Raw genomic sequence first — 116,875 nt, forward strand, 5'->3', positions numbered from 1 at the left:
AAAATTATCTTAAGAATGGATTTTTTTTATTAATTTTCGCACAGAGCCCTTGAAATTTTAAACACGACCCTGTTGATCGATGTGTACATCATTGTTTAACTGAAGTCATTTAAACAATTGAAATTTGTAAAAATCCTCTTTCCAACCAATTTTTTCAAAAATCATAAAATAGAAGTAAACACAGGCAGAAGCCAAAAGAAAATTCTTGAACTAAGCTTAATTTGCCTGTGAAAATTATCTTTCATGCTAAAAGCATAAAAATTATTTTCTACCTTGTTTCATAAGGTCGATTTCAGGCTAGATATTTCTTTTTCAATTTTTCTGATGAAACACGGGGTCCCAAAAGTCCCCACAAGAATTAGATATTTCTACACTTATATAATTTAATCCCAACGACCCTGATCGTGCACACCGCCGCCTTCTTTTTTATTCGTACATTTCACCAGCTAAAAGTTGCTTAAAATAGCTGCAACTGTTTTCAGACCTGTCAAACCGGCCTACCCTATGCCGTCCATTGATCAGGATCCGACTTCTTTGTCCTATCAATTTCCATACTCTTCACCTTTCTATTTTATGCGGTCATGATTAAGTCATATTAATATTTTATATTGATTTTTTTTATAAAGATAATAAAAAAAAAGTAATAGTGATATAAAATGACGTGTTTTAACCGTGACCGCACAAATATGAGGGAATGTGAGCGTATGAGAATTGGGAGGGCAGAGAAGCCAGGTCCCATTGATCATTTCTCATGCATTTACATGTGACTCGAAGGAAAGTTAAGCATGTCGATCGCACGCCATCATATATGTACCGACCGAAAAGGGATCCTCTTCGGATCATTTTCACCAAATCCATCTAATCTCCAAATTTGAACCCATGAAATTTGATATAACGGCTAAAATTATTATAACTTATAAAAGAGTCCCTATTTGTAGCCGTTAAATCAAATTTCAAGAATCCAAATTGATGAATTTGATAGAAAAGATCCGAAACGAATCCCTTTCCTGTTCGACCGATGTCTTTCTGTAGCATATGCCGACCCTCATGCAAACCTTAAGTATTGTGCCTGTAATATATAGCTAGCTACCTTCCCATAAATTTTAAAATTGGGGACCGACACTTTTAGTGAGAAGTGACCAACTATTTCTAGCCTACGTAAATTTGCGTACAACTTTCTGAGGTCCACGTACATTAAATAATAAATCGATCGATGCCCAACCCACCCCAGCTGCGTGCTGTTCACTTAAAATTGTCAAGGTACGAGTTCCGCATGCAGCTCACCAGGCTAAAAAATAAAGCAATCATTTTTCCAAAATTATATAGAGGTTGACTTCTTATTACAAATTTAGAAATTTACACCACAGTGCTCCCGTCGACAGCCAAATTAATATTTGGTTGGTTTGTCTCAAATAACTCAATTACTTCACTTTCGCTCTTTAGAACAAATCATACACGCAATATCATTATATATCGTAAAAAAGGAATAGAAGAAAAGTCTCTCAGCACAAATGATTGAATGAGACTTGGTTGTAAAGGTCTGGTTTAGTATGATATTAGCACAGCTTAATTTTGTTTAAGCTTTCTCCACAAAAATAAAGTATGTAGGCTAGCTAGGTTTTAATTTGAATTTTTTTTACTAGAAAGGTATAGTACGAAGATATTGAGGTTTCTTTATGAAACTAATTGGTAATATAGGAACATCTTATAAGTCCTTGCAAAGTTTCTCCTTTCATCAATGTGAAACTCTTTTACCGTTATATTCTCACACGCCGCCTCACGTGTGGCAAATTTTCAAATCAAACATGTGGACAACATAAATTCGGTGACATAGAGCGCGTGTGACTGTTGGACTTCACACGTTGATCAATTTGCTCTGATACTATGAAGAAATTGAGATTCCTCCATAAAACCAATTAGTAATATTGGGAATAGCTCAATCTCTTATAAGTTCTTACAAGGTTTCTCATTTCACTAATATGAAACTCTTTTACCATCACATCTCACGTTCTCACATGGTATTCATTAAAATTGAAAGAATACTTATAGAAGAGAATAGAGTGCAATAAAATGAGTCTCAAATAAATTTTAATGAGAATTCAAATATGGTCGAAAGGAAAAAGAATGTCTACGCCAAGCAAATCACTTAGACTGTCCTGAAATAATATATCAACAATCAAATCAGGAGATACTTCGCACCAAATCAATTGCTTTTCACAAATAGGCTGAAAGCGTGCAAGCCTGTATGCGACTCCTTGATCTTCAGTTTCACATGTTGGGGTTTTCATTTGAATTTAAGAGTTTATCACGTTAAGTATTCTTCTTAATTTGGATGTATAAACGCAGTGGACATTATCTAGCTACTTGATATTCTTGCACTTAATTAATTTCGTCCATTGGTTTACTTTCATGAATAATGTACGGCTATCTCTATCGCTTTAATTCAACCCTATTCGAAAGAGTTTGATGACATATTTACGTCCGATTATATTTGTACCTTGACTTTAACTAATGAAAACAACTAATTAATGTGTAGCTTGACTAATGAAAAAAAAAGGGAAATTGGCAAGCTTGTCACCATGTTCTTAAGCAAAGATCCAAATTATAGATAGTAGTCTCTGTGTCGGCTCCATGATTGTCACCGAAATAATGTACACATACAATACAATTAATTAGAATAATATTTAAACATGAATCGTGTCATATTCAATAATTTAATACAAGCGATATCGGTCCAATATAGGAAGCAAAATTCCAAAAGCATACAGTTGGTTCTCGTGTTCTCTCTTTTTCTAAGGTTACCCAAATGTCACACCCACCATTTACAGATAGTTTGGAATTGCTGTATTTTTTTTTTTTAACTGATTATACTATACTGTGAAAATAAAAAAAGAAAGTTGGTAACTGTTTGATAAATTCTAATGTGAAAAGTTCTTTTAGCAAAAAAATAAAAAGATGGGTAGTATTGTCAATATGAAAGTTTTATTAAAAGTTATTGCTTACCGGCCACTTATGAAAAAAAATGTTTTTTGAGAAGCATGGTTAGAGTTGTTTTTGTTTTCTGCTGTTTTAGACTTATGATTTCAGAAAAACAAGTTCTTTTTTTTTTTTTTTTTTTTTTTTATATCAAACACAATTTTAATTCCAACTTTTTTTAAAAAACCGTTTTTTTAAAAAAAAATTGAGTAACCCCAAACCAGCTTTCTTAGTTGACAGTTTGAGTACAGTAATATCAAATTGTGGGATCGATGGATATGTGATTAATGTTTATATTGTTGCATGCAGTTGTACAAATTCATCTTGCGTAATTAAAAATCATTGCTTAAAGTTTGATTATTATTAACTTAGAGGCGCCAGAGTCAAGGTTCAAGCCCACGGGGTTTTGAATTCGAGCAATCAAGGTCAGACAAGTATGAAAGTTGTTTTCAATTATTGTATAGATTAGTATTGCTATTGATCGTAGAGAAAGAGTTAAGGATCCATTGGTAGTGGTTTGATTCTTTTCTGTTTTGGCTTTTGTTTTCCTTTTCTTTAAATTGTGTTCTAATTAAACATAGAAGGGCAAGGGGACAGAAGAGATAAGAGAGACAGAGGGAATCAATGGATTAGAGAGAATTTTTTATGACACTCGAAACACAAGTTATGTAGTGTATCATTTTACGCATTTACGCATATATAGTAAGTTTTGAGATTTTTGAAGCTTTAGACGACATTAAAAAAATGCCCTACTATAACTTCACTTCTGAAATTTGTTTATAATTTTGCGTATAGATGATGTGTTTTTATTCTCCAATTGAGTTTTTAAGTATTTTTGTATTAAACTTATAGTTATAGGGTGTTTTTTATAATTTACTAACTTTATTGGCAATATCAGGCCTCTTAGAACAATATTTAGTTTTTTTGTTATATTTAAACAATGCATGAATACCAAATTACAATTATACTTACAAGAATGAAATAATGTGTACAAAAACACAATCACCAAAGCCAACACGGTACTCAAGTTTTATAGCAGTTACGAGTCTAGCTACAATGATATGTACTACTCGTCAAACGAGTTTATGCAAGATTCAACAGTTACAAAAAATAATTAAATTCTTATATACAAGATTTAACAATTAATTATTTGGACCATTTCAGTGGTATGTAGTATGTACTATGAAAAAAGTTTAGTCATTTTCTTATAAAATAAATAATAAAAAAGAAGTTTTTTTTTTTTTTTTTTTTTTTTTTTTTTTTGAAGAAGAAGAAGAAGAACTAATAAAAAAAGAAGTTTACACGGTCAGTCTTTGTTTGGATCTTTGATGTCGAGTTGTATGTGTTAATTAGAACTTAGAAGGCAGATATATATTCCCTTTATATATATCTTTGTCAAACTATGAAAGGATCCCAAAGATAAACTACTCGGATACGAATTGATACATATATATATATATATATATTTTTTTTCTTCCTTGAAGAAAATACGATAATTTATTGAATTTAATATGAGAAGCCATCGTCATTCAGTATTATGGTCTGATGATATTCCTCTTCGCTTAGAAGTGAGAGGTCCTAAGTTTAAATCTCGTGAATGTCGAATTCGATACCAAATTAGGCTGCCCATTGTGTGGCTTAGCCGAACTTCCCCTCTCCTAATGTAAAAATATCGATGTACTAAAAAAATATATGAGAAGCAATCCAAATCTTGGAGGAGGACATTGTGAGGAATTTTCAACGACCTATCAACCAATTCGAGTGTTTTACCAACGTCATGAATTCAAGACAATGCTTTTTCAAATACGAACTTGGAATTCATTTTTAACCATTGAGCCACCCATAATGGTCCCGTTATTCACCAGTTGGATCAATGCCATTGTCGTTGATGTCATTGTCGACATTGAAATTTAATTAGACAGTGAAGTTCTAACGACATTTGTGGGACGACTGCTCGCGTCACTGCGCACGCTCGTCGTAGATGAAACTTATTCTTCCCACAGCTGGCAAATCTCAGGCATCTGTATAAAATACAAGCCACATTCAACTAAGCAAAAAAAATATTCGAAATCTACTATCTTCCATGAGGTTTCTTTATGTTAAGGACATCCTTAAATACAAATATGTTTAGATCTACGTCATAATTTATGCTTTAATCCCTCATGACTTAAGGGCTACTTATGCACTAAATAAAAAAAAATATTCGAAATCTGCTATCTTTCATAAGGTTTCTTTATTTTAAGGATATATATATATTTTTTTTTTTCTGAAAACTTCGACGGTATGAGGGAATTTTATTGATATCGAAAAAATGATACACCTAATCAGGAGGGACATAACCTAATCCTTAAATACATATGTTTAGAAGTTAGAACTGTGTATTATAATTTATGTTTTAATCCGTCATGACATAAGGGCTATCTATGCTAAAAATAATCCAAATCGATAACGTGAAGAAAAAAAAATGAAAAAAAAAGTTCATTAGTTAAAACTAAAACGAAAGTGATGTGTGCCCAGGCTAATGATCAAAGGCAAGAGTGGCGATAAACTCACCCCACTGTCTTATTTCCCCACCCACCTTTAAATAAAAAAAATTTAATACCCAATTTACTCTCTTGCAAAATGACATCTAAGACCAAAGAAAAGAAAAACCCCTGCTTTCAAAAAATCAAGTCCCAGTACCTTTGGCCATTTTAATTTGATCTGTTTTTTTTTTTTTTTGTTGTCAGTACCAGCAAACAACCTTGAAAACTAGGATAAAGGCTTGTCTGTCCATAATCCACAATCCACAATCCATATACTGATTGTTGTGAGAGGTGCATACGAAGTGAAACACAATGTTCTTGGGACGGGTGGTGTGCTGGAGGATGGAGAAGACGCCGGGAATTGTGTAAAATGTATTGTATAGATGCGATCCTCGTTGTGCATCTTGATTAATTGAATCGTGTCTTTGTTGCCACATTCCGGCCCGGGCCCCCACCACATCCCAGGCTCGACTCCACCATAGCACGATATTGTCCGCTTTGGGCCCCTACCACACCCTCATGGTTTTGTTTCTAGGAACTCACACGAGAACTTCCTAGTGGGTTACCCATCATGGGAGTGCTCTCGCGTGCTAGTCGCTTAACTTCGGAGTTCCTATGAAACCCGAAGCCAGTGAGCTCCCAAAAGGCCTCGTGATAGGTAGGGATGAGAATATGCATATAAGGATCACTCCCCTGGGCGATGTGGGATGTTACAATCCAACCCCCTTAGGGGCTCGACATCATCGTCGACACACCATGGCTAGGATTAGGCTCTAATACCAAATTGTCACATCCTAGCTCGGGATGTGCCCGATTCTGCCGTAGCATGATATTGTTCGCTTTGAGCCCCGACCACGCCCTCACGGTTTTGTTTCTGGGAACTCAAACGAGAACTTCCCAGTGGGTCATTCATCATGAGGTTGCTCTAGCGCGCTACTCGCTTAACTTCGGAGTTCCCATGAAACCCGAAGCCAGTGAGCTCCCAAAAGGCCTCGTGCTAGGTAGGGATGGGAATATACATATAAGGATCACTGCTCTGGGCGATATGGGATGTTACATTTGTAGATTTTTTTTTTTTTTTTACTCAATAAAAATAAAAAGAATTTTAATATTAAGGTTATTTTGGGAATAATAGTTGGTTGGAAGATAACATTTCAAGTTTTTAACTTTTTGTGGTGGGTAGGATTATAATGTGGGTGGGGAAATAAGACACAGGGGTGGATCTAGTAGAACTCAAAGGCAATTACTGCCTTAATAAACAGTAATTGCCTAAGTGCACCTCCACTCCTAAAATAAATTGCCCGGGCAATTGACATTAAAAAATTAATAAAAATATAAATTTATGTTTAATTTCGAATAAGATTTTTAATTGATCTCGTCGCATGTCATGATTATGTAATTCCTTTTTATTTTTATTTTTAAAATTTTTAATGTTTATTTCTTACCTAATTAATATGAATTGTTGGATTACATTTTTTTTTGTAATCCAACCCATATTGTACTACTTGGGCCACAATCGAATAGCTACGGTGTGAGTGCACTGCAGGGTTGGTCCAGCCACTCGCGCACCTGGCACAAAAAATAATAATGTGGGTGATAACACCCTGACGTCATGCTCCCTCATGTGCTGGATTGGTTGATTTTGGCTCCAGTGAGAAGTCGGGCCTTCTTCTTTTTATTGTAGTCCAACTTGTCATATTTGGGAATTACAACATTTGTTAAGATAAATAAGTCAATAAATAATATTTTTTAAATTCTTATCTTTCGAAAAAAAAAAATATATATATATATATATATATATATATATATATTTAACTACACTTTTATTACTATAACCTTCTTAAAGTTATAAAATTTGTTTTATCACAATTCTATAACTTTAGAGAAGTAGTTCTTGCTTTTCTTAAATGAGGATATCCTTAATAGATTTTTGTTGACAACATCCTTAATGAATAAAGCTTCATTGTTTTGTATATCGATTATAAAACTTCGACACTTATAGAGTACATCGATGTTTGATATACATTACTTAATTTAACAGCTCGATTGCATCAAAGAATCTCAATCATTTAGAAACAATGAATACCATATACATTGACTTATTAGTAGAAATACTCCTAAAAAATTTACTAATATTTTATTCTCTGACATTGTACCAAGCCATCCTTAATATAAACTGTAACATCCCACATCGTCCAGGGGAGTGGATCCTCTATGCCTTATATGTATATTCTCATCTCTACCTAGCACGAGGCCTTTTAAGAGCTCACTGGCTTCGGCTTCCATCGGAACTTCTAAGTTAAGCGAGTTCACGCGAAAGCAATCCCATGATAGGTGACCCACTGGGAAGTTCTCGTGTGAGTTCCTAGAAAGAAAACTGTGAGGGTGTGGTCGGGGCCCAAAGCGGACAATATCGTGCTACGGTGGAGTCAAGCCTGGGATGTGGTGGGGGCCCAGGGCGGGATGTGACAATTTTGTATCAGAGCCAATCCCTGGCCGGAAGTGTGCCGACAAGAACATCGGGCCCCTAATGGGGTGGATTGTAACATCCCACATCGCCCAGGGGAGTGGATCATGTAAGCCTTATATGTATATTCCCATATCTACCTAGCACGAGACCTTTTAGGAGCTCACTAGCTTCGGGTTCCATCGGAACTTCGAAGTTAAGCGAGTAGCGCGCAAGAGCAATTCCACGATGGGTGACCCATTGGGAAGTTCTCGTGTGAATTCTTAGAAACAAAACCGTGAGGGCGTGGTCGGGGCCCAAAACGAACAATATCGTACTACAGTGGAGTCGAGCCCAGGATGTGGTGGGGGCCCGGGACAGAATGTGACATAAACTATGATTAGTACAATTGTGAGTTGTTCTCAAATTTAAAATCACTAATAATAGTGCTTTACATGAGATTAACAATAATTAGCACAGTTGTACTCAAATTTAAAAACACTAATAAAATTTTTTAAATTCATATCTTTCGGAAAGAAAAAAAAAATTTAACTACACTTTTATTACTATAACCTTCCTAAAGTTATAAAATTTGTTTGATCACAATTCTATAACTTTAGAGAAGTAGTTCTTGCTTTTCTTAAATAAGGATATCCTTAATAGATTTTTGTTGACAAGATCCTTAATGAATAAAGCTTCATTATTTTGTATATCGATTATAAAACTTCGACACTTATAGAGTACATCGATATTTGATATACATTATTTAATTTAAAAGCTTGATTGCACCAAAGAATCTCAATCATTTAGAAACAATGAATACCATATACATTGACTTATTAGTAGAAATACTCCTAAAAAATTTACTAATATTTTTTTTCTCTGACATTGTACCAAGCCATACCTGAGATAAACTATGATTAGTACAATTGTGAGTTGTTCTCAAATTTAAAATCACTAATAATAGTGCTTTACATGAGATTAACAATAATTAGCACAGTTGTATTCAATTTTAAAAACACTAATAATATTTTTTAAATTCATATCTTTCGGAAAGAAAAAAAAAAAGAAAAATTAACTACACTTTTATTACTATAACCTTCCTAAAGTTATAAAATTTGTTTGATCACAATTCTATAACTTCAGACAAGTAGTTCTTGCTTTTCTTAAATAAGGATATCCTTAATAGATTTTTGTTGACAACATCCTTAATGAATAAAGCTTCATTGTTTTGTATATTGATTATAAAACTTCGACACTTATAGAGTACATCGATATTTGATATACATTATTTAATTTAACAGCTCGATTGCACTAAAGAATCTCAATCATTTAGAAACAATGAATACCATATACATTGACTTATTAGTAGAAATACTCCTAAAAAAATTTACTAATATTTTTTTCTCTGACATTGTACCAAGCAATCCCTGAGATAAACTATGATTAGTACAATTGTGAGTTGTTCTCAAATTTAAAATCACTAATAATAGTGCTTTACATGAGATTAACAATAATTAGCACAGTTGTACTCAAAACACTAATAATATTGCTTTATGACGACATGGAGCCATTGTAGATGGCACACAAGACAAAGGATGGTTCATGGTAAGAGACACATAAACAATGGTTCTGAATTAAAGAACGTGGGCTGTGTGAAATGATATTGGTTGGAAACTTGCAAGTTGCAATAAACAAAAAAACCTCTGAATCAAATCCTAGATCTAATCATGTTCTTTAAGAGCAAATCCACGCATTTGGAAAGGGAAGAACAAAGCAGTTGAATTATCTTTATTATTTATTCTGAAGAGTAATTATTTTTGTGCAACACTATTCATTGGACAAAGAACAATGATGATTACTACTCACAATTATAAATTTTTTATTTTTATGCTCTATTGGCCTTATCATTCACGTGTCATTATCGTCTTAGGTTTTCGATGAGATTTTCATTCACTCTCGTTGCACCACGTGTTATTATCTATAAATAATACGCGATTAGAATTTTTGTAAGATTCACACCATTTGTTATTTGTAAGTGTGTTGAACTTTGTAAGTTTGTTTAAGTATGTTTAAATGTGAACTTAGTAAAGTGGAAAACAATTCGCCTTATCATTCTTTTTTTTTTTTTGTAACAAACGAATTTGGAAAGTGGAAAACAAATATAGGATATTGCAATAAAAGTAAATGTTGATTTGTAGTGTGGGGAATGACGAAATGGTTGGTATTTGTAGGAATAAAAAAATTCTTTTTTTCTTTCTATTTTTTGAAAATTTTATCGTCATATTAATCTACGTTGTTGATTTCTTCCTCTTTAAAAATAAAACCCTCCATGTTATGTCAAGTGGCACAATGATCAACTTTTCAATTTTTTTTTGATTGAAAATCCAACTATCCAACCCCTCCCCTTCCCCCAAAAAAAAGACTTTTCTCACGTACATCATGATGACGTCGCTTATGCCAGTAGGCACAAGTGCACGGGCTTGATGGAGCCGCCAGCCTCCATTTTTGGGCCACTAAAAAGTCTTTAGTGGGTTTTGGGCAATTGACTTGTCCTTGCTCTGGCTCTTGCCTTTCAGGTGGAGTTGCTTGCTCTAAGAGTACAAGCGCAGCAAAGTAATTGGGCTTTATTAAAGTGGCTCTGGAAGTAGCCTGGAAGCAAAGTAATTGAAAACGTGGACCCCTTTGAAAATACTACGAGTCCAAAGTCCACTGATTTTTGTTGCTTATGCCGCCAAAGCGGCCAGGCGATGTTTCCTAGCTCTAACTTGGAAGCCACTGTGAAGGGCCTCACACTTTCCCCCTTTGAACACAATCTTCCCAATCTTCCCAATCTTCCCTTCCCCCCTTATATATATTCATTCAAATCTACACACTCCTCCATCCCACTCTCAACACTTCTACTCTGCACTTCTTTTGGTGTTTTCGAAGTTTTTAAGAGCTCGTTTGAAACTGCTTCTGTTTCGAGTTTCTAAAATGGCATCAGAAGCTTCAGCTCTGGAGCTGATTAGGCAACACCTTCTGAATGAATTTACCACAATGGATAGCTTCATCGCTAGTCTCGACCTTTGCACCTCTGTCCCCCAACAAGATGAAATTGCCCAATCACCCTTTAACATAACTTCCTCCTCCTCGTCCACCACCACCAACGGTGGTAGTGAGTCTACTGACCAATATTTCAAAATCTCTGATTACTTAGTCCCAGAAATTGATCAAGACACCCAATTCGAAACCAAACCCCAAATCTCCCACCTAAAACCACCAAAACACTCGACTCTCAGCCACAGCAAGCCCCCCATAAACGTGACAATTCCATCCCCACCACCTCTGTCTTCTTCTTCTGCTGATGAAGATCAAAACACATCGAACACTTCCACTATGGTTGAAGCTGCTGCAAGGCACTACAGGGGTGTGAGGAGAAGGCCGTGGGGAAAGTACGCGGCGGAGATTCGTGACCCAAACAGAAGGGGTTCCCGGGTTTGGCTCGGAACCTTCGACACCGCCGTTGCAGCGGCCAAAGCTTACGACGTTGCTGCTTTCAATCTGCGTGGAAGCAAAGCAATTCTCAACTTTCCACTTGAAGCTGGAAGATCAGCAGAACTCCCAGCCGATCATCCTCTGCTGGCCAGCAGGAAAAGGAGGAGAGAACATAGCACTGAAATTCATGAGAATTCTGGTGAGATGATCAGAAACAAAGAGATAAAGAAAGAGGAGGATGTTCAGGAGATGAAAAGCTCCGCTCAAGAGAGAGTTTCGACTGCCGTTTGCCCATTAACACCGTCAAGTTGGGCGGCGGTTTGGGATATGAGCAAAGAAACCGAACAGGGGATTTTCAGTGTGCCTCCTCTGTCTCCGTTATCTCCTCACCCCAATTTCTTGGGATATCCTCCGCTCATGGTTATTTGAATTTTTAATTTCTTGGGTATCATTCTTTGATTGCCAGAGTTTAAATTTGTATCGTCCATCTGCAAAAAAGCAGCAAAAACGGGTTAATGTAAATAGTTCAGACCAGCATGTATTGAAGAACTCATATATATATTTTTTAATTTGATTTGTTTATTTATTCCTTTAATCTTTATATAATGAAATGCAATTTTGTATGAATTCTCTATTAATTTCATTAATGATTCTCTCGTATCTTATTTTTTTTTAATTTAAATAATTACAATTAAATTACGTTAATATTATATATTAAATTTTTTTTTATAAAAATGATAAGATAAAAAACAAAATTAAAATAGAAAAGGAAATCGGATAGGAATAAAGGAAGAGAATCTTGCGTGCGCGCAACCTGTAACTGTGCAAGTATAATATATTCATATTTTAGGGTTTTAAAGTCATTGGAGACTGTTCATTACACTGACATTTGACCTCAGTATTATTACTCTATTTGAAATTAGATAATGCTAGACAAATTAAATTTCTAAATCAAATAACGTATCATCAATAAGAAATTAGCATATTAATTGATAATTAATAATTTAATCATTTACAATTACGTCATTTTGATTTTTAAATTTTCTATTCTTAGCATTACCCTTTGAATTTTGACTTCATGAACTATTTTTTTGTAAATTAATTTAAAATAAGCCAATTAACTCCTCACATATTCGATAAAATTTCATTTACTTTGTCATGAGATACTAGCATGACTTTACTCTCAAGAGTAATCAAGTGCTAATCACGTGTCAGTATTTGCCGACAATGTCAATAAAATTTCATCCAATATGTCGATGAGAAGTTAATTGGTTAATTTCAAATAGTTCAGAAAATTAATTTACCAAAAACAATCAATCAAGAGGTAAATTTAATTGGGGTAATAGTTTTGAGAGTGGCAGCGTACTCCACTAATGTTCTTAAGTTCATAATATTATCTTGTTAAGGATAATGATATTTTCCGTAGGCGAGGCTCCACATCTGATGGCTTGTTGATCTCCAATTGGTTTTATGTGTTGTTTAAGGAATAATTAACTTGTTAATAATGTTCTTAAGTTCACAATATTATCTTGTTAAGGATAATGATATTTTCCGTAGGCGAGGCTCCACATCTGATGGCTTGTTGATCTCCAATTGGTTTTATGTGTTGTTTAAGGAATAATTAACTTGTTAATTATAAACTGATATGAATATGCATGACAGCTATAGATTAATCACAAAACATGATTTATAAAGGTGTTTAGACAATCGAAAACGTGTTACCGACATTGATTATTATATAAATTTTTTTTGAATAAACGATATTATCTACACTAAAAGAAATAGAAAGTGAGTTTAACCTCACAATGAACTTAGCGATTATTATATAAACTTAGATGTCCAAGTTAACTTTGTTCAAGACTCATTGATTCCAATTGCTAACCTACTGTGTATGTCCAAGCCATTTTTGTCTTTATTTGGGGCAACGTGACAAATACTTTCACATAAGTCGGTTATGTACTCATTACTGTGAGAATGCGACGGAGTTGTGCGTTTAGAGAGAAAGAGTATATACTCGGTGACATGCAGATTCTTTTTCGTATGGTTTAGTCGACTTAAGTGAAATATATATTTAATTGAATTGACAAAGTTTAATAAGTGTAGAAAGAGATGGCAAGCTTGATGTACAAATGGAGACGTCATATACATCGAACGGCATACGGTTAAGCTTTGGTGTTTACTTTTCTCTACGGTTCATATACAAGTGAAATGTGTAGTATGTTGAATCACATAAGGGTTCATATCTTAGTTCAAACTTTTGACCCAAAACAAAATATCTAGTTCAAACGATTAGTGTAATTAATCCTAAATACAAATGGATGCAACATGTCATTAATGTTATACAATAGAGGCTGACATTTAACAATATTTTTAGCATTATAACCAAAATGGTCTCTGAGATTGGTATAACTCCTCACTTTGGTTTCTGAGATTTGAAATCAATAGAAGTAGTCCCTGAGTTTTGTCTACCGCCAATCATTTTGGTCATCATGTGAAAGATATCTGTTAAATAATGACCAAAATGACAAAAATACCTTCAATTTAATAAACAATAGGCCAAAATGATTTGACAAAAATTAAGGGTATTTTTGTCATTATCTTTCTTATTTAACAAAAATTTTCCGCGAAATGACAAAAATGATTGATAGTGGACAAACTCAGGAACCAAAGTGAGAAGTTATGTCAATTTCAAAAACCATTTTGACTAGAAAGCCAATATTTTTGTTATTCGTTGCAAGTAATAGCGGGAAAAGGAAAATTCGAACAAAAACCTCAAATGCAGTACTGGATGTTTTCAACCACTTAAAAGGACAAAGCTCTCTAGTGAAAGAAAAAAATACAGTAAAGTTCTATAATCCTTCAATTTGTCAAGATCAAAACCAGCTCATGCGAGCACTGAAATATCTTATAAGGTAGGTCATCTCTTCTTTGTCTTTCAATTTGGTAGAGGAGACTTAGAGGGCTCTGCTCGCAAGTTGCTGAGATGCCTACTGTGGTGGAAGCGACAGTGAAATATCGACATCATGCGTTAGTTGCATGGGAGGGACCCCTGCAGTTATCACTAGTTGCAAAACTTGTTCATGTCTTTGCTGGCTGCTGACGAGCCCTAATACAACAACTGCTTCATGCCTAGTTGCAATCAAGTAGCAAGTTGGATAACACGCAGCTGGAAGTTAACAAAACTGTGGGCTGCTCTAAAAAATTTAATTTATTTTTTACCATGCCATGTTCCCCCTCCTCCAACTCTAACAAAGCGAGGAGCATTATTGACTTGATGTCACTTTTATATTTTAAAGAAGTAGATTGGAACTCTAGTGCAATGTAGCTAGCAGTGCAGTATTATGGTTTGCATTTTGCAAACAATGATGTCTTAAACTATTGCAACTTATCGGAAGTTATATTCAAACTAGAGTGCAAAAGGATAATTTCCTACTGTCACGTTTTATTTATCTAATATTTTAAACTACTCTAACACTTACAAAAAGGGAATTCAAACTGAAGTATAAGGACGAGCACGCTACTTTAGCTAACTTGCCATATTTGATTGTAACTAAAAATAGAATGCGTTTTTCGTTACCATAATCATTGGTTATTGAGAAGAAAGGATAAGACCATTGGATTTAATAGGGGTGCCCCTATTACGTTGAAAGGTGGATGGTGATTCCTAAGAAACAAAAACACAAGTGATATTTCCTATATAAATTTCCGCACTTTCTCAACCCAAAAATCATCAAATATTATTTCTAAAATTAGAAAAATATCATCCATATCCTTTCCATGCATGGCAATTAGCTTCCCCTTCTGCTCTCACTTCAACATGCCAGCACATGAAGAACAAGATGATTCAACGCTTGAGCTCATCCGCCAATACCTCTTAGGAGACTTCACCTTCACAGATTCCTTCATTTCTCATCTCAATTTCCAATTCCAACCAGTCAAGCCAGAGTACTCGTCCCTCTCTGAATCAGGGCCCAGCTCCCCCATTTCAAACCCTAATCACCACAGCCCTCAATTCTCAACTTCCGAAACGAAACCTGAAATCGTTAACTTACCATCCATGGAAGCAGAGCCCCTGAATTTGAGCTCACCAAAGAGAAAAAATAGTGCTTCTCAAAATCCCGGTCCAAAAGATGAATTACAACAAGTTTCAGGCCCTGGTGATGCGTTAAGGCATTACAGGGGAGTCCGGCGGAGGCCGTGGGGAAAATTCGCGGCGGAGATACGTGATCCGGCTCGGAAAGGTACTCGGGTTTGGCTAGGGACATTTGACACTGATGTTGATGCTGCCAAGGCCTATGATTGTGCAGCATTTAAGCTGAGGGGTAGGAAAGCAATACTGAATTTTCCGTTAGAGGCCGGAGTGTCGGAACCGCCGGTGAACACGGCGCGGAAGAGGAGGAGATCGGTGAAGCAGGAGGAGGTAGCAGAGACTGAAGAATTGGAGCTTCAAAGTTGGGTGCTTTGGGAAGGAGAAGGTGCTTGAAGGAGCTGTGTTAATCTCAGGATCCTCCTGTGCCGATGTGTTAGAATATGATTGGAGGACGGATTTACTGATTTACTATATGCATGGTCTGTAATATTCTACCGTATGAAATACTGGAAGGATAAAATGTATGTACAAATTTATTAATAATAATAATAATAATAATAGGTTGTTTGTAAGATGGAAAATGAGAGTGAAAACAGAGAATAATTAGAATTAATGCAATGTGTACTTACTATACGGAAAATGATTCGGTCTGGATCTCTCCCATCAAAGGCTTATGATCAAGTGATTCGGACAGTTGAAATTTAATCCAACAACTACAATTATTATAACTATTAGAATGACCTTTTGTTTGCAGTCGTTTGATCAAATTTCAACGGCCTGGACTTGATCCTAGGCCTTTATAGGAGAGATCCGGACCGGATCCTCTTCCTTATTATACAATCTTTAGTTGTTACATTTGTAGTCTACCTTTTCGAGAAACGGGAAAATTCATAGACGCATTTCAACCTTTTTCTTACCATCATTGTGCCACTTTCGTGTGTTTCACCAACGTCAGGTTTTATCTTTCTTGATTAATAGTCAACTTATCACTTCGTCCAACAAAAATGAAGACTGAATATCATTAAACCAAATAATCGTGTGCAATTCATATACAATCCTAAGTTGTGTTTGATATCAAAATTGTTTTAAATGGCAAGGCATGAGGTCATTAGTAGAAACCCTGAGTTTCCTAAATGCCGGTGTCATGATGTTGATCTAGCTTCTGGAACTACGACATCCGTATAGCTCCCAACACGGGGCACTGAACCGTTCACTCGATGTCTACATATATTTGACCTGATTTAAAAAAGTTAAAATCTTGTAACTTAGTTGATTAAGAGCCTACTCAAGGACCCGAAGTCCTTTGATTGACTCCCTCCAGAATATCGCTTTGACATTTCTTTTGGGATTATTGACTTTTCTTAACTTATTTCTATGGACAACATGAATGATGCAAGACACAACGGAGTTCGAGTCCAGAGTTTGGCTGCACAGACACGTGATCCGACTACTTCGACCTTGGAATTGTCTCCATGTTCCGTACAAGATTCCTAATTTGCCCTGGTACACAACTCAGAAATAAACGACAACCAATTTATGCAACTTGGATGGAACTTAAAGTTTAATTTGGGGTCCATGATGGAACTTCGCAAGTTGAAACTTTAAGATAAGCAGGACACGAGATATTATTTGTCGACTGTGTTGTCGTTGTTGCCGTCACCTTATCCCGAAGGTTTGAAACGGATCAGTGTCCAAAAATGATGCTAAACAATAACCCTACACCACAAAAAGAAAGATATTATAATCTAATCTAAAATACATGGAGAAAGATTTGAGCTCGGGAACTTGGATGAGGATGGACAGCCCTAGCCAACTTAGATACGCCCGGACCTACAAAAGGAAAGAAACGTTCTTAGAATAACCCGAAAGGAGGCTAAGTTCCTTTGTTCTGAGCATTTTTACTACTTCGAGTTAAGGGAAGTAGAACAAATTTACAGCAAAAGCCTCTCTTCCAGAGACCAGAGAAAAATTTAGTATGGTTGTTGTCTACTCTAAAAATCCCTGCTACAACACTTCTAGGTGCCATTATTCTATATTGTGTTCTCGCACAAAGCCAAAAAACTTAGCAAGTTTCATGCTGCAAGGAAATTTGGGCAGTGAAAATATCACGAATTGTCTGAATAACGTACCTGTTGGCATAATTCCAATGTTGCGTTGTGCTGTCCACTTGAACGAAATGAGAGCCCCACTAAATAAATTTATGAAGAAGTAGCTATCATTTTGTTCTTTATCAAATCAACATCCTCCTCATCAACTTTGTCTTGCACCTCACCGTCATCCAAGAAACTAGGCTGGTTCGTCGATGCAAGAAGTCTAGCCCACATCCGATCTGTCAAGATTACTGTGTTTTGCTTCTCTGTCGCACGCTGCAATACCACATATTCCGTTCATAACTATACACTTCCCATCTTTTAGTGAATCATAACCATACACCACCAACTTTATCAACATATTCGACCCACAACAATACACTAGCTTCCTGATTAATAACTATTAGCCTCGGATTCATATTGTTGTTTCAACAGACCTTAAATTCAATCTTTTATAGTTACTTTCATGCATGCTACTGCAAATTCAGGCTTGCATCTAGTTGTCAAAAGCTTCTACCGGTCCTAAAATGTTAACTCAGAAATCAAATGAAGAAAAGAAATGCAGTTAAAAAAACAACTTGAGCCAAAACTACCCAATTGGAACAAATGGAGCAGGGGAAGTACTCACAGCAATTGGAATATAAGCATGTTTACTGCTTACAGGCGTGACTCTGAAACCGCTGAATCCTGCCATGGCCCCATGAACAGCACTATGAGCAAGAAGAGTGCAGTAAATATTGTCCGATGCATTACTTGGGATAGCTCGAATCATATATGTGGGATCTGTAGAGAAGAAGATAATCATATATGTGCTCAGAAACTTTCTAGTTTCTACAATAGCTCAAAATTGTACCTATATATTTCATATTTATCGCCATCTTCAGAATTTTGGTAAAATGATCCTGTGACATGTAATATATAAACAGTAACTGAATTGCAACTATTTGATGACAACAAGAAGAAACTATAGCAGAAAAAACTGCTTAAAATGTACATCAAGGAAAAAGAAGTGTCTAAAAACTACTCAAAATATTATTGACAGTTTGTATTACACCTTAATCTTTTGGGTTAGCCACAGACCAACATCCAGGAGTAGCTTATTTCCTGATGCATCTTTCCCATCTACCACATTTATCTCCCGTGCAACATACTCCTGTCCTGCTCCTGCTAACACAATAACCACATGTCCATTTTTTTTAAGCTGCTCTTCAACAAATTCAAAAAGCGCACCGTGGCCTTCCAAATAGAAAGGAGATTCTGGAATCAAGCAGCAATCCTGTTATATCCAAAAGCCTATTGAGAGTTCTTAGAGAAGTTAAGTTACTACTTGCTTTATACTTCTTTCGAGCAATAACAATTAAACTATGAGCGTGTTCTTAACAGTCAAAGCATATTTCATTTTACAGAGAACAGATGTTAAATACCATTGAAGATGGTGCTAGTCCAAATTAAAATCAATTCATTTCCAAATATGACTGTATAATCTCTAGGACAATGTGCAAACCCTCATCTGCCATATAGAACACGGGCTAACTGAACACTCCCTCAGATTCAATATTTTGAATTACTGAATTACCACATCCCGACTTGCCAAAAGTTGCATATAAAGAAATTAAACCTACAGAAGAGAAGTTTATTAAGTACAGGCAAAAAGTTGTGAAACCAAATACTAGAGACGTATAAATAAATCCATGCACACCGTTCTTCATCTGACATAAGATGATAAAGAAAGGTGAAAAATGAAAGTATGTCTTTCGTTATACCATTAAAAGACACATGCCACTCTGTTTGCCCATGAGTTTGAGAATTCCAACTCCATTTTCCACACTTTCAACCTCAACATGTGCAGCATTAATCGCTCTCAGTATTTCTTCAACAGCAGCATTGAAACCAAATGATTTGTCTATCACCTAAAGCCAAATTTTAAAAAAAATAAAAAAATCATACAGGTAGATTAATGACCCACTTGACCAAAAATATGTTGCTCATGAGGATTTAGAGTACTCATATTGTGTTTGTGACCTTTCCAAATTCAAAAGTGGCATCAAAATTTTATTGCAGCTTGCAGAAGTTAACAGGATAATGATACTACGAAATGCAAATCATTGTGAACGATAGAACTTACAGCGATATCTTTATCAACTGTCTCAGGGATCCCAGCCACTGCGACTTGAAGACCACATTTCTCAACTTCCTTGACAAAACATGCTAATGTCAGAACATGCTGCGACAAGGAAATGGATTCATCTTATATAGACTATGTTCACCTTGTATATCATATCAGCTCCTTTTTGGGTGCCATCAGCTCCGATTATGTATACCAAGAAGTCATATTAACAACTTCCTCTCATCAACTTCAATTCTTTTATTGGGTTTATCGCAACCCAACACAAATATGCAGGAAATGAAAGCATATATAATATATCAACCTGATTTATTCCTTGGTCTTGTATGTTATCAACCATCTTGTTCGTATCATGACCTCCTCGTGAAGTTTGAAGTAAGGTTCCGCCACGCTTATGAATATTGTTGACAATTTTTGGTGTCAACCGCTATGTATTTTTAGAATAAAATCCCCTATATCCTCCCTGAAAGTTTTCATCATCAGCAAGTTTACAATTCTTGAATTGGTAATATTCTTAAAAGTTTCAAAATCATTAACAGAACTAGTGTTTCAGAGTTAGCGACGTTGTGAACTGAACTAATCTCAATTCCAAGTATATCTTCGACACCATACATGTAATTCAAGCCGCATACGATTTCCCGAATCACAGTATTGATTCCTGGGCATAAACCCCTACATGTCACTATGCAAGCACGAACTTCATCCGACTTGGAAAAAAAACCTAATATTCAGCCTCGTGTTACATTTTCCGATGGAAACCAAAATCATGTTAGTTCCATTTTCCCTAAGCGAACGGTTATGAAGATGAAAAAAATGCACCTTTTCCCGGGGTCCTGCACATCAAAAATGCACCCCCTCTAGGACCCTCCTTTTGAACAACAACAACCTAGAGCCATTGCATAATGCAGTTATTCAAAAGCAACGAAACAAAAAAAGGAGACGACAACAACAACAATCAAGCCTTATCCTACTAAGTGGGGTCGGCTGTATGAATCTTAGAAACACCGGAAAAAAAGAGACAAACATCAAAATTGAAAATTTGGCAGTTGGATTTTGCAAAAACCACTCACTTTCTGCGTAACCACATCGTCAGGGCTCGCAAAAGTTTGCCTACCAACATAAAACAGATTATCTGTATAATTATAGTCACTGAAAAATCTAATTTTCAAGGGAAAAATACCATGAAATTGATAGAATTTTGAATATTGACGCAAACAAAACTTACTTGACAACTGCATAAGCTTGGCTTTGTTTCAATGGATTTGGATATGACTGCAAAAACAGGAAAACAATTATTTAAAAAAAAAAAAAAAATTAACACAATTTGCATAGATTTTTTTTAAGTGGTAATTACTAATTAGTAAGGATTACCGGTAAATTAGGGAGAAAATTAGTCAAGTGGGGAACGTCTTAGAGGACGAAGCCGTCGTTAGCCGGCTGATGATTCGAACTCTGAGATCGGATAGGCTGGTTTTGGCGCGAACGGAAGGGAAATCCGAGGAAGCTTCTGGATTTGAAGCTCGGATATCGGAGGGTTTGAAGCGACGGAAGCAACGGAAGCGAAGGAAAAGATTGGGATTTGGAGCCAAGCGAATGGGAAGCCGAATATAACAGAGGTGAGGACTTGGTGGAGGAGATAGGAGAGGAAATGGTGGATTCCATTGGAGTTTTCTCAGCGTCCGATTTCGAAGATTTTGAAGATGTGCGGAGAGAGAGAGAGGGCGGCGATGGCGGATATTTGGGAGGAGCTGCGTTCTGGTCAGCCGCGTTTGAATTCCTTTGCGGTGAAGGCTATCCGAAACGAAGATTGTCGTTAATGGTGTTTGACTACGAAACGACACCTGTTAGGTCAAAGTAAAGGGGGACTCATGTTGGACTCATTCCCAATTACGATGAAGCCCCTGACGTTCTCATTATTCACAAAATTCACCACTATATTGGGCATCAATTGAAAAAAATTTAGGTGCAGTTTGACATTCACATCGTATATTTAAAAATATTTGTATGTCATTACCAACACGCGAAAAATTTCTCTTATTATTAATTAATAGATAGTCATGTTATATTATTAGTAGACTGAAGATACTACGTGAAAGTGTAAAGGTCACAAGATGTATATGTGAATTAAGGAAGTGTTATTAGCATTTTAAAAATCTCATTTTACACTTCTTATAAGTGTATTTTTTTTTCAAATATAGAAAGTTTGAAGTGTAAAATGAGATTTTTGAAGTGTAGAATGAGATTTTTGAAGTGCCAATAACAATTTTCATAAATTAACATTGTGATTCAAGAAAGCTTCTTCAAAATTGCATGAGGCTCGTAGAAATTTCTTAACATTTATCTCTCCATCCAAAATCCTGTAAAAATTTACCCCTCCAACCGTTGGTTACAAGAGATTTTTCAGTACACCATACAATTGGTTGGAAACTTTTTTTTTTCTTCAAATTTCCAACCAATTGTGTTATTACAATTTGTATACCAAATCATATTCTCGACACGCTGAAAATGAATTGTACTATTTATAATTCTGTTATAGATAACTCTTTGCAGATACAATTCCATGCAACCAGAGTTTGCATTGTCTTTCTATAAACGGAAGGAAGTGCAAAAAGTAAGAGGAGATAGTAGCAATAAGAAATGGAAATTTTGCATTTTATAATAAAGGTCTTGGTTCATATACATATACATCGCATATCACAACGAATATACGAAATTTCTATCTCGTAGCTTGCTTGAATTGAACACATTTGGTGCACAGCTTTTCGGTCTAGTAACCGAATGCCTTCGGCCGCAAGCTGCAATGCACCAATAAAATACAGATACATTCTTCTTTCGGCCAGTTATTGAGACACCATTCAACGGTGCAGATATCACGGATTTCTCTGCACTCAGCGTAGCGTTACTGAAAGAACTAAAGAACCACACAGTAGGCCCACATCGCAATGTCAATTCTTCTAGCAGTCATTAGGTTTTACTTAAGGAAATGATCCATTATATGGCGTATGACATCTTCACCTTCTATATGTACGCTTTGATCTTTGACCTGTAAAATGTTCAGAGTGCATATTTGTTTCTTTAGCGTAAGGTGTGAGCATGCGGGTGTGTGCGTGTGTGGGAGAGGGAGGGAGAGAGAGAAACCTGAATGACACTATGAGCAGCAAATCTCCGTCTGCTGCTGTGGAAACTAACATCTACTTTTTCCCAAGACACGCGAGATAGGCCTTTCAATAGTTCCTCTGCACCAAACAAAGGTGTTAAGAAATAAATTATTTAGGGACGACCAATAATAAGCAAGCAACACGCAGACGCAGACAGATTCAAGAGAAATGAAATGTAATAATAAAATGTAAGCAAATTAGTGAAGTAACACAAGCAGAACAGCAACAAGCATAGACAACAACTTCTGTTTACACAGAATGCAACAATTAAGATACTATTGAAAGTTGGTAACAAAAGAGAAATGAGTTGTTAACCTTCAATCTCGCCAGAGCCACCATCTTCTGCTGAAGCAAGCTCACACTGCTCAGCATCATAGGCCTTGCAGTGTTCTTCATAAACAATATGCGGATATTTTTCGTCAACAGTATTTTCCCACTGATAAGCAAAAAAAATAAAAAACTTTAAATGAAAATCAGAAAACCTGACCTTAAGATTACAATTATAAAACCATGCAGATGGCAATACCTTTGGAAGTTCGCTATTACGCCTAATACATGATGTTTTCCAGCCAACAATATCTTTATAGCATTAATTATCGAAAACAAATTGTGAATAAGACATAAAAAATTGGAAGGGGTATAAATATGATCATAGAAAATAGGATACGGTCATAGCCCACGTTTGAATACACCACCCTACGCTTAAAACTACGCAATGCAGACCTGTAAAACAAAAAACAAATGTCATTCTATAATTTATATGTATGAAATCTCAAGAAACTTTGAATCTCATATTTACGTTTGGAATATGGATGCAAGTAACATACATGAAATAACAACCATCACAATCTTCTATCATTCGTTTAAGCAGTGGAGGCTTCCCATCATCGTCATCATTAAGAAAAAGATGCCGACCTGTTCTCCTAAATATCAAATGAATAACCGCACTAGCAAGTCTTTCAAAGGCAGGTACACCAAAAAGAAATGGCACCTACAGAAGGTGGATTAATTCATAAGTAAAAAGTGGCAAGTGCATATACCAACTGAGTACCACCTAAGGACATAACATAAGATCACCCTAGCATCTTTCACTCCTGCTTAATTAAGCTTTTCGGTATATAAATCCACAGAATTTGACAAACCAATACAAGCCAAGAACTTACTCAAACTTGAGACATTACAAAACTCTAGGAATTCAATTATATTCTGAACGAGCAAGTGTTAAAAGGAAATTGTGCTACCTGCTTGTTACCCCTTGATCCAAGATGAGGTGTGGCAACAGTTATAAAGTTCAAAGGCTCCAAGCCAGCTAATGTACTCCTTGCATCCTCTTCACATCCATTAGGAGATGAATGTTCCGTATTCTCACTTTTAGAGGGACCGGGTCTATATAGCCTCCCAATTGCATATCTTGCGACTAATCCTCCAACAGAATGTCCAATAAATGAGATCTTTCGTAGGTTAGGTTTTTTTCGAGTCAGTTCGATGACCTAAAATTGATAAACTTGGTTAGAAACAGTACACAACAGGAAGGGGATACATTTTTTGGGAATGAAAATAGATCCAATATATAAAAAAACACCAGGCGAAAAAAACCTCCTCTGCCAATCGCTCCCCCATTACATCCACACCATCTAGAGTCAGCCTAGAGCCATTCCGTTCACTACCTGCAGCCAAATTTCAACCAAAATTAAGTAGATTGGACAATCATTATATTTTTTTACAAAAAAATACCGACTGCAATAGATCACTTAGAACATTGCACAAATTTCACTCGTAAAAAACTTGACTTACAAGTTAAAAGAACCAAAAATATAAGAAACAAGCGAGGGGATCAGAATCCAAAAAGCTCCAGCTTTGGACATATAAAAACAAATTGGATACACAACACAAAAGAACGTTCCTTACAATGAACAATAACTTTGTCCGGAAGTGTTTTAACAAATTGCTCCGCCCCAAACTTCCAATCCGCGGCACTGCACGAGCAAATGCAAAAACAACATTGTACAAGCATGAGAAATTACCGTACAAGAAACGGACCGATTCAAATACTCAAAAATACAAATTGAAGGAGGTCATGCTCAAAATCTACTTTAACGTACACACAACCAAAGGAGATACTTTCTGATTTCGCCAAATCAAACAACAAACTGCAGTCTTTGCCCAATCAGAAAGCATACATTTGTTACTTAAATACAAACATCATAACTACAAACCAAAAACAAAGTCTTGGTACAACTAATACAGATTTAGAACTACCAATTTAACTAAAGAAATCAAATTTATCATACAAACAATATAACTTGTCAATAAAATCGCTAAAAAAATCAAAATTCTCTATCACAGTAAGCATAATCACCAAAACACCATCTCAATCTCTCGATAAATCAAGAAAATTTCAATGTACAGCTAATCAAATCGTGATTATATGATTTTCACCCCCAAAAAATTGATTAAAATATGAAATTGAAAAGTCGTACGTTCCCATGATTCCATGGACCATGACAACGAGATGATCAGCGGAAGAATATTCGGACTCCTTGGAGCTCCAAACGTAGCGACTCCCAGTAGGCGACTCCGACGAGCAGACACCGTTCTCTACGACGCCGTTTTCCATGGCTGCAGATGACCGCCGTTCGGCTACGGGCATTGACTGAGAAGACTGGTGACGGGACAGAGAGAATCGGAAGCGATCGGGGAAGTTGGATAGAGGCCGATGAAAAAGAAAGGAGGAGAGTTTTTATGTTGAGGGACGTCGGCTGGTGGTTGCGACAGTGAGAAATGATACGGAAAATTGTAAGAAATCTGAGACTGAAGAAAACTGATTTTTCACTCAATATTTTAAAATTTTGAACCAGAAAATAATAATAATAAAAGTCTAAACTACGCACTAACAAAATTTTCTTCTCCATTACCAAAAAAAACTTTAATGGAAAATTTTTAGTACGGTTCACTTTAACGAAAAATTATATTTTTATATTAAAAAATTAATCCTTATACTATTTATTTTACACTTTATTTTATTTTTATCGTTAAAATTTAAAATTTTCAAGCATTATTTATTTATTTATTTTTTAAAAAATTATAAAAAACCAATTTGATCTTTTATTATAAAATAAAATTATAGTAATGTAACATCGTACAAGCTAAATTATAATTTTTTTTTCTTTCCCTCGATTACCACAGCAACTGTCTTCGTAGCCTATCTCTAATTTTAAAAAATAAAAATATAAACTTCTCTCTACTCCACTTTCTCTCTTTCTACCTCCCTCTCTTTTCACTGTTTTACAACTCTCTAACTTCTCTCTCCCATATATTTTCAAAAATAAACAAAAACGTAAAAATTGCTACACAGAGTTTGTGATCTTAGGCTAATAATACTAATAAAAAAAAATACTGAAATTCTCTGATGCGTACAGGTTGTGTGTGCATGGGTTGCACATCACTCGAATCAATTTAGTGACTTCGTAACAATGCTTTAATTTGATACCGTAACAATAATAATATGAAGTCGTAATGATACTGTAATAACAATAAAATCAGATTATACACAAAGCTTCGGCAGTATCATACAGCATTGTTGAATTATTTGTAGTATTGTTATTGTACCGTTGTAATATGTAGATTGTTGTTGTTAAAGTGTGGTTACGACATTATTAAATCGAGTTAGGTGAGCAAGAGAGGCAAGAAGAGCGGGTTGCAGATGCAGCGTCAAATTCGGGGTTCAAATTTTCATTGCATTAATTTTGAGGGGATAAGCAAATTCATAACGCCAGTCTAAAATGAATATTTTTATCATACAATAATAGCAGACGGTATCATTAAGATTCGGGAACGCGTTGTTGCGGGAGAATTAAAGGTCGGCTGGCACGCGGGCGAGGCAAGATTTGGCGCTTTGGAAGTTGGGGGCTGTGGATAGTGTAATGTGTCGGTTGTAATTTGCTGACAATAATGTACGACCATGGATTTGCTTGTTCTTTGTAAATTATTTTACAAGGCCGACATTCGAATATGGCCATGACTGGTGGTAAGTGGATAATGAGAACTATTACATGATGTTTCAGTGGTTAGGAACAAATTTCATATCTGTATTACACATAATATGTTTTTTGTTGAAGTTCTGGTGTTGATGTATAAGCTAGGGTGAGACTGAAATGCTTTTACGAGTCTTCCCGATTTGCGAAGATGAGGATTATTGTGATGAAGCCATCGTCTGATCATTTTATTTTATATATAAAAAAAGATAATATCTTATACATACATATACATGCCCTTTATGCAAATAGATCCTTTTTTTTTTTTTTTTTTTTCCAAAAATGGGACTAGGTGTGAAGCCTACTCCACATTGAACTTCAACGATCCGAACCGTATAATTTGTAAGTCTCGATTCATAGATCATCCTTGCAAAACTTCAATTCAATCCAAAATCATTTGTCTATTTAATTATCAAGATAAAATTTCATTGTTTCTTATATAATAAAGTATTCGTTAATTTTTTTGAACTCAATTAGATGTTTTAAATATTTCCAATTTGACTAATATTTTGCAAGGATGATCTATGAAGTGCAACTTGAAAAAATAAACGGTTCAGATCGTTAAAATTCAATGTCGTGTGGGCCCCACAACTAATCCTCATTTTTATGAAAAAAATGGTGATCCCTTCCTTTAAAGACTTCCCATACATATATATACATATATATATATGTATATTTATTAAATGTAACTGTTATAATGTTACAATTGATAATATATTAATTTTATTTATACAGCCTGGTGTTACATGATGGATATCGTATATTGATCCCCCATGTTAAATGATAAGCTAAAATAGAGTCGTGACCCCAAAAAATGCGTAGTTAAAGGTCGAACTCATATTGGGAGTTTCAAATCTTTGCTAGCTTTCCACTTTTATAATAAAAAAAAATATATTAAGAATTATTGCTATTGTTAAAGTAAGTAATCTTCATATATCCACGATTTTATTTAAGAAAAACTAATGAAAAAAATTTGAAAACTTTGAGTTTTAATCAAAATAACAAAAATGTGTTGTAACTAAATGGTACCATGAGTGATTTGACAAAAAACAAAATAGTACCAGAAGTAACTTTTTAGAAGAAAAATATCATTTTCGTTAAAAGTGAACAATACTGTAAGTGTTTCGTTAAAACTTCTTTTTATTTACTTTCTAGACAATTAAATAAAGTAAAACATAAAAGTAAATAACATGTACATAAGTCATTTTCTTTGTTGAATCTCAATTTTCTACAAGTTGAAGTTGACTCTCCCTTCCCCCACTCCTAGCATGTGCAAATCAGAAACAAGCATGACTCAACATTTTTTGCTTTGTGGATGGTAGAGAAATATCGGTACGACTTTTTGTTTATGATAGCTCTTATACTATACATGTTATGAGCAGAATTGATGTCGGTGGAATTAGAACATCAAAAATTATATACTTACATAAATATGTTTTACGAATAACATAGTCCGACATTCTTAATGTGTTTTTTTTTTGGATAAACAAAAACAGGGAAGGGAGCTAGGTTAGCTAGGCTGACATGGCAATAGTTTTGACCTTGCTTGAAAGTTGAAACTACAATTTGGTCCACTAGCATTGGATTTTCAGATCCCAAATTTTTGTGTAAAACTTGGTATTTCAAAGTTCTGCACTTATCCTCCTCCTCCTCCAACTAACCAGGAAAATGACATGCAACATCAGTTGTTCACCATTAGAATTATTGGAGTAAATTGCGATTTGACTTTCTGAATTATTATATTAGTTGAAGTTGTCCTGTTGAATTATTTTTGTAGTAAATTAATTTGATGAACTATTTTAAATTACCCAATTAACTCTTTATCGTCGGATTCAGCGAAATTTCCTTCTTTGCAGTCAAATACTGCCAAGTGATTAGCACGTGATTCTCACTTGATGGTAAAGTGGATGAAGCTCATCGAATTCGGCAGTGAAGGGTTAATTAACTGATTCAAATAGTTTAAGGGGTTGTTTACAAAAAAGAAGAGGAGAGAAATGCTAACGATACTCTTAAATTTGGACTTTTAATTCCCGTGCCAACATTATAAAACGTTGCGCTAAAAACATGAGTTGGCTCCTGTATAGTAAGGAGAATTCAGGTTGTGTGGCTTTCTCTTATATGGGTATATTTTTTCTGACTTGACTTAGCTTGACCTACTTAACTTAGTAGTTAGAGTATCTCTTTCATATGATGAGAGTATTGGTTTAAAACAAATAGTAGTTCATAAAGACTTAGAGAGAGAGTTATACTTTTGAGAAAATTTCCTTAATATTTCTCAAAATATAGTTCAGAGGTAAATCTGAATGAAAAAATAGTTGATAAAGTCAAACGGTAAACGATAGTTTACTCAATCAATCATTAATCAATGATCATCCAAATGCCTTGGCACCACGTGTATGGACTTATCTTATATATGATGCGATCCGTTGTAGCATGCCCTACCACCCAAGACGATTGCATTCATGTCAAGCCAACATAATTTTCAATACTGTCCATTTTCATAATGACGGGTAAATGTTATTATTAGCTAGGCAAAAATAAATTCCTCACCTAAAAAAAAAAAAAAAAAGAAAAGAAGAAGATAAATTTAACCATAATCAAAACGTTATTGTCGTAATATTCTAAACTAATTGATCGTTGTCATGTGTAAAAAGTTGAAACACGTAGCAATATTGTAGTAATTTGGGTTGGGCTACGAACAATGCCACTGTGACAGACTGACAGTACGTAAACTCTACAAAAGTCATATTTTAAGATTCGTCATATGGGTTTAGCAAGTCAAAGTCAAGTCAATTTCATATGCGCACTAACGATAATTAGGATGCACTTGTGTTAGTATCCCAAACCTATTGAGCATCGTTAAATGAAAAGGTTAAAATACAAGACAACGTTTGATTGATTTAGCACACTGTCATTGTGACGTCCAATGGGTACTAGTACTAATCCTCTGAAAGGAAAAACAAATACGAGGGAAGGGGCACCAATTTAATCATACTGTTGGATGTTCCAACTGGAACAAATGGAACATCCCAATGCTACATTAACACAGTACACGGGGAGCAAGGTAAACTGCTTAATTGTACATTCTACAAATTTTTACAACAAACTCTGGCAAATTGCTAACTGCCTCAATCATCCGAGCTATATTCACTCGATTCAGGAAGAACGGCAACAGCAGCGCAGCAAAACAACTCTTTATCCTTCAGGAGAAGACAGCTTCCATCTGAATTCCATTTTAGATCAACTATGCTAAACTGTGGTTGCGGCGGGATGCTCACACAGTAGGCACCACCAGGAGTCCACATGTACAGATGAGAACTTCCCGTGCAAACAACAAGACGAGTGCACGTAGGATCCCAAACTGCTGCACGAATAGGATCCTTCTGCACCAAGATAGCAGCGAGTTCAAGATGGCGTATGTCCCATATCCAGAGAATGCTTGGCATGCTATCATTGCGGGTACAGATATATTGGCTCTTGTTGCTCCATGACATTAGACCTGCAGCAAAACCTCATAGCTTTAGCCATATGTCATACAATGAAATCCGGAACAATTTTGAGGCACCACCTAAGGATACTACGACCATTAGTCAAACAAAATCCCTCACCAATACGTGGAAAGTGAATTATACAGTGTACCAAACCCCGTTCATCAATGGAAGAAATTTGCTACCTATAAGGCTGATAGTACCCCCCACATCAAGATCATCTATCCTCCAACCGGTTAAAATAATTCAATGGATAAAAATATCGTTACGCAAAGTCAATGAATAAAGGCAGCTGACACCGCTGCCAAGGGATTCTGCCACATCTGATGGCCTCGGTTGAGGACATTTAACGTTATCTGATGGCTAGGTCGTCTAAGTGCATCTTCTCTTATCTAATGTCAAGTGGCTAGAACATAAACCAGTTTGATTGTCTTCATATTTGACTGTTTACAAACTTTGTATTCATTTGCATCAGACAGTACAAGAGGGAGCAAGGGCTTACCAATTCCCTGTTTGGGGTTAGGCTTGTCTACAGGAGGCTTCTGAAAAGGCAAATTGATGGGCATTTCTGTAACTTCGTATCTGACTCTGATGTGTCCTTCATCTACTTGAAATGAAACAAAAATCACGGAGGGAAAAGAAAAGGGGATCAAATCAAATAAGTCTTGCATATTAACAGAAGGATCCGTGATTCCCTGGGTAATTTATCTATCATGAAAAAGACAGGCCACTGTGCTACACTCAAGAAGAATGTAGAAGGCTAGTGCACGCAGACAAATAGTACAGCACATTATTTGCGTACTCTGATCACCTTTTATAAGTTAAAAAGAACCGTACCAACATGGCAACATCATGCTTACCATTATTGCCTTCTGCAAAATCATCACTTATACTTAGCTCAGACATATCAAGTAGCAGTGGCTCATCTACTTCCTGGCATTTAGACATTAAGGGGGTGAGAAATCTTCCAATAAACTAAAAGAACATGATATCTGCCTATCTCAAATATTAACAAGCAATAACCTTAAACACGGCAGCACAGCAGGGAGCACGGACAGTAGATAGATGCATAAATTCAGCAAAAGTCTTCCAAGTCAAGTGATTCAAAACCCGCAACATCTGGTCATAACTACCCACTGCTAGAAATTGGCCACATGGAGACCATGAAACACTTTTTACGCCCAATGCACTTTCGTATGCTTGATACTTATATAGGCACCTCCCATCTGGCGAGTATATTAGAACCTGTATCAAACCACACCATGAGCTTTTACAAACTAAACCATGATATAACTACTGCAAATCTTTGTGCCTTAACAAAGACAAAAGAAATGAAGTTCTAACCTTATATTCTAGAGGCGAATCCCATATCACGATTGCACTGTCATCTGGTGACCATTCAATATCGGCCAAGTCCAATGTGTCCACAGCAAATACACCCATTATTTCCCATGTATGACAGGATAGAAGATTAATATAGTCCTTGCAATCACGCCTTGTGCAAATTGCAGCAAATTGCCCATCTTTGGTAAAAGAAACTCCCTTGGAAGGATGCTTTGGCCATTGCACATGTACACATGCTGTGTTTAACAGCGACCAAACTGTTAACCGCAGTTGGAAGTCTGATGTGGTAAGTATGTGACGGCTATCTGGGCTCCACCTAGCATATGCAATACCGGCATGACCTTCATCTATCTTGCATGTCCATTCCGGTTGGGCCAGTGACCATGCTTGTATCATTGGTCTTTTATATAGACCACAAAGAATGTATTCAGAATCAAGCGCCCATTCGATATAGCTTATCTTATCCAAACATGAAAACAACTGCACAACCTGCATTAGAAATGACATATAATTATATATCAGACAACTTACTTTCTAGATAAACGAAATGGAGTTCAGCAATTCAAATTTGAAGTCAGATATAAATTGTTGCAAAACATCACTGGATGTGAAGAGTGCAGAAACCTGTTTCAACCATTTTTTGCTACTGCTTGTGTTCAAACCCTTGAAGGTAAAACTTTGCCTCCACAAAGTCCAAAACCTTATAACTGCTTATGAACCCTACCGTACAATTTTTCCCACGGTAAAAGAGTAAACAGATCAGAATGGAGCATTACTCTATGGATTAGTTTACCTCAAATTACGGTTGAAATCTTCGGTCTATATAAACTCTCTATGTGTAAGAAACATGGAGATCAATATCCTCAGATTTTCAAATATTTACTTGTAGAGAGCCTGAAGGAAAACATGCCTCATGAACTCATTCAAGTTTCAAGTTTTTCTCTGACAAAACAATATTTCATGATTTCCACTATCGCTGTTGCACAAGCTCCTAAACACTACTTTAAGATCATTCAAATTTCATGAATACAATGCGGTCCAACATTTGCTTTGAATCGCATGGCGAAAAACACATACTGAGACTGTTGTGATCCCTGATCAGATCATCGGCATTGAATTAAGTTCTGCTATAAATGAAGAACAAAATCTAACTTCTATTCAAATTTCTCGGCAATCAAACAGATTACATCATACTGAAGCTACAACACTACATCTTGTTAGTCAACAGCTAAATGCAACGGCTGAGATCTACAGAAATTTAACTATGTAAATGTCAAACCCAATCGGGCCAGCTCAATTGCGCACCATATGGTTGATTTTGTAAATGCAGAGAGATAAAAAATGAACAAATTAGGACATATGGAACTTCATTTTCCTGGCATTTTCTTGGCAACCAAACAGAGCAGGAAATAAATTTACTAAATTCAAAAAGCAAAATGATAATAGAAAACCTTAAAGGAAAGAGTGTCACGAATGACAAGGCGGTAGTCGACGGCGACGGCAATGTAGCGAGCATTAGGCGAGAAGCAACAAGGACCGGTCTGTTTATAAGCCTCTGTAAACTCCATTCACATTCAGATCAAAATTTCCGGAGCACAGCACTCCCTGCTACCTTATATCTCAATTGTAGGCTTTCATACAAGCTACGAAATGAAGTACTGCGGTGGTCACTTGGCGGCGGCGGCGGTGGCGGTGGTTGCTGTTGCTGGAGGATTTTTGGTGGAGTGGGTTGAGATCTGCGAATGTTGGGGGATTTTGGTTTGAATTTCGAACGAACGATGAGAGATGGGCCGAGACTAAAATCAGTCGGCCCAAAGTGGTACTTTAATTTTTTTACGGGCTTTGGCGCTTGGCCAGCCCTTTGTTTTGGGCATGTCAAGGGTAAATCAGACCAGCAAGCGATCGGTTCGGCTCGACACCTATTTTCAGTAATAAATCGATTAGCCGATTTAGTACAAATTAGGTGTCGAGCTAATACGAACATTCGTCCGGAGTGATTTGATTTACCATTGACACCTAATTCGAACTAAACTTGCTAATCAATTTTATTATTAAAAATAGAAAATAGAAGTTTCATAAATGCTTAGGTGACAAATTGAAATTAGAAGCACACAATTTTTCAGTATGCTGAAAAATTATTCGAGAAGTGCATCAGACCGCGTTTCAAGCACACTGAAAAATTTCTTCATGGCCGGAGATGCGAGGATGGGGCGGCAATCCAATGCCACGTCAGAGGGAGGGGAAGTCCGGCGGTTTTTCTTAAAGGGGCAGAATGGGAAGCTCAACGTTAATTGGGTAGGAAGAGCATAAATAGCGGGTGCAAATATAAACACCGTTTTCTCAGTTCCTGCAAGTGAACGCATTAACCGCCACCATCACTCGCAAACTTTAAAAAGAACAAAAACCCTAAACCCTCCAGAGGCGCCTCTGAGAGTCAGTCACCGTCCCCAAACCAAAACCCTAAAACCTCTGGAGCCGTACGAATATTCCATACAGAACTCCATTGACTAAGTATTCATCAGCTTCTAGAGAGAGAGAGAGAGAGAGAGAGAGAGAGAGAGAGAGAGAGAGAGAGAGATGGCGACCTCGATTGCTGCTCAGCTAGAAGCCATAAAATCCGTGATACAAGCCGACACGGAGCCGTCGGGGTCCAGCAAGAAGCCGTTCACCCGCCCTTCCATTCTCTTCGACGCCAAAGAGGCCGCCGATATCGATGTCCACACCATTTTCTCCATAGCACTCCAAGGTCACTCTTCTTTTCTTTTTTGCTGTTTGTTTCTCGAGAAAATATAAGAGGGAAAATCGCTGATGCTCGCTATTGAAGTGAGCTAGTAATGTCTATAAATTGGCCTGTTAGTGTGCGTTTTGGATTCAATTTTTGTAGGAGTCAAGGCAAGCAACTTAATTTAGAGTTCAGTTTCTATTTTTTCCGCTAAATTAGTTCTTGAAATTGAATTATGTCTCTATTTTCAGGTCTGGAGGTCCTTGTAAGCGTCGACGAGCGATTTAGAATCTATAAGAATGACTTGTTCAGCCAAAAAAGCAAAGATTTGGATAGAGAGTTGATGGGCATTGAGGACAATAATCGGATTAATGCTTCGATTAGTTCATACTTACGGTTACTCTCAGGACACTTTGAGCTGTCATCATCAATCAAGACACTTGAGTACTTGATACGCAGATACAAGTAGGTGTTCATGTCAATTGTCTTTATTTCCTTTTTCAAATAATTTATGGGAAATTATCATCTCATGTTGTATCTGGGAATTTCAGGATTCATGTCTACAACTTTGAGGAATTAATTTTGTGTGGTTTGCCATACCATGACACCCACATTTTTGTTCGAATAGTTCAGTTGATTAACTTGAGGTTTGTAAGTTATAATTCTTCTACATTGTTCGTCATTTGCTGAAGTTAACAGAATTGACTTGATATTTCATTGTGATTCAGAAATAGTAAATGGAAATTTCTGGACGGCGTAAAAGCTTCTGGTGCACCACCACCTAGAAACGTTATAGTCCAGCAATGTATCCGTGATAAGGGGGTTTTGGAGATTTTATGCAACTATGTGAGTGTTTGCAACTCTAATTGGTTGTTTGATTACTTTATTGTCATGATTCTTTTTTATAAAAAAAGGAGCTTTTTTAATGACTGTTATCCTACAGGCATCCCCATCAAAGAAGTATCGCCCTTCAAGGACCGTGATAAAATTTTGCATGGCAGTTGTTATCGAGGTTTTGGGTTCTGCTACATCTGTTGACAGTGATGTTGTGAAGAGAATCCTACCGCTCGTTGCTTCTGGACTTGAGTCAGGCACAAAAGGACATCCAGAAAATAAGGTGAGGCTCTGCAAATTTTCATTTTGGAGATTTTAGCAGCTCCTGAAACCATTGTGCATTTGTTAAAACTGTACCAAAAATAGAAGAAGATTATAGTATGCTTTCTAGACACATACAAGGAATAGGAAAGCACAAAATATTGAAGGATGGGCTGAACTTGGATTACTTTGCCACATTAACATGCTCCGTTCGTCTTGCTCTGGGCTGCCTCTGTGATTTTTGTTTTCTTTTTCAGCTATGAAGTTTAAATTATAAATTCATTTTGTAGGCCGGAGCCCTGATGATTGTTGGTTTGCTAGCAAGTAAAGTTACATTATCTCCCAAGCTTGTGAAGAGTTTGATCAGGTCAATTGCTGAAATTGCTCGAGAGGAGGCAAAAGAGTCGGCTGATCTTCAATTGTTTCGCTTATCACTTATGACTTTGATCAACCTTGTTCAGGTACTGCTTTGTTCTGATATGCAGTAGATTGTAGCATTATTCCTGAATTTTACTGTGTCATTTCTCCTTGAATACTGGCTGACGTCTTTATAATAGATCATCTTTTTAGTTGGGTTGTGGTCATTGTCCCTTAATCCAGTGATCTTCCTATAACCCTCTTTCTTAATTGTTTTAAAGAAAAATGAAAATCCTTCAGTTAAGAGTCGTTTTATAAGAGTTACTGAATTTCCCGATTAGTAATATGGTTTTCTGCTTGTATGTATATATTTTCTTAAATTTCTTGTACTTATATGTTTCCATGAATTTTTTCAGTTGCAAGCTGTGGATATGTTCCCAATCAAGACTTTGGAGATTTTTATGGACATTAGGTAGTTCTTGGTTCCAATAAACTTCCATAAAGTTTAATACGTTCTGCAATTAGTTTCGTGTTCTCTAAGGTTATTTTCTACTTTAATTTTGAAGGGATATCGCTGGAATACTTTTGGGACTGTTTAACGAGTTCAATATTGATAGATTCATTTTGGTGCTTTTGGATTCTCTGGTTGATTACAGGTTAGAATCCAGTTTTAATTTTCACTTATTCTTGTAGACATTTCAATTCTCCTTCCTGTTTCATTCAACTTTGATCATTTGTTTGCAGTTCGTCTAATGAATCATGTCAGCTTGCTTTGATCTCGGTATTAGAGACAATTCCTTCCAAGAGTTTTGTTCAACATGTAGTTACTAAGGTCTTATCATCCTGCTTGCAAAATTCACAGAAAATAACAAATTCAACATCATCAATATCAGGTATTTTTGTTTTAAGTTTTTTATTTTTATTTTTAAAATTTTTATTCATGTTATATCTTTACAGGCATTCTTGTTCTGCTCTCTTTTTGAAAGTTATTGTTTAATGTGCCCATTCTTATGACTGCACTTGCTTTTCTTGTCATATGATTATGGAGCTGTTGTGTAAACATTCTTCTGCGCAAACTATTTCTAACTGTTTCCTATGCATTTCTCATCATAATTTTTGGTTGCCTTCTAGGAAGCTGGGTGAAGAAAATCTTAATTGTTCTTAGCAAGAAATATCCATCTGAACTACGGGGAGCGGTTCAGAAATTTCTTGATGTATGTTTCCGACCTTCGCTCTCTCGATACCCATGCATGCTTTCTTTGTTCTTGTTCAGGGTATTCTGACTTGACTTCTTGGACAGGAAAAGAATGTGCAAACTAAGAAAGGGGGCTCAGTATATGAAACTTTGGGTAAAATGTTGGATGGTGACTTGGACACGTCACTGGCTTTTTCGGAATCAAAAATTTGGTTTGGTTTGCATCATCCAAAGGTATTCTTGGTATCATCACATTTCTATTTCTATGTATGAATGTGTATGCTGTCAAGAAGTTGTGGAAGCAATATCCTGATGTAAGCTTGTGCTATTGTGTATTTTTGTAATGTGGCCTAGGCTGATGTTCGTCGCCGTGTACTGTCTGCATTGGGCACATCAGTTGTGCTGGAAGCCAAGGCTACTAATCCACAGGTAGCTTTGTGGTTGCAAAATCTGAAGAAGATATTGTTCAATTTTACTAATGCTGCATCAACCAAGTTGCAAATGTATCCAAATTTAATGTTTTGTTAGTTTTTCTTGATGGAGATGCTATTTGCAATTTCCCAATGCTTGTGATTTCTGGGTTATTGTTTTCACATAACTAAGGTCTTTTGGTAGTTTTGAAGTAGTTTTTATTACGTAATTAAATTTATTTAATTTTGTCGTTTTGTTTAGTATTTTTTTGGTATAATATAAATCTGGTTGGATTTGCTTTCTAATTAATGGGCACGTTTTCCTTTTCTCTTTTCGTGGTTGATATAATTAAAGTGTTCAACACTTAAAACTGGAAGTGTTTGTGTGCAAGAAGAAAGGGGGAGGTGCTGGGGGAGCGGGGGTGTTTGATATTCATGCATATGCATAAGCATTCTGTTACTTTCAGTGTCAAATCGTCCTGGCTTAGTTCATGATTTTATTTTTCTGTGTGCCAGAGTTTTGTAACCATCCAAGATGCCATATTGCGACAGCTTCATGATGATGATCTTACTGTTGTGCGGGCGGCTCTGTCTGTAGAGAAATTGTCCACTATAATAAATTCTTCCAATCTTGTTGAAGCACTGGATAATGTTCTTAAAAGATGTTTTAGTATTCTGATATCAAGTGAGTAACTATTAATTGAATGCTTTCCCTCCATATTTTATTCTCTCATGTTGAGTTTCCCTTACGCTGGCATGCACATGTCTAATTTTCAATCTTTTTTTCTTGCAGGTTCGTTGGAGAACACCAGTCTAGCATGTGATGTTGCTGTTTTGTGCCTGAATAACGCTAGCTCTGATATCCATGATAATGTTGACCGTTGCGATATACTTGCTGCCATGATATTTCCTCTACTCCTTGTTCTGCCTAAGGTTGTTTCCTTTTTGTCTAAGACATCAAATTTAATCTACCATTCTCCATTTCTCCAGTTCTTGCACCGACAAGTTGAAATTTTATTAAAAGATTCATGTTTCACCGCGTACAGACACAAAGGTTAAATTTGAAGGCTTTGGAATTAGCTAAGGAGGTAAAATGGCCACTTTTTGAGAATCTTGCTGGCGCAGCTTCCAGTACAGCAATTGTAAGTCATCTCGTTGTTAGCTCCACCATGCTTGCTCTCTTCAATTCTTTTCTTCAATTTACCATGAGTTGGGTAAAATGTTAAATAAGCTTTTAGAAAGCTGTGTGCTTTTGTATGGAGTGTAGTCTCTATTTCTATTTTGATTACTTTGTTTTTATTTTTGAGTTATGCATGGTTATCTGGTAGTGGTAAGTGTAATTCATGTGAAATGAGTAACTCTGAAGTTGTAAACCTGAATATAGGCATCACAACCAGGAAGGCTGTCCTCAATTAACATGGACACCATTACTGGTCTGGCCAGCAAGTTCTTGTTGCACCCTGAAGAATTTATGCCGTGGCTTATTAATAGTGCTAATGCCTTCGAGCCGTCAAGGACACTTTTTTTCTTGGTGATGATGCAGACACTTGTTATTCAGAAGAACGGTAAGTTCTCTTTTTCCATTCTATATCAGGAATCAATCAATCAATTGCTCTCTTGTGGTGGACTTTTGAACCCTTTTTCTGTGTTTTCACTTGTAAATATATGTATTGCCTATTGAATTCTGAAATGACTTCTCCCTACTTTTTGTACTTCTATTCTTTTAGCATAATTGCTGGTTTGTGTATCTTCTATGTCAATGTCTGTCCCTGTTGTTCTTGTCTTCCTCTCTCCTTTCTGTTTTGGCACTTAAAGAAATTGATTCTAGTTTTGTTCTTTATGTGTCAGAATCTGCTGAAACTTTGGCCCTTTTCGAAATTGGGTTTCCTGCACTAAAGACCGAATGGGAAGCATTTGAGTCTGTATGTGATAGCTCTATAGAGGAGGTATGAGAAAAACTCTCTAGAGCTAGCCTGAAATTTCAACTTCCAAATCTTACATTGATGCTGATGAGCTTTGTTGTTCCATATTTTTGTAGTTCGATACAGAGTTGCTAAATTGGGATTGCAGAACATTCCTTGATAAGCTTGATTCCAATTTGAAATCATTAAATACAAATATTCTCCTATGCCTAGTTTGGAAGTTAATGAAGGCATTTTTGTCCGTGATGCCTGCAAATGTCTCCGTGGTAAGTGATTCCTTATGTGTCTGCTTCTTGAGACTAGTACGTTAAGTGGTCATGGATACCTCTTGTAAAACAATGGACATGGGGATCACATCTGTATCTATTCGTGTTGTTATCTCTACTAAATGTGATATATGTTTTTTTAATTATTGCAGGATGATGATAAGAAGTGGGTTAGCTGGCTCAGGGACTTGTTTGTCTTTTTTTCAGTTTCTAAATTTAAGAAAGTTTTCAAAGAACACCGCCATTACCTTGTCACAAAGTGCAAGGTCTCTGCTGTTTGCTTCTTGCCCAAGTTTTTCACAGAAGAAGGTGAATTGCTCCCTTTCGATATATCTTCTGTGACTTTCTTTGGCTTTCCTTCTTTTGGAGCTTTTGATTCTTTGGCATTATTGTTACTCTGTATTTCTTTGCTCAAGGATCATCTTGAATTGACATATTGTGTGATTCACTTTACAGATGTTCCAGTTGCGGTCCAAGTTGAGAGTCTTAATTGTTTTACATATCTCTGTCGTCAACCAGAAGTTAGATTGCCAATCCAACTTCTTGCGGAATTTCCATCTGTTCTTGTTCCATTGGATAGTTATGATCAGGTACCTCGGCGGTCTTTTCTCTTTTCTTATTGTATTTTCCCTTGGCTGACTAGATGAAACTATGTGGAGTAAAACGGTTAATTGGTTAGCTGTTTACTTCCCTGTCAAGTGTTTTTATTATTTTCTGCGTTTCATTATGCTATAAGCACAGGCAGTTAACTTCGTTTGCTGGGATTTATTCTCGGTTTGTGCCCTTCTTCCAGGATATAAGAAATGCTGCCATGAGCTGTATTGAGGGGTTACTCACACTTTGGGCTCATGTTGACTCTTCGAGCAAGAAAAATGGTATTACTTGGAATAAATACTTTTTACCCTTTCCCATTTTGTTTTTATAAGTGCCTAACTGAGCTTGTAAAATGCCAGGAAACCATGCAACTTGGATACATTTTCTTGGTAAGCTTTTGGACTTGGTGGTTCAGCAAAAAAGACTCATCTTATCAGACAAAAACTTTCTTCCTTCCCTTTTGGCCTCTTCGCTCAGCCCATCCTACGAGAGCTTCATGTCACCAAAGAATATTGAGCTAAGGTGATATAGTGTTTTTATTTTTGCCTTTGTTTAACCACCACACTCAGCATCACTATTTCATCTTACACATTCATCTAGGATGAGCCTTGGTTTGTTGCTTCTAACTTGGCTGTTGAAGAAATTTGTCTTCAATTAATTTCTTCCACGGTTGCATTTCTTATGAAAATGTTCGCTTTGTTATGTTGGTGATGCGGTTAATATGGTCTAAAGTTCATTGTCGAGCATGATAATAATACATTTTATTGTTAACTTTAACACGGAATTTTTTGTAGGGTTGATCAATCTACAAGAGAGAAGATTCTTGCTTTCATTTTAAATTCCGCCCTGAAACTGCCTGATTATGCAAAGGTTGTTTTTGATCTGCTGTTACCTTCCAAATCCTGCTCTTCTTCTAAATGCTTTTTGTTATAATTACTATTGTTTTTGAAAATTACCATCAGCTACATAGGAATTAACGGAGTTGATTGTTTCTGTCAGCTTTCAATTTTATCTTTGCTTAAAGGAATGGGCAATGCCATTTTACATGATAGAGAGATGAAGTCATTTTTATCACTGCTTTTGAAGAGACACAGTCAAGATTGTGTCTCCAGCCGTAGTTTGTCAAAAACTGAAGTTCAGATACTATGCCATCTACTGGAGGTAAGTCAACGATGTTCTCAAAGTTTTGTTTGACTTTATGCACACATACTTCATCTTACTTTTACTCTGTAATGAGAAACTTGGCTTCTTCCTATTCTAGAGTTGTGCTATGCCTTCTTCATCAGATAAGCATGTTTCAGAGGATCATTTGTTGGAGGCTTTGAAGGTGAGAAACTATCAACTAGATTGTTGTGCATCCTGGTCATCAATGTTAAATCCTTTAACCTTACATGTGTTGACATTACTTTTTGCTATTCTAGTTGGATGGTTTGGCTCCAGAAGACCCTGCTGTTATGCAGCCTTGTCTAACTGTTCTGCACAAGCTTAATGGTCAAATATACAGTGGGCTAGAGACAGAAATACAGGTTAACTTTTCTGTTTTTTAAGAATTATGCATGTATGATGTATGTTGCTTGGGCAACATCAATGAGCTCTTTTGATAATTTGTTAATGTGTTTATTTATATTCAAAAGTATGAATTTGAAGTAAAGATTCGTCCGTAGGTCACTAACAAGGGTAAATTACAAACATGTGACACCTATGTTAGTTCTCATCGTTTTTCCCTGAATTCCCTTATCTCCAGACGTAGCCACTGAACATTGACATCCTGTGAATTGTTAAACTGTTCTTATTTGTCACTTCACTGAAGCGTAGAGATTTGTCCATAAATTGGAGATAGCAAATCCAGATAGGCTAAATTTGTCATCATTTTTTTGTATTGTGCAGGACCTTCTGTTTCGAAGACTTCTTTCTTTATTTCGGAATGCTAATGGTGATATTCAAAACGAAACTAGAGCGGCGCTGCTGCGGTTAAATGTTTGTTCTTCCTTCTCTGCCTCTATCTCCTTTTTTCTTTTTCTTTTTTGGGTTAATTTTGTGCTATTTGGTTTTGCTTTGCTTCATATGTTGTCAGACTAGCTAGTTTTGCCTGAAAAATGTGATGCTAGAGATTACTAATATATTTTTTGAACATTCAGCAAGTCTGTGATTGAGATTGGGTACTTTTTCTTGGAGTTGGTTTATGTTTAGTTCATTGAACCATTGTGCATAGCATACAACTCATTTGCATACGTTTGGATGTATCAGATTACCTGCTCTACTATCATTCGGACACTTGATTACATGGTTAAAGACAGAACTGGTTCAGTGCATGGAAAGAAGAAAATGAAATTAGTAGGTCATCCGAAGTCCAGCCAGTCCCATGATTTGTCATGTAATGGAGAAAATGCGCTCTCTCTCCTTGGATCCCTCCTTGAAGTTTTGCTATTTAAGAAAGACATAGAGAACAGGTTGGTACTTTCTTATGCTACCACTGTTTTTAACAAACTAGAAAGTGAGGTTTTGATACCTTTTTAGACTAATTGCTTTCTATTTGTTTGTTGTAGGGATTCTCTTTTGGGGTCACTATTTAAACTTCTTTCCAAAACATTTTCCGATGAGTGGGTACACGGTGTTCTTGACCAGGATGAAAAGTGTATTCAAGTCCCTTCTAACAATTCTGACTCTTTGTCAAGCACAATAAGTTCCATACAACAGACATTGCTGATAATCCTAGAAGATATTTGTTCTTCTCTAACACATTCAGTTTCATTGGGGGTATGCTACGATATTTGGAATTTGAATTTGTGTTTTAGAGATGCTGACCGTACCATATTTTTATAGAGTTTAGTAGCCTGCATTTCTTTAATTTTGTATCCTTTAATTTTGTGGCAGGATGACATATTACATGAGATTGATGTCAAAATGTTGGTTGAGTGCGCCCATTCTGCAAAAGATGGAGTTACTCGCAACCATGTATTTTCACTGATTTCCTCTATCACAAAGATTATTCCGGAAAAAGTTTTGGAGCATATACTGGATATTTTTACTGTTATAGGTGAAGCAGCAGTCACACAGGTTTGTTGATATACTTTACTGTTTTTAACTAGCTAATGTTGTGCCTTGCACTGTCAACTTCTGGCCTGAGTTCTACTCTCTCACTGTGTAGAATAGTCATGGTTTATATTTTATTGTGTAGATCGACAGCCATTCACAGCGTGTGTTTGAGGATCTTATATCTACAGTTGTACCATGCTGGTTATCTGGGTCAGGCAACAATGACAAATTGCTCCAGGTAATTTTTTACTGTTTTCAATGGTGAAGCTAGCAACTTGGACTGGGGGTTGATGTTTGTAACCATATTGTGATTTCATTGGCTCTTCAGATTTTTATCAATGTATTGCCTGAAGTTGCGGAGCATAGAAGGCTATCAATCATTGTATACCTACTGAGGTACTGTTGGTTTAAACATTTTTGAAATTCATCTTATTTTCCCTTTTTTAGGTTCCGCTTATGTTGTATGTTCATATGCAGGACCTTGGGAGAGGCAAATAGTTTGGCTTCATTACTTGTCCTTCTCTTCCGTTCATTGGTTACACGAAAAGGATTATTTTGCTTTGAAAGCATGCATACTTCAGATAGCTCCACAGCTTCATTACAGAGAGAGTGGGAATATTCTCTGGGTCTTCAAATATGTGAGCAATATTCATGCATGATATGGCTTCCCCCTTTGGTTTTGATGCTTAAACAAATAGGAGCTGGTATTCAGTCTCAAGAACTGTTTATCGAATTGTTAATTGCTATGCGATTCACCTTAAACAAATTGCAAGATCCAGAATTTGCCTTCAAGCTTGCATCGAGGGAAGATGCAGAAAAAATTCAGGTACTGATTTTTCACAAATAAGAGTTCAATATAAGAAGAATGTTAATTTACATAGGCTAATTAATAATGATGAGATCTGTTAAATTGATCAACGAATATCTTCCTTATTGTTATGAATATTTTTTTCCTTAGAAATTAGTTGATATCTATGTTTTGGTATGTCCTTCGTTAAGGTTGAGCGACTATTTTCTGCTAAAATATGCAGGCTACGCTGGAAGAGCTCATGGAGCAGGTTGTCTCTATCCAGCAACTTGTCGATGCAACAAGGAAGAAAAGGAGTATCCATGTTTCTGTTAGGAAAGAGTTGAAGGAGTGCATGCATGCTGTATTAAGGACTATTACAGTGGTCATGATGCCCCAGACACACTTCAGTGGTATCACTAAGTTGCTTGGCCATACAGATAGAAATGTGGCAAAGAAGGTACTTATTGTATTCTACTTCTAGGACTTATAAATGTCTATATGCATGCATACGTATTTATGTGTATCTGTATATGTATTTGAAAACCTGAGTAGGATTTGGAGGCTGCTAAGTATCAATTACTGTAATATGTCATAGTTCAATTTAACTGAAGTGTGAGATATCATTGACAACTGAGTTAAACACCGATTTGTGTGATTGGATATTTTAGCACTTCTTGTTTCTGCTTTATGTTAGGTTGACAAAATTGGAAATTTGTAAAAAATGATTTGGCCTGAAAGTGTAAAAAGTAAAAGACTAAATCATAGTGCAAGAACTGGATACTTGATAATGATTTTCGTAGCAAGAAAACCTTGAAACAACTGGCTGAAAAGCAGATAGTAATGACCCTGTTCTGCGCCCAATGTGTAATCATGTCATGATATAGTTAGCAGTCGAATAGTGGTTCCTTGGTCTATTAATATTGTCTTTGCTTACAAGTGCCTTGTAATATCAATTATTCAATTTGCATTATGATAGGGAGTATTTTTTTCACATTAAGTTCAATTTTTGGGCAGGCACTTGGACTCTTGTGTGAAACAGTTAGGGAGCATGACATGGTCCGACCAAAGCAAAAACATAAATCCATTTCCAGTGATCGGTGGCAGCATCTGGACGAGAATTCTCTTGAATCGTTTCACAGTATGTGTTTGAAAATTGTTCAGTTAGTTGATGATTCATCAGATGATGTGGAAGTCTCCTTGAAGGTGGCAGCGGCTTTGGCTCTAGAAGTTCTGGCCCATAGGTTTTCTTCTAATCATTCCATCTTCATTGAGTGTCTACCATATGTAACAAAAAATATCAGTATGCACGACTTGGCAGTGTCCTCTAGCTGCCTTCAAGCAACTGGTGCTTTGATTAATGTGCTCGGGCACAGGGCACTATCTAAGCTTCCTCACATAATGGAAAACTTGGTTAGGATTTCTCGCAAAATATTTGTATCTTCAGATATGAAAACCATATCTGGTGTGGGTGGCATGGATATTGTGTTACAAATACCAAAGGAATCTCTTATTTTATCTATTCTAGTCACTTTGGAAGCTGTTGTAGTTAAGCTAGGAGGTTTCTTGAACCCCTATCTTGAAGAAATTACAAGAATTATGGTGCTTGATCTTGATTATGCGTCAGGGTCTGATCCAAAACTGAAAATGAAAGCTGACTCAGTTCGAAGGCTCATCACTGAGAATATCCCTGTAAGCATCTGAACAATGTTTTTATTGTATTATTGCTTATAGTAAAATGGGTTTTCCCCTTATTATGTCATCTCACGTAATATCAATTCCGGTTATGTTATCCAGGTTCGACTTGCCCTACCGCCCTTGCTGAAAATATACTCTAGTACGGTTGAGTCTGGTGATTTGAGCTTAGCAGTTTATTTTGGAATGCTGGAAAACATGATTGGTAGAATGGATAGATCATCTGTTAGTGGTTACCATGCTAAGATTTTTGACCTCTGCTTGCTTGCTCTTGATCTACGTCGCCAACATCCTGCATCTGTTCAGAAAATTGATGATGTAGAGAAGATTGTGTTCAATGCAATGATTGCTCTCACTATGAAACTCACTGAGAGCCTGTTCAAGCCTCTTTTCATTAGGAGTATTGATTGGGCAGAGTCAGATGTGGAAGATATTGCAAGTATGGGAAATATACCGAGGGCTATATCTTTCTATGGTCTGGTAAATAAACTTGCTGAGAACCATCGGTGAGTCAGTTCTTCCTGTTTGTGCTTACAGTTACCAGAAGTTACTTGTAGTGATTTGATTGCCCTTCTGTGTTTTGTGTGGGTGTGTGTGTGTGTCTGTGGTGCCAGTCTGTGAATTTGGTTTACGATTGGGGCCCTTGATTTCAGAGATTGGGTTGAATATGTGATGCATGACTGCGACAAATAATAGTTATTTCTTCACATTAAATTTTGTGCGTTCTTGTGGGTAAAAAATGGTATTAAATGGATTCAGCTGGTGTCTGATGATCTAACTTGCTGCATCTTAGGATTGATCATTGCATCACCTTTTTTTAAGTCTTATTTTGTTTGATTTCCTTATTCAGGGACTGATAATTCAAGTGAATTCATAATTTATTTTATGCTAATTTCATTATTTTAAACTGCAGATCTCTTTTTGTTCCTTACTTCAAATACTTGGTGGAGGGTTGTGTGCGTTACCTTACTGTTGCTGGAGATGTGAATACTTCTGGTTCAACACGAAAAAAGAAGGCTAAAATTCAGGAAGGGAAGGACAACAGTATATTGCTTGGCAACTGGCATCTCAGGGCTTTGGTGTTATCGTCTTTACACAAGTGTTTTCTCTATGATACTGGAAGCCTGAAGTTTTTGGACTCTTCAAATTTTCAGGTCAGTCCATCTTTTATTTTCAAATATTGTATCCAGGGATAAGTAATGTGTATAATTTCTTAGTTTATATTGGATGCCATTGAGCCCTTCAAGTCAGGAGAGACAAGAGGGGAAAAAGGGAGATTTTAATGGAGGGAACCTGTAATTAAAGATATTTTTTTTCGAAATTATTTCTCAAAATTAAAGATATTCAGTTGGTCACGACGTGAAGAATTTTAAAGGGATGGAGGGAACCTTTTTATGTTTCTTCAGCGATGATGTTGTCTATATAAACTTTGTATGTGTTCTTGGTCTTCTACCTTGTGAAAAAATTTCATCTGAGTTGTTGGAACCAACCTTCTATATTTTCTTTAGCCTCTTCTCGACCTTGGAATGAAAGATAGGTTCTTGAAGACACATTGCCTTTTAGAATTTGGAAGATTCATTATGTTATGCCATTATTTCTGTTATTTATTAAAGCTGCTTGAATTTGCAGGTTCTACTGAAACCCATTGTTTCACAGCTCGTCGCTGAACCACCATCGTCTCTAGAAGAGCATCCAGACATACCATCCGTGGAGGAAGTTGATAATTTATTGGTGGTTTGTATTGGTCAAATGGCTGTGACTGCAGGAAGTGACCTTTTATGGAAGCCCTTGAATTATGAGGTGATTTTCTTTTTCATGATATTTTACGCTTATGTACACAAATCTCTACTTTGTTCTTGTCTTTGTCACAGTCCAGATTCATATGAAGAAGTTCGACTTTACATAGGTTTCTTAAAATAGCCGAACACGTGGTTTTTCCAGCCTTTTCTTCGATTTTCTCTCTTTTAGTTCAAAGATTAAGCTTCTCTTCCTGCATGTTTGTCTTTGTGTTCTTACACTTTTACATTGTGAATCCAGGTGCTGATGCAGACACGCAGTGACAAGGTACGGACCCGAATTTTGGGCCTGAGAATTGTTAAGTATCTATTGGAGCATCTGAGGGAAGAATATCTGGTATTCCTGCCCGAGACCATTCCGATCTTGGGAGAACTGCTCGAGGATGTGGAGCTCCCTGTTAAGTCTCTTGCGCAGTCGATTCTCAAGGATATGGAGACCATGAGTGGTGAAAGCCTCAGAGAGTACCTGTGAATGCAATTCATACGCTGACGTTGGCCGAGCTTTTCTGTATCCCAGTGGTCGTTTTGCTCTGTTTATGACGGCAACGCAGGCTCCCTCGTCTTAGGGATTGGTTTATGTGTGGTCCTAGTGGAACTGCAAAAATTTTGATCGTTTTGGTTTATGGAATGGTTCGGACAGCGCCCGAAATTTTTACCTTCGTTTCATAGAGGGTGGTGTTGTATACACAGGCGCAGCCCCTAAGTTGGGCGTTTAAATTTTGTAGTTTTATTTGCATATAGTTTTCAAAGTTCGTATTTGCTCCTTTGCAATTCTCTTCGCAACCACAACAACGAAGCTATATCCACTAAGTGGAATTCTGAACTTGGTTTTGCACCAACTCTTTCATTAGCTTCAAGTACCACGTCTTTCTTGAAGTCTTTTTCCAAGTTTTTGTAGGTCTTTCTCCTCATTTTTGTAGTCCGCATCTGGTCATTTACGAGTAAGAAAAACAAGATAATACATGGCTTTGACAGAACATGTGGTATTAAAGCCCAGAACGGTAATTGAAATTCATAACAGTCCATAGTTTATAAAAATAGAGTTTTAACGAAAAACCTATGATACTGTTTATTGTAATGAAAAATCATATTTTTACATTAAAATGTTAATCCTGGTGCTATTCATTTTACTCTATTTTGTCCTTATTGTTAAAACTTAAAGTTTTCAAACCTTTAGTTTTTCTTTATAAAAATGACCATATAAATGTTCTTTTTACAACTCTCGCTTAATATTACGGTTTATATTTCTCTATTTATAAGTGAGATGACTCGTGTGGATGACGATACAAAATTATTATGACATATTCATTGTGTGCTGTACTGCCTTAGTCCAATTCCCCCACTGCTCGAAACTTTGTAGGGTTCTGTCAGGTAGGGGGTGTTAAATTATTGAATTTAACGTGTTAGTAAACTCATAAGTTAGTGTATAGAGACGTCGTGGATGTACTATCGGAGTGTGGAAATGTAGAGACCATGTTCGGCCCATTGGGCTTATTCGATGGAATCCGATACAGGCCTTCAACAACATAAGCCCTTTCTAATTGGTTGAGGAAAAAAAGGGCAAGAGAACATGGGGTTTGCCGGACTTCCACGCCTACGCAGTCGCTCCCGTTAGTTTTTTTTACTACGCGCGCTCCTCCTTCCCGGTCCGTTTCTCATTCGCGCACTCCTCTGTAGGGTTTTGGAATCACAAAACTCTCAAGCATTTCCATCAACTGCAACTCAAAACCTTTGGAATTTCAATCTAAGGTACCTGCACATTTCCTTGTCAACTTCAATACTGATTTGTGTTTGTTTTCTGTTTGGTTGCCGAGAAAATAAATGAAAGCGGGAAAATATTGATCCTGGATTTCAGGTTGTTTAGGTCGATTAATGTGTTTAAGATGAATATCTGTACGGTGTTGTTGTGCCCTGTACTTTTTTGAAGAAATGTCTCTGTGAATGCTTTGAATAGGGAGCTCGAGATGCTGCCGAGATGGAGCAGAGCTGTTGCTCAGCTCTCGACGCTGGGTACGCAGCAGAACCTGAATCTCAGAAACGAATTCTATGTCGTTTCGCGCCAAACCTATGCCAGGGCTGCTGCAGTTGCTCCCGATACGGCTTTTACTGTGGAAAAACCTCTACCTGCCGAGCCAGTGGTACGATTTGAAGCTACCCTTTTGGTTTTAGTAATCAAGCTTTCTGATTTAAGTAATTATTGGTTGTAATTTGAATCGGGTTTGCTGGTTTTCTTGTTAATGGGCATAGAGTATCCTGAAATTAAATCATTAAATGGCGTACCTGTTTTCTTGTGACCGTGTTTCTGTGGTTATGTGTGCATATATTTATTGTTTTGTTCATTGTTGAGACTTTGCGTAACAACGTTGGACAGGTAAATTTGGACAAATTGTTTTGGTCTAAGCCCTCCTCATTGGCTTTGGCCCCGGACTCCCCATTGAGAATTGATGAGCCACAATATGGGAGCTTTAAGCGTGCGATTCTTAGGATGTTGCTGTTTTATAGCAAACAAAGCAAGTCTATTCGAGGGGCTAATGTCGTGTATAAGCGAATTGTTTCACAAGTTGATAAGCCGGGCATCTATGAAGGTCATTTTTTCATCTCAATTTATTTTCTCCCAGTCGTTTATGATTACATGGGGTGGGGGAATTTTCACATGAGCATAAGGTTGAGGGGGGAATGGGCTGTCTTTTGTGGAAACATTTCTATGTAGCCAAAAAAGGATGTATTGGGTTTTCTGCGTTTGTGCAGTAACACCTCCACATCATTTAATGTAAAAGAATCAACCATTTTATCTTAATACATTTCTAAATTATTCTCACCTTCTGTAGGAGATGATAATTTTTCTATTTTTTTGGCCCAGGAAACTGTCTATATGTGTTAAGAAATTTTACTTGAAATAACATCAGTTACATAGCTTTGTGTAGGAACTAAACTTTTCCCCTAAATATGCAGTATTCAATTTGGAGAAAACCTTTAAGACAACGTTCTCTCTACTTGTACTTCATATGTGGCTTTGCTTACGCCGGTTGAAAGAAGAGGGAAAGGATGGTGTTGAATTCGGGCAACACATATATGAGATTTACAATCATGATGTGGAACTTAGGGTGTCTAAGGCTGGGGTATGTTCCCTTATGTTAAACTTAAATATTCTGCTTTGAACTTAATACGACACTTTAGTTGGCTTTTATGAGGTTATTTCTAGATACCCTCAAATGTAGTCCATCTGCCTTTGAAAAGAACTCAATAAATTGTTGATAATAACCTTTCTTTATGTATTATGGCTCAATGACCATAGGTTTGAATTATTGTGCTTTTGGCATAAGAAGTTATGAGAACATGCTTGCTATACCATATGTGTTTATCATTTTTAGGGTGTCCTACCATTAAGCCTGAGGTTGCTTACACTTTCTATGACTTGAAGAACTTCTTCTCAGTTATGAAATTGGTCTGTCGACACTTGAGGTGCAGATAATGTTATTTGTTTATTTATCTCTTAGAATCTGCAGGTTCTTTTTCAAGCACATGAATACCAAAAATAGATGCTCTGTTTGGCCTGCTCAATTCTCAAATACATACATGTATAAATAGCTATATCTAAGACTGTTTAACATCTTTGACGTTACACACTTGTGCTTCTATGCACATTTTCCAAATACTTGGCTCAGTCAACATACTAGGAGGCTAATAATATTTGAGACTTCAGCATTAGGTTCATTGGTGCAGTATATTAGAGCATAGGATTTACCGTTAAGCATGCTGTTTGATTAATTTACCCTTGAAATCTTAGGTCAACTTACTACTGACTAGATGGATGAAGGATTTGGAGAAGATATTCTATGGAAATATTGTTGCTTATGATGCTGCCGTGCTTCCGGAGGTTAAACTTGATGATCTGCAAAATGTGATATGGAGGTAAATCTTTACCAAGCTCGGTCCATTGTTCACCCACCTTTAATAATATATACATCATCAGCCCTCCCTAGCCCCAACATAAAAATTGTCATACATTTAATCATGGGATACGTATTAAACTTCTGCACCGATGTTGCAGGAATGTCTTTTCTGACGATGGTTCATCACAACCAACTGGAGATGCATCACGGGCAGTCCAGGCATGTTCTCTTCCTTGACTGGCAAACTTTCAACGGCTTTTAGCATTAACTAATAACTCTCTTATATGATGCATAGAGTTACAATGAAAGTTTGTGTACATGCAGGCTATGGCAAGATATATTCGCCGGGAACTTTCTTGCCTGTCCTTAACAGGTATCCCTTGTTTGTTCTTTGTGTTTCCTGTTCTGCATTCGGTTCTGTTGAGATTGCACAAGAACTCTCCATCTCTTCGCGAGATATAACGTTGTAATTTGGATGTGCAGACAAGGAAGCTATGTTTTCTGGTAATTTCATGTTTACTCCGCTGAAGGGCGAGAAACCGAAATCGGAGGCAGCCAAGTGAGAATCCATCTACTCACTTTCAAGTTCCCGTCGTTTGGAAGAAAACTTCACTCGAATCATAGACTTGTAAAAGACGATCAAAATAAAATATTTGTGCAATTATCAAAATTAACTTTAATTTTGTTTTTATTGTTATTTTTATATTTTTTATTCTTGAAACCGTGATTCAATAAGATGGAGATTATAAGTTCGTTTGTAAGTGCTTTTAAAATGATTGAAACAATTTGGTGAAAATATTTTTGAAACCAATTCTTAGTAAAAATGTAAGTGAATCTTGAAAACCCCACTTCAAGTGCTTTTGAAATTCAAAAACATTCTCTAAATGCGCTTTCAATCATTTTAAAAGCATTTGCAAGTGAGTTTTACAAAGGGAGAGGCTATGACGTTTTTGCTCTAGTTTGTCAAACACATGAGAAAACCAATTTTTCTGCTTTTCCAATTAAGATTACGTAGTGTTACCACACAATAGCGGTAATCTAGGTACACCAAAAAATTTCTTGTGATAAACAGCACAATTAAGCTACGAAATGTCAAGAAACACCTTTTGCATTTTATGTAATTAGTAGGGCAAAAGCGACATCACCTTTTAGCCTTATTAAAACATTGACCCGAAGGTCTGTTTTTGGGTTTGGGCTTTTCCTTCATATATCACACAGACTTCGGAGCCTGATTATTAATGGGCTTAGAGGCCTTATTATTAATGGGCTTGGGGCCTGATTATTAATGGGCTTACTCTTATATTACATGTCAAAATTTGCCCCCTGCTACTCGTTGGCTGGGTCCCACATTTCCCAGAATATGTGAGCATCTTTCTTCCCTTCATATATTCTATACGCTTACGTGCTACGTCTCAGGGCTCTTCCGTCAACCTCTGTAAAAACCCCAACTTTCAAATCTTCTTGTTTCAGTTCCTCTCTCTCTCTCCTCTTTCTCTCTCTATATTGACTTCACTCGCACGCCACACCCTCCAAGTCGTCCTCTTTAAACCTAAACCTCAGAGGTTACTGTTCCATTAGGGGTTTCTCCTTCGCGCACCAAAGAAACACGTTTTCCTTTTCTTTCAGATTTCATTTTCCTTTTCTTTCAGATTTCGCTTTCCCCACATTCCCTCTACCGATTTTCAGATATACCCACAAAATCTTCTTCAATCTTCTCCAATACCCAGAATTTGATTTCTTCAAATTCACCCAAATTCGCAGTCTTTCTCCTCCGACCACCATGAAGTGTTTGAAAATTTTCCTTCTTTTTTCCCTGCTTTCCGTCGCGTTTTCTCACGATACCTTCGACTCCCACCTCCTGCCACGGCCGTTGATCCTTGAATACCAAGAAAACACCGAGACCCAGTCCAAGGAATTGGAGGATGAGATCAGATTACACTGCGCCAGCTGGAGATTTTCTGTGGAAGCAAACAATGTCAATCCCTGGAAAACAATCCCGGAGGAGTGTGCGGAGTATGTCAAGGATTACTTGAAGGGTCGGGCTTATGGGTTCGATCTCGAAAGGGTGTCTAAGGAGGCGGCGGTTTACGCCAAGAGTGTTGAGTTGAATGGTGATGGAAAGGATGTGTGGATTTTCGACATTGATGACACGCTGCTCTCTAATCTTCCCTATTATGCTGACCATGGTTACGGGTATGATTCTTCAACTTCCCTTGAGAAATTTAAATTTTGTTTGGATTATTGGATTGTGTAGCAAATTATTGAATTTTGATTGCTTGGAACTTAATAATAGTAGAATTTCAATGAAACGGACCCTTCTAGTTATCTAAGTGAATTAGTTGAATGAGAATTTTTGTCATGAAAATTTGTATCAAGAGTTGCAGACGGCGGTTTTATAGCCAAGTATTCGGAAGAAAATTGGAATGTAGGAACTTGTAACGCAGATAATATCTAGAAATCTATCAACTGGAAATGTTTATGTTGTTTGAAAAGTATAACCAGAATCCTGTTTTCTAAATTTCATTGAATTTTATCATCATTTGTTGGTTTGAGTTCTTTCGTTTTTTTATGACAATATATTTATGTGTTGATGTGGATATTGTGTGTAATTTTGTAGCTTGGAGGTTTTTGATAATGTGGAGTTTGATAAGTGGGTTGAGAAGGCCATGGCGCCTGCCATAAAGTCCAGCTTGAAACTCTATGAAGAGGTCTTGAGTTTGGGTTTTAAGGTCTTCTTGCTCACGGGGCGCACTGAAGGGAAAAGGAAGGTTACCGTTGAGAATCTGAACAATGCAGGGTTTCGAGATTGGCATAAGCTTATTTTGAGGTGAGTACGAATGTCTTTTATGAATTGATATGGAACTGAATTGTTTTACTGCATTGCCTGACTAGTATAAGTGTCCATATATCTATTGCATTTGACTGTCTTAGCATAAGTAATCGTTGTAAATTCGAAGAAAAGTTAGATTACCTGTCTAGTTGCTGTAACTTTCCTGCATAATTACTTGCTTAGAATTAGAAATAATTGAAATGGAAGAATGTTGTTTCAATCAGATGAAAATATGATTTGGTTTTTCGTTATGTCCTGCGCATATGCATATACATTAGTCACACATCGATATTAAGGACACACCTCCCCTACAGGCCTAATGTATTACCTAGATGAAACAATGGCTTTAATTATTTTGATTTTTGTTTGATAATTAGACCCAGTGGCTTTGTTAGGGGTGGTTGGTGCACTGTTTTGATGATTTCATCCTGCTTTCCGGTTAAATGTTTGGTTCCCTTTTCCTAAATCTGTAAAATATCATGGCATCATGTGCTTTTCATCTCAGTGTTATTTGATGATCATGTCTGAATAAAATAAGGATGGAAGTAAAAATGTAAAGCTTTCAGTCGGGTATACAAGCTCATCATCCGCCAATTTTTTTTATGATCACCGTTATTCTCTCCTCTCTTCCCTTTGTTCTCGAAATCATTTGAACATAGAGCGTAAACTCGAGGCTTTCATTTTAAGACAATGCTCGTTATATATGCTACCATAAAGCTTTTGACTTTAGGTGATTGTACTTTAGGTCCTTGTACCAGCTTAGTAATGATCATCTGAAATTCTGAATCCTATGGTTTTCATACTGTGCAGATCCGCTGATGACCTCGAGAAACTGGCGACGATTTACAAGTCCGAGAAGAGGAGTGAGATGGAAAAGGAGGGATATAGAATACTTGGGAATTCCGGGGACCAGTGGAGTGATTTACTGGGTACCTCAGTCTCCCTCCGCTCGTTCAAGCTTCCGAATCCTATGTATTATATTCCATGATAGGGCAGGCATCATTCGTTTCAAAACTATCGAACCGATTTATGCAAATGAAGCTGTCGTATAATTGTTGTGCAGCTTGTACCGATTTAATTCATGATGCCACACACACACATAATACAGTGAGTTGTTCATATCAAACTGCATCATATATATTGGAATCCCATTTCAGAGAGAAAACTGTAATGGAGCTCTTTGGCTGCTTGGAATTGTAATGGACCACTTGTGTGAGTACTTTGTCGTATTATTAATTTATATGTTTGGGAGATAATTGGAGCAATGGTACCTGAATTTTAGTCCGATTGGAGCTTCGTTCCTGAACTTGTTAAAATGTGGAGCAATGATCATTTTTGGCTAACTCCGTTAGAACTACTATCTATTTTTTGTCCCTTCAAAACCCTTTAATTTGGGTGGGTCTTGTGGAGTTAGTCAAAATGATCATTACTCCATAGCATAATAAGTTTAGGAACCAATAGTCAAGAATTTTCAGTTCAAGGACCGAAGCTTCAATTTGGCCAAATTAAAGGATGATTACTCCAATTTTCTCGTATATTTTGGTGCCCCAAACCTTAACTTTTTGTGTGAGGGGAAAAATGCTGTGACCAATTGCTGTCCATTGAGTCAGTCATTGTCTGAGCATTGAAGGCCTTACTGGCTGAGGGTTAGGGTCATATTTAGTGCAGTCTAAAATTGACTTTCAATCAGATTAATTAGGTTGAGAATAATATTTTTCTCTTATACGTTGGACCTAAGTTTTTGGGACCATCTTTGGGTGTATTATTAATAGGGAACTGTTATTAGCACTTCAAAAATCTCATTTTACACTCCTCACAAGTGTATTTGTCTTTCTAATTATAGGAAGTTTAGAGTACAAATGTAAGTTTTGGAATGATAATAACAATTCCCTATTAATATAGGGTAAGTTGATGCTGTGTTGGCAAAACAAATACTCATCTTGTCCCAACAAATTGGGGTGAGCTCGGAAAACCGAAAAAAAAGGTGATAGAAAACTGAACCACAACCCAAAAAAAAAAAAAAAAAAAAAAAAAAAACCGATTGAAAAGCAAATCGAATCAACTGAGATATAAATTAATTTTTTTTATGTATTTATGTTCAATATTCATTTTTCAAGCTTAATTTCAAGTTAACCATTAGTCTAATTTTAATCCAAAGTCAGCTAAACTCAACGTTAGGCTCAAATATATTAAAGTCCTATCTCTAGATTTTTTTTTTTTCCCTTCATTTTCTCTTCAATTTAAAGGTTAAAAGGAAAAATAATTTGAAAAAAAAAACATACCGAACCAAAAGAAAATAAAAATTACAAAAACTAAACTGAACAGAATAATAATTTTAGTTTGATTTTCAATTTTGGCAAAAAAATTAAATTGAATAAAACCGAACTCACTCCTGAGAGAATTTAAGCACATTATTAAATTAATTAAGATCCAGTAAATGGAGCACACGTGTCTGTAGTGACTACACTTCGTTTGACATGGCCCCAAAGCATCATGCCTCACGCGGTGGGGAGATCCGGTCCTACGCGTTTGATTTTGATAAAGAGAAGGTGGGCCCAAAAACACCACATTGATGAGGGCCACCAAACAACTCATCAATCCCCGCCGTAAATTAACAAATTGCCTCCAACCGCCACTTATTAATTTGCAACTGTGTCCTCCAACCGCCACTTAACCTTCATAATTACAAATTAATTATGAAGAAACCCTAATTTGTATTTAGTAATTGCAACTAGAAATTTAAAATTTTGTCAACAAGACAATTTTCCAATGATTGAGGATAAAATTCAAGCCTGTATTCCACACGACACGTCTTGAGTTTGATTTCTGTCATTGGTGAATCACACGATGATGATCAACAAGAGGGTGAAATACCTTTATAAGTCTTCCGCATCCTCAAAATAATGAACTGCCTTCCAAAGCCACCAACCGATCTCGATTTTAAAATAAGAAAATTGGGGACATTTTTTCTTGTTGAATAATAATTCTGCCCATAATAAATGTTTAGCCACACACGTAAAGCAACTCACATAGAACATATTGTAGTTACTGTAGCATCATAGTCCAATATTTAAAATAGATTGACCTTGTGGTACCAAAAATCATAGAATTTCCTTCCTAAAGGACAACCTAAGCAAACAAAGCTTTCTCTTTGCAAGAGTTGAAGGAGAGGGAAAATATCTATCGCTCTTACTTTGCAACGAAACTGTTTTTACGACTCAAACTTGTAATGATTACAAAAGAGCAATTTTTCTGTTGTTATTTTATTGTTTTGTTGTAAACGCAAAATAAATTCAAAAGCAAACTTTTGCTCAAACGAGCAAACAAAGTACATCTAATCTAGGTCATGCGTCAACATTGTTTTTCTTTTTTAACATATTAATTCATAATAATTGAACAAATTTGGATCTGAAAATGGTCTCCAATTTCTTACTCTGCCAATAATTTGATAAACGACAATAGCCTTGTAACTTATTTATTAAATATGAACAAAATGTAAAAAAAATTGCTTCCAAAGTAAGGGAAATTAAGATACGCGTATTTTGTAACGACTTTGCAGCTACAAATTTCTGAAAGTCGTACACGTGTCCTTCGATTTTATAATAAAATGACAGAAACTCCATAGCATCGTTGATGTGACATCGCTACTTCCCTGACCCCCTTCACTTCTTTAATGATCAAATCCAATTTTACAACGTGTCATGTAATAAAATCGAACACAAAGGTTCAGATGCAGATATGGTTATTTTTCACCTTCTTTTAAGTATAAGTTGTTTGCGGATTAGTTTGGGGTTATTGTGTTTTTTTCTTTTTAAACTATATCTGCGGTATTGTGGAAATAAATCGTTGTGAAAGAAAAATTTAAGGGTTTGGTAAACTATATTGCTTAAAGTGCGTTTAACAAAAAAAGAAGCATTGAGGGTAGGATTGTTAGTATGAAAATTTCATTAATTGGTATTGTTCACCTGTTTCCAATGAAAGAAAAACACGTTCTGTTAAAACATGGCTTGAGCTGCTTCTCCCTTCTACTGTTTTAGATCCATAATTTAAAAAAAAAAAGTTTTATTTATCAAATACAATTAAGACCCCAACTTTTTAAAATAATTTAAGAGATACCAAACTAATTCTGCTTCAGAACACATGATTTTAAATGTACACAGATATAACGCTTTTAAACACTTTAAGTGCGCGTCATTTGCTTTAAGAAAAGAAAGAAAAAATACCACTTTCTACGAAGGTAATCACTTTTTGTCTCCAACTTCCAAATCTCACTATTCCTTCCTTCCATTGGCATATCAATCAGAAAAAAGAGATAAGGTCCATGCACAAATGACATGAGGAATATTGGTTTGGTGGCCAAAGTGATCTTTCACACACTCAAAGCACAAATACAACACTCAAAACAGATGCAACATCACATGCCTTAGATCCGTCTTCCAAGTTTTCTGCCATACAGCTCATCTTCTCATCTCTCCCCTTCTCCAACACCATCACCTCTCTCTCTCTCTCTCTCTCTCTCTCTCTATCTAAATTCTCTAAATTCTGTTTTCCCAGTAAATAAAAAGATTATTTCCCCCCTCATAATTCCCGAAAGTCTTGGATTCCACACACTCTCAACTAAAAAGGCAATCCCATCTCAACTTCCTTGTCTTCTACTCCTACTTGCATTCAAGTCTTTCTCCATGAAAACTATCCACACCTGCAATATGTTCATGACTTTCTCAACTCACCACATCAAAGCCAGATCTCTCAGTTGGGGTTTCCTCCAATATTTCACATGAAGAAATTGCATTTTTTGACACAATGAACAGAACCCAGATACTAACTTTGATTGTTGCACTGACTTCATCGACAACTTTGGTGTTTTTCCTGCTTTTCATCTACTTTTACTGCAAGAAAACTGGAAAAGGTGAGCAAAAAGACGTGGAAAAAACAGAGCAGAAGCAAGAGGAAGTTGTGGACGCAGAGGAGGAGCTGGTGACTTTTCAGGATGGGGAGGACCTCACAGTCTGTGACATTCTCGATGCTCCGGGGGAAGTGATCGGAAAATCGAACTATGGCACGCTGTATAAGGCTTTGTTGCAGAGCAGCAACTCAGTAAAGTTGCTGAGGTTTATGAGGCCTGTTTGCACTGCAAAAGTTGAAGATTTTGGTGAAGTTGTTCGGCATTTGGGGTGCGTAAGGCATCATAATTTGGTGCCTCTTTTGGGATTTTATGCAGGGCCAAGAGGTGAGAAGCTTCTGATTCATCCGTTTTATTGGCGCGGCAATCTGGCTCAATTTGTGAGAGGTGATGATTCTAATTTCTCTTGCCTTGTTTGGTCTGTTTTTGCTTTTGTTCTGTTTGGTTGCCCAGAAAATGCCAAGAATGTGATGGGAAAGAAACTTGAATCCCTTTTTTTGTTTGGTTTTATTAGGAAACTAGAGTTTTTACTCAATTGGGTCTTTGTCATTGTATTTCAAAAAAATCAAATCAAAAAGTTTAGGCTTGAAAAATCTGTTCTGCACATTGATTTCCATGTTCTTCTTTTAACTATTCTGTTTTTGTCTGCATAAATCTGATCTCCTTTGTGCGTGTTCTACAACCATATTTGGATTCTTTCCTTCATAATTCATATATATTGCCTGTCGGAAAGAAACTTCCCTACGTCGGGATGTCATTGTAGCGGGATCCCAAGCTGTAAATCGTTTAAACTTTCCCCATCTGACATTGCGTGATTTAGTTGGGATACCACTGCAGTGACATCTCCATATGTTCTTATCATTGCCAAATTTTGGACATTTCCTCTTAGAAGTTGTCTTTGCCTGTATATTTTTAGTTCCCATTTAACTATAAACTGATAGACAAACCTTTGTTTTCAATGGCAGAAAGCAACCCTGACTCTCACAGATGGCCCATAATCTATAGGATCTCAATTGGTATAGCCAAAGGCTTGGATCACCTTCACACTGGCTTCGAAAAGCCAATAATTCACGGCAATCTCAAGTCGAAAAACATACTCTTGGACCGCCATTATCGCCCTTTCATCTCGGATTTCAGCCTGCATCTTCTGTTGAATCCAACTGCTGGCCAGGAAATGCTTGAAGTCTCAGCATCCGAAGGCTACAAAGCACCTGAGCTGATAAAAATGCGGGATGCGAATGAAGAGACTGATATATACAGTCTTGGGGTTGTACTGCTTGAATTGCTCACAGGGAAGGAACCAATTAATCAAAATCCAACTACACCCGACGAGGATTTTAGTTTGCCAAATTTCATGAGAAATGCAGTGCTTGGACATAAAATCCATGACTTGTTCCATCCAGATTTGCTTCTCAATAGCGGCGTCGGCGACGGTGAAATCCCGGTCACTAGAGAACAGATTCTCAAGTTCTTTCAGCTTGCTATGGCATGTTGTGCTCCTTCTCCAACGCTTAGACCAAACACCAAGAAAGTTCTGTGGAAGCTTGAAGATATCGGAAGAAACTGAACACTATGAGCATTGTTTGGGTAGGATAAGTAGCAACTACACCTAGGATGGCACTATTACATTATTTCGAGCCAATAACGCACTATCGTGTAAAACAGTTGAACTCATGGAAGTGCTTGGTTGACGTTGACTTGAGTTATCGTCACATTAACATTTCGGGTGTAATTAAGTTTCCCTTGATTTCAAGATATCTGTATTTTGTAAAATTTGTGTGATTGATGGCCATGCCAACAACAATGACCATATTGACAGACATGTATAGTAAAAATATAGATGTGCTATAAACGCCAAAACATTTAATTTTCTTTATCTTTCTTTCGTCGGAACTGATCCATATCTTGTCCTACCTCAAAAAGTTGGAAACTTCAGTTTACGGAGAAATCACATTTCAGCCATCAGACAAATTAAGGATGATAAGTTGGTGATTTAGTTGGTCAGATTGCATACTTCTTTATTGCTAAGCATGAGCAGCTTGAGACAAAGGATTCCATATGGTCCACCTAGCCTTCATATTGTCGAGCACAAATTATAAAAGAAGGAACCTTTAATCAAAGGTGAGCAGTGAAAATTTGCTCATTTCTAAATCCAAATTTGTCGGCAACAGAAAGATTGCTTTTTTTGATCTAAAGGTTCATGGGTTTGAATCATAGAAATAGTTTTTTTGGAAAACAAGAGTAAAACTGCATACGATAAATGTTCCTTCTCCCGACCCCGTAAAATAGAAAGCCTTATTAGCTTAAGATTGCCCCTTTTATGACCTAACAATTTATGCTTCGTAGCTCGGCTATGTAACATACGTCTTTTTTTTTTTCATTGAAAATGGATATTTTATATGTCAATCTCTTCAGTAATGCGTCAATAACATTGTAGCTACAAAAATGTGACATGTTCTTTATATAACATCAGCAATGTCGATTATGCATTCGTACGTTAACAGGCCTACCTGAAAATTGGAAACTTCTTTCGTTTCATCACATCAAATTAAATGCAATTGGATTGTCACTTTCTCTTCCCCACGTTCGCTTCTTGTTCATTCCTTAATTATCAGCAGGTTCGGATCCTTCTGTGAGGATTTTAAAGATTTGTAAATCGTGTTCGTTCATCATAAATCGTGCTGTCAGTTTTTATTAGGTACTATTTATACTTAATTTTAAATAAAAATATTCAAAATAATTTTTGACTGCATGATGTACGATAAACGAATATGATTGATAGACCTCTGAAATCTTCACAAAGAGGATCCGAATTTAATTATATGATCTCTAGCTGCCATAAGAGTACATGGGTGGGTGGCGGGTGGTGGGTGGGTATAAGTTGCTCTGGGTCCGACTGTGAGAGATATTATTACGACCATCCAAAATAATAATAATAATTACAGGTAGGGATATGTTGTTATCGTGATATTTTAGTGGATAGGATTTTGGGTTTTTACCTATGCGTTCCAGGTTCGAAACTTTTCATCTCCTGAATTGCTGTAATAGTTTTGAACTCTCTCCTTAATAATAGTAAAATTTTAAAAAATAATACAAAAGCTTCTTTTCACTTAACATTGTATCATTGGCACAATATGTTATTGTGATAATATTTATGAGAATGTGGGTTACTTTTCAAGACAAAGCAAAATTTTGATAATATAACAGTCACGATATTACATAATATTATTAATCAATTTACGTGTTAACATGTTATAGTATAAATGAATGATTTACTTGTTTTTCATATACCCCATATGATCACTATTTCACTACTTCAATGAAATTGTCACTTTGTGCTCAAGATCTTGTGCTTTATAAACCCTTTGCCAATTTAGACCATAGTACCAAACCAAACAAAAAATAATAATTTGGTCACGTACATGGAATGACACGTGGCATATTGGTATGACAGAGAACCACGTCCTCTGGTCCCAACACTTTTTGCCGCAATTTTGAAGAAAGACCTACAACCACACACCATCGTGTTTTGATTTTCTCATATGACGTTGCATGATTAGCACGTCAATCTTGACAATTTGTTTCTTTGTATTGCCAATAAAATACTTTCTAGCCTTCGGTTCTTGAATCTTAATATTTATTTTTTTATTGGATAAAACAGAAACTCCATTGAAATTTGAAACCATGGACGAATTCAACTACTTACAAAATATTTAACGCTGAACGCTACCTAATGCCAGCCTCGCAATAAACTACCCATCAGTGTTACCCTCAAAAATAACAATAAACAAAGGAACATGCTATTGTTTTCTGGTCTTCCACTCCATAATTGCAGAAAGAAGAGTATAGTTTAGTATAACATTCTTGTTTGGCAATGGCAAATTTGTCATCGGCGAGTTATCGTTCTCTTCGAGCCATTTCTCGATCGCTTTGCGGTCATAAGTGTAACCATCTGCGGCCACACAAGGCTCATCCATCACATCCTGTAACAAAAGAACATGGCATACAGATTACTTGGTGGAATAAGTCATAAAAAACAATGTATTCTGTCACACGTCGATACTCGCTAATGTGGTGTTTAACAGTAAGAATTTGACACTGAACTGCCAACGATTATGCGTACCTTAAGAATTGGACAGATGAAGTGGTTAGGAGGTAGGCATTGAACCACAGAAGCTGAATTTTTCGCTGTCTCAGCAACCTCTTTCAATCTCTCAAGTAGAGGAACTACTTGTTCTTTCAAGTCAGGTCTGTCTCTGCGTCGAAGCTCTGCGCAGCTCAATCCCAATTCAGCCAACTGCCTTGTCTCTTCCATTGGCCAATGACCTGCTTTAGGGTCCAAAACATCCGTCAAATTTTTATCCTTAACAGCTGTTTCTACCAGATGTGTTATAGCTCTTGCTGGTTTTGCAGTAAGCAACTGCAAGATCACCATTCCGAAAGCATAAACATCCGATTGTGGAGAGATTATTCCTGTCCTTTGATACTCGGGGTCTATGTAAGAGAGAGTGCCAACAGGCCCTGTGTCGTTGTATATACTGGACATAGAAGGATCTGAATTAAGCATTGTGGCAAGGCCAACGTCGCCAATCTTGCTCACAAGGTTATGATCAAGCAAGATATTTGCTGGTTTCAGATCACGATGGATGATTGGTTTTGGCTTTGTGCTGTGAAGAAAGACGAGAGTTGAGGCGACCTCCCAAGCAATTCGGAACCTCTCAAACCAAGGAATAGGTGGTGTACCGTTTTTCTGCAGCAACCTGTCCTCCAAGCTACCATTTTCCATGTACTCGTAGACTAGACAACTGTGATCAGGACATGCACCGAGAAGGAGAAGCAAATGGGGATGGCGGATTTTGCTCAAGATCTCAAGCTGCAAGCCAAAATGAAAGGTAAGATAGTGTTCAGTACATGCAGGAAGGATAATTAGTTTACTGCGTTATGTCATGATTGTCACTTACCTCCTGCTGGAATTGCTTAGTTTGGCGATTCTCTATAGAGTGAAGGACTTTCACTGCTGCAGTTGTATGATGAAAGCTGCCCTTATAAACAGTTCCGTACGCTCCCATTCCAATCTTGAGATCCTCAGAGAAAGATGAGGTGGATGTAACAATCTCATCCCATGAAAACTTCTGGTATTGTTGCACAGGACCTACAAGTGCTTGTTCAAGTTTTTCTTTCTCCTTGGCATCATGCATGGCTTTCATCTCTGCTTCTCTCCTTTGTGCAACTTCTCTTTCGACACATTCTCTCATGTAATCAGCTTCCCTCTTAGCAGATTCGTACTTCTCCTTTTCTTGTGTTGCAGATACTATCGCTTTCTCCTCCATAGAATTTATCTCCTTGAGCCTTACTGCTTCCTCCAACCAGCGTTTATTTAAATTGTTTATCTGAATATCAAAAAGGAAAATTTCTTACTATCCAAATTAAAGATATTAAGAACCATGAAGTTTTTGCTGTCAACGAGGATAAGAATGCCTACCTTCCTAGAAGCATCCATAGTCTCACTTTGAGCCATTGCATACATTCCTTTGACATGTCTGAGTTCAATTCTTAGCTTTTCTAACTCCAGGTTGATAGTCGCCTGCGATGTGTGGAAATTGATCAATTCAATCACCACTGAAAAACATACAACTCTCATACTGTTGAAATCAAAAAGTACTACCCACAATGTAATTCGTAAACCACATCTCATATATGAACTTCCAACAATGTCTTTTTCTGCATAATTCATTGAGAAGCACCATCTAACCAAGTCAAAAGAAGTCAGGAAGTGCTACCTGGCTCTCCGGTGAATAGTTTGTAACCGCGTCTGAGGTGGACGCTTGATCTGAAGTCCATGACTGGCAATCTGTAACAAAGCTTCCAAGATCCTGAGAATGGCATCTAGAATGGATGGTGTCATTTGAATTGCTCTTTGTACTAAGAAGGGTCTGGTTGATATTTGTAAGAGCTTGAAACCGCTGTATTGGCAAAGAAGGAGAACGGAAATGAAAGTTTGAACTAACTGAGCCGCGATCTGTGCCTGGAAAACAGAAGACTGGATTTAAATAATCATCTACTTGCATAGGTAGCACCATTAGCACACTACATATGAAGATGACATTCAACCTTAGTCATGTGCCTTACCCATCTGTGAACTAGATGTGTAACTCGAAGAACTGCAAACAGAACACGTGTCACTGTTGTCATCTTTGACGCTTTCAACTGACTCAGCATCAGATGCGCGTACTGATGACAACTTTCCTTTTGAAACAGCATACACGGTGCAAAATCTTGGAGTGCAGGCTGAGATTTTTGAGGAGAGTCCGTTTTGTTTCCTAAGAGCATTAATTGTTAACATAATCACTCACAAAGCAATTCTGACACAATTGCTCACAAAATACAAAGAAGATACATGGATGGTTCTCTGTATTCCTCATTAGTATTATTAGTTTGCTTTTGAGAGTGTGTGTGTGTGTAGGTGGACGTGTGCCTCATGGATCTTTTCTTCACCAGACGTTCAATGCGAACCCATCCAGAACCAAATTTATCGGATAACTAGCACAAATTCTTTATCCAAATTTGTATCCTCTCTCTATTAGCTTTGAAGTTCGCAAAGGGTGAACATACTAAGGCTGTCCATGAGAAATTTCATCCCCTTTAACGTGCACAAACCTCAGTTAACGAAGTAACTCAACCTTATAAGTTCTACAGACTCCAACTTAAGGCACACAGACCACCCGACATGTGATTTATAACGACAACCTGAAAGTTTTATAACCAAATCATATATGCTCGGGGACCAAAGAAACAAGAAGAAAATCTGAATAACTAACAAATGATTAGAAAGGTCCAACATGTGTTCATCTATCTGACTGCATTTAAACAAAATACCTTTTAAAAATGCCACGAGATGGGGCACCTAAGACGAGATTGCATATAGCAGACTTAGCAACCTCTTCTGCTATTGCATTTGCAACGTCATCCGATTCAACTAGTACAACATCTACTTGCACCTGCATTCAAAATATAGCGGATTACGATTTTGTCACCTCCGATTTTCTTACCATCAAACTTCAAAGACCAAGAAAGTTTTACCTTCCTAGAAGCACACATTTTCTTGTATGGAGCAAGCTTTTCGCTTGCCTGCCACTCCATTTCCTTTCTATAAGCAGCTACTACGTCCTCTCGCACTTGCGAAATAGGAATCCGACTTCCCACTACAATCACAACAAGAACAAGAATTTCTAAACAACATAGACAAAGAAAATTGTTCAAGACATAAGATTCACTTGTTTCGCGACACACAAACCCGAAGAAGCAAAGCTTACTTGGTGTTGGAACTCCGGTGATCCTTGGCCGGACATGAATCAACTTGAAGGAAACATTTCCCTCCGGAACAAACTTATCCAGAGCCCACCTAACTATGTATTTGCTATTTTTGTCCCCACTGATAGCAATGCCAACAACTGATGGAGGAGGTGAGAAATTTACACCTTCTCCAGTAATTTCACTCCCATCCATTGCTCTACCACTCCTCTGTGACACTGGAAATCCTCTGTAGCAAGTAGAAGCATAAGTAAATAACTTAGCATTTCTAATACAACAATTAGTATAAAAAAAAAATTAAGTAAATAAGAGCAAATTGGAGAGAGAAGTTGAATTGCAGACCCAAAAGTGAATTTTCGAAAAACAATCCTCAAACTACGAAAAAGAAAAAAAATTTCGAAAGAAAAATGATTTTCGCACGTTTTTTTCTTCTTCTTCAAGGCACACATGTTCTTGCTATATTCAATTCAATATCTAAAAATAACAAAAGGTGAGCAAAAAAAAACAAAAAAATAGAGCATAAAAACTTAAGATAAAAAAAAAGTATGCGAAAATCATTTCCCAACAAATATTCAATTAGCTGCCACTCAAAAGTTCAAAGAACGACACAAATTCGAAAACCCAGAAAAACAAAGCACAGAAAACAAAAGAAGAACAGCATACCAGGTGGTCGAGCTTCAAGACTCAAACTTTTAAGCACTTTCCGAACCCCTCTGAACTCCTATTGAGAAAAGAGCCCCATTTATGTTTCTCTCTGCAAAAACATGTTAACATTCAACCACAAGTTGCAGAATTGGAATTTTTGCTGGTCAGAAGCAGATGACCTCACAAATGCAACCAAAACTTAAATTTGTCTCGCCTCTAAAAATTTCAGAGCCTAACTTTGGCATGACTCGTGAAGCATTTTTTATACGGTATTTCTGAAAGCTACAAAAAAGAAAAATAATTATCTATTGGATTTTTTTAATCAAATAAATAAAAAAGGACCAACTTGAGGAACCTTGTTTCTGGTACGACTTTTCAGTCCATATTTGTTTTCAAGGCAATGTAAACTTGATTTTGTATCTATCAATTGTGGAAAATCAGACCTAATAATTAATTTAAAGAAACACCTAAAATATTAGTAACTCCTTATCCAACGGTCAAGATCAGGCTGTTAAAAATCCAACTGCACTCATGCACCACGTCATCGAGCCGGTGGACTCTTCTGTTGGAGCTATTGCAACGGAACTCACCGTTGCAAACTTCATCGGCAAACGTCAACCTTGCCTGATGACGCAAGACAAGATTTAAATTGCACGGGCATTTGAGCGAGCATGGCTGGGCCACCACTTGCTCTCCTAATTCTAGCCCCATTGAAGGTGTTCTGGACAATTACTCTTGCCGAAAACAAACGGGTGGAAATGCTCTTAAGAGGTACAATTGAAGAAGGTTGCTTTGTTTTCCACATGGATTTTTGGACATTTTTTTTTTCACTCGTTTCTAACTCTGTATTAATTTCAGCTCGACAAGAAATAAAGTTATGATCTTGGACTGCTTCAGGGAAGAGTTTGAAAATCCACCACGTTTGGACTCTTCCCAAAAAGCTTAGGATAAGAGCAAATTCGATGCTTCGTAAACCACCATGGGATTTCATTTTCTCCTATTTATTTGCTAATTAGAAATTAGTTATTAGGGGACCTACTTTGGTTGTTGGCCTGTGATTCTGTGACTATCAGACATCACGAGGAGATAGAGACATAAGCATGTTAAAGTCCTTTTATATTATATATAGTTGATTGATTTATTAGCAGCTGGTGCATAGAACTTGACTGGTTATTTCCTGGAAGCTGGACGAGATTTCATAAGATACTTTGCATGTGTATGTATAATGTCTCTGAATGCATGCTCTTAATTAGAATTTTGAACATCCAATCAAGCCCAAAGTGAGTGGTTTACATTCATTTTTCTGAAGTGATGCTTTGGTGACATGTTTACTCCAATATAAGTATTAAAATTCAGAGTTATTTTCATTTAGTGTTTAAATTTTCTTTGATATGGTCAATATTTTTGTGGAAGTATCAGAAAAATCAGAGAAAAATTTGAAAGTGGAGGTGAAGTCTAAATTATGAGTATTTAGCCCAAAGTGAGTGGTTTGTATTCGTTTTTCTTAATTGATTTTTGGTGGCATGCATGTTTACTCCATGAGTTTCTAGAAAATGAGTATTAAAATTTAAAAGCCAAGATGAAGTCTAAATTATGAGTATTAAGCTCAAAGTGAGTGGTTTGTATTCGTTTTTCTCAAGTGATTTTTGGTGGCATGTATGCTTACTCCATGAGTTTCTAGAATATGAGTATTAAAATTTAAAATTACTTTCCAGCTAAGAGAAAATTTGTTGATTTTACATCCAAATTTGGACTCCAATATTTTGGGGATTATACAAATTAATTAATAATGATCATTTCTTTCCATTAAAATGATAGATTAAGAAGAGAATCCGAAGTAAAATAAGAGTGACCACAATTGAAAGTAAGATGAGAAAAAATTAATTAAGATGATTTGGACACGTGAATTGAAGACCTACAAAATTTTCAACTAGAAGATGCGGACTATAAGACGGAAATAGATAAAGACTTAAAAAAAACTTTAAAATAGACTTTAAAAAAAAAATTAGAGTATTTGAAACAAATGAAAAACTTGGTAAAACCGAACTCAATTCTCCCAAAAATAAATAAATAAATAAATAAATAAAATAAAACAAGGCTATTTGTTAGATTTTAAAAATTCAACCATATACAGCATGAAAACGTGCCATTTTTGGCTTTTAAGTCAAAGATCGTTTCTTTTCACTCGGGACAAATCGCCTCCTGTGCATGGGCTCCATTGTCTTTGTCTAATTCTCCTATAAGTAGTTGAGCTGTAGGATTATTAGAAGAAAAAAAACAGTAAAACCTTCACACAAGTTGGAGCAGAATTATATATGTACAAATTATAATTAAAAATTAAAACCTAGAAAAATTGATCGCGAAGACCAACACCTACCATGGTTGACATACACAGTGAGTTCAAAGAGAACAAAATTAAGCTGGTCTGAAGCTTTTGATCTGGCAGTTCCTTTCCCATGCATGTAGTGCTGAAGCCAGAAATTAGCAGGAAAAGGGGTAAATTTGAAAGAGTACAAAGTTCAAAAAAAAAGAAAACAACCAAATCTGTTTATATAGTAATATCGTCCATAATTTATCAATACAAACAAGTTACATTAAAAACCCTTTTCAGTGAAGACATCATTGCCATCATCTCCCATTTTCATTTGAAAATATAGTAATAACGGCAAAATGAAGCATCTCTTGCTATATTTTACTCCAACCACTCATAAGTATCAAATCGATTATGTTGGCTTTTCACTTGGAATGGAATGGAAAGCAGCTGTAAGGCTGCTGTTGGTTGATTGAATGCTGCAAACTGCAGCCAATCTGGGCACACAGAAGGCAAAGAATTAGAAAGTAGGATTGTAAAACAAGATTCTAAAATATGTTAGCGCTAATCGAGTGGCAGGTTAGGATATTGTGAGTAGGCAGAATCTAGGCAGATTAGACGGATTTAAGTAAATTTATAATATATTATATAAATTAATTAAATTTAAACACTTTTTTGACAAAATTATATTTAAACATCAACTAAAACGTTATTTTTTTTAAAAGGTGAGAGTTGTAGGTACAAAATATATGGTGTGATCTTAAAAGAAATAAAAAGTGATATTGGGTTAAAGAGAGGGGAAAAATGATATTTAGGTTAAGAAAGAGAAAAATAAAGGGATATAAAAAGTAATAAATAGAAGATGGGGGACTATTTAAAAGAAATGTGCAGCAATTAAGAAGATGGTGGGACCTTAATAAACCATGGAATTAAATTGGTTGTTGAGACTTCATCGTCTTCCTCGGGCGGGACTGACTGTGCAAAAGAACTTTCAGCTTCTGGCTTCTTCGTATATGCCCACTTAACCCCACCCAGCCCCGCCCAGACTTAAATAGCTTTGCTTAATCCCTCCCTTCTAGTCTTGCCTAATGTGCTTTCCGATTAGGAAGGGGCTTCACGAATCACGACTTGTAGGTTTTCCGACGGGAGTAGAGGGGTAGATCGTGACTCCTGGGCTTCACTTCCGACGAGGGGAGGGGCGGCCGCCCCTCCTTGTCCCTCTGTAGCTTCGCCAGTGTGTAGAATAGTCATGTGTTCTTCACACCAACTTTTTTTTTTTTTTTTTGGAAAACTGGACATCATATTCTAGGGCACAAGGCCAAACAAACATACAAAGAGGTCCACAAACTACTTAAGTACAAAACCAAACAGTGGACCTGAACAGTACACACAAAAGAGCCCCCCGGACACACACATAAAAAGCCACAGAACTTCCTAGAACCTTGCAGTCTCTTCCGATGTTGGCAATGTTGAAAGTCACCAATGTAAGCCGTCCAGCACGCCAACCAACCAAAACCCCAGGTGTGAAGAAAACCAGTGCTCCAACACCATAGAGCATCCACGCCAGCACAAACCAACGCCTCAAACCAGCAGCAAATAGCCAAATTCCTTTAACCTGCAACAACCTACATGCTGATTGCAACTAGTCAAAGAAAGAAGCCAGTGGAAAATCCACCGACAACAGTGCCAATAAAGGCAAGCAAACGGAAGGTGGTGATGTGTACACCCGAGTAAAAACTCTACACACCTTCCAAAGAAAACACAACTGAGTGCTGTGAAGAGAAGATGTTGCAGATCGGGAAAGAGGAAGCAACAAGGAAGGAAGAATCCAACCCGAAGTGAGACTAAAAGGAATTGGGAAAACAGAGGAAGAGGGAGAGATGAGAGACATGGAAGTGGAAGGAAATCTGAGGGGAGGGAAGAAAGAAGCAAAATAAGGGAGGAAGAAGGAAGAAGAACAAAGAATGAAGCACATGACTGCCACCAACCCTTGCCAAACCTTGGGCCGGTGGCAAGGGAGAAACACCGACGATGAAAAACTCACATAGAGAGGTGAGAAATACTCTCGAAAGAGAGAAAGACTCTCAGAAAGAGAGAACACTTCCACACCAACTTTGATATAACCTATTTTCTATTGCTTTTTGTTGGCAGGTGATCACTAGGTTTTTTTGTTTTCTTTTTATATTTATATATCTTAAATTTCAGATAGACGGGCCATGGGCCCACTCCAACAATACCGATACTATCCTCACTTGGCCACCTGCTTAATCCGTCAGGTGTGGGGTTTTAATATGAAAAGTCTCGGTGATAGTTAGAGTGGGGTAATTCTATTTAAAGGGCTTGTTCTCAAGCCTTATGGCCGATGTGGGATAGAGGAATTCTAACACTCCTCCGAACGTGAGACCCCATTTTATGGGTCACACGTGAAGTTCCACACATTGACAACCACGTGGAGCCAAGCCAGGGCTCACCCGTTCGCGTGGGGCCAATGGGGACCCACCCATTCACGTGGCATCTCTTGGCCTACGTGGAGCCAAGTTGGGGCTCACCCGTTTTCGCGGGGTCAAAGGGGACCCATCCGTTCACGTGGATATACATGTCTATCCCCTGGCTCTCATACCAGTTTAAATTTTAGGTAGACGGGCCATGGGCCCATTCCAACAACACCGGTATTGTCCCCACTTGGCCACCTGCTCAATCCTTCAGGTGTAGGGTTTTAATAAAAAGGTCTCGGTGATAGTTAAAGTGGGGTAATTCTATTTAAAGGGCTTGTTCTCAAGCCTTCTGGCCGATGTGGGATAGAGGAATTCTAACAATATATATAGGTAGTCATGTTTTCTTTGATTGATATTTGGATTTCTCTATTCAAAAGTAGGTTAGGATCTTGTATGTTGAAAAGTTAGGGTGTAAGATTTATAATGTTTCTATAAGACACAACCAGTTAAAATAAATTAAAAAAATGGGTTTTTAAAACAAAACGTGCTCGCAAGGCAGGGTTGAGAGAGACGTAAAGCTCAGCTTGTCGCTAATGGATTCACTCAAACGAAGAAAGTAGATTAGTTGAAACTTTCTTTTTAGTATTTGCAAAGGATTATAAAGGCATTGACAACTCATTTTAATATTGAATTACATCAAATGGATGTAAAAACTGACTTTCTAAATGGAAGCTTGGATGAGCAAGTGGTTATTTACTACAGTGGTAGAAAGGTGTTGAACCCTTGCATGACGGCGTGGGTTTGAACCATGTCGATGACTAATCTAACGTTTAATCTAATAAAATCTATCATTTGACAAAAAGAAAAAAAGAAAAAAAACAATGGAAGCTTGGATGAGGGCTCGTTTGAAAATGCTCTTAAATGAATGAAGTGAAAACGCTTTTAGAGAAATGCTTTTAGGTCTCAAAAGCAGTTGAAGTGCTTCTTACAATTATGTGCTTCTTGCAGGAAGCACTTTGAGTATTTTTTTTCAAAATTAACTTTCATTTTTACTTATGATTTATTTCAAAAATATTTTTTTTTCTAAAAACATTTTCAGTTATTTAAAAACGCTTCCCTAACGAGCCTATATGATTTAACCCCTAGATTTGTTGATAAGGGGAAGGACAATTTGGTATGCAAAATAAATAAATGAACTTATGGTTTGAAACAGATATCAAGGCAGTGGAAATCAAAAGTTTGATGAGGTGGTAACTTCATTTGGTTGTTGTCAACAAAATCGATAACTCAATTTACACAGGGCAGATGCTTACTCAGAAAGCACGAAAAGTACTTTTAAAATTCTTGTCAAATGTGTTGTAAACAGGTTTTCATTATTTGAAAGCGTTTTTGGTCACCGCCAAGTTGACGCGGTCCTTGGTTGAGTAATTTCAATGAAGAAATATAGGCAATAATATTCTCAACCACTGTAAAATTATGACAATTTGCTACATTTCTACTTGTCCATAAGAAATCTGCACCATTGTCTGCCAAATGGAATGCTCTAGCATACCCACTGCTGTATCTCAACCACAAACCTCTTGTAGTAACGGTATCTCATGACTGATCATAGCGAACTAGCTACTTAAGGATCGTTGAGGCGCCGGCCTGTCCCACGGAAAGCAACTCCATCAGCCTGCTGTGTGGTGGTGGTAGTCCCGCTGCTTGTTTGTGGCTGCACTGGGCTGCTTGTTCTAGTACTCCCGTTGAGTCGAAAGCTTCTTCCTCGGAATGCAACTCCGGCTTGTGGATTGCGCTCCACTGGGGAATTGACTTGGATTCCCTGACCCCAGAAGGCTACTAATTTGTGTCTGGTAATCCATGATTAAGGTCTAAACATATGTACAGAAAAAATGGTGCTAGAAGAAAAAAAACAACAAAGCTTTATTCCACTAAGTGCGATTGATTGTATGAATCATAGAACGTCAAAATCGATCTCAATAGTATTTTAGGATTCATATAGCGGACCTCATTTAATGAGATAAAGCTTTGTTGTTGTTGTTGTTAATAAATCTCAAGACTAATGAAATGCAATATGTGTATGTGCACGGCAAAGGATACACCCAGAGAGGAGTCTTGAGAGTGAATTTTCCACCAGAAAGAGGATGAAGCACAGTTAAAAAGTAATAGAGATGACCTGCAACCATCCCCATAATATCTGGCTTCAAAGGAGCTCCAAACATCAAATCCAGAGTCAGCAGTGCGTAAGGAAGATAGAACCCCTACATATACACACAAGATGGTCAATATGCCAGGCCGAATTAAATTGCCATGGTTAAAAAAAGGTGAGAGGACTGTTTCTGGAAGGATTAAAGCGTTTTTATGACGACTTTGATAAGAAAAATAATTTACAAGTGGTTATATAAGCGCATTCTAAAAAAACTTCTTAAAGCACTTAAGTGGAAATATTTTTCGGAGATACAATCGCATAATGGGATAGAAAGAGAGAACACTCGTACCCAACGGGGAGAAAAGTACCTTAAAGGACACAACACCAGCTATGTTGACACGTGAATTTGGGAACTCACGAGACCATACATAGACGATCATGAAAACCACAGAAGTTCCCATAAACGGAGACCATAAATATGGAACTGCAGCCATAGCCTTAAGAAAGAAAATCGTCTTAGGAATATCGTTCTTTCACGTTAGTCTATGCAACAACAAAAACTATAGTACAACAATAATTTTTCGATATATTCAGAATACTTTGCGACACAAATTAGATTAGAAATTATGTACGGCTTACCAAAAGTGAGAGAGCTCCAAACATAAGCATCCACATAAAGTCTGCCGTTCTCTTTTCAAACGGTCCTCTCTCCAATGCAACACCATATCTTGCTCTATTCCAATGGAATTATATAAAAATAATAATAAATAAAAGCTTAGTCAATTAGTTATATGAACAAGATATTGGACGAAATGGTCCAACTGATATATGTTTAGGGATAATATTTAGGTATTCACTAGTGAGTATTCAAGTATTAAGAATAATACTTGGGTGTTCACTAGTGAATACTTTATGAGGGTATTTGTTTGCCCTCATTAGTTTTTACTGGACTAGACTGGACTAAGTATTAGTGTAGTCCCATGCTTGTTACATTGTGGGACTAGTGATGAGGCCATATTTATCTATATTTTACCTTCTTAGTTCTAATTTATTTAATATTTTAGTACAATTTTGATACTTTGCTTTATATTTCAACTATGGGACATGCAATTCTACTTTGGCCAAAATGGGATCAAACGAAGGAATTTTGGAGTAATTCCAATTGGAATAGAATCATGAGTCTTTCAAGATGATTGTGTCAAATTTTCAATTTTTGATTCCTTGCCATTTGTTCGTGGCGAATAAAAGAAGGCTGACTATAGCTTTCTCAAATTGGCGTTTATGAACGTTTTAGGTATTTTGAAGGTCAAGATGGCATATTGGTTCCTTCTAAAGATTTGAAGAGGACATGTCAAGCTTTAAAAAGAGACCTTTTGAGACCTTCAAAATCGGAGTTGATTTGGTCGGTCAAAAGAGGGTCTTCTCTGTAGTTCGAATATCACTTTAAATAGGAAACCTTTATTTATTATTTTAATTAGACTTCCAGATTTATTAGAAGACCTTGTTTAGGCAGGATAAGAAATAAAGACTATAAATATAGTGTAGCAGTGTATTAGGGTTGTCTACGCATTACTTTAGAGAACATTTTTGGCTTAGAGAATAAAATATTTATTTTTAGGGTGAGGCCATAAGTTTTAGTAAGAATATATAGTTACTTTTCAATTTACTTAATGTGCATCTCGACATATAAGTTTGTCTCACTTTTTTTTCTTTCTTAACCTTGTGATATTGCTCACTCTGTTTTGTAGGTTTAGACCTTAGATTTGGCTTTAGAAAGGTTACGTTTCTTGCCCTCCACCCACCCCCTAAATTATTAATCATTGTGTTTAAAGTGTCTTTGCGTCTGAATTGGGTAGATTTCTATAAAATTATTGGATTTTTAGGGTTTTAAATTTTTTTTCGTGGCTAATTTTGTCACAATTCCAAAATGTTTCTTGAAATTGAAATTGATTAGGAAACAATTGTTAACTGGAATCTGGATGCTTACTCTGTTTTGTCAAGTTTGATTATCAGAAATTTTGCTAGGTTGCGTTTGCTTCGCTGCTTCGCAGAAGATTAAGGACTAGGAATAACAATTAGTTATATTTTCATTATGCTACTTTTTAGTCCGATAATGCACCAAAAATTTCACTAAGTCGGTCTAATTTAGTATATTCTAAGTCAATCTAGTTTAGTCCCTGAAGCTAGTCTGATGCAACAAATGCACTATATGACTTACTTTCTAATAATATTATCGGATAAAATAAAAAAGTGAACACTCACTAATGAGTACCCACTACCCAAGTACCACCCTAATCTTAATGCGAAAAGTCACATCTTTACTCACATCATTATAAGATCGCAAGCAAACGGGAAGGAAAAGGGTCCGAGGAAGAAGAAATTGGTAACAAGCCTCCAAACCTTCAATCATCATGATTCATTAGTAAAACAAAAAAAACATGTAAATATGGTAGCCAAATCCTAGATATCATAATTCTTTGAACGAAGAAAAAAAATCAAATATGTTCGATCTTTCCTTCCGCATGTACGTATATGAATCTTACATAATCTTGTTGGCAAGGAAGGTGAGCAACTAATTAGAGAAGATTAGATTTTGATTTACCTGGAAACGTTTTATGACAAGGCCATAATCAAGGGCTATGTTCCAAGGATTATAAAGCTGGAAGTACAAGGCAGCTGCAAACATAAAACATCCCACTCCATACGTCTTGCTCACCGGCGGCAGAGATCGATAGTATCTGCAATATCATGGCGAGGAATTCATTTAACAAGCTTCATCGATAAGCTAATCTCGTCTAATCCTATATTTATTTAACAAAACGGGCGTATTTTCATAAAGAAAACAAAAATTACAGATATCCATATCCAGAGAGATGAAGAGAGGTTGCTTACTCCCCAGGCGTAGACATTGTAAGCAAACGTTAATGGGAGCTGGAAAATTGAAGTGAAAAATGATCGAGTTACGACCAATTAATACAACTTTATATATATATATATATATATATATATTCAGCATTAGACCTGGCTTCTCTGTCCTCCCACTTCCTATACATTCCTATCCCCTTCTATTTATGCGATCACGGTTAAATCACGTTAACATTTTACATTACTATTATTTTTTGTCTTATTATTTCTATAAAAAAAATCAATATAAAATATTGATATAGCTTAATCGTGACCGCATAAAATAGAAAAGAATGAGAATATATAAGAAGTGGAAGGGCAGAGAAGCCGGATCCTTCATCATTTTCTTTATGGAGGTGTTGAAAAATCCAAAGAAGAGACATTGGGGTCGTCGCCATAACCCAACGCAAGGATCAGACATTGGGGTCGTCGCCATAACCCAACGCAAGGGTCATTGGAAAAGACTTTTGATTCAATAACCCAACGTAAGGGTCATGGAAAAGACTTTGGTTTCGACCAAGTCTTCCTTCCATTATCTTCGCACCATTGACCACGTATGCATTGAACTCAGAGCAATCCGCTCCACTAATACAATTACTATCCAGGCTATTGAGCTAAGACAAGTACTGTTCACGTATGCATCGCATTTAGTGCAGCTTTTTTACATTTTTACATGATCATGATTTTGTTTAGAATCAAACAAGATATCAACTTCGACCATTTTCAGCTACATATTGATACAAAATTCTCCCAGCATGGAATGGGCGATGCACATAATGCGATGCACATAATTCTTAACGTGAGAGATTTTTCAACGTGACAGTCATACCAATATGTTGTATTATAATTTTGCTCATGTTATGATATATATATATATATATATATATATGTGCGTGTATCATGTGTTGTTAATATATTCTAAGTTTGAAAATTATCAACCTTACTTTTTTTTTTTTTTTGTAGAGTATCAATGTAACAATTAACACACATTATAATACTACGTGACAATGTAATGGTCATAACATTGTGGGGGATTGGGTTTGTTCGCATGCCTCAACTCAACAATTTGCAATTTTTCTACAATGTAACAAAGCATATTGAATACCCAAAAAATAAACGACTAAATTTGAGCATTAAAATGAACGGTCTTGAGTTCGATTTTCGTTAAAAGTGAATTTAAACTACATTATTATTAACTTATTATGAGGTTAAGTTCATATTTTTCTCCTTAATATAGATAATATCAATTGTTTGAAAAATAAAAATAAAAATAATCACGGGCGTTTTAGCCACGCTCGTAGTAGTTGATAGGAAGTAGGATGTTTTTTAGCAATAAATTGGTGGCAGTATTGTCAGGTATGGTGTACGGACTAGTATACCTCTCCTAGACTCCTATCCTGAAATACCAAAGACGAGTAAGTTATTAGATTCCACTAATGCCCACTCCTCCGCTCCACTTTCTAAGCACCATTGAATTTGAATCTTTTTATTTCCTTCTCCAATATAAATTTAATGGACCAACATAATGATCTTGGCCTAGATATATGATTTATTCTCGGACCGTGGATCTGAACGAAACATTATATATTTTTTGGTTTTGAAAAATTGATGTTCAAACTAAACTAATTTATTGAGAAATGAGATTTGAGCTCAAATGTGTAAAGACATATACATTACATAACCAACTGACATAACTCACATCTGTCATATATCACATTAAAATAAGCTTGTTCAAAGTTTTATATTTAGTATGACCACGCAAGTTACAGAATATCTTGAAAAATTTAATACAGTGGAACTGTGGAAATTGTAAAATTACATTAAAAGCCATATGAAACAAACAAAAGCCAGAGTAAAATAAAAAGAAGGCCACTCATCTCTCAAACCTCGGTCGCCATGACCCCCAACCTCGTTGCTTTCCAGCTCCTCCATTTATATAATACACACTAAAATCAAGAAGAAAAAATCACCTTACATTGCCGTCAAAACCAGATTCATCCGAAGTAATCCAACCTCAAAATCTCAAACACCTCTCTCTCTCTCTCTCTCTCTCTCTCTCTCTCTCTCTCTCTAGAGAGAGAAATGGACGACATGCCAAATATGTCTCCTCTGCCCAAGGGCGACCTGACGAACACAACTTATGGTACCATGATGATGAGCAGCAGCCTCACATGGGGCAAAGATGTCATCATCCTCTTCCCCAAGTGGCCTAACAACAACCTCAGCATGTACATCTTGGCTCTCTTCTTCGTCTTCCTCCTCGCTGTCGCCGTCGAGGTATTGTCTGTTTTGCCCAAACACAGACCGGCAGCCAAACCCTACCTATCCCTTCTCGGTCAAACCGGCGTCCACACCTTTCGCACCGGTTTGGCTTACCTGGTCATGCTCTCTGTCATGTCATTCAATATCGGAATCCTCATCGCCGCCGTGGCCGGCCATGCGCTAGGTTTCTTCATCGTTAAGGTTCGTGATCATGGCCAACACCCCCCCGACTCGCCGGAGCCCAAAGTTTGATTTGTCTTCTTGTTGATCGGTGCTTAAGTTTGTGTGGGTGCTTGGGTTTGTTTCTACTTTCTATCTTCTTTTTTTGTTGGTTTGTTATATAGTGCGTGATTATATTTAACGGGAAATAGTTTTGCTCACCATCTAATCTATTATTATCAGATGAATTTAAATTTTGACATCTATATGATGAATAGAAATAAATCTCATAATTTAAATTCATCTAATAATGATAAATAAGATGATGAGCAAAAGTTGCCCCATATTTTATGTGTGGCTGCTTTTTTTCACCAAAGATTTTCATGTGCTTGTTGTGTTGTGTTTTAGCTAGTTTGCTTGTGGCTCAAATGAACTAATATTTGTATGATTTGCGTATTTCTGTTCGAATGAAGTAATATTTGAACTACACCTCAAGAAAGTTAAGGGAGAATCCTACTTCATTATTCTACCCTTCTTGTACCACTACACTCGATATACGTGTTACAATTGGAATGCGTTTGATACACTACATTAGCATGTCAAACACAGCACTGTAGTGAGGCTCGTTTGGTAAATAATATTGGACTAAGCTAACTAAATTAAGGCATGTTGACTATTGAAATTACTAAAAAGGTCCGAATAGGTAGAAGCTAGATTACTCATAAATGAAACTTATTTCAATCCCCACAAACTGGTAAAACATCAATACCTCATAACTTATTCTTTTTTTTTTTTTTTTAATTAGAAGTTTTAATACCCACAAAATTATGACCCTTCACCTCGGCCTTCAAATCTAACTAGCAAATTGTACCCGCGCGTTGCGTTTGAAACATTGTTGAAAATGTAGAAAATCTCGAAAATGTGTCAAATTGTACCATGCGTTCGGGTGTTCCTTATATTATGCAATATTTAAGCTTCCAGTTTAGCACACTTACATCTTCAATCTCTAATAAACAAAGAAAATGATTAGTATCACATATTTAACAATATATAGATTGCCTACATGCATCATAGGTAATTACATGACATTCATAATGCTCTTGCCGGATATAATCTGATTAACCAATATCAAGTATCATTTCTATGAAAGGAAAAAAGGTGCAGTAGTAATATACCCATAATATGATGCAAGAGCCTTGCTTTTCTCAGCACCAAGTTCTTAAGGAACAATCTGCTTGCGGATAATCATGTCAGCATCCACAATCACAACCTCATCAACATTCTCAGCCTCCACCGTGCTTAAGCCAGTGCACAACTTGAACTGGTTTGTTAACACCAGCAAAATTAGCATCTTAACTAAAACAATCAATAATTTACGCATTAATGAAAGCAAACTTCTTCCATTTAATTCAAACCCATCAAATTAAATGAAGAACTAAATCCAACTCAGAATTTAAAATTCAAACTTCGTACCAAATTAAGAAAAAAAATGTTTCTCTTAATCTGACCAGTTGCCTGTTTTTGAGAACCTGCTCATGGTAGTAAACTCAAAAGTGGGAGCCAAGTGCATCCCCTTGTACTTCTTATTGTCTCCAGACAACCGAAGGATCCAACACGAAGAGAGCGAGATGAAGACGGAGATAAGCAAAGAGAAAACAGAAAAGCAAAGAGAGACAAAAGGCAAACAGAAAAGCAGATAGCAAAACGGCAAATTAAGCAAAAAAAGCAGGGACATTTTCGTCCGGACACTATAGAAAGATGCTTAAGAACTTGGAATCGAAACCTCCATAGAAGAACACTTGAGAAGACTAAACAAATAGACGACACGGGACTGCCATGTTACTTATGGAAGCCGTTCAAATGTATCATAAAAATCATTTGGCCGTCAAAAGATTGATACAGCATCGAATGTGCCTTAATTCTCAGGGGAGAAGGAAGGAATGTGAAATTAGATGGGGGGCTATAAATTATTACCATAGATGGAGAGCATGAGAGCAGTCTTTGATCAATATGAGATGCATGAAACCGTCTGAAAGGTGTGCATCGGCCACCAAACCGTCAGGTGCTCTTTCATTTCTATTGGAAATTACTGCAGCACCAATGCTAATAAAATTTCCCTTTGATATGGACCATTTTGTTTCTCCTGGATATGAGCAAAGGGTGGTGCTACAGAACAAACCTCAGATTCATGACGACCCGAAAGGCATTTTCTAGCATCTGAAGACAGAAACTTTACTATCAAATAAATCAATTTAAAGTCAGAAACAAAAGGGAAAGAAGAGGAGAGAAATTAAATTACATTATCGAACGGCTCGAGCGATTTCCAAAACAACCCATCTGAGTTGGAGGACAGAAGGACTTCTCCGACGCGGTCCAAGTTGAGGCTGCAGTTCAAAGCCACCGCCGTGGCTCCACCGTCGAACTGTGCGTGAGGGAGAGGGAGAGATTCATCTGGTTCAATACAGCAATCTACATCTCCTTCCATTCAATGAGGTTTGAATTGTACGAATGGATATTGAAGTTGAAGGCCGAGAAAACGGAAGAATTTTCAGGTGGAATTTAAAAAAAACAACCGGTGATCGGGTTCGTTGGCGGAGGTGGAATTTGGCGCAATGTCATAACGCAACAGCGCATTCCTGGCTAAAAGATGTGACGCTAAATTACAAGTGGATTATATTCAATAGCAAGTTGAATTAGAGGAGTTTATAATAAGTTAAATAACCCATGCAACAGCATATGTTGGTTCCTTTCTCTAATGTAACAGATTTCGTAGACGATAAAATGGTGCAATAACAGGACTGCTGTTGACAAGCGGAGCCTTGTCACGGTAGCACGGTGTAAACCTTGACATCGTCCATCTCCGGGCTTCTCACTGAGTACTGAAATGTCCATCCGTGGCAAGCACCGGCATGCACGCCCTTCTTATTGATGGCGAAAACAGCTCCAACAAAACCAGGGAATTTTCTCGCTATTCGTGACATCGCATCCTTAGCAGCGAGTTTAGGTTCCATCCCTAATCTCATACTCTCCACAACTTGATAACTGTAATTCAATCATTTAAACTAGATTGTCAGTCATTAAACAGAAGTTGAACAGATTCAGTACAGGAGCAAACTGGGGGCTAAATACACATGGCAGAACAGAAAACAAAGCCTGTTCGACACATGTATAACTCATTCTTTATATCGCGTGGTTCTACCTACAAAGATCCATTTAAGTAGTTTTAGCATCCAAATAAACTGGAGCTGCAAATACAATGCATCGTACTGGTGTATTATGTTCAAAACTCGAGCCATGGTAACAGTTTATAACAAGCCTCCAACAGGCATGGTTTGCTTAATTAAATATGCAAGTCAATTCATAACTTCATCACCCCCCACGAGGAAAGACGTTGAGCATAATAGTTATGGCTTCAATGGAGCAAAACCTAATTGCAAAAGCTAAGATTTGTAACTGTTGACTGGAACTGACATCCTTCAGCAATATTATTATTTGCTCCAAAAAAGAACCCAAATAGGACCAGGACCAAAGATGACCAATAACTGAGTAATGGATGTTTTTTCAATTACCATGGAAGGAAACGCATCATGACATCACCATCTCCGGTTGCACCACAAGCACCAACTTCATCATCAGCATATGCAGAAGATCCAGCAATTGGCCCATCACCCACCCTGTAGTTAAGAAAGCAATGTCTTTAGTGGAATGGGGAGATAAATTTGTCACTTCATCATTTTTGATTAAGCTAACCCTATATTCTCTAAAATCTCTATGAGCTATACCAAAAAGACTATAACTTACCTCCCTGGGATCTTAAATGTGGCTCCATTTGTCGAGGTACCAACGGCAATTTTCCCCATCTAGACAAGAAACCGTAGGTAAATCAGTGAAATCAAAGTATTCACAGAAACTTTACTAAGAATGTTAACCAACAGCAATTTTCCCCATCTAGACAAGAAAATGTAGGTCAATCGGTGAAATCAAAGTATTCAAAGAACCTTTACTAAGAATGTCAGCCTACTTTATCAAAAACTGCCATTGATATGGTGTCGTGGTTGTGACGACCAATGGGAGATGATCTTGGGTTAATATTAGTGGTTTTGGAACACAGCCCATGAGAAAGACCTAGAGAGTCCTTTGCATGATAAGGGCCACAACTATTAGTAGGTACGACATCTTTCCAAAAATTAGGCTGGCAGTCGTTTTCTTTCCATTTGGTCCACTTCTCAATGGATTCTGATGAACTAAGGTTTGTTGGTCCTGGAAGACCCATTGAAATTGCAAAGGCTGACGCCTTCTCTCCGACAAGCAAAGTGTGTTCGGTATACTGCATCACTAACCTAGCAGCTTTGATTCCTTCCCTTACATACCTCATGGCAGCAACAGCTCCAACCTCCATCGTCACCTACGCATGTCCTTAGCAAACAAATAATAGATACTCATTATCAAAGCAAGCAGTACAAAATGCTGCAATAGCAAGAGCAACAATTGAGACGGACGGAGCGCGTGAATACAACTTACCCCATCCATGACCAGAGCATCGATTGTAGTTTCTCCGTTCTCATCTGGACTCCCACCAGGCCCAACTGTCCCAACAACATCATATATTATACTTTCATATAGTAGCTATCAAACCCATCAACATTCTAATCAACATTCTAAATGAGAAATCACAAAATTAATTACATGATTCAGGAGAAAGTTTTAGCATACAAAGAAAGCAAAACTTACTTTCGGTTATGATTACATCCTTTGAAAACTCAATTCATACATACATTATAATATGATTTGAGGTTTCCATTCTTATGAGAAGTGATATTGACATATGCTACATAATACGACTGCCATCGGTAAGAAACTATTTGTCCTGGTTTTCCAAGCACACCCAAGAACTAAGTTCCTAACAATTAAACCATGGTTGGTCAACAATTTATTTGCCATCTTCATCTTCTATACCATGAACTTTCGACTCAAAAAATTGTCTCCCTCCCTTCCTAATGTGCAATTCCAATCCACACAAACACTGACTGTCAAATCAAATTCATACAGATAATCCAACCATCAATTCCTTATAACATTTTTTCTTACAGGAAGATAAAATCAACTAAATCCAAGAATCCAAAAACTACCTGTACCATCACATCTGAGCTCCTCGCAAGCCGAGCAACCCTCAACGACGGCATCCACGGCGGAGAACCCATTATCCACAGCCCTCCATGCTGTTCTGACAGCCTCTACGAAGGGCCATGTGCTCACCACCACAGGGTACTGCCCTGAATCCGAAGCTTCCTGGCCTATGACCTGATAACCCATCAATAAAAATACGATCTTTAATCAAATAATACCACCCAATCATGCACGTAATGAAAGAACCAAAGTACCCAACTGTTTGATTCCTCAGAAAATGCAGGGGAAATTTGAATTACATGAAAAAGATACAAATTTCAGGAACCAATTGGAGGAGAATAAAGAGTAAAAATATAACTAAAATTTATGATCTCGTGTGTACTAAATTACCAAGGAAAGCAGTGAAAATGTAAGGATCAAAATTGGTAGAGAGCTCAGACGGTTGGCAGCCATGGAAAGGGACAATGATTGCTGCTCTGTTATCTTTGGAGCTGCTGGGCACGAGTTTGACTAACAGGTGTTTTATTTCAAATACACATTTGGTCACTGTGGCCTAACCATTGGCTAACTTTGTCAAATCAATTATAGGGGCATAGCTGTCCTTTTCAAGAGTGCTCACGGACTCTTGTGTAAGAAATTTTTTTCATTGTGACGGAAACACGGATGATACATCACGCGTATTCCTTTTTTTACCTGTATCATTTGTGAGATACAATTACAAAAATAAATAGTGTGATACATTGCACCTATTCCGGTTCTTCCTCTAGCAAAGTTATCTCTCTCTCACTTTTTTCTTTTCTTTTTTATGGGAAAACTCACTTTTTTCTATTTATAAGAGTGAAATTTGTAGACTTCTGCGGACATGCTTTGTTCAGGAAATTGACCAGGACCACTATCGTTCCGAACTTGCTGGACGTGCTGGGGCAGGAGATCTCCCACCTCTTGGACTGGGGGAGAATGCTCAAGGTAACTAGCTAAGAGAGGGGCCTAAGTACGGTGGATGCCGTACACTTGGGTGGCAAAGGAAAGCGAGATCGTACCAGTTTTTTCAGGCCTGTTCGGACATATGGTTCCTGCGGCGGATCAAGTTGGTGAGCGTGTGATGGCTTAAAGGACCTTTCGACTCCTGACATTTTCTTCGATGATTTCCCACCCGAGATGCTTGATTATCTCGAATTCTTACAAGCTCGTCGGAGTTATGAATTTCTGGGAGTCTTGTGTAGCTGTTATTTGGTATGAATTCTGGGACACAACTGATTGTTTGATACACTAGAAACGAAGATTTGAACTTCTTTAATAAATACTGTTTAATTGTTGAACATCACGAAAATCGCTTCTTTATACAATATGCTAATCCAACATAGACCTAGTCTGTACTGCAACCTGAGTCCACCATAAACTCAGTGTTAACTGATCTTATTAAGAAATTTACACAATCATGGTGATGCAGTAACTCAAACCAAACTAAGAAAACAATGCCAAAACCAATCAAACAGTCCAATTCGGTATTAAATCCAAGCTTTTTCACTGCTGCAAACCAAGCACTCATAGTAGCAAGTGTATGTAATGAGATAGTAGCTTCATCTCCCCTTGCAAGTGGTCTACCATGCTCCAACTCGGAAAAAAGTTTGAACTTTCTTAGGACTGGCAAAGGTCATAACTTCTTGTACTTGTAATCATCGTCTCAGCCAGATCTGGTTTCAGTCTCGAAACAGCGTCAGTTGGAGTTGGAGTTGGACTGCCCAAGGAATTCGTATCATCTCCAGATTGTTTCGTTAGCATCTGTGAAAATTGCATTGTGATGTTCCATGAGGCACTGGACGACCTCAATAGCGCCGAGGTCCATGGGCACACCATCATCCAAGGGGATGGAATCATCTACATCATCACCTTCATCTGAATCCACAATAAAAGAAAAGTAACACGGAAAAGAAATGAATAACTTCTTTCGAAAAACCAACAATATAAACACCTGTTTAGTTCGTAAATTTCTATAAAATAGAAACAGGTTGGTAATGGAGAACCCCTCACCAGAAAGCATGTCCCACGCAGAATAAGTAGGCTCTGGATCCAAGTTCTTCCTGGAAGGACCTTTTGACGGTTGATTCCAATATTTCCTATATAGGTCTGGTGTCCTACCCTTTTGCCAAATTATAACAGGGGCCATCTCCATTGCGAGACTTTGGATGTTCATCTGTGTACAGTTAACAACTATTTAAACAAGCTTATCAAAGATTCAGCTACGAACAACCCGCCATGGATACAACAGAGAGAGAGAGAGAGAGAGAGAGAAAGGGATGCTTCCTACCTTGTTAAGAACTGACTTCTGGCTAACACGGAGCAGTAATGCAGTGACAAATTCTAGGGTTGTGTAGTTGACTGTAGGCAGCCTCCTGAGCATGTTTCTCATCGCACGTATGCTGGAACGAGCACCTTTGATCTCATTATAAAGCTCAAATGTGGTTAGTGGCTCAGGAAGGGTAGCTAGGTAACATTTGACTAGAGCCGCTACGTCAATTGGACTTACACCCTCTGGTAATGATGCATTTGAATCTGATATTACAACACTAGATTAGTGTTGTTCAAATAGAACTAAGAAAACTATGTTTCAGAGAAATAGATGAAAAGAAAACATACACACGTCAGATACCTTGGTTGTACAGTGAAACTAGTTGTTGAATGACTTTTTTATCTCCCTCGCCTTTAAACAGATATGGTGTATTGAGTCCTAGAAGTCAAAAACAATCACGAACAAGATAATCATACATGAAATGGAAATCAAAGTAATATATGTATATCATACATGCACCAGAAGTGTACAAATTAGAGAAGTATAGACTATGGAGTACCTGATGATATGAGATAATCTGCACATCTGACCAAAATTTGAGGAATGGGCCTACTAGATTGTTGCCGTTGCACGGTAACTTCAATCGGAACTCCAAAAACTGAAAATAAAAATTTTAAGTAACTATCACCATTCACCATTTAACCCAAGATTAAAAGAAACCACCATCCTGATACAGTTTAATCTTGACACACAAACCACCAAATTAGGGAGATACAGATGATCCAGCATTTCACCATGTTTCAAATAATGCCAACTAATAAAAACCTGAGTCCTTTTCAATAAATTCTCCGCTACAAATTTCACCTTACAGCTACATATACAAATAAATTTTAGGGGGAACCCCGTGTGCCAGAAGGTCATGTGTAATGTAATCAGAAGTCAAAGAAACAAAGCTTCCAAAGTTTCCTCAATCCCAACTTCGACCACCAGTATACTATTAACTGCTTCCCACTATCTCATATCCTACAACTAATATTGAATACTTCCTTGTTTGTTGATTCCAGAGAAAAACCAGACGTGTGATTGAAGAAGAAGCAGCCGGACAACCAAACAAGCCACAAAATCAACAATCCACACTATAGCCTTCGAAACTAACTGTAGTACTGTATCTCGTTCCATCAAGTTTAACACTGTAAATCTCACAGATTTTTTTTTTTTTTTCCGAATATTACAATTAATAACGTTAGGCAAAAACGTATATGGAGGGAGTAGAAAATTCAAGAAACTTACCATCAGTGCTTGCAACACCCTGAAAATTGAAAAAAAAAAAAAAAAAAAAAAAACAAGATTAGACTTTTAAAATATGTATAACAAAGAAGAAAAGAAAGGTAACAACTGTTTTATAAATCCTATACCTTCTGCCATCTTTCAATGTCACTCAAAATAGTTTTGCTCTTTTGGGCAGTCTTCTTTGCCACCTGAAAGAAAGAAATACCATCTCAAATATGTCAGTTACGATCCCAACTTAAAAGTCATGCTCTAGGCACATGATTAGATTGTCAATGGCATTCACCGTTAGGGTTAAAGAAACAGAAAAATAGTATAATATGTTCACTCTAAGTTAGTTTCAAGTTTCACTTCTGTAGTTCCTGCAAGATTTTACTTTTATTTTCATCTTTTTAGACTCTTGTATTTAGTTTCCGTGCTTGAGCTGCATCACTAGGCGTGTTTACAAAACACCCTTAGCAGTGATAAAATGATGTATTTGAAGAAAGTGACTACTGATATATCCCAGACACAGTTCTAGAAAGTCTACCTCTTCAACTTTTATCTTCCCCACAGAAACCTTTTCCTTTGTCTCTGATAAGCCCTTCCTAAAAAATGTACCAGTTGTTGCAGCAGCAACTATAAGACGTTCCTGAACAGCATGTCTTGTAGCTGGTTGCTGAAGAAGCGCCCATCGACTTTTGAACATTGACCCAACTCGTTCTGCCACATCAGCAACATTCACTTTTGCATCTTTAGTGACCTCTTCAACAAATGTTCCAGCCGAATGTCCAGCTTCTTTAATCTTCACCCCTGCATTAAAACACAGTTGGCTACAGTCAAACACAAATGTTTTTCTTATAAAAGGATTAAACAAGCAAAAACGGTGCAGTCAAAAGGTACCTGAGGAAGAAAAGAACTCGGTAGTCTTTTCTTTCCACCGGGGTGAGATGTCAGAAGGCATTGTAGCAGTTGCAGATACCAGAGTCAAATTATAAAGGCAAAGACCAGTTTAGCCTGTTTTGAAGGGAACAAGATCACAACGGCTTTGCTCTTTCTTTAAGAAAAACTAAGGTATACATGTAAGAAAGAAACCGGCTTTGATTTCACAGGTAGCAGCCTCTTGAATTCATTTACCAACACGAATTCGAAATTCAACTTAAACAATAAATCATCAAAGTTTCCCTTCTCCAATCCAATCAATCAACTTAAACAATAAATGTTTCAATGTCCACTATTTGGTTGGTGAGAAAATGAAAGAAGGTAAAATCCCCTCCCCCCATCATTCCCAAATACAAAACAATTCAACTTAAGATTAAAAATTTATAATCCCAACTAAAAGCCAATCAGCTCCAATAATCAGTTATCTATCATTGTAATCTATCTAAACCGAGCGCAATGACGTTTTGGGATTCATACAGCCGACCCACTTAGTGGGATAAGACTTTGTTGTTGTTGTATTCTGTCTAAAGATTATTCCTTTTTCATCAAATTTTATCAAATTCTCAAAACCCAGTTGGCCAAATCAAAATCCATCGCAACTTGATCAAATTTTTAATTACAAATTGAAAAGAAAAATAGTACTAATACAGCAACAGTTGAATGAAAATTAGTTTCGAATAATTAAAAACAAACAAAAACCCTAATTTTAACTAGTGAAATTCAAGAAGATATTACCTCTTTGGGGCTTGCTGATCACGGAAGCTGGAAGCGAAGAAGCTGAAACGCGAAAAACAAAATTGAAAAATAGAAAAATCCCTTCTTTTTACAGAGAGAGAGAAAGAGAGAGAGAGAGACGTAGGAAAGGGAAAGTCGTCCAATTTGGGAATCCAAAATGCGACACTCGTCTGCCATCGGTGGGGCCCAGTAGGGTTGACGGGCGAATGATATGACGCCACGTGGGCGCTAATTTGTGAATACGCGGACTAGGTTCTTCAACTGACATAACCGTTGCGTGCGCAGACTGAGATTAGCACTTTGTTTTGGCTTAAACTTTAAAGTTAAAGACTGTGATTAACATTAACCTCCCCGGTGGGCCCCACCCTTAATCCTTAATTTTCAACTTTTAAATCAAAGAGTGTGCGGCATGCCTATATTAGTGGGGCCCACTCTGTTATTATATGGTCTGCCACTTGCATATTTATCAAAGCTATAATTGAATATTCTAACAACAGAAAAATAATTGATTATTTTACATTTGGATGTAGGTGTGACACACGTAACAAATTCTACTACGTCATCTACTTCGTCTGAAAGTACTTTTAAACTGATCGAAAACGTTTTTAATGAAGCACTTAAAGTACTCACTACAAGAAGCACATAACTAGTGCATTTAACAAGAAACACTTGAAATGTTTTGAAACCTAATAATATTTTCTCTAAAGCGTTTTCAATTATTTTAAAACACTTCCAAACAAACTCTTATTGTGTTTACTAAATCATCGAGAAATTATTACGTATTACTAGAGGTGTCAAAAGGGTTAACCTGACTAATTTTAAGTTGATTTATGTGGACTTGGGCTGTGTTTAGGCCGATCCACTGAATAAACAAATTGTGTTTTAATTGATTCACTTGATAAAGTATTAAGCTCAATTCAATATGCGGTCCTGGCCCATTAAGATTTTTGTCATGTTGGGTCGGATCACTAAACTGGTTGACTTAAGCAACAAACTTTAGTTTTTTTAAACTTAAAAAAAAAAAAAAAAAAAAAAAAAAAAACTTAAACATGTATTAGAAAAAATAATCATGTATCATTATAAGTACATCAAGGAGCTTCCATCTTGGTGTCCTTGCTAAAATCCCCCACAATCCTCCTCCAAAACCAATGCTCCTGCCACACTATCTCCATCTTCTCAATCGGCACATTCTTCGTCTCCGGCAAAAACAAGTACACAAACAACGTCATCACCACCCCCCAACCCCCGAAAAAGAAGAAAATCCCGGCCTTGAAGTGGCAGAGCATGGCTAGAAAAGTTTGAGCAACAATGAAAGTGAACAAAAAGTTCACCACCACATTGATACTTTGTCCCGCCGACCGAATTTCCAAGGGGAAAATCTCACTCGGAACCAACCATCCGAGAGGCCCCCACGACCACCCGAATCCTGCTACATAAATGCATATCAAAACGAGCACCAAATAGGCATACCCTTTGCTCACTCCGCCGTGATCACCAAGCTGAGCTGCCATTACACCCCCCACCATAATTTGTGACACCAACATTTGAATCCCCCCAGCTAAAAACAGCGCTCTTCGCCCGAATTTGTCTACGATAAGCATGGATATGAACGTTGAGATTGTACCAACCACGCCAGTCATGACAGAGGACAAGAGCGAAGCGCTTTCTCCCAACCCAACTGTTCGAAAAAGTATTGGGGCATAAAAGGCAATGACATTGATCCCTGTCACTTGCTGAAAAAATGGTATGGCTATTGCCATCACAAGCTGAGGCCTATACTTTCTCTCCAGGATTTTCTTGAAAGGGTGTTTCATGTTTTTCGATATGTTGTTTGCTTTGATCAGATCATCGAGTTCCACTTGGACATCATCGACCCCCCTGATGCGTTGCAGCATTAGCTTGGCTGTTTGGTGGTCCGCGCTGTGCTGGATTAGGCTGTTGGGTGTTTCCGGAAGGAAAAATGCGCCGAGTGTTAGCACTGAGGCAGGGACTGCAGCCAAGGCTAGGGAGATTCGCCACCCCCAACCGCCTTTGATCTTCTCAGTGCCGTAGTTGATGAGGTTAGCTGATAATGCGCCAATGCCAACGCTAAATTGGAAGCCATTGTTAATTGCTCCTCTGTATTTTGGTGGCGCCATTTCCGAAAGGTACAAAGGAACAGCCTGCACAACACAAACACATAGATTACGCAATAAGTAACACAGAAAATGAAAAACATCGAAAAGGGTATGCTTAGATGATTAATGTTAGCGGGCAAAATGTACTACCTGATTTCCAAAACCAACACCAACTCCAAGCAACACACGGCCGAGGATGAGCATGTAGATGTTCATAGCTGCACCGTTTAGAGCTGAGCCGGCGAGGAACGCAGCTCCACCGGCAAGGATTGAGGGCTTGCGGCCGTAGGCCCTCGTGACCAAACTGGCAAAAAGGGAAGCTACAAGACCAGCTATGTAGAGTGAGGATGTGAAGGAGGTCAACAATTCGCTGTCGAATTTACAGTAGTTGCTGATTTTGGTGTCCGATTTCATCTTCGTGTTTACCTCAGGGAAGAACTTTTTCAGAAACGGCTCCATTGATGTCACGCCGCCCGAAATTCCAATGTCGTAGCCGAAAATAACACCTCCTGTGGCTGCCATCATGCAAGAGAGGATGACGAACGGCGTCATCCTCCCGTTGTATTGGCCGGCTTCGCCTGCTACTGCTAACCCAACTGCCATTGCTTCTTCCAACCTCACTCACAAAAATATAGGAAGATAAGAGTACAAAGTTTAATAAATTTGTACAAAGAGAATGGATGTGTAAAGAGAGTATGTTTTACTCTTTTTTCCGACAATACGATATTCAAAACTACTGTAATTTACGGTAACGAATTTGTGGCCTAACCACTTGTGCAAGGGCAGTCTTACTTGACTGGTATATAGAGAATGAGATCAGCATTGAAATATGCATTGGATAATTTATGGGATATTCAGCAAGTGGTTTTGGACTTTGTGTGGAATATGTAGGCAGTGGTTGCAATCACTATATATTATTTTACAAATTCAGGCAGGACCATAAGCATTTGTCTGAACTCTGAAGAAAGTTAAGAGAGTACTACTTCTTTAGATAAGGCTAAAAAGTTAGAAAAATGTACTCATAAAATAAGCATTTGGTCCCATAAGCACAATTATTGGAGTAAAACCTTTTATATTTTTACAGTTTTAGTCAAAATGGTCTACGAAATTGACATAACTTTTCATTTTAGTTCCTGAAATTTAAAATCGATATAAGTGGTCTCTGAAATTGTCCACCATCAATAATTTTGGTAATTCTGTGGAAAATCTCTGTTAAGTTGAAGAAACTACTAGTTTCAGAATAGGAGTTTGAGTTGACAAACAACGAAAATCAAAATTCAAATAAAATGTTATATTGTCATCATGTGAATTTAGAATTATGATTAGGTAGAATGCCACTTACATGCACAAAATAACGTGCCATGCCAATGGAAGAACATTGCCCTAAAACCTGTGTTACATGATATGTAAGTATACCAGCCATGAGGATCAAAGTCTTGCGGCCGCAAGCTCCAGTGAGTGCAGAGGCAAAGAAGGAGGCTTCAAAGCCGGCTAGTGAGGTTGTAACCGTGGAAAAAAAAGTTGGCCATCAAATTTGCAGTAGTTGCTGGTTTTGGTGTCTTCCTTCATCTTAGTGCTCCGGGAAGGATTTCTTTTGAAATGGCTCCATCATTGAATTCACTCCACCTTAACGAATTAATCAGGATTAGTACTTGCATTAGCTAATAAATTTTGTCGACAATATTTGGCTAAATGTTTCGAGTCTGATGATTGTTTACGTAGTGTTATTAATTCACGTGTTATATATGGGATGATGAGTTCATTAGTAGTACAACACGGTGGTCTCAAATATATGAATATTATGATGACTGGCCTGAAATTCCAATATCGTAGCCAAAAATAATGCCTCCCATGGTAGTAGGATAGCACCACAACCTGGGTGCTAGATCGGCCGTCAGGGTCTCTCCCGCGCAGGTGGATATCAATTTGTGGATTAACATGAATCAAGGCGCAAAACTGTGGAAACAAACCCAAACACCCCAATAGCACCTAGCAAGTAGTGGGCCAATATGGGCTAAAAAGCCTATAAAATGCAGAAGCAAAATACTGCCAAATAAAGTCCAAATCCATAAGCAAGCCTAAACGGCCCAAAGAAGAAGAATATATAAAACAGAATAGGAACCACAATCAAACAGAAAAGAGAGATGCAAAATGCGAAGCGGGAATATCCTTAGTCTATCTGTCTCCTAACAGTTTAACGTCAATTCTCGTGTCAACATTACAAAATATTATATCAAAAAATATGAGATTATAGAAAATCTATAGAGAGTCCCACTTTTGAGAGTCTCATTAACATTTCTCAACAGCAAAAACAGTAACAACAAACAATCACGTAGAAAATGACATCGTTTGCTTCTTTGCATGTAACGGTCTCATTTCTTTTTGAGGAAAACTAATGAAAAATGTTTGAAAACTTTAAGTTTTAACGATAAGGACAAAGGGTAAAACGAATAATACCAATGTTGATTTTTTAGTGTAAAAATGTGGTTTTTCGTTAAAGTGAACAATACCATGAGCTTTTTATTAAAGTTCTCTTCTTTTTATTTGTAAATAACACTTCATGCAAAATTTACCTTCTAAAATAAAATATAAAAAATCATTATTGACGCTCAAGAAATTTAATTTTATATCTCTCATAAGAGTATTTTTCTTTTTAAATATACAATGTTTAGAGTGTAAAATTAAATTTTTAGAGTATTAATAATAATTTTCATAAAAAAAAAACATAAGTTTATGAGTCAAATCAAACAGCAATTTGTCTGATAAAAAAATAAGGAGCCAAGTATTTTCTCATATAAAGTTCAAAAGGTATTGCAAGAAAAACAAAAGATAGGGCAGAAATAAAAAAGTTCAAACACTAATGATATTTAATTTGGGTCTTCTTTAACAAAACCAAAAGCTTCAATTGGCCCCAACTAACTTGATTAGTCTTTTCCTAATTTCCTTTGCCTTTTGGGAATTCCTCCTCAAAATATTTTGTGCCCAATTCACGAAACTTTGAAATGATTGGAATTGTTAATATTAAAAATTATCCTATAAAGATTATTTATATAAAAAATAAATAAAATATGAGTATCATTTAGTCATCAAAACTGTACAAAAACAAATAGATGGATTTGGTAAGAACATTATGAATTGTCTATCTGATTGTTACCCTTAACTGACTAAATGACTTTAATTTTAATTGATGTTTTGTAAAAATAATCTTTACCAAGTAATTTATCATATTGGCAATTCCTATTATAAATACGAAATCCAATAAATCGAACATTAAATAAATCTCCTGCCACTCTGCTCTTATTTTGTTCACCTTCTGTTTTTTCCAAAAGTTTTAGCAGGGGCAAGATAATGTAAAGTAGGATCGTCTATCTCCATAGCAATCTACATAACACCCAAAATTATTAGATTCGGTGGGTGAGATTTCCTTCTCGGTTAGATTATTGGAAAACTTCCATGCATTAACATATTCACTAGGCCGTGGGCTTGATTACAAAATTATAGCATCCCTAGTCTTATTAATTATGGTTGAATTTAATGATGTCCACCTGTATGAAACGTACGTGGTCCGTAATCTCCAATTAGTATATAACTTGGCAAGTGGGTCATATTTATCATGTTCGTATTGTTTTTAAGTTATATCCGTTATCTTAGTAGATTGTATCGTATCAAAGTTATTATTTTTACGGATTCTTAATAAATGACCTGATATCGACTCAATTCGTTAACGAGTCGTGTCATCTTAATAGGTCATGTAATAAATTACAGCAACATGTTAATCAGTTCTTGACAGTAACTCGATAATAATTTGACTCTTCAACATATTGACTTGAAATCTGTCGTTTTATTCCGATTAACAAGTTGTGCAAGAAATTATCAGATCCTAATGTTGACGTTGAAATATTTAATTTTTAAAATCTCTGTTGTGAAAAAGGCATCTCAGAAGATTGCAAGAGTCATGCATGGATTGATGTAACGACCAATAACCGCCATCAACGGCTGAATCCATGGGAACGTTCTGTGCATGCATGATGTAACAGAAAATTAGAAAAATGTGTTAAAATCCAAAGATCAAAGAGGGCCCTTTCTCCACCGACTCTTTCTTTTCGAGTTGATTATTTTACAGCATGCTGATAAGCCCTAATACATCTATCGGTATATATAATTACCAAAATAATAAGCCATGCAAATTTGTCAAGAACAAACTGCAACTTGATTGTATATAACATTTGGAGCTCGAGCTTCAGTTTGGACTGTGGAAAAAGAGTAATTTGTTTGAAGAATATTTGCTTAGTCAAGTCAATAAATTGAACTACCACTGGACATGCTCAACCCATGTTTCTGGGTTTATGTTATGAAAATCCCCCCTTGAAAGTTTTTCATGAATGAAAATCATGTTTTTATATTTTTATGCTGGGGTGGGGCAGTGGCGCATGTGAGCGGAGTTGAATATTCCTTAATGCATGGCATATATAGTGTTTGAGCAAAAGTACTAATGCAGCATAAAGTAAGGAATGTTTATAGAGAGAAAAAACATCCTACGTAACTATTCTTATACACCTTACATTCAATTATGACTTCATCACCATTCGGATGTCAGATGTTTACTTGAGTATTTGGGTCATTTCAAGTATCCATTTGAAAAATTCGGGTTGGGATGTGTCATTATTTTTAAATCCCCAGTTTGTGCCTGATATTGTGGATGATGATGAATTAAGTAGAAAACTTTTTTAAGGGAAAGATTAGAGCACATGCAAATTCCAATCACAGATATGAGGTAATGCTGAGTATAAAATAAAAGACCAGATTGTGGAATATTGGCCTGCAGTACTTTAACAAAATCAACTCTGGTTAACATTGTCAAGAGACAATGTTGAAAAACATGTAGTTTAGTCTATGGTTAATTTCCATAGTTATGCTTTTTCTGTCAATAAAAGATCAAAATTTCAAAATATTGTCCTTTAGTATGTGTCAAATTTAGGGGAAAAAAAGGGCTAAGACCTCCTATTGGTGAGCGATCTATAAAAATTTAAAAAAAAGTTAAGATCCCTTTTGTATGTCCTCAAAGGACTTGTGGTATCCTTCGGCCCTGGGATAGGGTAGCCCCCCCTCCCGCTAAACTTTTGGGTAGCAAACAAATTTAGTCGACCATGTATGAAAAAAAAACCATGTTACTTCACGACAAGTCTACAACACCAATTATAAAATAAAAAAATATGAACGTGGATTGATGGCAACAGGGAACAAGAGTTTTCTCTATAAAATCCAAAGTTGTAACACTACAAAGCACACTCTAAACAAGCTAAGCACTTAGCCATGGCCACCCTCCATCTGCCATTGCCTGGTTTAACAACCCTTTTGAACTTAATCACTCTTTTTTGCTGCTTTAATATCTGCTTTGCCGTTAATCGAAAGCACTTAAACTTGTCAGCCGCTGCCACCGATTGGTCCCCTGCCGGAGCTACTTGGTATGGCAGTCCCGATGGCGCCGGAAGTGACGGTATAATGCATGACCAATGCGTACATGTTTTGTAATTTTTGGTATACAGATAATGGTATTGTTTACTTAATTATAATCGATGTTTAACAGATATGCTAACTTATGCAGGAGGGGCTTGTGGGTATGGAAATTTAGTGTCACAAGCTCCGTTCTCTTCCATGATTACTAGTATAGGCCCTTCTCTGTACAAATCAGGCAAAGAATGTGGAGCTTGCTATCAGGTATACTGTATACTCTAAACTAATTAATTATTGTTATCTTGTTACAAAGCAATTTTTTAACTACTTTAGTTTATGACTAACTGACTCACAACTTCTCTGCCCTCTCAACTCTCATACACTCTCATTCCCTCTTATTTGTATGGTAATGGTTAAATTACGTCAACATTTTATATCACTATTGTTTTTTGTCTTATTATCTCTATAAAAAAAAAATCAATATAAAATATTGATGTGACTTAACCGTGACCGCACAAAATAGAAAGATATGAGTGTATGGAAACTGGAAGGGCAAAAAATCAACAGTACGAGAATTTTTTTTTATTGATAATGAAAAGAAAGTTACACCTAGTCAGGAGATATAAATCTAACCCTTCATAATACATGAAAAAGAAGAAGACATAAATATTACCCCTGTAGAAACGAAACAATAAAAAAAAAAAAAAGGGACATAAAATCTAACTCCTCTAAAACCAAACCTAAAGTTCGAAACGTGTAAAATAAATTGAGTAACATCATAAGGTTGAGGGAAAAAAAAAAGTGAGACAAACCTATATGAGAAGTGGAAGCCAAAATGCCAACATAGCCCGAAAAGAAAACAGCACAAGCTACAAATTAAGAGGAATCTTGTCATATCAGAAGTTGGAAAAGACAAGTCAATGTTAACAAAATTGTCCACACCAAACATTTCCTTCCTGATTCAAAACTAATATGAAGATAACTTTTTTTTTCAGGTAAAATGTACCAACCATCCAGCTTGTTCTGGCAAACCGGTGAGGGTGGTCATTACCGACTTTTGCCCCGGAGGGCCTTGCGCCTCCGAACCGGCACATTTCGACCTTAGCGGTACCGCATTCGGCGCTATGGCACTTCCCGGCCAACAAGAAAAACTACGCGATGCCGGAGTTTTGCAGATTCAATTCGCACGGTATAAACCATAATTTTACACTTGCAAATTTGATGAAAATTAAAATATAATATGGAATTTGCATGGATTCTGATATGCATGTATTCTACGTTTTTCCCGTGGCCAGTGTGGCATGTGAATATTCAGGACAAACAATCGCATTCCACGTGGATCAAGGATCAAACCCAAACTACTTCGCGGCTGTGATTGAATTCGAAGACGGAGATGGTGATCTTGCCGGCGTTGAGGTGAAGGAAACTTCGTCATCGAACGGTGGAGGCCAATGGCGAGCCATGCAGCAATCCTGGGGTGCAGTGTGGAAGCTTGATGCCGGGGCAGAATTACATCCTCCACTGTCGATAAGGTTGACATCTCTGTATTCAGATGAGACTTTGTTGGCCAAGGATGTAATTCCAGTTGGGTGGAAACCCGGTGCCACTTACAGATCTTTGGTCAATTTTCATTAACCAATCTGGTTGTACTAAAACATGGGTTGTTATCGCACTCCAAAATCCCAACACTCCTTCCTAATAGAAGGAATAAAGGATTGAGAAGTGTATAACGACTATTTCCGAGTGCTGATAACAATTCAATATATCTATAATAAAATTAGAAAAATGCGGTCAATTTTGCGGGTCTTGTCGGTCCACAAAGAAATCTCCAATCGGCTACTTATTAATGCTAACGTTACAAGCATAACCAAGGGAACTAATTTTCTCACTGCATTTTTTCTCCGTATACGCACTTATGTTTATTTTTAAGATTTATATTGAATAAATTAAAAAGAATCAAGAAACCAAAAAAACAATGAGCGCACAGAAAGAAAAAAGAATATTATTTCCCGAATCGAAATTTATTAATCATAATGTTACAAGCATAACCAAGGGAACTAATTTTCTCACCGTATTTTTTTTCTCCGTATACACACTTATGTTTATTTTTAGGATTTATATTGAATAAATTAAAAAAAAAAAAAAAAAAAAAAAAAGAGCGTGCAGAAGGAGAAAAGAATATTGTTTCCCGAAACGAAATTGATAGGCATGAGAGAGGATATATTGTATCATCTTCTTAATTTCCATGAAGACGACGAAGGAAAAAAAAAAAAAAAAAAAAACTAGTTAGGCGCGATAACCCCAAATTTTACAATTGCAAATTTGGTGTAAAAAAAAAAAAAAATTTCGACAAGTGAAAAAGTCAAATAAATTACATAATTTGAGAGTGTTGCATGTCTACATTAATTTTAGTTGCAATTAATTTGAAGAGGGAGACGGTGGTCTGCGTTGATTTAAAGAAGGCCTCCACATCGAACGGTGTTGGTGAATAGCGCCATGCAGCAGTCAATGGGTGTTGTGTGCAAACTCTGGTCATTTGGCACTTTTCTGACAAAAACGAGTGCAAGATAACTATTTTTCAGTACTAATGACAATTTTTTCGTAAAAAAATTAAAAAAGTGTGGTCAAATTGTCTATTTAATCGGATCACGTGTTAAAAGAGAAAAAGCAATAGATTTTACAAACATTACCAAAATTGTATCAATCTTGAGTAAGGCATCAAAAAAGAAAAATTGGAAAAGAAAATGAAAATGAAAATTGTTTAAAATCAAAATCAAAATCTCTATTTGGATGGCATGAAAGGGAAAAGGGAGAGACTCTCAGAAACAACAAAAATGAGTGATCCGCGAGAGCTTGTATTATGTCATCTTCTTAATTTTATGAAGAAGATGAACATAGTTTGCAAGATCGCTCTCCCTGCCACTCATCTTCATTGGCCTCTGAGAGGTTATCTCTCATTTCAACTCAGCCAATTCTAAGAAGCCTTAATTTATAGGAACTCGAGGGCGCACAGATTCAGAAAACCAGCCTTGGAGCCCATGGTTTTCACAGCGAGAATGCCGTGTGTCAGCCTAGTTATATTCACACACATGCATGCTTCCCACGTCGTTCGACTAAAGCTAGTAACGGTGCCAATATCTCTTTAACTCCACGTCACTCTAGTAACGCTACAAAGCACACTCTAAACAAGCTAAGCCCTTAGCCATGGCCACCCTCCATCTGCCATTGCCTGGTTTAACAACCCTTTTGAACTTAATCGCTCTTTTTTGCTGCTTTAATATCTGCTTCGCCGTTAATCGAAAGCACTTAAACTTGTCAGCCGCTGCCACCGATTGGTCCCCTGCCGGAGCTACTTGGTATGGCAGTCCCGATGGCGCCGGGAGTGACGGTATAATGCATGACCAATGCGTACATGTTTTGTAATTTTTGGTATACAGATAATGGTATTGTTTACTTAATTATAATCGATGTTTAACAGATATGCTAACTTATGCAGGAGGGGCTTGTGGGTATGGAAATTTAGTGTCACAAGCTCCCTTCTCTTCCATGACTACTAGTATAGGCCCTTCTCTGTACAAATCAGGCAAAGAATGTGGAGCTTGCTATCAGGTATACTGTATACTCTAAACTAATTAATTATTGTCATCTTGTTACAAAGCAATTTTTTAATTACTTTAGTTTATGACTAACTGACTCACAACTCTCCTTGATGGACCTGGCTTCTCTGCCCTTCCAGTTCTCATACACTCTCATCCCCTCCTATTTGTGCGGTCATGATTAAGCCACGTCAACATTTTATATCACTATTGCTTTTTGTTTATTATTTCTATAAAAAAATCAATATAAAATGCTGATGTGATTTAACCGTGATCGTACAAAATAGAAAAAGATGGGAGTGGATGAGCACTGAGAGGGCAGAGAAGCCGGATCCCACCTTAATTCATATTATGTTTGATTTTTTTCTTTTCTAAGACACGTAGAGCTTATATTCCTTTCATGTGAAGGACTGACATTTTATGACATAATAAAACTTCAGTGTTTGGACGTATATATATAGGCATATATATTCTTCAAAATTAATATTCTTGTTTTTTATTTAAAAAAATCGACCGTATGAGAACTTTTTTATTGATAATGAAAAGAAAGTTACACATAGTCAGAAGATATAAATCTAATCCTTCATAATACATGAAAAAGAAGGGGACATAAACATTACCTCTCTAGAAACGAAACGATAAAGATACCAAAAAAAAAAAAAAAAAAAAAAAAAAGCAAGGACATGAAACCTAAACACTCTCAAACCAAACCAAAAGGTCGAAACATGTAAAACAAAGCAACACCATAAGGTTGAGGAAAACAAAAAGTGGCACAAACCTATATGAGAAGTGGAAGCCAAAAAGCCAACATAGCCCGAAAAGAAAACAGCACAAGCTACCAATTAAGAGGAATCGTATCATATCAAAGTTGGAGAAGACAAGTCAATGTTAACAAAATTGTCCATAACAACATTTCCTTATTGATTCAAAACTAATATGAAGATAACTTTTTTTTCAGGTAAAATGTACCAACCATCCAGCTTGTTCTGGCAAACCGGTGAGGGTGGCCATTACCGACTTTTGCCCCGGAGGGCCTCGCGCCTCCGAACCGGCACATTTCGACCTTAGCGGTACCGCATTCGGTGCTATGGCACTTCCCGGCCAACAAGAAAAACTACGCGATGCCGGAGTTTTGCAGATTCAATTCGCACGGTATAAACCATAATTTTACACTTGCAAATTTGATGAAAATTAAAATATAATTTGGAATTTACATAGAATCTGATATGCATGTATTCTACGTTTTTCCCGTGGCCAGTGTGGCATGTGATTATTCAGGACAAACAATCGCATTCCACGTGGATCAAGGATCAAACCCAAACTACTTCGCGGCTGTGATTGAATACGAAGACGGAGATGGTGATCTTGCCGGCGTTGAGCTGAAGGAAACTTCGTCATCGGATGGTGGAGGCGAATGGCGAGCCATGCAGCAATCCTGGGGTGCAGTGTGGAAGCTTGATGCCGGGGCAGAATTACATCCTCCACTGTCGATAAGGTTGACATCTCTATATTCAGATGAGACTTTGTTGGCCAAAGATGTAATTCCAGTTGGGTGGAAACCCGGTGCCACATATAAATCTTTGGTCAATTTTCATTAACCAATCTGGTTGTACTAAAACATGGGTTGTTATCGCACTCCAAAATGGTCGTCGACACTCCTTCCTAATAGAACAAATAAAGGATTGAGAGTGTATAACGACTATTTCCAAGTGCTGATAACAATTCAATCTCTCTATAATAAAATTAGAAAAATGCGGTCAATTTTGCGGGTCTTGTTGGTCCACAAAGAAATCTCCAATCGGCTACATAATCATAACGTTACAAGCATAACCAAGGGAACTAATTTTCTCACTGCATTTTTTCTCCGATACGCACTTATGTTTATTTTTAGTATTTATATTGAATAAATTAAAGAGAATTAAGAAAGAAAAAAAACACAATGAACGCGCAGAAAGAGAAAAGAATATTTTTTCCCGAATCGAAATTTATTAATCATAACGTTACAAGCATAACCAAGGGAACTAATTTTCTCATCGTATTTTTTTCTTCGTATACACACTCATGTTTATTTTTGGTATTTATATTGAATAAATTAAAGAGAATTAAGAAACCAAAAAAAAAAAAAAACAAAAAAAACAATGAGCGTGCAGAAGGAGAAAAGAATAGCCACTACTACAATATAGGCTATCACCGGCGGACCAAAAACCGACAAGAAACCCCGATTTCTGTCGGAAATTTGGCAAAAATCCGACATAAAACACTGCAATGTCGGATTGGAATAGCGACGCCATTGCTACCGTCACTAAAGGGCTTCAGCGTCGCTTTGTTCGCTTAATCCGCCACTACGCAGCGTCGGTTTAAAGCGACGCTGATGTTAACGTCGGTTTAAAGCGACGCTAGTCAACAATTAACTAAATAAAATATGCAAACTAGTGACGGTTTAAAGCGACGTTAGAGAACAATTAAATAAATAAAATATGCAAACTAGTGACGATTTAAAGCGACACCACCTTTGATAATAATAATTTAAAAAAAAGCCGAAATCTGTTTCTGTATTCGTTCTCAAATAATTATAACTCAAAAAAATTATATAATCGAAATAATAAATTTCAATTTTAGGCCAAAACAAACAATAATAAAAATAATTCAAAAGAAAAATAGTGCCATAATATACAAATGTTTTACATCTAACATTCCATATAATTTACAAAAATTCATCCTCCATGCTTTCCTGTGCTTGCCTTTGTCGAAGACCACATATTTTGTAGCTCCATAGTGCCATATATAATACTAGCAACTCCATGCTGCCATGCTTGCCATCAGATCAGTGCTCCAATACTTTACTACTTCAACATTAAGGCTCTAATCTCTATAGATTAAACTCAGGTTTTATACCTTTAAAAAATTATGGATCTGCGATTTCCAGTGTCCTTGCTCTTCAGATCCAACATGCATAAATACAAAAAAAACAATTAAAAACCAAGAAACAAAAATAAATTTTCAATTTAAGCATAAAACTATTTAGAATACAAAATAGAAACTAAAATTAATAATCATAATAATTTAAAAATGAACCACCTTCAAGCTCTTCCTCCTCGAATTGGAGTTCTTCAGAATGTTGATCTTCAAACTGGTGATCCAAAGCAAACGGGGAAGGAGTTGAGGAAAAAATGAAAAGGAGGAAGAAGGGGACGCACAGATGAAATGGGGAAGGAGAAGAAGAAAGTCTGAAATTGGGGGAGAAATGAAAGCACGGTTGAAATGGGAAAGAGAGGGGTTTAAATATGGGTACTTAGTTTGCGTCCGTTAAAACCGACGCAAACGTCTGACACTTTTTTTGAAATTCACATAGCGTCGCTTTAATGAAACTCGCGTCGCTTTAATGAAACTAGCGTCGCTTTAAACCGACACAAACTTCTGACACTTTTTGAAATTCACATAGCGTCGCTTTAATGAAACTTGCGTCGCTTTAATGAAACTAGCGTCGCTTTAATGAAACTAGCGTCGCTTTTAACCGACGCCAACTTCTGACACACTTTTTGAAATTCACATAGCGTCGCTTTAATGACACTAGCGTCGGTTAAAACCGACACTAAGTCTCTCCATCCATTCAAACAAGCGGGAAATTTCCCGCCTAATATTTCAAATACTATAATTTTATATATATTAATTTTATAACCCTAAAAAATACTATAATAATTATATATATTAATGTAACAATTTTATACCCCTAAAAACTATAATAATTATATATATATATTAAATTAAATTTTAAAAATTGGTGACCGTTGGATCAGTTTCAATATACATACCATTCAATTTCTTTAAGTGTTATACATACAAAATAAATAAATTTAAATCTACTTAATAAATATATATATATATACACACACCATTGAACTTGATGGGATTTTTCGATGGTTATAAAACGAAAAACTAATTTAAATCAATATGTCGCTTAAAAGCGACACTGGGTTTCAAAATATTTAAAAAAACTAATTTAAAGCGACATTGGATTTCAAAATATTTAAAAAAATAATTTAGTGTCGGTTATAAGCGACACTCATATAAGGGTAGGTTTTTGGGTGTGCAAAGCACCATTTTTGCACAAGTCAAACCACCTGGTTTTTTCTTCTAAAAAAGAAAACATATATTCCGTATAATACCTCCTGGTCCCAAAATAAGATCTCTTCAATTAATTGGAAGGATACTTCTGAGAATTTGTATTACACAAGAGCAAAAAAATAATAAAAGTTGAGGGCCATATTTGTGCGCTATACAGCACACACACTCCACACTCTGTCCATCAATTGATAGTGAAATTAGTTTGACGGTTGAGATCGTTGAAATTAGTTTCGGAGAATTCATATCCCATCAAAACAATAGATTGACTAACACTTAGAGTTTATTTATACTTTCATTAAGTATAACATAAGATTTTGTGGTATCCACTTGTGTAAATATTTTAATTTGAAGATCGAATTCATTCATTCTATTCATAAAGGGTCAATGAGTGTAGCTGTAAAAAATCATCAAAATCGGAGTTAAAATAACCGTTAAATCGTGATTTTTCGTTTATAACCGTCGAAAAGCTTTGTCCCGTTACTTGATCTCTGAATGTTTGTTTTTTGTGATTTTTTGCTGATGTGATCTCGAAGCATATGCAAACAAGTTTGACGGTTAGGATCGTTGAAATTAGTTTCGGAGAATTCGTATCCCATCAAAACAATAGATTGACTAACACTTAGAGTTTATTTATATTTTCATTAAGTATAACATAAGATTTTGTGGTATCCACTTGTGTAAATATTTTAAATTGAAGATCGAATTCATTCATTCTATTCATATAGGGTCAAGGAATGTAGCTGTAAAAAATCATCAAAATCGGAGTTAAAATAACCGTTAAATCGTGATTTTTCGTTTATAACCGTCGAAAAGCTTTGTCTCGTTACTTGATCTCTGAATGTTTGTTTTTTGTGATTTTTTGCTGATGTGATCTTGAAGCATATGCAAACAAGTTTGACGGTTGGGATCGTTGAAATTAGTTTTGGAGAATTCGTATCCCATCAAAACAATAGATTGACTAATACTTAGAGTTTATTTATACTTTCATTAAGTATAACATAAGATTTTGTGGTATCTACTTGTGTAAATATTTTAATTTGAAGATTGAATTCATTCATTGTATTCATATAGGGTCAAGGAGTGTAGCTGTAAAAAATCATCAAAATCGGAGTTAAAATAACCGTTAAATCGTGATTTTTCGTTTATAACCGTCGAAAAGCTTTGTCCCGTTACTTGATCTTTGAATGTTTGTTTTTTGTGATTTTTTGCTGACGTGATCTCGAAGCATATGCAAACGAGTTTGACGGTTGGGATCATTGAAATTAGTTTCGGAGAATTCATATCCCATCAAAACAATAGATTGACTAACACTTCGAGTTTATTTATACTTTCATTAAGTATAACATATGATTTTGTGGTATCCACTTGTGTAAATATTTTAAATTGAAGATCGAATTCATTCATTCTATTCATATAGGGTCAAGGAATGTAGTTGTAAAAAATCATCAAAATCGGAGTTAAAATAACCGTTAAATCGTGATTTTTCGTTTATAACCGTCGAAAAGCTTTGTCCCGTTACTTGATCTCTGAATGTTTGTTTTTTGTGATTTTTTGCTGATGTGATCTCGAAGCATATGCAAACAAGTTTGACGGTTGGGATCGTTGAAATTAGTTTCGGAGAATTTGTATCCCATCAAAACAATAGATTGACTAACACTTAGAGTTTATTTATACTTTCATTAAGTATAACATAAGATTTTGTGGTATCCACTTGTGTAAATATTTTAATTTGAAGATCGAATCCATTCATTGTATTCATATAAGGTCAGGAGTGTAGCTGTAAAAAATCATCAAAATCGGAGTTAAAATAACCGTTAAATCGTGATTTTTCGTTTATAACTGTCGAAATTAGTTTCATAGAATTCGTATCCAATCAAGTTCAATGGTGTGTGTGTATATATATATATTAAGTAGATTTAAATTTATTTATTTTGTATGTATAACACTTAAGAAATTGAATCGTATGTATATTTAAGCCAATCCAATGATCACCAATTTTTTAAAATTTAATTTAATATATATATATATATATATATAATTATTATAGTTTTTAGGGATATAAAATTTAATTTAATATATATATATATATAATTTAATATATATATATATATACACACTTTATGTCGCTTAAAAGCGACACTAGTATTTAAAAATTATTAAAATAATGTTTACGTCGGTTTAAAAGCGACACTAGTATTATTAAAATATATGTTTACGTCGGTTTAAAAGCGACATAAACATTTAATAACGCTTATAAGCGACAGTAAATCCGACGTCATGTTCAGTTAGTGTCGCAACTGCCTAATCCGCTACTATATTAGATTAAAGCGACACCACCCTCCGACACTATAGCCCCCTTTTGTAGTAGTGAGCATTTCCCGAATCGAAATTGAAAGGCATGAGAGAGGATCTATTGTATCATCTTTTTAATTTCCATGAAGATGACGAAGGGAAAAAAAAAATATATATATATATATAAATAAATAAAAAAATTTAAAAAAATAATAAAAAAAACCTAGTTAGGCGATGCTGCATGTTCGATTTACACGAGATAACCCCAAATTTTACAATTGCAAATTTGGTGAAAAATAAATTAATTTTCGACAAGTGAAAATGTCAAATAAATTACATAATTTGATAGTGTTGCATGTCTACATTAATTTTAGTCGCGATTAATTTGAAGAGGGAGATGGTGATCTGCATTGATTTAAAGTAGGCCTCCGCATCGGACAGTGTTGGTGAATAGCGCCATGCAGCAGTCAGTGGGTGTTGTGTGCAAACTCTGGTCATCTGGCACTTTTTCGACAAAAACGAGTGCAAAATAACTATTTTGGAGTGTCAATGATGATTTTTCGCAAAAAAAAAAAAGAAAGTGTGGTCAAATTGTCTATTTAATCGGATCACGTGTTAAAAGAGAAAAAGAAATAGATTTTACAAACATTACCAAAATTGTATCAATCTTGAGTAAGACAAAAAAGAAAAATTGGAAAAGAAAATGAAAATTGTTTTAAATCAAAATTAAAATCTCTATTTGGATGGAATGAAAGGGAAAAGGGACTAGGTTGGTGAATAGAGGCCTGGTTTGATGTTATTGGATCTGATATCCAAGTTCAAATTTCCGTCTCCATATATTAGAGTGATTTAGAATATCGAATTCTAAGAATTAATGTTAATGTAAAGCATATTGTTATGCGATATGTCACGATTTAAAAACGACTTCAGTTCTTTAACTGGACCTAAAAGAGTTTACAAATGATGTTCGGAAGTTTTAGCTCAAAATTGCCATACCATATGCAGCAAGGAATAAAAATGAAGTTCTCAATTCGTACAGTACCAAGTTTTGTTCATATAAATCACCCCTTTTTAAGTCTCTTTAGCACAACAGGCATACAAAGTTTCGGAACCGAAGACGACGTTACGTTCCTTATTCGCAGTTTTTTCACACATACACATACCACAACAGGTATACATTCGCTTCAGAGCTAGGGGATAAGCACAACAGATCCAGATGTTCTCCTGTTCTCGAGGTCTGCGTGTGCCTGTGCTGCTTCAGATAACGGGTAGGTGTGATTCACTCGAACCCGCAGTACACCCGATGCAACATTAGCAAACACATCTCCTGCAGTCTCTAACAATTCGTCTTGCGTAACGGTGTAATGAAAGATGCCAGGCCTTGTCAAGAAGAGTGATTTCGCTTGAAGAGCTGGTAATGAAACTGGATCAGGCACGCCTGATGACTGCCCAAAACTCACCATGTATCCCCGAAGTTTTAAGACCGCCAGTGATCCCTGAAAACAATGCCTCCAGATAAGAATTCGTAGTCCAAAACACTAATTATCTATAAGATGATGTCGATTTTGGAGTTGAGGAGTTGAGCTTTTACAACATTTAAATCGATCATCATATGGTTACGGAGATAGGAAATGTATAACTAACCTCAAACGTATCCTTCCCAACAGAATCGTAAACAACTTCAACCCCATTGTCGGATGTTATTTCTTTCACACGAGCGACAAAGTCCTCTTCCTTATAGATTATGACATGGTGGCATCCATCCTCCTTGGCTTGAGCTGCCTTCTCTTTAGTTGAGACAGTTCCAATGACAGTGGAACCAAGGGCATTAGCCCACTGGCATAGAAGGGATCCGACTCCACCAGCTGCTGCATGAACAAGGACTGTGTGTCCAGGTTCAACCTGTATCACAACTACATTTACATATGCTGGCACTGACCAGTACTAATAGTAACAAATATTCACCTTGACAAGAACAATGAAAAGTGTACGAACAGATAGCTCTATAAAAACATTCTGCAACGCCGCATTTAATTTCAAGAAAGATTAAAAAGAGCAGATGCGGGTACATATGTATAAAACTACCTTGAAACAACGGCGTACTAGATACTGAGTTGTCATACCCTTAAGCAAGAGGGATGCTGCGACTGTAGGATCAATGGAAGCAGGAACAGGCACAGCTCTGTTAGCAGGGAGGATCTGCTCTTCCGCATATGAGCCCATTGGCTGACCAGCATATGCTACTATATCTCCAACTTGCCTGCCTGTTAGTCCAGGTCCCACAGCCGTCACAACTCCACAAGCCTCGACACCTGAAGTCAGTTTTGATTTGTAAATAAATAGGGCAACTCCATTTCCAGCACCCAATAGAGTTATAGATGTAAACACACAATAAAACTATCTGTGGGGAACGGTTAAGAAAATCAAATTTTGGAAGAGAACAGAGGCCAAAAATTGGCGAGAAATGAAGCAAAACCTGGGGTGTAGGGAAGCGTAGGAGCCTTGTAAATGCCTTTGCGGAAGTATACATCGATGAAATTAAGCCCGATAGCCTTGTTCTTCACACGAATCTCACCCTCCTTTGGCTCCTCTACTTCCACATCTTCCCATTTCAACACCTAACATCATTACATGACAAACATAAGTAAAATGACTATATTAGTGTTGGCATAAACTAAGAACCAGAGCAAAAATTGAACGAAATGTATATCGGATTCTGCCTAACAGAAGTTAAGCATAAATTAATACTGCCCAACAAAAAAAAAAAAGCAAGAATTTAACAAAATGGATATCGACTAATCAGTATCGAAGCACTTCAAGTGATTTTGGAATCCAAAAATATTTTCTCTAAAATTGCTTTCAGTCATTTTAAATGGACTACCAAACCAACCCCACATCGTTTTTCGGGTCCAATTGCCGGCTTATGTGATCGATTATATAAGAAAAACACTTGATATGGCTCTAATCAACCAGCATGATCACTTCCAAATAAATTATAACACAAAATAAAAGCAACTCTCAAATTCAATGAGTCGAATATATAATACAATATAAACAACTCGGGCTTCATAATTAAATTGGACTAATTCTGTTTTATCATACAAATTAAAGCACAACCCAGAATTCCGATTCATATATATACATATATATATATATATATATATATATATATAGAGAGAGAGAGAGAGAGAGAGAGAGAGAGAGAGAGAGAGAGAGAGAGAGAGAGACCTCAGGACCACCAAGTTCATGGACTCGAATGGCTTTGACCATCTTTACTGCCGCTGCTGCCACTTCAGTGTCGACTGCTCTAACTACTACCACTACTGATGATTTCTGGGTCCTAAAAGCTGAACAATTGCTGAAATTGTTGCTGGAAATCTGTGGAAAATGTGTAGAGTTTGGAGCCGACAGCAACTGGAAATAGGCCGGTGGACTTGTGATTAAGAAATGGGTAAAGTTAAACCATGCTTCTGGAATCTAATCGGAAGCATCTAGTATGAGATATTTTGGGCCCAATCATCTGTGTAGAATGTGAATCACTCTCTAAACTATATAGAAAATAAAGTCTTAATGAAACGCTATTGATATCGTTTACTTTTAACGTTAAAGACATTTTTTTTTTACCTAAAAAGTCACTTTCACCTTTATTGTAGCAACGTCTTTCAACTTTGAGTAAATTAAAGCAATGACTCATCAACTAAAAATTCATGATTATTGATACCTAACTTATCAAAACGTGTATCTATAGTCCTTTCGTCAAGTTCGTCAAGTCCGTCAAAACTATCGTTAAAATGAGTCAGGTGCCACACACGTGAGGCTAAATCAAGGAGCAAATATGAAAAACAAAATAATTTTTTTCTTAGCAATGATCCCTTACCTTTAACTCAATTAGAGTAATGGTCCCTCAATTTTAACCCAATTGGAGAAATGGTTTCTTAACTTCAATCTAATTATAGCAATGGTCATTCCACCATGTTCCTGTTTAACGAAAGTTCTGACGGAATTAACGAAAATGACCATAGCTATACGTTTTAATGAGTTAAGGAGTAACGGTCACGGATTTTTATTGAGAAGCCAATGCTTCAATTAGATTAAAAATTAAAGAACCATTGCTACCATTTTCTCAAACTATATTTCAAGAACAAGAAGAAAAACTTTGTACTTCTTATTATATGCTACAACATATATAAGAAATGAAGTTAGACAAATCAGGCCGATTGATATTTGAAAGTAGAAAGGAAATATACGGATAGCAATTTTGTCCCACAGAAGCTCTCTTCGTGCATGTGCTAATGTTCTGAAAAAACGGTGTTATTATCGTTTATTCACTTTTTTCCAACATAAAAACTAAGTTGTATCATTTTGGTGCATTTTAAGCTAGTCAGTATTTTTTTTTTTTTTTTTTTTGTTCTTGGCTTGACGGGACGTTAAACTTTAGCCTCTATTAATATAAAGGGACGAACTTTTGACATGTGACAAATTTTAGTGTGGCAGGGCCCTATTTTATAATTGCCTACTATGTGACATTACAACATAAAATGTTATGGTGTTATTTCCAATTTCTACGCATTTCACCGAAAATTCCTCTACCCCTACCATACTTAGCTTGATAGTTTCCACCGCCTATCCAGAGTTGAGCCCTGGAAGAAGACCAACTGAAGAACAATCCTCTCTCTCTCTCTCTCTCTCTCTCTCTCTCTCCCCATTCCGTTACTGTCCTGCTAACAATTTCCATCCCATCAAACCCCCAACGCGCCAAACCCAACGTCACCCAGACCACATCCAACGGCCTAAGAATCCCAACTTCAACAAACTAAAACACATCCAACGCCCCGCATTAAAAGCTCAGTAACCCACCCAATCAAAACCCTTCTCATTCCAAACTCACAGCTACTCTGGTCTCCCACGCGCCAAGACAAACGCGCGTGAAGAATCCGCCGTGCGCGAGGTTATCGCGTTCATGCAGCAGAACGCAAAACTCAGCAGAGCCAAACGACGTCGACTCGTCCGCAGCATCTCTGTAATTATGAGATTACAAACAAAACAAATGAAGAATCAAATTTATCCAACGGTAAATTCTAGACGATTGTTTGGGTAAAACGGTCAATACCACAGCAATATATATATCCAGTGCGGTGAATAGTGTGTGTGTTTTTGGTGGAAGCTGCGGTTTTGAACCGAGTGGTGATTTGTATGGGAGTGTGAAAAGAGTGAGTTTTTTCTCGTTTTTCTAAGAGAAGATGAGGAAGTACTTGGGGAAGAAGCAAGTTAAAAAAAAGCCAGAAAGCAAAAGCACTTTTCTGGCCCGACGTGCTCTGCCCTCCCCTGCTTCTGCTTCTCCTTCTTCCTCCCCAGTTTCTTCGCTCGGTACGTACTTTTATCAAACACCTTTTTCATCTCTTCGTCTTCCTTCTTATTTTTCTGAAAATTTCCGTTTCGTTTCATTTTTTTTTCTCTGATGTGGTTATTTTGCAGATGCTATCGAGCACATTAAAGTCGGATGTTTCTACAAAATCGACCAATCGAAGCTCCATGAAAGAACCGTACCGGAGCAGCTCAAGGGCGTACGGATCGTCATGGTACTATTTCATATTTTCATACACATAAAACCCACTGATAATTTTCGCCATTGTTGAATCTCGTTCATCTTTTTCAGATTTTCTGGGGTTTCAATCAAATGGGGTTTTGATTTGGGGTTGTTTGATTTGTATACAGGTGAGTGCAAAGGGTGCGTTTAAAGTGGCAGTGCGGTTTCCGAGCCTTCACTCTCTACGCACTCACATCAACGAAAATGGGTTCCCAAAACCAGATGCCAAGCAGATTCCGGCGCTCGACGAGAAGTACGTGATGTCGCCGGTGTTGAATAATTGGCCAAGTGGCCAAGTGGACAAATGTCCAAGAAAACTTTAGGTGATTAAACAATCCAAAGGTGGAAACACATTCCTTGTTTTGGGGAGGAAAATAAGGGAAAAGACCATTGCTTTTGAAAAAAGAAATAGATATGAGAAAGCTTGTTTCGGTTGATGATAAAAACAGAAAAAAGAAAGAGTTTTCTTTCGGAGAGAGGGCAGAGGGCAGAGAGCAGAGAAGTGTGCACCAGAAAAACAGAGAAGAAGAAATAGAGGTGTCGCAGCCCCTCTTTGAAGAGAAGAAGAAAGTGCTCCTCTCTTTGGTTAGAAAGAAATTATTCATTATATTTCTTTCTCTATTTGTTTCTTTGGTGTGTGAGAGTTATTGGGTGTATTGGGCTTTTGGGTTGTGAGATTGCCAACACTTTGTAAACTCCCATTTGGTTGATAGTGGATTATTGGGTGAGCTCCTACTGCTCCGAGGACGTACTCCAGTTACACTGACTGTGGAGGAACCTCGTTAAAATCTTTGTGTCTTTTATATTTTGTTCTTGCATTTTATTTGATATATTTCTGTGGGTTAGTAAGAGTTGGTTCCAAAAATTGATTTGGTGCTATCCTAGCACAACAATTGGTATCAGAGCACTGGTTGCTCTTGGGTACTGTCTAGTTGCCAAAGATGTCAGACGGGCAAGATGAGAATCCTTTTGGAAGCAGCTCCGGGTTTGCAAGAACTACGGTGCAAAATGCAAAATTCGAAGTGGAAAAGTTTGATGGCACAAACAACTTCGGGATGTGGCAATGTGAGGTTAAAGATGTGTTGGCTCAACAAGATCTTCTTGCCGCCTTGGGAGAGAAGCCTGAAGCTATGTCGAAACTGGAATGGGAGAAATTAAATTTGTGGGCTTGCTCTTCAATTCGGTTGTGCCTTGCAAAAACTCAGAAGTATTTTGTGATGCGGGAGACTTTGGCAAGTATGTTGTGGCAAAAATTGGAAGACAAGTATATGACGAAGAGTGCAGAGAACCGGCTACACTTGAAGAAAAAGCTCTACCGCTTCCAATACAAAGAAGGTACAAAAATGATTAGACACCTTGATGCTTTTAATAAGTTGATTGCCGACTTGTTAAATTTAGATGAGGATATTAAGGATGAAGATAAGGCCTTAATATTGTTGAATTCCTTGCCGGACTCTTATGAGCATTTTGTTACCACTATTATGCATGGTAAAGAAACTGTGAAATTTGAAGATGTGTCAAATGCCTTGATGAATTATGAAATGAGACATAGAGATAAAAATCATGATAGTACCTCTGAAGCTTTATTTGTTAGAGGTAGATCATCGGAGAGGAGATCCTCTTCTAGCAGGAAAAAATCACAGTCTCGACCTAGAGGAAACTCTAAAGGTAGAAAACCTTTGGAAAGGGATGAATGTGCCTTTTGTCGTAATAAGGGCCATTGGAAGAAAGATTGTCCTAGATTGAAGACCAAAGGCAAAGAAAGTTCTGAAGCTAATGTTGCTGAGGTTGAAACAGATTTTTCTGATTTTGCTTTAACCACATCCTCATCATTTGATTGTGCTACTAAGTGGGTGTTGGATACGGGTTGTACTCATCATATGACTCCTCACAAGGATTGGTTTTCAAGCTTGAAAGAGTTTGATGGCGGTGTTGTGTTCATGGGAGATGACAATCCTTGCACAACAAAAGGGATTGGTACAGTTCGTTTGAAGTTGCATGATGGCATGGTTAAAGAGTTGACAGGTGTTCGGTATGTACCGAATTTGAAGAAAAATCTTATTTCTTTGGGAACTTTGGAAGCCAAGGGCTTCAGGTTTCATTCAGATGGGCAGACATTGAAGGTGACTTATGGTGCACTTGTTGTGATGAAAGCTCCTCGATGTGGCCATTTGTATTTATTGCAAGGAAGCACTGTGACAGGTGAAGCATCTGTAGTCTCAGAAAATATGGGCACATCTGATTCTGATACTACTAGATTGTGGCATATGAGATTAGGCCATGCCGGTGAAAAAGCTCTACAAGGGCTTGTGAAACAAGGTCTTCTAAAAGGTGCCACGACTTGTAAGCTTGATTTCTGCGAGCATTGTGTCTTGGGAAAACAAACTAGAGTGAAGTTTGGTACTGCTGTACATCAGACGAAGGGCATTCTTGATTATGTGCATTCGGATGTTTGGGGTCCTACAAAGACTCCCTCTTTGAGTGGTAGACATTGGTTCGTGACCTTTGTTGATGATTATTCAAGAAGGTCTTGGGTCTACACTATGAAGCACAAGAGTGAGGTGTTGAGCATTTTCTTGGGTTGGAAGAAAATGGTTGAGAACCAGACTGGGAGAAAGATTAAGATTTTGAGATCGGATAATGGTGGTGAATACACATCCGACCCTTTCTTTAAAGTTTGCAAAGAGGAAGGGATTGTGAGACATTTTAGTGTCCGGGGAACTCCACAACAAAATGGAGTTGCAGAAAGATTGAATCGAACCTTGCTTGAGAAGGTTAGATGCATGTTGTCTCAGTCGGGTTTGAGCAAGTCGTTTTGGGCAGAGGCAGTTACTTATGCATGTCACATCATCAACCGATTACCCTCAGCTGCTGTTCAGGGTAAGACGCCAATGGAGGTATGGACTGGAAAACCTTCTAATGATTATGATTATATTCGTATTTTTGGTTCACCTGCTTATTTTCATGTAACTGAAAATAAACTTGATCCTAGAGCCAAAAAGGCTATCTTTCTTGGTTTTAGTAGTGGTGTCAAAGGTTACAGGTTATGGTGCCCGGAGATGAAGAAACTTGTAATCAGCAGAGATGTGACATTTGATGAAGAAAATATGTTCAGAGACTCTGAAAAGAATGTGAAAGATGTCCAACAGGTGGAGCTTGAGAAAGTTGCCTCTAGTACTTCAAATCCTATTTCCGCTGATGTCGAAGCCACTACAAGTGAAGAAGTGGGAGACCATGAGGATGTTGAAGAAGTTGAACTTGAAGATTCTATTCAAGTTGAAGAGCAAGTTTCACCTCAAGAGTCTATTGCTAAGAACAGAGGAAAGAGAAATATTACCAAGCCAGCTCGGTATAGTGACTATGTTGCTTTTGCTCTTCCTATTATCACTGATGAGATTCCATCCAATTTTGAGGAAGCCATTGAGAGTGAGGAAAAGGAGAAATGGTGCAATGCCATGGGTGACGAGATGAATTCTCTCATGAAAAACAAGACTTGGGAGTTAGCTAAATTGCCTAAGGGTAAGAAAGCTATTGGTTGCAAATGGGTGTATGCCAAGAAGGAAGATGTTGCTGAGAAAAGCAATGTCAGATTCAAAGCAAGATTAGTTGCTAAAGGGTATGCACAAAAGGAGGGCATTGACTACAATGAAATCTTTTCTCCAGTTGTGAAGCACTCATCAATTCGCATTATGTTAGCTCTTGTTGCACAATATGATCTTGAACTTGTGCAACTTGATGTGAAGACGGCTTTCCTACATGGTGATTTGAATGAAGAGATTTATATGTGTCAACCGGATGGGTATAAAGTGAAAGGGAAAGAAAATTTGTTTTGCAAGTTGAAGAAATCACTTTATGGCTTGAAGCAATCTCCAAGACAATGGTATTTGAGGTTTGATAAATTTATGAGAGGCCAA

At 36.9% G+C, this 116,875-nt stretch overlaps 18 protein-coding genes across 24 annotated transcripts; 9 read left to right on the forward strand and 9 right to left on the reverse strand.

Moving 5' to 3' along the window:
* Positions 1–10,803: 10,803 nt before the first annotated feature.
* Positions 10,804–11,996, forward strand: LOC137734981 (ethylene-responsive transcription factor ERF105-like). The gene has a single exon (XM_068474328.1). The coding sequence runs from the start codon at positions 10,924–10,926 to the stop codon at positions 11,851–11,853; it is 930 nt and encodes a 309-aa protein (XP_068330429.1). The 5' UTR covers positions 10,804–10,923; the 3' UTR covers positions 11,854–11,996.
* Positions 11,997–15,098: 3,102 nt separating this feature from the next.
* LOC137733816 (ethylene-responsive transcription factor ERF106-like) lies at positions 15,099–16,088 on the forward strand. The gene has a single exon (XM_068473011.1). The coding sequence runs from the start codon at positions 15,206–15,208 to the stop codon at positions 15,905–15,907; it is 702 nt and encodes a 233-aa protein (XP_068329112.1). The 5' UTR covers positions 15,099–15,205; the 3' UTR covers positions 15,908–16,088.
* Positions 16,089–16,479: 391 nt separating this feature from the next.
* On the reverse strand, positions 16,480–21,536 carry LOC137733815 (ATP-dependent 6-phosphofructokinase 4, chloroplastic-like). Of its 3 annotated transcripts, none has more exons than XM_068473010.1 (11): positions 21,101–21,536; positions 20,955–21,001; positions 20,800–20,839; positions 19,872–20,192; positions 19,730–19,798; positions 19,368–19,514; positions 18,659–18,880; positions 18,458–18,506; positions 18,233–18,291; positions 17,644–17,880; positions 16,480–17,344 (listed from the first exon to the last, which is right to left on the reverse strand). In XM_068473010.1, the coding sequence occupies exons 4-10, from the start codon at positions 19,881–19,883 to the stop codon at positions 17,713–17,715; spliced, it is 726 nt and encodes a 241-aa protein (XP_068329111.1). In that variant the 5' UTR covers positions 19,884–20,192; positions 20,800–20,839; positions 20,955–21,001; positions 21,101–21,536; the 3' UTR covers positions 16,480–17,344; positions 17,644–17,712. The 3 variants fall into 3 exon arrangements, with proteins under 3 accessions (XP_068329111.1, XP_068329109.1, XP_068329110.1); XM_068473008.1 differs by having other exon boundaries at positions 18,233–18,387; XM_068473009.1 differs by lacking the exon at positions 20,800–20,839 and having other exon boundaries at positions 18,233–18,387.
* An 824-nt stretch (positions 21,537–22,360) lies between these two features.
* On the reverse strand, positions 22,361–25,712 carry LOC137734709 (lipid droplet phospholipase 1-like). The gene is made up of 10 exons (XM_068473973.1): positions 25,368–25,712; positions 24,796–24,863; positions 24,484–24,554; positions 24,129–24,377; positions 23,715–23,878; positions 23,555–23,610; positions 23,414–23,466; positions 23,203–23,323; positions 22,868–22,965; positions 22,361–22,772 (listed from the first exon to the last, which is right to left on the reverse strand). The coding sequence occupies exons 1-10, from the start codon at positions 25,535–25,537 to the stop codon at positions 22,701–22,703; spliced, it is 1,122 nt and encodes a 373-aa protein (XP_068330074.1). The 5' UTR covers positions 25,538–25,712; the 3' UTR covers positions 22,361–22,700.
* Positions 25,713–29,812: 4,100 nt separating this feature from the next.
* LOC137735287 (uncharacterized) lies at positions 29,813–33,488 on the reverse strand. Its single transcript, XM_068474700.1, has 6 exons — positions 33,205–33,488; positions 31,754–32,242; positions 31,433–31,654; positions 31,270–31,342; positions 30,912–31,013; positions 29,813–30,420 (listed from the first exon to the last, which is right to left on the reverse strand). Exons 1-6 carry the CDS (start codon positions 33,319–33,321, stop codon positions 30,050–30,052), a joined length of 1,374 nt encoding a protein of 457 aa, XP_068330801.1. The 5' UTR covers positions 33,322–33,488; the 3' UTR covers positions 29,813–30,049.
* Positions 33,489–34,114: 626 nt separating this feature from the next.
* On the forward strand, positions 34,115–48,451 carry LOC137733723 (uncharacterized protein At3g06530-like). Its single transcript, XM_068472888.1, has 39 exons — positions 34,115–34,499; positions 34,727–34,940; positions 35,027–35,122; positions 35,204–35,321; positions 35,419–35,592; positions 35,861–36,031; positions 36,344–36,399; positions 36,494–36,583; positions 36,672–36,820; positions 37,059–37,141; positions 37,228–37,356; positions 37,477–37,551; positions 38,049–38,217; positions 38,326–38,465; positions 38,579–38,674; positions 38,917–39,097; positions 39,381–39,478; positions 39,571–39,720; positions 39,873–40,029; positions 40,177–40,310; positions 40,514–40,595; positions 40,674–40,836; positions 41,109–41,184; positions 41,314–41,475; positions 41,576–41,641; positions 41,736–41,840; positions 42,202–42,291; positions 42,562–42,764; positions 42,861–43,071; positions 43,189–43,371; positions 43,493–43,588; positions 43,679–43,746; positions 43,828–44,176; positions 44,382–44,597; positions 45,155–45,829; positions 45,935–46,338; positions 46,746–46,986; positions 47,462–47,632; positions 47,870–48,451. The coding sequence occupies exons 1-39, from the start codon at positions 34,331–34,333 to the stop codon at positions 48,098–48,100; spliced, it is 6,441 nt and encodes a 2,146-aa protein (XP_068328989.1). The 5' UTR covers positions 34,115–34,330; the 3' UTR covers positions 48,101–48,451.
* A 745-nt stretch (positions 48,452–49,196) lies between these two features.
* LOC137735195 (uncharacterized) lies at positions 49,197–52,273 on the forward strand. 2 transcript variants are annotated; one of them, XM_068474596.1, is made up of 8 exons: positions 49,197–49,377; positions 49,493–49,766; positions 50,000–50,213; positions 50,581–50,747; positions 51,416–51,540; positions 51,680–51,740; positions 51,846–51,894; positions 52,005–52,273. In XM_068474596.1, the coding sequence occupies exons 2-8, from the start codon at positions 49,593–49,595 to the stop codon at positions 52,082–52,084; spliced, it is 870 nt and encodes a 289-aa protein (XP_068330697.1). In that variant the 5' UTR covers positions 49,197–49,377; positions 49,493–49,592; the 3' UTR covers positions 52,085–52,273. The 2 variants fall into 2 exon arrangements, 1 of the variants encoding a protein (XP_068330697.1); XR_011068616.1 differs by having other exon boundaries at positions 49,202–49,377; positions 49,583–49,766; positions 51,680–51,894.
* A 691-nt stretch (positions 52,274–52,964) lies between these two features.
* LOC137735595 (acid phosphatase 1-like) lies at positions 52,965–55,560 on the forward strand. Its single transcript, XM_068475025.1, has 3 exons — positions 52,965–53,714; positions 54,139–54,348; positions 55,162–55,560. Exons 1-3 carry the CDS (start codon positions 53,302–53,304, stop codon positions 55,337–55,339), a joined length of 801 nt encoding a protein of 266 aa, XP_068331126.1. The 5' UTR covers positions 52,965–53,301; the 3' UTR covers positions 55,340–55,560.
* A 3,087-nt stretch (positions 55,561–58,647) lies between these two features.
* LOC137735235 (putative kinase-like protein TMKL1) lies at positions 58,648–61,072 on the forward strand. Its single transcript, XM_068474643.1, has 2 exons — positions 58,648–59,641; positions 60,220–61,072. Exons 1-2 carry the CDS (start codon positions 59,155–59,157, stop codon positions 60,819–60,821), a joined length of 1,089 nt encoding a protein of 362 aa, XP_068330744.1. The 5' UTR covers positions 58,648–59,154; the 3' UTR covers positions 60,822–61,072.
* Positions 61,073–62,874: 1,802 nt separating this feature from the next.
* On the reverse strand, positions 62,875–67,567 carry LOC137733988 (U-box domain-containing protein 35-like). Its single transcript, XM_068473214.1, has 10 exons — positions 67,229–67,567; positions 66,568–66,794; positions 66,335–66,456; positions 66,131–66,252; positions 65,384–65,574; positions 65,035–65,279; positions 64,737–64,838; positions 64,216–64,644; positions 63,378–64,127; positions 62,875–63,237 (listed from the first exon to the last, which is right to left on the reverse strand). Exons 2-10 carry the CDS (start codon positions 66,758–66,760, stop codon positions 63,055–63,057), a joined length of 2,337 nt encoding a protein of 778 aa, XP_068329315.1. The 5' UTR covers positions 66,761–66,794; positions 67,229–67,567; the 3' UTR covers positions 62,875–63,054.
* A 5,823-nt stretch (positions 67,568–73,390) lies between these two features.
* LOC137733763 (derlin-1-like) lies at positions 73,391–77,117 on the reverse strand. The gene is made up of 7 exons (XM_068472943.1): positions 76,998–77,117; positions 76,708–76,843; positions 76,432–76,505; positions 74,745–74,838; positions 74,474–74,602; positions 74,057–74,217; positions 73,391–73,806 (listed from the first exon to the last, which is right to left on the reverse strand). Exons 1-7 carry the CDS (start codon positions 77,012–77,014, stop codon positions 73,581–73,583), a joined length of 837 nt encoding a protein of 278 aa, XP_068329044.1. The 5' UTR covers positions 77,015–77,117; the 3' UTR covers positions 73,391–73,580.
* Positions 77,118–79,091: 1,974 nt separating this feature from the next.
* On the forward strand, positions 79,092–79,642 carry LOC137734496 (copper transporter 2-like). Its single transcript, XM_068473749.1, has 2 exons — positions 79,092–79,472; positions 79,616–79,642. Exons 1-2 carry the CDS (start codon positions 79,092–79,094, stop codon positions 79,640–79,642), a joined length of 408 nt encoding a protein of 135 aa, XP_068329850.1.
* LOC137733764 (probable isoaspartyl peptidase/L-asparaginase 3) lies at positions 79,524–85,098 on the reverse strand. 2 transcript variants are annotated; one of them, XM_068472944.1, is made up of 9 exons: positions 84,948–85,098; positions 84,560–84,731; positions 83,952–84,016; positions 83,452–83,835; positions 83,232–83,290; positions 83,000–83,104; positions 81,730–82,472; positions 80,606–81,647; positions 79,524–80,436 (listed from the first exon to the last, which is right to left on the reverse strand). In XM_068472944.1, the coding sequence occupies exons 1-7, from the start codon at positions 85,008–85,010 to the stop codon at positions 82,253–82,255; spliced, it is 1,068 nt and encodes a 355-aa protein (XP_068329045.1). In that variant the 5' UTR covers positions 85,011–85,098; the 3' UTR covers positions 79,524–80,436; positions 80,606–81,647; positions 81,730–82,252. The 2 variants fall into 2 exon arrangements, with proteins under 2 accessions (XP_068329045.1, XP_068329046.1); XM_068472945.1 differs by lacking the exon at positions 84,948–85,098 and having other exon boundaries at positions 83,452–83,846; positions 84,560–84,635.
* Positions 85,099–85,835: 737 nt separating this feature from the next.
* Positions 85,836–89,900, reverse strand: LOC137734035 (uncharacterized Rho GTPase-activating protein At5g61530). 3 transcript variants are annotated; one of them, XM_068473282.1, is made up of 10 exons: positions 89,791–89,900; positions 89,017–89,130; positions 88,664–88,926; positions 88,263–88,325; positions 88,138–88,156; positions 87,407–87,505; positions 87,208–87,285; positions 86,866–87,110; positions 86,589–86,751; positions 85,836–86,453 (listed from the first exon to the last, which is right to left on the reverse strand). In XM_068473282.1, the coding sequence occupies exons 2-10, from the start codon at positions 89,075–89,077 to the stop codon at positions 86,314–86,316; spliced, it is 1,131 nt and encodes a 376-aa protein (XP_068329383.1). In that variant the 5' UTR covers positions 89,078–89,130; positions 89,791–89,900; the 3' UTR covers positions 85,836–86,313. The 3 variants fall into 3 exon arrangements, with proteins under 3 accessions (XP_068329383.1, XP_068329385.1, XP_068329384.1); XM_068473284.1 differs by having other exon boundaries at positions 89,017–89,166; positions 89,791–89,852; XM_068473283.1 differs by lacking the exon at positions 89,791–89,900 and having other exon boundaries at positions 89,017–89,784.
* Positions 89,901–90,872: 972 nt separating this feature from the next.
* LOC137734034 (hexose carrier protein HEX6) lies at positions 90,873–92,708 on the reverse strand. The gene is made up of 2 exons (XM_068473281.1): positions 92,058–92,708; positions 90,873–91,952 (listed from the first exon to the last, which is right to left on the reverse strand). The coding sequence occupies exons 1-2, from the start codon at positions 92,508–92,510 to the stop codon at positions 90,879–90,881; spliced, it is 1,527 nt and encodes a 508-aa protein (XP_068329382.1). The 5' UTR covers positions 92,511–92,708; the 3' UTR covers positions 90,873–90,878.
* A 4,504-nt stretch (positions 92,709–97,212) lies between these two features.
* LOC137733213 (expansin-B15-like) lies at positions 97,213–99,099 on the forward strand. Its single transcript, XM_068472368.1, has 4 exons — positions 97,213–97,404; positions 97,513–97,625; positions 98,357–98,550; positions 98,657–99,099. Exons 1-4 carry the CDS (start codon positions 97,221–97,223, stop codon positions 98,994–98,996), a joined length of 831 nt encoding a protein of 276 aa, XP_068328469.1. The 5' UTR covers positions 97,213–97,220; the 3' UTR covers positions 98,997–99,099.
* A 1,466-nt stretch (positions 99,100–100,565) lies between these two features.
* On the forward strand, positions 100,566–102,555 carry LOC137733477 (expansin-B15-like). Its single transcript, XM_068472627.1, has 4 exons — positions 100,566–100,749; positions 100,858–100,970; positions 101,916–102,109; positions 102,216–102,555. Exons 1-4 carry the CDS (start codon positions 100,566–100,568, stop codon positions 102,553–102,555), a joined length of 831 nt encoding a protein of 276 aa, XP_068328728.1.
* A 5,771-nt stretch (positions 102,556–108,326) lies between these two features.
* LOC137734148 (uncharacterized) lies at positions 108,327–110,894 on the reverse strand. Its single transcript, XM_068473443.1, has 5 exons — positions 110,603–110,894; positions 109,851–109,992; positions 109,460–109,686; positions 109,019–109,276; positions 108,327–108,870 (listed from the first exon to the last, which is right to left on the reverse strand). The coding sequence occupies exons 1-5, from the start codon at positions 110,642–110,644 to the stop codon at positions 108,565–108,567; spliced, it is 975 nt and encodes a 324-aa protein (XP_068329544.1). The 5' UTR covers positions 110,645–110,894; the 3' UTR covers positions 108,327–108,564.
* Positions 110,895–116,875: the final 5,981 nt, after the last annotated feature.

The sequence above is a fragment of the Pyrus communis genome, chromosome 5 (genome assembly GCF_963583255.1).
Source record: "Pyrus communis chromosome 5, drPyrComm1.1, whole genome shotgun sequence".
Lineage (NCBI taxonomy): Eukaryota > Viridiplantae > Streptophyta > Magnoliopsida > Rosales > Rosaceae > Pyrus > Pyrus communis.

Coding starts and splice junctions, on each gene's coding strand:
- LOC137734148 (XM_068473443.1), bottom strand. CDS start 110,644: ATGGTCAAAGCCATTCGAGTCCATGAACTTGGTGGTCCTGAG. Junction 109,993..110,602: donor ATGAACTTGGTGGTCCTGAG/GTCTCTCTCTCT, acceptor TAATGATGTTAG/GTGTTGAAATGGGAAGATGT. Junction 109,277..109,459: donor TAGTACGCCGTTGTTTCAAG/GTAGTTTTATAC, acceptor GTTGTGATACAG/GTTGAACCTGGACACACAGT.
- LOC137735595 (XM_068475025.1), top strand. CDS start 53,302: ATGAAGTGTTTGAAAATTTTCCTTCTTTTTTCCCTGCTTTCCGTCGCG. Junction 53,715..54,138: donor TATGCTGACCATGGTTACGG/GTATGATTCTTC, acceptor GTAATTTTGTAG/CTTGGAGGTTTTTGATAATG. Junction 54,349..55,161: donor TGGCATAAGCTTATTTTGAG/GTGAGTACGAAT, acceptor CATACTGTGCAG/ATCCGCTGATGACCTCGAGA.
- LOC137733723 (XM_068472888.1), top strand. CDS start 34,331: ATGGCGACCTCGATTGCTGCTCAGCTAGAAGCCATAAAATCCGTGATA. Junction 36,400..36,493: donor GAGATTTTTATGGACATTAG/GTAGTTCTTGGT, acceptor TTAATTTTGAAG/GGATATCGCTGGAATACTTT. Junction 37,357..37,476: donor TTGGTTTGCATCATCCAAAG/GTATTCTTGGTA, acceptor AATGTGGCCTAG/GCTGATGTTCGTCGCCGTGT.
- LOC137734034 (XM_068473281.1), bottom strand. CDS start 92,510: ATGGCAGTTGGGTTAGCAGTAGCAGGCGAAGCCGGCCAATACAACGGG. Junction 91,953..92,057: donor GTGTTGGTTTTGGAAATCAG/GTAGTACATTTT, acceptor TGTGTTGTGCAG/GCTGTTCCTTTGTACCTTTC.
- LOC137733213 (XM_068472368.1), top strand. CDS start 97,221: ATGGCCACCCTCCATCTGCCATTGCCTGGTTTAACAACCCTTTTGAAC. Junction 97,405..97,512: donor CGATGGCGCCGGAAGTGACG/GTATAATGCATG, acceptor TAACTTATGCAG/GAGGGGCTTGTGGGTATGGA. Junction 98,551..98,656: donor TTGCAGATTCAATTCGCACG/GTATAAACCATA, acceptor TCCCGTGGCCAG/TGTGGCATGTGAATATTCAG.
- LOC137735287 (XM_068474700.1), bottom strand. CDS start 33,321: ATGGAGTTTACAGAGGCTTATAAACAGACCGGTCCTTGTTGCTTCTCG. Junction 31,655..31,753: donor ATTCGCCTCTAGAATATAAG/GTTAGAACTTCA, acceptor GGTTTGATACAG/GTTCTAATATACTCGCCAGA. Junction 30,421..30,911: donor TAACCCCAAACAGGGAATTG/GTAAGCCCTTGC, acceptor GTTTTGCTGCAG/GTCTAATGTCATGGAGCAAC.
- LOC137734035 (XM_068473282.1), bottom strand. CDS start 89,077: ATGCCTTCTGACATCTCACCCCGGTGGAAAGAAAAGACTACCGAGTTC. Junction 88,927..89,016: donor CGAGTTCTTTTCTTCCTCAG/GTACCTTTTGAC, acceptor GTTTTAATGCAG/GGGTGAAGATTAAAGAAGCT. Junction 87,286..87,406: donor AGATTATCTCATATCATCAG/GTACTCCATAGT, acceptor TTTGACTTCTAG/GACTCAATACACCATATCTG.
- LOC137733764 (XM_068472944.1), bottom strand. CDS start 85,010: ATGGCTGCCAACCGTCTGAGCTCTCTACCAATTTTGATCCTTACATTT. Junction 84,732..84,947: donor CATTTTCACTGCTTTCCTTG/GTAATTTAGTAC, acceptor ATGGGTTATCAG/GTCATAGGCCAGGAAGCTTC. Junction 83,836..83,951: donor ATGCTCTGGTCATGGATGGG/GTAAGTTGTATT, acceptor GGACATGCGTAG/GTGACGATGGAGGTTGGAGC.
- LOC137733988 (XM_068473214.1), bottom strand. CDS start 66,760: ATGGATGGGAGTGAAATTACTGGAGAAGGTGTAAATTTCTCACCTCCT. Junction 66,253..66,334: donor AAATGTGTGCTTCTAGGAAG/GTAAAACTTTCT, acceptor TTTTGAATGCAG/GTGCAAGTAGATGTTGTACT. Junction 64,645..64,736: donor CTATGGATGCTTCTAGGAAG/GTAGGCATTCTT, acceptor TTTGATATTCAG/ATAAACAATTTAAATAAACG.
- LOC137734981 (XM_068474328.1), top strand. CDS start 10,924: ATGGCATCAGAAGCTTCAGCTCTGGAGCTGATTAGGCAACACCTTCTG.
- LOC137735235 (XM_068474643.1), top strand. CDS start 59,155: ATGAACAGAACCCAGATACTAACTTTGATTGTTGCACTGACTTCATCG. Junction 59,642..60,219: donor TCTGGCTCAATTTGTGAGAG/GTGATGATTCTA, acceptor TTTCAATGGCAG/AAAGCAACCCTGACTCTCAC.
- LOC137733477 (XM_068472627.1), top strand. CDS start 100,566: ATGGCCACCCTCCATCTGCCATTGCCTGGTTTAACAACCCTTTTGAAC. Junction 100,750..100,857: donor CGATGGCGCCGGGAGTGACG/GTATAATGCATG, acceptor TAACTTATGCAG/GAGGGGCTTGTGGGTATGGA. Junction 100,971..101,915: donor AATGTGGAGCTTGCTATCAG/GTATACTGTATA, acceptor CTTTTTTTTCAG/GTAAAATGTACCAACCATCC.
- LOC137734709 (XM_068473973.1), bottom strand. CDS start 25,537: ATGCCCGTAGCCGAACGGCGGTCATCTGCAGCCATGGAAAACGGCGTC. Junction 24,864..25,367: donor GTCCATGGAATCATGGGAAC/GTACGACTTTTC, acceptor TTGCTCGTGCAG/TGCCGCGGATTGGAAGTTTG. Junction 23,611..23,714: donor TGTGATGGTTGTTATTTCAT/GTATGTTACTTG, acceptor TTTGTTTTACAG/GTCTGCATTGCGTAGTTTTA.
- LOC137733763 (XM_068472943.1), bottom strand. Junction 76,506..76,707: donor TTGTCATAAAACGTTTCCAG/GTAAATCAAAAT, acceptor TGATGATTGAAG/GTTTGGAGGCTTGTTACCAA. Junction 74,218..74,473: donor CTGGTGTTGTGTCCTTTAAG/GTACTTTTCTCC, acceptor GTGTATATGTAG/GGGTTCTATCTTCCTTACGC.
- LOC137735195 (XM_068474596.1), top strand. CDS start 49,593: ATGCTGCCGAGATGGAGCAGAGCTGTTGCTCAGCTCTCGACGCTGGGT. Junction 49,767..49,999: donor CTCTACCTGCCGAGCCAGTG/GTACGATTTGAA, acceptor AACGTTGGACAG/GTAAATTTGGACAAATTGTT. Junction 51,541..51,679: donor CTGCAAAATGTGATATGGAG/GTAAATCTTTAC, acceptor CCGATGTTGCAG/GAATGTCTTTTCTGACGATG.
- LOC137733816 (XM_068473011.1), top strand. CDS start 15,206: ATGGCAATTAGCTTCCCCTTCTGCTCTCACTTCAACATGCCAGCACAT.
- LOC137734496 (XM_068473749.1), top strand. CDS start 79,092: ATGGACGACATGCCAAATATGTCTCCTCTGCCCAAGGGCGACCTGACG. Junction 79,473..79,615: donor TAGGTTTCTTCATCGTTAAG/GTTCGTGATCAT, acceptor TTTGTTATATAG/TGCGTGATTATATTTAACGG.
- LOC137733815 (XM_068473009.1), bottom strand. Junction 19,515..19,729: donor CAGTTGATAAAGATATCGCT/GTAAGTTCTATC, acceptor ATTTGGCTTTAG/GTGATAGACAAATCATTTGG. Junction 17,881..18,232: donor ATGCTTATATTCCAATTGCT/GTGAGTACTTCC, acceptor GTGGTATTGCAG/CGTGCGACAGAGAAGCAAAA.